General features: G+C 48.0%; 1 protein-coding gene across 4 annotated transcripts; it reads left to right on the top strand.

Annotated features, from left to right (window-relative positions):
• Window positions 1–39,276: 39,276 nt before the first annotated feature.
• On the top strand, window positions 39,277–142,932 carry LOC115098813 (sentrin-specific protease 5-like). Of its 4 annotated transcripts, none has more exons than XM_029615788.1 (10): window positions 39,277–39,437; window positions 45,364–46,961; window positions 57,850–57,955; window positions 59,094–59,241; window positions 70,979–71,026; window positions 103,045–103,122; window positions 110,040–110,177; window positions 141,392–141,475; window positions 142,095–142,145; window positions 142,243–142,353. In XM_029615788.1, exons 2-10 carry the CDS (start codon window positions 45,395–45,397, stop codon window positions 142,351–142,353), a joined length of 2,331 nt encoding a protein of 776 aa, XP_029471648.1. In that variant the 5' UTR covers window positions 39,277–39,437; window positions 45,364–45,394. The 4 variants fall into 4 exon arrangements, with proteins under 4 accessions (XP_029471648.1, XP_029471647.1, XP_029471649.1 ...); XM_029615787.1 differs by having other exon boundaries at window positions 39,286–39,669; window positions 142,243–142,932; XM_029615789.1 differs by lacking the exon at window positions 70,979–71,026 and having other exon boundaries at window positions 39,296–39,669; window positions 142,243–142,932.
• The last annotated feature ends 1,247 nt before the right edge of the window (window positions 142,933–144,179 follow it).

Below are 144,179 nucleotides of genomic sequence, written 5' to 3'. Positions count from 1 at the left end.
TGTCTTGCCACTGTCTCGGCCTCTGAGGATGGTGTCGGTGAGGGAGAGGAGGAGAGTTTCTGTGCTGTAGAGTTTTCTGAAGCCGTGCTGTGTTGGATGGAGAAGATTGTGGGCGTCGAGGTGGTCTGTGAGTTGATTGTTGACAGTTTTCTCGATGATTTTGCTAGGAATGGGAGGGTTGGAGACAGGTCTGTAGTTTGCAGGATCAGATTTGTCGAGTTGCGGTTTTTTTATGATTGGTTGATGATGGCGTTTTTGAGTTTGTCTGGGAAGATTCCTTGTTCGAGGGATAGGTTGATGATTTGGGTTATAGGTTTGGCAATAATCTCTCTGATGAGTTTTAGGGTTTTGATGGGGATGGAGTCTACGGGGGTGGGATGCTGGTTTGGTTTTTTTGATGAAGGGTTCAATTTCTGTAGATGCAACAGGAGTGAATTGGGTCCAAATGTGGATGGGAGGAGGGATATTTGTTGAGTCGTTGTGGGAATGGGGAATCTTGGCAATGATGTTGTCGACTTTGTCCTTGAAGAATTGAGCTAGTTTGTCACTGGAGATGTTGTTGGAGTTTGGCATTGTGTCATTCTGGATTGGGTTGGTGAGTTCTTTGACGTATGAGAAGAGGGTCCTCGGGTTGAATTGGTATTCATGAATTCTGGATGTGTAGAAATTGCGCTTTGCTGTGTTGAGGTCAGCTGTATATTTGTGTAGAAGTGTTCTATATTTGTCTTTCAGGTTTGGTGTAGGTGTTCGTCTCCATTGTTTTTCGGTTTGTCTGAGCGTTCGTTTGGATGTTTTCAGTTCGGGGGTGTACCAAGGAGCATTTTGTTTAGTAGATGATCTGATTTCCTTTCTTATTGTGGGGCATAATGTATTGGCTATGTCAGCGTTGATGGAGATCCAGGAGTCTGTAGCTGAGTTGGCATCATGAAGGTTGATTGTTTTTAGTGCTTCCGGGAGTAGCTCTGCTAGGTCTTCACTGGAGCAAGGTTTGGTGTATTCAATGAAGCAGGAATCTGTTTTTGCTGTGTTCGATTGATGTTGGAGCTTGGCTTGAATGAGGTAGTGGTCGGACCATGGAGTTGGAGTAGTAGTGGGTGATTCAGTTGCAGATATTTTATTGTTAATGAAAATTAAATCAAGGGTGTGCCCAGATTTCTGAGTGGGGGTGGTAATGATTTGGGAGAATCCGAGAGCTGTCATGGAAGATAGGAGGAGTTCGCAGGTGGGAGTTGTTGGTTGGGTGTCAATATGGAGATTGAAGTCTCCTAGTATGATGGCTGGTTCTTGTAGGTTGATGTGTGATGTGATGGCTTCGATCAGGGGGGAGAGGTTGTGTTGTAGGCAGCCGGGAGGAGCATAGAGGAGGAGTATTTGTAGATGTTTTGATTTAAATAGGTTAGTCTCGAAAGGAGGGGGTAGGTTTAGGGGGAAAGAGGAGAATTTAAGTTTTTTGTGGGCTAGGAATAGTAGTCCACCTCCCTTTCTTTTGCTCCTAGGTATGGAGAATATGTTGTATGTGTTTCTGGGCAGTTGATTGAGTAGGACTGTGTCAGTGTGTTTGAGCCATGATTCAGTTATGCAGAATATGTCTGGGTGGTAGTCTGAGAGCAGGTCATGAATGATTGGGATTTTTTTGGTGATAGACTGTGCATTGATGAGTAGTAGAGTGATGAGTGTGAGGGTATTAAAGTATATTTTAGGGTTAGTTTGGATTTTGGTGAGACGTCTAGTGGATGGAGTGAATTTGGGAGGGTGGTATTGGTTGTAGTGGTGAGGAAGTTTGGGAATGCATTGTGTTAGATCCATAGCGTGTGTTTTTGTTGTGCGAGAGAGCCTGTTTGGTTGCTGCGTGACTGTATAATGTTGTGTGGAGAGTTTTGTTAGTATAGCGATGCATAGAAGATTTCAATAGATAGGGTGAAGGTGGATGGAGGAGGGTGGGTCGGGAGTTTAGGGTGGTGGGGGGTTTGAGGGGAGGTCAAGGAGGATTGAGTCACTTAATGAGGTTGTAGAACATAAAGGGAGTGCACAACGGGAGTGCACGAAGGAGCGCACAAAGGAGCACAAAGGAGCGCACAAAGGAGCAGGCTCCTTTGTTGTGCTCCTTCGGCGCGCGATCATCGAAGGCTTGGTGGAATAGCCATGTCTTAAGTTTTTTTCTGAAAGTAATGAGACAGGGTTCTAGTCGGAGGCTTGAAGGAATGTTGTTCCAAATAGATGGACCTGCTACTGAAAAAGCTCGGTCTTTGGTCGAAGAAAGGCGTGATGCTTTAGTTGGGGGGTAATTCAAAGAACCTTTATGATTATCTCTAATTGGCCTGTTGGAGGAATGAAGTTTGAAGGGTAATTCAAGGCTGAGATGGAGTTGGTGGTGGATGGATTTATGTATTAGGGGTGATTGCTTTGTAAAGGATTCTAAAATTTACTGGTAGCCAATGTAGGTTTCTGAGGATGGGTGAGATGTGATTTCCTCGGCTGGTGTTAGTCAGTGATCTCGCTGCAGCATTTTGTATCATCTGAAGCGGTTTAGTGGTCGATATGGGTAGGCCAAGGAGGAGGGCACTGCAATAGTCTATCTTGGAGAATAACAACGCCTGGAGTACTGTTCTGAAATCTTTGAAAAAAAGAAGTGGCTTGAGTCGTTTCAGAACCTGGAGTCTGTAAAAGCAGTCTTTGGATGTAGTATTAACCATTTTCTTAAGGTTTAGTCTATTATCCAGAATTACTCCTAGATCTCTCACCTGCTTATGAGTGATGAATGCGTTGTGAGGGTATAGTATGGGAATATTTTCTTCATTTGCAGAGATGAGGAGGAGCTCCGTCTTCGAAGAGTTAAATACCAGATTTAATCTATTGAGGAGGTTAGTGATAGATATAAGACAGTTATTCCAGTGGGAAAGTGCTTTTGAAATAGATTCAGTAATAGGAATAAGAATCTGTACATCGTCTGCATACAGATAATGAATTAAATTGAGGTCGGATAGCAATTGGCAAAGGGGTAGGAGGTAAATATTAAAAAGGGTTGGGGAAAGGGAAGATCCTTGTGGTACGCCTAAGTTGGATTTTGTTAATGGCGAATCTTTGTTGTTGATTTTAACTTTGAAGGTTCTATTGTAAAGGAAAGATTTGAACCAACTATGGGCAGATCCTGAGATACCAATGTCTGTTAGGCGATCCAGAAGAATGGAGTGGTTGACGGTGTCAAACGCCGCGGAGATGTCCAACAGGACTAATAAAAAGGAGTAGCCTTTGTCAAGACCCATTATAATATGATCAGTAAGTGAGATAAGGAGGGTTTCCGTGCTGCGTGCTTTGCGGAAGCCATATTGTGAGGGGTGTAGGATATTATTATCTTCCAGGTATTCTGAAAGCTGGGTGTTTACCAGCTTTTCTGTTATTTTGGCTAAAAATGGCAAATTAGAGATGGGTCTGAAATTGGCAGGTACATTAGGGTCTAGATTGTGTTTCTTGAGAAGGGGTTTGAGTGACGCGGTTTTTAGGCTGTCAGGGTAACTTCCTTGCGTTAAAAAGCAATTTATGATACTTGTTAAAGGTTTTGCGATCGTATTTGGAATGAGAAGCAGGAGATTTGAAGGAATATTATCTGCAGGATGGCTAGATGGTTTTTGTCTTTTTAGAAAGGATTCAATCTCTTTAACAGAAATTGATTCGAAGCTTTCAAGTTTGGCTCCCTTGCTTGATTGAGGATTCTTGTCTGAAGTAAGAGGTAGAGTATTTGGTGGAAGAAGGGCAAGCGTATTCAGGATCTTTTGTTGAAAGAATAAAGCAAGTTCATTAGCCTTTGATAGGGCTTGTTCGTCTGGGATGGGTGGAGGAGTTGATTTTGTGATTTGAGAGACGTATGCGAACAGGGCTTGGGCATCATATTGAAAATGATGAATTTTGTTGGCGTAGAATTCTCTTTTTGCTAGTAGAATAGAGGTCGTATAATGATGTAGAAAGCCTTTGTACTTAGACAAGGTAGTTGAGTTGGGTGTTTTTCGCCAAATATTTTCTCTGTGGCGTAGCTCCTGTTTCATCTGTTTTAGTTTAGGGGTAAACCAGGGTTGATTACCTTTTTTTGTAGGATTGATTGTTTTAGAGACTGTTGGGCACCATTTGTTAGCAACCGTTTCAGTGATCTTGTGCCAGGAAGTTAGGGCTGAGTCAGGATTAGAAAGGTCTAGGTTCGTGAGTTCCTTAGCCAGCTGATCACTAAGTATTTCCGATGGGCAAGGTTTTCTGAATTGAATAGTAGAAAGGAGATGAGAAGTGTGAGTCTGTTTATCTATGGAAAAGGAGGATTCTATCAAGAAATGGTCTGACCAGGGGATTGGTGTGCAAGATGGTACTGAAGTGCAGGAGAAATTAGAGTTGATGAAAATTAAGTCCAGAGTGTGTCCTGCTTTATGCGTAGGGCTATTAATGATCTGCATGAATCCCATAGCACTGAGGGAGGTGAGGAGTGCTTCGCAGTTTGAGGAGCGAGGTATAACATCAGTGTGAAGATTGAAGTCGCCTAAGATCATAGAATGGAGGTCTAAATTGATATGTTTCACAATGGATTCTATGAGTGACGAAGGGTCCGTTTCTAAAACTCCGGGAGGAGCGTAGACTAGTAGAATTTGTAGTTGTTTTGATTTGACTAGTCCCAATTCCAATTTAGACTCAGACTTGATGGTATGAGTGGATAGTTTGAGTTCTTTTTTGGTGGCTAGGAGAAGGCCACCTCCTCTTTTTTTGTGTCTGTAGAAGGAGAAGATGTCATAGCTATGAATAGGAAGTTGATTGATTAGAGCAGTATCAGTATCTTTTAGCCAGGTTTCTGTAATAGCACAGATATCTGGGTTAGAATCCTGGAGATAATCGTTGAGGATGTGTGTTTTTTTTGTTAAGGATTGGGCGTTGAAAAGGGTTACTGAAAGTAGTGTGAGGCCTAGTAGTTGATTTAAAGGTGAGGTCATGATTGGAATAATTCTTTTTTGTATGTTGTAGGTGGGGATAATTATGGAGCTTCTCCTTTGGTATTGAATGATTGGGATATTATAGGTATGCATGAGATTAGTTGTAGAGACTAGAAGCTGGGGATGCTGTAAATTAGAAGAAAGCTGGACAAATACAGGTAGAATGCAGTTAGAAGAAACAGCTGGGTGAATTCAAATAAAGCTTTTTCTTTTATAGGATCAATTAGTACATTCCTCTGTAGGATCTGATGGAAACTCTCGCTATTCCACGGATTCTCAAGTGAAGCTGACGTGATTAGCGCAGGTGTAGAGTAAGAATTGGGTGGAGCTATCTAGCAGTAGATTGAGAGGTTCTGTATTGGGTGGATAGGGATTGCGGGTTGATGTGGCTGTATTTTGGTGTATGAAGTCTGAGGCTTCGTAAAGTTGCTGAAGATGCTGTTGTGCTGATAGAGTTGAAATAGATAGTCGGCTGAAGAGGAACCGAAGATCCTGGGGTAGATTCGGGGCTCCCTCGGGGCTGAGCCGAAGGGGCGAGACAAAGGGGCAAGCCCCTTTGTCTCGCCCCTTTGTCTCGCCCCTTTGTCGCGCTCCTTCGGCGCGCGGCGCCTGAGAGGTAGGAATTTAAACATAGACATTTATACATAGACATTCAAAGAATGTTTCTTGTTTGTATTAACAACCTGCTCATCAATTTGCAGGGGTAATTTGGAATCTTTCTGCACTTTCCTTAAAGGCCCTGGTCCCCTTTGGCATTTATTGCAACCATTCTACTGGGTTGCCCTATTTCCCTGTACTTTTAGTAGCCTTCAAAGATGTATCATTCCGAACCATATGCTTCAGAGTGACTATTGGCTTTCTCCCATCATTTATTTATTTATTTAGGGGTTTTTTTTTTTTTTTTTTTTATATACCGACATTCTTTTTATATACCGACATTTTTTTTTTATTTTTTTTTAATATACCGACATTCTCAATCATCTAGTTTAAAATCTACACTATCTCCTTTTTAAAGGTTAGTGCCAGCACCTGGTTCCACTCTGGTTAAGGTGGAGCCCATTCTTTCGGAAAAGGCCGAAGTAACTGGGCTTCCCCAAAATGAAGCCCAGTTACTAGCAAATCTAAAACCCTCTTCCTTGGATTATCATCTCATCCACGTATTGAGACTTTGGAGCTCTGCTTACCTCTAGGATAGTGGACGTGAAATGGGGAGCTTTTCTGAGAATGCTACCCTGGAGGTTCTGGATTTCAGCTTTCTACCTAAAACTGTAAATTTGGCTTCCGGAACCTCCCACCTACACTTTCTTCTGTCATTGGTTCCCACATGTACCAAGACAGCCGTCTCCTCCTCAGCACAATCTAAAATCCTAACTATGTAATACGTGAGGTCTGCCACCTTCACACCAGGCAGGCAAGTTATCAAGTGATCAAATCCACCAGCCATCCAGATATCAACCTTCCTAATAACTGAATCACCAGCTATAATGGCCATCCTAACCATTCCCTCCTGGGCACATGCCCTTGGAGACCTATCCTTAGTGTATGAGGATACTACATCATCCTAAAGGCAGGTCCTACCTACAGGATGGCTTCCTCATCAAGCTAATGCTCTCCTTCCAAGTGATCTTTCTTCTCCAAAGCAGAACAGGGGCTACCAGATTGGAGGTGAAACTTCTCTACTATGTCCCTGAAGATCTCCTCTACATAACTCTCTTTCTCCTTTAGCTCCTCCAGGTCTGCCACTCTAGCCTTCAGAGATTGGACTTGTTCTCTGAGGGCTTGGAGCTCTTTGCACTTAGCGCATACACATGACCTCTCGTCAACTGGGAGATAATAATAGATGTGGCACTCAGTGCAAAAGACTGGAAAGCCTCCCTCTTGTTGCTGGACTTTTTCCTGCATCATAATTGTGTTGATTTGTTATCGATTTAACATTTCTAAGGGAGCAGGGATGTAAAGCTAATCTAAAGTACTTTTAGTCTATGTATTTATTTTATATGTATCTGGCAATGATTCTCAACATACTACAATTAAGCTACTTATATCTTCCTAGTTACCCAACTTATTGACTATTGTTTTGAATTAGATTCCTTATGTATAAAATCTGCAACAAATTACTCCTACCAAACACAATTACCATGTAAAATCAAAACATATAAAACCAAATAAAAACAGATAAGGTCTAGTAGATAAAGTATAGCAAGATAAATGGATAAAGTATAGTAAGGAAGTTTGAGGTGCGTGTGTCATGGCGCACACTCTTCTGGTCCTCTTCTTCTGCAAGGGGTGTGGGGCCTCTGGAAGCTGGGGCTGTGGAGTTCGAAGCCTGGATCGCTCACTGTGATCTCTGGAGTCCTCTCTTGGGGGTTTCTGTGTAGAATATGCCGATGATCCTTTCAGTCCTCTTCTGCTGAAGCTAAAGGAAGGCTTCTAGTCAAATGGACTGTACAAAACCTTCTGAGAGGAGAGGAGAGAAGAAAAAATTGTTACTCTTATTCATTGATGTTATTAAATTGCATTTAGGAAACCAAGGACTATTGCAAGAGCAGGGTTTAAATTTACATTCCTTGAATTCTTCATACTTCAGTGTATAAGCAGTATATTATGCCTCTAATCTACAGCATCATTTTGCTATACAAAATGAAATAATGGATATAATCTTAAGCATGGTATTTTTCTTATAGGATTGGCTATCTAATTTAGGTTAACAGGTATTTCTTGGCTAAAAGAGGTAATCATTAATGTCACATTCCTCAGACGGTCCAACTGTAAAACAGTGATCAATGAATGCCAGGTCAGGTTGCCAGCCTCTGCAAAGAGCTTGGTGTTACGGGTTCTGATCATGCACATTGGTACCCTGCCCAGGGGCTCTGACCTGGGGGGCTAATCTCATATAAGTATACAGAATTACTGGGATCTTACCTGGGAGCTTGAACCCAGGGGCTTACAGTGGTTCTCAACCTTTTTTCGGCCGGGACACACCTGACAGATGGTTCTCACATGCGTGACACACTGAACATATGACCGTCACGGGGCTATATGTAAACATACACTCTGCATCCACGGGAACCCCCTTGACCCCTAACAATGGATGCAGAGCAGAACTAGTTCATTACCCATAGAACTCGCCATGCAAAAAAAAGATATTCTGGTTCTGATGACATCTCAGTAAAAGCAAAACAAACTCCCTTTACTACTAGGCACAATAGCCTTCCTTATGAAAAGTTAATAATTTACCACTAATGCATATCCTATTGAGAAAATACAACAAATAAGATTGATACAATTGCCTACATGCTAGTAAAAATATCTCACCTCGGTCACATTCACAGAACTGACCATCACCAAGTACAGAAAGACCACACATTATATGGAGACAAATTGGAATGGAAAACCAAAAAAGCCACTCTGCAAGCAGTGCAAACCTGGAGAAATGGAAAGAGAAATATAGCACCTAACACAGTCCCAGGATCTGCAATAATGCACAGAAACTAATCTGCACAAAGTTACACCTGCATTATGGAACACATAACAAATCTATCTATGAAAAGGCAACACTACAAATATTAAATCAGGTCCTAAACACTAATACACCTCCTATTAGGAAAACAGAACAAACCAAGCTGCTATAGATCCCCATACAGAAATAATTGTAAAACTATATTAATAAATGTTTCAAAACAGCTGATGAACAGAATAACTTCAAACAATTAAAACTCATAAAAATTATTAAAATTGTCCAAATATCAATAAAATATTTCAAAACAGAAGACAGATCACATAATACTCCATAATTAAAATGGGAGTCAATCAAGAAAAATAAACTTAAAATGCCACCTTTACTTACCCTCTCCAGCAACTCTCCTACTCATTTCCCTTGAAAGCACATACTGTTGCGACCGTCGCTGCCTGACATCTCCACTCCGCCCACCTTACCTCTTTGGAGACTCTTTCTTTGGTTGATGGAAGTTTGGCTGCCGCAGCGTCATTTTGCCAACCTCCTCCGGCGTCCCCGGACCAGCTAGATGCTGCCTTCCACCATGTTCTCCAGAGGCCTAAGGGCACGCGCACAGCGTGGCCCCGACTCAAGTACCAGCTGTGGCGCGAACCTCAATGGTGTCCCTGGCCATGACGTCTCTACATGTTCCATTCGTCCGGAAAACGGACGGGCCTAAGTCCTGCAGGAGGACTGTTCTTAGGCCTCACTATGCTCTCTCCTCCGCTCTCTCTCCCAGTCTCCTTGACCTACGGACCAGTCACGGTTCAGACTCCTGCCCTGGTGGATTCAGGGGTAGGAGGCAACTTCATTCTCAGACATCTAGTGGAATACTTGAGGATTCCCCTCATCAAGTTGAAAGATCCACTACTGTTATCCTCCATTCATGGAGAGCCCTTACTGGGCAACATGACTTGCCAAACCGTACCAGTTACTCTCCGCACCGGAGCTCTCCATACGGAATTGCTCTCCTTCTTTGTACTGGAAAGGGTCGTGCACCCTATCATCATTTGACTGGGCTTCCTTGGATCTCTCCCGCTGGGGCCCAGAATGTCACGGGAGGTGCCTTAAGGAAATCTCGCCTATCATTTGCATGCCTACGACTCCAGTGATACCAGGACTGCCGCCCCAATATGCTTCCTTCAGGGATGTATTTTCCAAAGAAGCAGCTGATATTCTTCCTCCACTCAATATGTTGAAGGACTGGGAATGGTCCCACATAGTGAGGAGCAAACCGAGAGGTGGGTAGTTTAAGTCTGAGGTGCTTGGTTGACAACCAGACCTTGTCTCCTGGCTTGAAGACTGGAGCTTGCGAATGGTGCGCATCGTAGTACTTCTTAGCACGGTCACTCGCTTTGATTAGCATGTACTTTGTCTGAACCCACAGATTATGGATATCAGCAGTGGATTGAGCTGCTGGGGACATCACTAAGAGCTTCAGTGGAAGTGGCGGTGTTGGGGAACATCCAAAAACCACTTCAAAAGGTGACAATCCAGTAGATGTTGCTGGATGAGAGTTGATGGCAAATTCAGCCCATGGAAGCAATTCTGCCCAGTTATTCTGTCGGGACGTGACATAAGCTCGAATAAACTGCTTCATTGTTCGATTCATCCGTTTCGTCTGGCCATTCAACTGCAGATGATAGGCTGAGGTGTAGTCATAAGACTGAAGCCCAATGCTGAGCCACCAAAAGGATGGGTGTACCCTCTCTCAGCCATTGAGAATAAAGCAATGTCAGAATACATTGATGAAAATCTCCAGAAGGGCTTTATCCATCAGCCAGCCGGCACAGGCTTTTTCTTTGTGGGGAAGAAGGATGATACCCTACGTCCATGTATCGATTACCGAGGTTTAAATGAAATTACGATCAAAGACCGTTACCCCTTGCCGTTAATCTTGGAGCTGTTTGACCGGCTGCAAGGGGCCAAGATATTTTCAAAGCTTGACCTGAAGGGGGCCTACAACCTCATTCACATTCGGAGCGGCAATGAATGGAAAACGGCCTTCAATAAGCGAGATGGCCACTTTGAGTATCTAGTAATGCCGTTCAGGTTGTGCATGCACCCACCATTTTCCAAAATATGATGAATGACATCTTGTGGGACCTGCTGTACAAGAATGTTGTGGTCTACCTGGACGACATACTAATCTTCTCTCAGGATTTGGACACCCACATTGCAGATGTCAAGCAAGTACTCCACCGTCTTCGTGAACACCGGCTGTACGCCAAACTCTCTAAGTGTGAATTTCACAAAGACTCAGTGCCTTTCCTAGGCTACATCGTCTCAAAAGAAGGCTTCCAAATGGACCCTCACAAACTTGAAAGTATCAAGAATTGGTCCCAACCTACCAGCCTGAAGACTTTACGGAGATTCCTGGGGTTCACCAACTATTATCGAAGCTTTATAAAGAACTATTCTTCTTTAACCATACCCTTAACTACGATGACCCTCAAGGGTGCCAACGCTTCAAAATGGTCAGCGGAGGCCATTTCCGCATTCGAGAAATTGAAGATTGCCTTCTCCACAGAACCGTGCCTACAACATCCAGACCCAAACAAGCCCTTTATCATCGAAGTTGATGCTTCAGATGTGAGTGTAGGGGCTGTGTTGAGCCAAACAGGAGACTCAAAAGCCTTATGTTCCTGTTCTTTCTTCTCACAAAGATTTTCTCCAGCCAAGAAAAACTATGGGATCGGTGATAGAGCTCTTGGCAATAAAGCTTGCATCCGAGGAATGGCTGCCTTGGCTTGAAGGCGCTCAACATCAAATAACCGTATTCATGGATCATAAAAATCTAGAGTATCTCTGCCACGCACAACATCTGAATTACAGACAAGCCAGATGGTCCTTATTTTTTAATCGTTTCGATTTTGTGTTGAAGTACCGCTCTGGAGATAGAAACACCAGAGAAGACGTGCTGTCACGTTCCTTTCATTCAGAGGATGTGCCTGATGAGCCATAGCACATAATTGACCCGAAGAAGATCCTCTTGGCATCCACTCAGTCTGTACCCGCTGGTAAAACTATCGTTCCTAAAAGACTCAGGAAGAAAGTGCTCTTTTGGGCACACGATTCCCAGCTGGCTGGCCATCCTGGCCAACGCCATACCCTGCTCAAGAAACAGAAGCTGTATTGGTGGCCTACCATCAAAAAAGATACCTATTCCTATGTGGCATCCTGCACCAATTGTGCTAAGAACATACCCACTTCTGGACAACCATGGGGTCAGATGCAACCACTGCCAGTTCTGGAACGGCCCTGGTCCCACATCGCTACTGACTTTGTAGTCGATTTACCTACTTCCGGTGGAATGAATACCATCTGGGTGACAGTGGATCGATTTAGCAAGATGGCACACTTTGTGGTGCTCCCTGGCATACCTTCAGCCTTGGAGCTTGCAAAGCTCTTCATAAAGCACATATTCCGCCTCCACGGATTTCCTTCTCACATCGTATCTGACCGTGGGTCCCAATTCACGGCACGATTCTGGAGGGCCTTGTGCAAATTGTTTGACATCTCTGTAGACTACACCTCAGCCTATCATCTGCAGTTGAATGGCCAGACGAAACGGATGAATCGAACAATGAAGCAGTTTATTCGAGCTTATGTCACGTCCCGACAGAATAACTGGGCAGAATTGCTTCCATGGGCTGAATTTGCCATCAACTCTCATCCAGCAACATCTACTGGATTGTCACCTTTTGAAGTGGTTTTTGGATGTTCCCCAACACCGCCACTTCCACTGAAGCTCTCAGTGATGTCCCCAGCAGCTCAATCCACTGCTGATATCCATAATCTGTGGGTTCAGACAAAGGACATGCTAATCAAAGCGAGTGACCGTGCTAAGAAGTACTACGATGCGCACCATTCGCAAGCTCCAGTCTTCAAGCCAGGAGACAAGGTCTGGTTGTCAACCAAGCACCTCAGACTTAAACTACCCTCCTCTCGGTTTGCTCCTCACTATGTGGGACCATTCCCAGTCCTTCAACATATTGGCAAAGTATAAACCATCTAGGGATCTCAGGTCAGCAGGAAAAAATCTGCTGGAAGTTCCAGCAATAAAAAAGACCGCCTTAAATGTCACCAGGCAAAGGGCATTCTCTGTTGCAGGGCCTTTAATGTGGAATGCCTTACCTGACCCTTTGAGACAAATTCAGAACAAAAAAGAATTCAAAAAAGCTTTAAAAACACACTTTTTTAAAGAAGCCTTTGCAAATTTAGATCCCATCGAAGGTTAGACCTCTTTGGTTTCTAAACGCTATCTATGCTCAATCTTTTATGCTTTAATAGGTTTTTGGATTATTATTGTTCTTTATCTTGTTTATAAATTAATGGTTAAAGTTATTCTATATAATTTTTTTCTTTTGAAAATTGATCCTGAGTTTAATGTAATTTTTATTCAATTTTAATTTTTACCTTTTCTTTTAATTTTAATTTATTTTAAATTAGTTGGGGAGTTAGTTTATAGCCAATTTTAATTTACTTTGGAAATGTATTGTAAACCGCTTCGGTCATTTCATGTATTTGGTGAAACGGTATATAAATGTTTTAAATAAATAAATAAATAAATAAATAAATAAATAAATAAATAAATATTGGCAAAGTCACCTACCATCTGAGACCTGGTCTCAACATCCATAATGCTTTCCACATTTCACTTCTGAAACCGCTCATACTCAGCGAATTTACTTCCAAATCTCAAGACCCACCTGTCATCTATGCAGAAGACGACTTAGAGTTCAAAGTCGAAGAGATTCTGGATGTTCGAAAAAGAGGCAATACTTTTGAATACCTTCTATCATGGGAAGGTTTCGGCCCTGAAGAAAACTCTTGGGAGCCTCAGACTAATATCCTGGACAAAGAGATGCTTCATCAGTTCCACATAGTGCAGGGGTCAGGAACCTTTTTGGCTGAGAGAGCCATAAACGCCACATATTTTAAAATGTAATTCCATGAGAGCCATACAATATGTTTAAAACTAAATACAAGTAAATGTGTGCATTTTATGTAAGATCACACTTTTAAAGTACAATAAGTCTCTGAAAATATTACACCAGGCCTTAAGACACCAATACATCTCCTATTAGGAAAACGGACCAAGCCAGGCTGCTATAGAGTCCTACACAGAAACTACACGCCAGCAGAAAACCTCACCTGAATCACGTGCTGTCCCTCACCTAACATGGAATAAAGAGACCAAAACGCATAACAAGAAGCATGCAGAAAAAACTGAATTGGAAACTGCAACAAGCCAGAGTCTCTGTATGCAGTGTAACAAAGGAAAAAAGAAACATCACCCATCCTTATAAAACAAATCAAGAAATATAAAATCATCAGCAGTAAAACTGTACTAACAAAAAGAACATATTTCGAAACAGCTGATGAGTGGAATATCCAATAATTAAAAACTCATATAAAACATTTCCAGATACCAACAAAATATTTCAAAATAGCAGACACAAAGACCCAGTAATGAAAAATAATAAGGATACAAAAGTTTTTTTGCTCTGCATACCTGGGAACGTTTGATATCCAGGTGTCCTGAGATTGTTCTGAATTAGCAGGAGGCGGGGTGGTTTGCTTGGAACTTTCTCCTCTCTCAGTCACACACCAGCGCTCTCTCTCACACTGGCTCTCAATTACACACCTATACACACATGCTCTCAGTACTCACATATACACATATTTTTTCTCTCTCACTTATATAGGCTCTTAATTACACATTTACACACATGCTGACTATCTTTTCACGCTTACACACACACACAGGCTTTCAATCACATAAATACATGCTGTCTTTTTCTCTCACACACAGACTCTCATTCACATGCTTACAAACTTGTCCTCTCTTTCATTTACACACAGGCTCTCAATCACATACTCACATGCTCCATCACCTAAACCAGCTCTCAGTCACACACAGACACACATGATCTCTCTCTTACTTATACACACAGGCTCTTAATCATACATACACATGATTTCTCTCACACACAAAGGATCTCAATCATACACACATACTCTTTCACACAAACAGGTTTTCAATCACAAACTTACACATACAGGTTCCCAATGGTAAACTTACATTCATGCTCTCTCTCTCACAGGCAGGCTCTCAATCACAGACATACTCTCTTTCACATGTACAGGCTCTCAATCATTCACATACATGCAATCTCACACACACACACACAGGCCCCCAGGCTCTCAATCATTCACATACATGCAATCTCACACACACACACACACAAGGCCCCCAGGCTCTCAATCATTCACATACATGCAATCACACACACACACACACACACACACACACAGGCCCCCAGGCTCTCAATCATTCACATACATGCAATCACACACACACACACACACACAGGCCCCCGCGGCCCGGAAGAGGAAGTGGAGCATATCGGGTGCGTGCGCGGCAAGAAGAGGCCACGCTAGTGCGCTCGGCATCGGCCCGAAGAAAAGAAGACTGCAGCGCGGCTCGGAGGAAAATGAAGAGCTTCAACCGCGGCCGATGGGACTCCGCCTCCGCGAGGGCTGAAAATGAAGAGGTTAGCGTTGGGAGGAGGCTGCTGCCGCCGCGAGTTCCCGGGGTGGGGGAGAGAGAGTGAATGAGCGAGCAAGCCTGTGTGTTTGCTCGCTCATTCACTCTCTCTCTCCCGCACCCCCACCCCGGGAACTCGCGGCGGCAGCAGCCTTCTCCCAATGCTAACCTCTTCATTTTCAGCCCTCGCGGAGGCGGAGTCCCATCGGCCGCGGTTGAAGCTCTTCATTTTCCTCCGAGCCGCGCTGCAGTCTTCTTTTCTTCGGGCCGATACCGAGCGCACTAGCATGGCCTCTTCTTCCCGCGCACGCACCCGATACTCTCCACTTCCTCTTCCGGGCCGCAGGGGGGGGGGAGGAGAAGAGAGCACGCTGGTGCCGCTGACTCCAGCTGTCCTGCCGCGTTCCGCCCGGGCTGACAGCATTTTAAGCCCGGGCGGAGGAGGACCGGGGAGCAGCTGGGTCAGCGGGAAAGTGTGGCGACCCTTGTCTGCGAGCCAGATGCAGCCCTCAAAAGAGCCATATCTGGCTCGCGAGCCATGGGTTCCCGACCCCTGACATAGTGCATCCTTCAAAATCCAAGCCTGGTACCTGAAGAGGAGATCGCCCTTTAAAGGGGGGTACTGTTGCAACCGTCGCTGCCCGGCGTCTCCACTCTGCCCACCTTACCTCTTTGGTGACTCCCTCTTTGGTTGATGGAAGTTTGGCAGCGTCATTTTGCCGACCTCCTCTGGCGTCCCCGGACCAGCTAGATGCTGGCTTCCGCCATGTTCTCCTGAGGCCTAAGGGCGCGCGCGCACAGCGTGGCCCTGACTCAAGTACCAGCTGTGGCGCGAACTTCAAGGGCGTCCCCCTGAGATGACGTCATCATCGCCAGATATTTAAGGTCTCTTGTTTTGCTAGCTATTCGAGTTACCTAGCTGCCTCCAGGTATCGCTGCGGATGGGATTCGCTCTCTGCTTACCTTGCTGCTCTGCCTCCTCGGACTTTACCAGGGGTACCCACTCCTCGGGGGCCTCGCTCTCTCTCTTGCTTTTCAGATCGCAGTCTGGAACCGGTATTCGCTCCTCGAGGGCCCACGTTCCTGGAGTTGCTACCGAATATAACTTCTGCCAGGAAGTCACCGCTGCCTACAACACCAGTGAGTTACCATCTCCCTCTCAGAGCTTTCCCTGGAACCAGGTACTCGCTCCTCGAGGGCCTACTTCATTCCAGCTCCTGGGCTGTTCTAAGAGGCTACAGTGTGAGTGTTACCATCAAGGTTCTGTTCCTGAACTCTGCATACTCTGCCTACTCACTATCTCAGTTTCTCTACAGCTCAGCCATCCTGGGATCACTGTTCCAGTGCCTGAGGGACTACAGCCCAGCCGGGCTCCTCCAGCTCACTACTGCCACCTCTGGTGGTTCTTTAAAACAGTTTAATAAAAGAACTAGTGTATGTCTGTCTCCCAACTCTGAGCCTGACCGGTGGTCCCTCTCGGGATCTTCCCCCATGGGCGTGGTCATCTGCCACCGGCCCAAGGATCCACCCACAATTATCACAAATAATAACACATACCAGGAGCAGCAGTGGCTGGTGAAGCTCTGTCCTTACAGTCCTCTTCCTTAGGTCCTACAAGTCTCACACACACACACCAATTAAACCCTACGACCAGTCTCTGTCTCACACACAGACACCAGTCACCTCCCTGCCTAGATTTATCCATCTCTGTCTCTCACACACACCCCAGTCACCTCCCTGCCCAGTCACTGTCTCTCACACACAACCCAGTCACTTCCCTGCCCAGTCTCTCTCTCTCTCTCACACACACACCCCAGTTACCTCCCTGCCGTCGCTCTCTCTCACACACACCCCAATCACCTCCCTGCTCAGTCTCTGTCTCTCACACAAAACCCAGTCACCTCCCTGCCCAGTCTGTCTCTCACACTCACCCCATTCACCTCCCTGCCCAGACTCTATCTCTCACCCACCCCAGTCACCTCCCTGCCCAGTCTCTCGCTCTCACACACACACCCCAGTCATCTCCCTGCCCAGTCGCTCTCTCTCTCTCTCACACACACACACCCGTCATCTCCCTGCCTAGTCTCTGTCTCTCACACATACCCCAGTCACCTCCCTGCCCAGTCTGTCTCTCACACACAACCGTCACCACCCTGCCCAGGCTCTGTCTCTCACACACATCAGTCACCTCCCTGCCCAGACTCTGTCTCTCACACCCACCCCAATCACCTCCCTGCCCAGTCTCTGTCTCTCACACTCACCTGTCACCTCCCTGCCCAGTCTGTCTCACACACACACCCCAGTCACCTCCCTGCCTAGACTCTGTCTCTCACACACACCCCAGTCACCTCCCTGCCCAGTCTGTCTCTCATACTCAACCCAGTCACCTCCCTTCCCAGTCTGTCTCTCACACACACCCGTCACCTCCCTGCCCAGTCTCTGCCTCTCACACACACCCATCTCCTCCCTGCCCAGTCTCTGTCTCTCACACACACATCCGTCACCTCCCTACCAGTCTCTCACACACACCCCAGTCACCTCCCTGCCCAGTCTCTGTCTCTCACACACAACCGTCACCACCCTGCCCAGGCTCTGTCTCTCACACACATCAGTCACCTCCCTGCCCAGACTCTGTCTCTCACACCCACCCCAATCACCTCCCTGCCCAGTCTCTGTCTCTCACACACACCTGTCACCTCCCTGCCCAGTCTGTCTCACACACACACCCCAGTCACCTCCCTGCCTAGACTCTGTCTCTCACACACACCCCAGTCACCTCCCTGCCCAGTCTGTCTCTCATACTCACCCCAGTCACCTCCCTTCCCAGTCTGTCTCTCACACACACCCATCTCCTCCCTGCCCAGTCTCTGTCTCTCACACACACATCCGTCACCTCCCTACCAGTCTCTCACACACACCCCAGTCACCTCCTTGCCCAGTCTCTCACACACACACCCCAGTCACCTCCCTGCCCAGACTCTGTCTCTCACACACACCCCAATCACCTCCCTGCCCAGTCTCTATCTCTCACACTCACCTGTCACCTCCCTGCCCAGTCTGTCTCTCACACACACCCCAGTCACCTCCCTGCCTAGACTCTGTCTCTCACACACACCCCAGTCACCTCCCTACCCAGTCTCTGTCTCTCACACACACTTTGTTTAGAGCCCCAATGCTGTGTTCCCCTTTAATTTCACAGTGGCAGATTTCCCAGTGCTGCCGCTGCTCTCTCAGCCACACTGAAACAGCAAACATTTATTTTATAAAAATATGCCACAGCACTCAAGCCTTTCTTCTGGCTGTCAGGATATCCCTAGGCTCCCGTGGCGCCCCCCCCCCCCCCCATCTGCCTGCTTTTACGGCCACTGGGAGCTCCAGTTGCCCCATCTGTAATCAGCATGGCTGAGTGCCACTTTTACTTTAAACGTGGTTCTGCCGCGCTCACTGTTGCATGGGGGGAGGAGAATCCCCAGAGCAACTGCCCTCTTCGTGCTTGCAACTCACTGCCGCTTTGGGGAATCTCTACTCTATTGCGGTTCCTGGCACGGCTGGCCTCTTTTCTTTGTGGCTTGCCGCTGTGTTTAATTTCAGCACTTCCAGCCTGTGGCGGCCACAGGGTCGGGCTTCTTCGCCGCCATGGGTCTGACACTGCCACTCCTCCCAGCCCCCCTCAAACCACCCCACCCCCAGGCTATGAGATGCCTCCCTTCCTGCCCCACCAGGCAATCAGAGGCTTCCTCTTCCCACTGGCAGGAAGAAGGGAGGCGGCTTCCGATTGGCCCACAGGGGCAGGAAGAAGGGAGGAGGTTTCCCATTGGCCCGCAGGGACAGGAAAAAGGTAAAGGGAAGTATAACTGGGGCTGTGTGACACCGGGAGCTGCAACACACCAGCTGGTGCTTGGCGACACACCGGTTGAAAAGTGCTGCCCTACACAAATGGCCACACACAATTACTGGGATTATACCTGGGGCTTGAACCCAGGAGCTTATCACCTACACAGAGAGCCACACAGAAACTTGGATTCAGTAAATCACAGTTCCAGGTAAGAAAGTAAGTTTATTTGAGCAATAGGAGGAGAGAACAAATAAAATCAGATTGTATAGAAGAAGTAATGGTAGATAATAACAATTGCTACATAGATATAAAATGCTTACATATCCAAAGGATCAGCTGTACCATCATATTCAGGGCTCTCTTTCTCCTCTCTTTCTCACTGTCTCCCCTTATACACTATAAATGTTACGACTGGGCTCCGGTCAGGAGTCGTGAACACCACCCAGAAGGGTGGCTCCAGGTTGAGAGAGACAGGAATGGCTAAAACAGAGTCTGGGTCCAGGCTGGGTCAGGGCAGGCGGCAGAAAGCAGTGTCTAGGTTCAGGCTGAGTCAGGGCAGGCGGCAGAAAGCAGTGTCTAGGTTCAGGCTGGGTCAGGGCAGGCGGCAGATAGCAGTGTCTAGGTTCAGGCTGGGTCAGGGCACACTAAGCAGGACAAGGCAGGTCAGAAGGCCCGTAGGCCACACACACACACAGAGGGCCCGTAGGCCACACACCGTAAGCAGAGCAAGGCAGGTCAGAAGGCCCGTAGGCCACACATACACAGAAGGCCCGTAGGCCACACACCGTAAGCAGAGCAAGGCAGGTCAGAAGGCCCGTAGGCCACACATACACAGAAGGCCCGTAGGCCACACACCGTAAGCGGGGCAAGGCAGGTCAGAAGGCCCGTAGACCACACACACACAGAAGGCCCGTAGGCCACACACCGTAAGCAGAGCAAGGCAGGTCAGAAGGCCCGAAGGCCGCGCAAGGCAAGGCAAGGAAAGGCCCGAAGGCTGCGCAGGGCAAGGCAAGGAAAGGCCCGAAGGCCGCGCAAGGCTAGAGCAGGGAGCCCAGGTGAGCTCGATGCCGAAGCACCGAGGCAACTGTCAGGCAGGGTTATAAGGGCACACCCAGAACATAGAGTGGACAGAGGAGATGGACTGGGCCTGTCAGGAAAGCCAGCACTAGAGGGACCCTTGGTGGTGAGGCGGTTGCACTGCAGCCAAAACTGTAACAGTACCCCCTCCTCAAGGCCTCACCCTCCTCCTGGGTCCCATCTTAGCAGGGGGTACTCAAAAATGAAATCAGACCCCTCCAAGGGCAGCAACAGCTGGAGCAATTCAACAGGCTCAGATGGCTGAGTCAGAAAGTCTGTTAGTGGTACCGGTTTGAGCCCCTCCGGGGGTGGCAGCAGGACCGGTTTAAGCCCCTCCGGGGGCGGCAGCAGGACCGGTTCAGCAGGCTCTTCTCGGGGTAGTGCAGCAGGCTCGGGCCCCTCTCGGGGTGAAACAGCAGGCTGGAACACCTCTCCGGGCGTTGTAGTAGGCTCGGACCCCTCTCGGGGCGTTGTAACAGGCTCGGACCCCTCTCGGGGCGTTGTAGCAGGCTCGGACCCCTCTCGGGGCGATGAAGCAGGTTCGGACCCCTTTCGGGGCGATGAAGCAGGTTCAAACACCTCTCCGGGCATTGTAGCAGGTTCGGACCCCTCTCGGGGCGTTGTAGCAGACTTGGACCCCTCTCGGGGCGATGAAGCAGGCTCGGACCCCCCTCGGGGCGATGAAGCAGGCTCGGACCCCTCTCCGGGCGTTGTAGCAGGCTCGAACACCTCTCCGGGCGTTGTAGCAGGTTCGGACCCCTCTCGGGGCGTTGTAGCAGACTCGGACCCCTCTCGGGGCGATGAAGCAGGTTCGGACCCCTCTCGGGGCGATGAAGCAGGCTCGGACCCCATTCGGGGCGATGAAGCAGGCTCGGACCCCTCTCGGGGCGATGAAGCAAACTCAGATGGCAGAGCAGCGAGGTTAGAAGTAGTGTACATGGAAGACACAGATTGTACTGCCAAGGGCTTGATACCTCGAGCCAAAGTCTGAAGCTCCTGATTTTGTTTCTGGAGGAGCAGGTTAGAGAAGGCACAGGCCGTTCTAGGACGTCTAGGGAAGGTGCTCGTTACAGGCTGTTCAGCAGCTGTGGGAAGCAGAGCCCTGCTTGGGTTAATGAGTTCCATCTGTTTTTGTGCTTGATCTCCTAGAACGGAAGTCCTAGAAGTTCTCTTGGCCAGGTAAGTTTTTGGTTTTCCTGAAGTATAAGCTGCTTTTTGGTGAAAAGTTTTGTGACAAGTTATGCTACAATCTTCTGTTAGTAAACTGTCCAGGGTGAAAACATTCCTAGCTGAGCCAGAAGCAGGGCAGAGTGTGATAGCTCTGGCTGAATCTTTATGAGGAGACGGTGGCCCGTTAGCTGTGCAGCGGGGGCAGGGTTTGCCTGGAGGCAAAAGACAAGGAAGACAGAGACACTTCCACCAGCCTGGTTTGGGAGAATTGCAATTAAGGCATTCTTGGTATACAGACACATTTCTTTTGTGACAGTTGCTGCATATCCAGTGCTCCTGGTCCGAGAGCTGACAAGCTAAACAGTTCAGGTACATAGGATAATTCAGAGTTTGACAAATGGTACAGATAATAAACCGTGAGGACTCACCGTCTGAATACTGAGTCCTTTCTGTCTCTCCCAATGTGAATGGCTTCGGCATACTGTTACGACTGGGCTCCGGTCAGGAGTCGTGAACACCACCCAGAAGGGTGGCTCCAGGTTGAGAGAGACAGGAATGGCTAAAACAGAGTCTGGGTCCAGGCTGGGTCAGGGCAGGCGGCAGAAAGCAGTGTCTAGGTTCAGGCTGGGTCAGGGCAGGCGGCAGATAGCAGTGTCTAGGTTCAGGCTGAGTCAGGGCAGGCGGCAGAAAGCAGTGTCTAGGTTCAGGCTGGGTCAGGGCAGGCGGCAGATAGCAGTGTCTAGGTTCAGGCTGGGTCAGGGCAGGCGGCAGATAGCAGTGTCTAGGTTCAGGCTGGGTCAGGGCACACTAAGCAGGACAAGGCAGGTCAGAAGGCCCGTAGGCCACACACACACAGAGGGCCCGTAGGCCACACACCGTAAGCAGAGCAAGGCAGGTCAGAAGGCCCGTAGGCCACACATACACAGAAGGCCCGTAGGCCACACACCGTAAGCAGAGCAAGGCAGGTCAGAAGGCCCGTAGGCCACACATACACAGAAGGCCCGTAGGCCACACACCGTAAGCGGGGCAAGGTAGGTCAGAAGGCCCGTAGGCCACACACACACAGAAGGCCCGTAGGCCACACACCGTAAGCAGAGCAAGGCAGGTCAGAAGGCCCGTAGGCCACACACACACAGAAGGCCCGTAGGCCACACACCGTAAGCAGAGCAAGGCAGGTCAGAAGGCCCGAAGGCCGCGCAAGGCAAGGAAAGGCCCGAAGGCCGCGCAAGGAAAGGCCCGAAGGCCGCACAAGGCTAGAGCAGGGAGCCCAGGTGAGCTCGATGCCGAAGCACCGAGGCAACTGTCAGGCAGGGTTATAAGGGCACACCCAGAACATAGAGTGGATAGAGGAGATGGACTGGGCCTGTCAGGAAAGCCAGCACTAGAGGGACCCCTGGTGGTGAGACGGTTGCACTGCAGCCAAAACTGTAACAATAAACGCTTGTGAAAGCAGCCACATTCCCTCCTTCTGAGTTCTTATCAGATTTCAGAAACAGTTGTGCGGCCTTCATTCTCTCTCTTAGGCTTTAGCATAAGTTAATTGCTAGTTTTCTCATTATAGACTCATTATAGACTAGTTTTCTCATTATAGGTCTCATTATAGACCTCCTGCAGTCGATCTCCTGCCGCAAATCGTTTTCCGTACGGAAAATGGCGCCGGCAGGAGATCGACTGCAGGAGGTCGTTCAGCGGCGGTCCGGAACCCCCGCTGAACGACCTCCTGCAGTCGATCTCCTGCCGGCGCCATTTTCCGTACGGAAAACGATTCGTGGCAAGAAATCGCTTCCTGAACCGCGCTGGACTCCCAGGAACTTTTGGCCAGCTTGGGGGGGCCTCCTGACCCCCACAAGACTTGCCAAAAGTCCAGCGGGGGTCCGGAACGACCTCCTGCGTCGAATTGTTTTTGTCTATGGCCGCCGCCATTTTGCGGCGGCCATTTTGCAAAATGGCGCTGGCTGAAGACAACAGGATTCAATTGAGGGGGCCGTTCCGGACCGCCGCCGTTCTGGACCACCGCTGGATCCCCAGGTTATTTAAAGCATTTGGGGGGGGGTTCGGGAGGGTGGGGGATTTAATTTAAAGGGTCGGGGGTGGGTTTTAGGGGGTTTTAGTGTGCCGGTTTTCCTGCCCTACCCCTTCCCCTGATTTACGATTTTTTAACGATAAATCGGGGGAATTGGTATTGTATCGTGGCCCTAACGATTTTTGACGATTTAAAATATATCGGACGATATTTTAAATCATCAAAAAACGATTCACATCCCTAGTTCCCACTAGTCTCCCCTCAATTTAAGTGCCAGGGGATTGGCCCTCCATGAAAATACTAAGCAGCACATTTAAAACAAATAAGAGGAAATATTTTTTCACTCAATGCACAATTAATCTCTGGAATTCATTGCTGGAAGATGAGGTAAAGGTGGTGAGTGTAGCAGGGTTTTAAAAAGGTTTAGACAAGTCCCTGGAGGAAAAGTCCATAAACTGAAATCCATCCCTTGGGATCCTGCAATCCATCTACCCCTTGGGATCCTACTTATGACCTGGATTGGCTACAATTGGAAACAGGATACTGGGCTTGATGGACCCTTGGTCTGACCCAGTATGGCAGTTTTTATGTTCTTAAGCACCAAGGAAGGGAGAAAATAGCTACAAAACATGAGCCTCTTAGTGGAAAAATATTCATGCTAACCTTCAGAAAGTAAAGAAGTCTGGAAAAAAAAAGTTCAGTTCTTTTAAATGCAGGTAGGTTTTTCTTTCAGTAAGATGGATTTTCAGAGACTTGGTACCTTAAATAAGCAGAGCAGTACTATAAACAGGCTAATGGGCAGAGTTGGTATATACAGGGACCACTGTGTAAATGATTCATATCATGTTAAAATGTCCAAAAACAACAGTATTGCACGCTGATAAAAAGAAGTTCATGGCCAGGGTATTCAGATGAAAATAAAAAGCAATTATTCATTAACCATTTATTTATTGAGAAGATGCAGTTGAAAAGTAATCCCAATATAAATGTTGAACTTTGGTTGTTAACACAGTTGTACCATAGTTGGATAAGATAGTACAAAATGCATTCACAGGGGTGAACACTTCGGTTCTTGAAGGCCTCTAAAAAGTCAGGTTTTCAGGACATCCCCCTAATGACCATACATGAGCTAGATCTCCACACAAATAAGGCAATGAACATGTAAATCTGTCTTATGCATACTTATGTGGGATATCTTGAAAAGCTGACCGGTTAGGGGGCCCTTGAGGGCCGGAATACCCACTCCTGTTTTAATTAGACAACAATAATTACTTTAGAATTATGACATAGCAAACATTGGCACTTAAGAACATAAGAACATAAGAAAATGCCATACTGGGTCAGACCAAGGGTCCATCAAGCCCAGCATCCTGTTTCCAACAGTGGCCAATCCAGGCCATAAGAACCTGGCAAGTACCCAAAAACTAAGGGGTAGATTTTTTTAAAAAGCGTGTTCGTAAATCCACGCGCGCCAGCGGGCTGCTGGCGCGCCGAGACTCGACCCGGGGGCAGTTCCGGAGGGCGCGGCCACGCCACCGAAACGCCCCGGGCTGAAACCACGCCCCCGGGCCCGCCCCCGAAACGCCGCATCCCGCCCCCAAAACACCGCGTCGTTCGGCCCCGTGCCCCGACACGCCCCCTTCCGAAAACCCCGGGACCTACGCGCGTCCCGGGGTTCTGCGCATGCCGGCGGCCTATGGAAAATAGGCGCGCCGGCGCGCAACGCCCTGCTCGCGTAAATCCGGGCGGATTTACGCGAGCAGGGCTTTTAAAATCCGCCCGTAAGTCTATTCCATGTTACCATTGCTAATGGCAGTGGCTATTCTCTAAGGGGTAGATTTTTTTAAAAAGCGCGTTCACGTACTTTTGTTTGCGCAGCAGGCGCAAACAAAAGTACGCTGGATTTTAGAAGATACGCTGGTAGCCGCGCGTATCTTCTAAAATCCTGGATCAGCGCGTGCAAGGCTGCTGATTTTGGGCAGCCGGCGCGCGCCGAGCCGCGCAGCCTGTCTCCGTTCCCTCCGAGGCCGTTCCGAAATCGGAGCGGCCTCGGAGGGAACTTTCTTTCGCCCTCCCCTCACTTTCCCCTCCCTTCCCCTCCCTAACCCACCCCCCCGGCCCTATCTAAACCCCCCGCTTACCTTTATCCACGGATTTACGCCTCCCGGAGTGAGATGTAAATCCACGCGCGCCAGCGGGTTGCTGGCGGGCCGAGACCCGACCCGGGGGCGGTTCCGGAGGGCGCGACCACACCCCTGGAACGCCCCGGCCCGAAACACTGCGTCCCGCACCCAAAACGCCGTGCCGTTCGGCCCCGCCCCCGACACGCCCCCTTCCGAAAACCCCGGGACCTACACGCGTCCCGGGGTTCTGCGCGCGCCGGCGGCCTATGGAAAATAGGCGTGCGGCACGCAAGGCCCTGCTCGCATAAATCCGAGCGGATTTACACAAGCAGGGCTTTGAAAATCCGCCCGTAAGTGAACCTAATAGCAGGTAATGGACTTCTCCTCCAAGAACTTATCCAATCCTTTTTTAAACACAGCTATACTAACTGCACTAACCACATCCTCTGGCAACAAATTGCAGAGTTTAATTGTGCGTTGAGTAAAAAAGAACTTCTCCAATTAGTTTTAAATGTGCCCCATGCTAACTTCATGGAGTGCCCCCTAGTCTTTCTATTATCCAAAAGAGTAAATAACCGATTCACATCTACCCGTTCTAGACCTCTCATGATTTTAAACATCTCTATCATATCCCCCCTCAGCCGTCTCTTCTCCAAGCTGAAAAGTCCTAACCTCTTTAGTCATTTTGGTAGCCCTTCTCTGTACCTTCTCCATCGCAATTATATCTTTTTTGAGATGTGGCGACCAGAATTGTACACAGTATTCAAGGTGCGATACAGAGGCATTATGACATTTTCCGTTTTATTCACCATTCCCTTTCTAATAATTCCCAACATTCTGTTTGCTTTTTTGACTGCCGCAGCCCACTGAACTGACGATTTCAATGTGTTATCCACTATGATGCCTAGATCTCTTTCTTGGGTAGTAGCACCTAATATGGAACCTAACATTGTGTAACTATAGCATGGGCTATTTTTCCCTATATACATCACCTTGCACTTGTCCACATTAAATTTCATCTGCCACCAATGCTGGCAGTCTCAGCAGAGAGACCAAAGACTGCCTGGACAGAGAGACTGAAATAATTTAATTTGTTAGAAAGTTGTCAGGAAGTTGTGTTTTGTGAGGAGTGATTTGTTATATCTATTGTTTGTCACACGTGCTCTCTATGTTGCGTGTTATTGTTTTGCTGGATTTGTAAATTTTATGTTGTGTGTTCTGTAAGCCTCCCAGAGCCCAGTCGGATAGGTGGGAAATAAATGTTAAGAACAAATAAATGAAATAGTATTTATTATTTATTTATTTATTTTTAATTTTTATATACCGACATTCTTACATCCGATGTAAATCATTTATTTATTTATTTATTTATTTATTTAAGGTTTTTCTATACCGGCATTCATGATAAGATCATATCATGCCGGTTTACATATAACAGGGGGTGCAAAAACTGTTCTTTTAACAAGTGCAACGGAAGCAAAAGTTACAATAAAACAAGGTTATAGAACTGGGAGAGGAAGGAAATAAGGATAGTAGCGTAAAAATTTACAGAGGTAACTTATTTACATTGTGCAGTGATGTCTCTTTATGGATATTAACATTGTGCAGTGAGGTCTCTCAATGGATATTTGACTCCGGAAAGGCTTGCCTGAATAGCCAAGTCTTAAATCATACCGGTTTACATTAAACAGATTAGCAGGAAATAAATTTCCATAGTCTAATATCTACTAATATCTAATCTTTACGCCCCACCGTTCCTTTTTTTCTCTCTCCCAGTTATCCTACCCCTGTTTTTTTGTAACTGCTTCCCCTTGCACAAGTTTAGTTCTACTGTACTATGCACCCCTGTTACTATGTAAACCAGCATGATGTGACTTGTTCATGAATGACGGTATATAAAAAACCTAAATAAATAAAAAAATAAATAATACAATGAACATTTCTAATTAAAATTGTTAACAAGCGAAAAGAAAAAGGTAAAGAATTGGAATAAAGGTTAAATTACAAAAAAATATAAAAGATTTTTTTTTTTTTTTAGAAGCACAAGGGTTGCACGAAGGGGTGCACAAAGGAGAGAGCCCCTTTGTCGCGTCCCTTCGGCGCGCGATGCACGGCACGTGGCGCCTGATGGTGAGGCGCTCTTCAACCGTCGCCGAGGCTCCCAGTGACGTCAGGGGGGGGGGCGCGTGGTCACACATCGCATCGCAGTCATTCATTTCCCTCACCTCCTGCTGTTGGTTCCGTATCTTTTTTCCCCCTGCCATTCAGTTTGGTGTTCAGTTCTCGTGGGGGCCCAGGATGGAGGGTGGCCTCCCCGCTTGCTGGCGCCTGATGGTGAGGCGCTCTTCAACCGTCGCCGGGGCTCCCAGTGACGTCAGGGAGGGTGTGGTCATACATCGAATCGCAGTCATTCATTTCCCTCACCTCCTGCTGTTGGTTCCTTATCTTTTTTCCCCCTGCCATTCAGTTTGGTGTTCAGTTCTCGCGGGGGCCAAGGATGGAGGGTGGCCTCCCCGCTCACCGGCGCCTTCTTCTTCCAGGGTGGGGGTTAAAGCATACTGGCAATAGATAACCAGCTGGATTGGCTCCTCTGGTTCTGGTTTTCATCTGTTGCACCTATAGGCTCATTTCATTTAGGGGTAGATTTTCAAAGGGGTACCCCAAACCCCCCCTGCGCACGCCAAGCCTATTTTGCATAGGCTTGGCGGTGCGCGCAAGCCCCAGGACGCGCGTAAGTCCTGGGGCTTGCATGGAGAGGCGTGGCGGGGGCGTGGCGGTCGTGACGCGGCGTTTTGGGGGCGTGGCGCGGGTGACGTGACGTTTTGGGGGCGGTACCGCGGGCGTGGTTTCGGCCTGGGGGCGTTCCAGGGGCGTGGCCGCGCCCTCCGGAACAACCCCCGGGTCGGGTGATGGCGCGCCAGCAGCCCGCTGGCGTGCACAGATTTACCGTAAATCCGTTGATAAAGGTAGGGGGGGTTTAGATAGGGCCGGGGGGGTGGGTTAGGTAGGGGAAGGGAGGGGAAGGTGAGGGGAGGGCGAAAGAAAGTTCCCTCCGAGGCCGCTCCGATTTCGGAGCGGCCTCGGAGGGAACGAAGGCAGGCTGCGCGGCTCGGTGCGCGCAGGCTGCCCAAAATCGGCAGCCTTGCGCGCGCCGATCCCGGATTTTAATGGATACGCACGGCTACACGCGTATCTATTGAAATCTGCGTACTCTTGTTCGCGCCTCATGGGCGAACAAAAGTACACACTCGCACAAAATTATAAAATCTACCCCTTATGGTTTATATACTGCCATACCAGGTATAAGCCTTTCAAGTACAAAACCCACCCCACAACAAAAAACTTCCATTGCCCCCTCAACCCCACCCTCTCCCTCACTCCTTTCATCCCAAAAAAACCACCACCACCACTTACATGCTACAGACCCATAGAGGAGATAAAACCAAGATTGACTCAACCTTACCAAATACATTTTTGGCCCAGTAGTTTCCATCTGCTCCTTTTCTTAGGACTTCTGGAGAAATCAGAATCAATTTCTTCTGGGCTACAATACTATGAGCCTTTATTCCCAAGTTCTTCTATAACCCCCTTCTTCCAATTAACCTGGCCATCACAAGTCTTTGGCTGCTGCTCCATCCATACATGTGCACCTTGAGTCTGGCCACTAGATGTCACTGAGCTAAATCATAAGTCTTCTGGAGTGGTGTCTGCACCAGAAGACTTCATGAGATGACACTGAAGGACCTAAATATGTATACTATGGATGAGAGAAGGGACAGGGGAGATATGATACAGACTTTTAAATATTTGAGAAGTATTAATTATGCACAATAATTATATCTTTTCTGATGGAAAGAAAGCTATAGAGCTAGGAGTCATAATATGAAGCTCCAAGGGGGTAACTCAAGAACAACGTCAAGAAATATTTCTTCAGGGAAAGGATGGTAGATGCATGGAATGCCTTCCTGGAAGAGTTGACTTTTCTCACTGCAGCTAAGTTTTACCTGCTTATTACTTATAATTATTGTAGAAGGCTTCTGTGTATAATATATTGCTGTCTGTGATTTCATTTCATTATAGTCAGATATTATTATAGTATATTAATTTACTGTTTGGTTTCTCTGCTGTACAGTTTTTTTAAGCTTTAAAAAAACAAAAAACCCCCCAAAAAAACCACTCCAGCTTTTAATCTGATAGAATCTATCTCTTATTTGGATTTAGCTGTCACTAATAATCGCTGTTTAGAAATTAATATTGGGGCATAAAGAGCTGAGTAAAAAGAATTTAAAATGAAGAACAAATAAACTTCCAGAAGTGTCCTGATCTACCTAGCTTGGGTGTGGCTGTCTCAGAGCTTGCGGGTGCTTAACTCTGACACCCAGCAGATCCATTGTGGGCAGTGCACAGTGAGAAGCCAGGGAGCACTAAAGATTCTTGTGTCCAGCTAAGTAAAGGTTTAACTTAGTTTAACTTAGTAAGCCAATCAGGGGGAGGATCTTATTAAACTCAATTGCAGTTACAGAGTCCTGAGTAGAGATGTGAATCGGAACCGGAATCGGTTCGGATTCTGGTTCCGATTCACATCGTGGTTTTCTTTTCGTCCGGCCCGATCACGGTTTTGTTTATCGGCTGCGCCCGAGCTGATAAACAAAAAATCCACCCCGACCCTTTAAAACTAATCCCTTAGCTTCCCCCACCCTCCCGACCCCCCAAAAAACATTTTACAGGTACCTGGTGGTCCAGTGGGGGGTCCTGGGAGTGATCTCCCGCCATTGGCCATCTCCCGCTCCCGGGAGATCGCCATCTTTAAAAATGGCGCAGGCCATCCAGTGCTCCTACCATGTGACAGGGGCCAGCCAATGGCACGGATACCCTGTCACATGGTAAGGGCAAAGGGCCATCGGCGCCATTTTGATTAGTGGCAGCCGACGGCCCGGGAGCAGGAGATCGCTCCCGGGACCCCCACTGGACCACCAGGTACCTGTAAAAAGTTTTTGGGCGGGTCGAGAGGGTGGGGGAAGCTAAGGGATTAGTTTTAAAGGGTCGGGGTGAGTTTAGGGGTTATTTTTGTGTGTCGTTTTTCCCGCCCTCCCCCAAAACAATAAGAGAACCCCCACGAACAATATCGTGGGGTTTTCCTATCATTTTGGGGGAGCCCCCGATTTCTGATGATTTTGAAAATATCATACGATATTTTCAATCGTCCGAAGCCCGATTCACATCCCTAGTCCTGAGAACATACGTGACCAAGGGTTAACTGACCCCCTCCCATCCTACCCCTTTATCCACCCACCCCTGGGTTTGTCTTTCTGATATAGTCTGCCTAAATTCATAATTGGCAACAAGATAAATTAATAAATTGGTATTTCCTTAGGTGTTAACCATCAAATAAATTACCAAAATGAGGACTATCCAATGTAACTATTGTGGAGCCTTTATTCTGAGGGAAATCATCTGGAAACTTAGGGCTTGCTCCATTTGTTCAGAACTCTCTTCCTTGAAAAAGTAGCTGGCTGAAGTTAAAGCTGAATTAGCTTCAATGAAGAAAGGCTCATCCTCTTTACAATATTCAGGAATTAATTCCCCATTATCACAGAAAAACCAAAAGTCAAGGATAAAGAGATTTACAGTGGGCTCAGGTAGGATAAGACCTGTGACCCACAGGCACCCATTCTTGACAGCTGTGCAGCCCACAAATTTACATTCTGTAATAGTAGGGCTCGTGTCTCCTTCCATAAGTTGGTTAGAGACTTCATGGTAGTATTGACTGCCGGACAGATAGAAGAAGTGGCTATGGGTACCGGAAGGCGTGGGTGTCTTCCAAAAACGACAAAAAAGGGAGACTTCCCGGTGGCCTGAGCCAGATGATTGTTGTGGCATATCTCAGCCCAAACCAACAGAGAGGCCCAGTTATCTTGACGTTTATTGACATAAGATCGAAGGAACATTTTTAAAGATTGATTTGTACGCTCCGTAAGTCCATTCGTTTGAGGATGGTACGCAGAAGAAAATTCGAGTTTAATTTTAAGAAGTTTGCACAATTCCGTCCAAAATCGCGCAGTAAATTGCACACCCCTGTCTGAAACAATGCTAAGGGGTAAACCATGTAAGCGAAAAATGTGCTGAATGAAAAGTCTGGGTAGTTCTGATGCAGACGGCAATCCTGGGAGTGGAACGAAATGAGCCATCCTGGAAAACCGGTCAACTACCACCCAAATTACAGTATTATTGTCGGACGCCGGAAGATCAGTGACAAAGTCAGTGGCAATGTGGGTCCATGGTGCGGCCGGCACTGGCAATGGTTGAAGCAGGCCCAGAGGCCTCCACCTAGGACTCTTCTGCGCAGCACAGACAGGACAAGACTCTACATACGCCTTGATATCTTTTTTCCATTGAGGCCACCAATAGTGTCTAGAGACCTGGTCTCTGGTACGGGCAATCCCAGCAAGGCCTGCTAATTGAGCATCATGTGCCCAACGCAACACTTTTACCCTCAAGCGTTTAGGAACCACCGTCTTACCAACAGGAACCGTAAATGTAGTAGCGAGCAGAATTTTTGCAGGATCTATTATGTATCGGGGAGGTTCGGGTGTATCATCAAGGTTAAAACTTCTCGAAAGGGCGTCCGCCCGCAAATTCTTCTCCGCCGGTGGAAAATGGAGAACAAAATCGAATCTGCTAAAAAAAAGTGCCACCGAGCCTGTCGGGGATTTAGCCGTTGTGCTCTCGCTAGATATTCTAAATTTTTGTGATCCGTATAGACCGTTACCGTATGTCGGGAGCCCTCCAGGAGATGACGCCATTCTTCAAAGGCTAGTTTTATGGCCAAAAGTTCCCGGTCTCCAATAGTATAATTCTTCTCTGCCGAAGAAAATTTTTTGGAAAAGAAGGCATATGTCATCAATCCTCCCTCCTCATTAGGCTGTAAGAGAACTGCCCCCCACGGCAGAAGCATCGACCTCCAAAATAAAAGGCTTGTTGGGGTCGGGGCGCCTAAGACAGGTGTCTTTAAGGAATTCCTCCTTTAGTGTAATAAAGGCATGAACCGCCTCCTCCGTCCAATTGTGAATCGGGGCTCCCTTCTTCGTGAGCGTAGTCAGAGGAGCCACCAATGACGAAAAATCTGGAATAAATTGTCTGTAATAATTGGAGAATCCCAAAAATCTTTGCAAGGCTTTTAATCCAGTTGGTTTCGGCCAGTTCACAATGGCTCTGAGTTTGTCTGGGTCCATGGATAACCCCTTGCTGGAGATAATATATCCCAAGAATGGTAACTAGGTCTTATGAAAAATACACTTCTCTAACTTGACATACAGTTTATTCTCTCTGAGGCGTTGAAGACTGCTCCAGATGTTGTTCCATAGTATTAGAAAATATCAATATATCGTCCAAATAGACAATGACATGAGAATAAAGGATGTCACGAAATATCTCATTAATCATGGCTTGGAATACTGCAGGGGCGTTACAAAGTCCAAACGGCATTACCCTGTATTCATAATAACCATCATGTGTGTTGAATGCCATCTTCCATTCATCCCCTTCTCGAATTCTAATTAGATTGTAGGCCCCTCTAAGATCTAATTTCGTAAAGATCTGGGCTCCTTTAATCCGATCGAATAACTCTGAGATCAGGGGAATAGGGTATCTATTCTTCCTGGTAATGCTGTTCAACCCCCGATAATCAATACATGGACGTAACGTACCATCCTTTTTCTTCACAAAAAAGAAACCCGCCCCGGCAGGTGAAGTGGAGGGTCTGATAAATCCCCGTTCTAGGTTCTCCTGAATATATTGAGTCAAGGCTGCTGATTCTGGTTCAGATAAGGCATAAATCCTGCCTCTGGGAGGAACTTTCCCCGGGAAAATGTCAATAGCACAATCATATTCACGATGAGGTGGTAGTGATTCAGCCTGTCTCTTACTAAAGACATCCTCAAATTCTTCATAGGGAGCGAGAATGGGTGAAAAGACCTGCATACGGTGAATTTGGCACTTCAGAACTTTCTGTAAGCAGTTTTGAAAACAAAAAGGACTCCAATTCACCAATTGTAACGAAGCCCAGTCTAGTCAGGGTTGATGTTTTCGTAACCAGGGTAGGCCCAAGATTACTTGATTAACTGAAGATGGAAGCACATAAAGTTGAATACTCTCTTGATGAAGAAGCCCAGAACTCATAAGGATGGGTTTGATAATCAGAGAAATTTGCATTCCCAGGGGTTGACCGGATACAGAGGTGACCGAAAGAGGAACGGGTAACGCTTCCACAGGAATTTGATGAGTCTTAACCAGGCTTTCTTCTATGAAATTGCCGGCCGCCCCTGAGTCTATGAAAGTCTGAAATGTAATCGGTTCCTGTTGTATGGTGAAGGTTACTGGAATCAGTAGCTGAGGAGAGGGAATGTTGGGACCCAGGGAGGCCTCTCCTACCCGACCTAGGTCCGAGAGTTTCCCGCCTTGTTGGGGCATTTGTTAATGAAGTGCCCGGCCCCGGCGCAGTACAAACATAGATTTCTTAATCTTCGCCTTTGTCGTTCCTCCGGAGATAACCGGAATCTATCAATCTGCATAGGTTCATCGGTCTTAGCAGACTCCTCAGGCGACCGTGGAATGACAATGGGTTGTTGAAAGGTTGGAGCCAACCTATAGGTTCTTCGACTGCCCAGATGCTCTCGTGCTCTTTCCTGAAAGCGTAAATCTAGCTGGATGGCTAAGCGGATAAGCTCTTCCAATGATTCCGGGGGATCCCTGCCCGCTAATTCATCCTTGATGGTTTCAGATAAACCCTGTCAAAAAATAGCGGTGAGGCTGTCCTCTCCCCAGGCGAGTTCCGCTGCCAGAGTTCGAAATTGGATTGCATATTCACCTACTGAGCGAGAGCCTTGCTTGATCTGTAGTAGATCATTGGCCGCCGAGATTGATTGACCTGGTTCATCGAAAATGAGCCTGAATTCTTTTAAAAATCTGTCCAGATTATTAAGGATGGGATCTTCTCTCTCCCACAATGGTGAGGCCCAAGCCAGGGCTGGCCCCTCCAATAATGACAGGATGAAGGTAACCTTAGTCTTGTCTGAAGGAAATGAGGATGGCTGAAGTGAAAAATGCATCCGACACTGATTGATGAAACCTCGACATTGGGCAGCAGTTCCGTTGAATCGTGGTGGCGGAGATAGCCGTATAGGGCAAGGTACATCATTGATGGGGGCAACCGGAGCTGCGGGTATGTGAACTAGAGAGTCCATGCAGGAGACTAGCCAGTCTAGAACTCCAGTGACTTGGTCAAGGACCCCCTGTTGTTGTTGTAGCCAGGACGCTAACCCAGGGATAGCCTGAAGTGCGGTCAAATCCACTGGTTCCATGGCTTCGGCCAACTGTTACGGATATACGTGGAACCAAGATAGGAGACCGCTTACCTTGTTCAGTGAAGTGTTGGAACAGTACCCCAGAGGGTCTGGGTCTGGGTCTGGGCAGGCAGCAGACAGGAATAATTCCCAAGGCAGTCCGGGTCGAGGCAGGCAGCAGGCAGGAGTAATCCACAAGGCAGTCCGGGTCGAGGCAGGCGGCAGGCAAGAGTGGTCCACAAGGCAGTCAGCAGGTGAGGGTAGTCCACAAGGCAGTCCGGGTCAAGACAATCAGCAGGCAAGAGTAATCCACAAGGCAATCCGGGTCTGGGCAAGCAGCAGGCGAGGGTAGTCCACAAAGCAGTCCGGGTCAAGGCAATCAGCAGGCAAGAGTAATCCACAAGGCAATCCGGGTCTGGGCAGGCAGCAGGCAAGGGTAGTCCACAAGGCAGTCCGGGTCAAGGCAATGAGACAAGAAACACAGCAGCAGCAAAAACAACCAAACACCACTGTGGCCGAAGCAGTGAAGAGGGGAAGAGACGCCTTTTAAATAGCCTAAGTTTCCCGCGCCGGAGCAGAGCTCCGTCAGCGTCTGACATCATTAGGAGGCGTGGCCTCGCCCCGAGTCGCACGGGGCCGCGTCGAGGAGGAAGTTACTGCTAGGGAAGCCCGCCGGCGCCCAGGAGCTCTTCTGACGGTAACACGGGGTTAATGATCTGTAGTGGGTTGGCTTCCCACAGAGTGGCAGTCTGGATAATACCGCTCTAGTAGTGTAAGGAATGAACATTTAATGTAAATTGGTGAATCCCTGGGCCGATGGCAGATGACAGCGCCCCAGGAGAATATCCTGAGAGGGACCACCGGCTACGCTGGAGTATGGAGACAAACACAGATAGTCCTTTTATTAGACAGGAAGTGGAACCACCAGAGGTGGCAGTAGTGAGCTGATGTGCCCGGCAGGGCTGAAGTCCCTCAGATACTGGAATTGCGGTCTCTGGGTTGCTGAGCTGTAGAGAGAGACTATAGGTAGTGAGTAGACAGGGTATGCTGGATACATAACCAATAGTAGATGATACACTCACAATTGTAGATAACTGTAATGATGTTTATGCAACAGACAGTCTTCAGTATATTCAGGAACAGGAGCCGTAGGCGAGTGCTGGTTCCTATATGCAGTCTGGAATGAGAACTCACAATATCTGTGTATGACATGGCTTCTGGAATAGAGGAGAGTCTTTGGAGAGTTTTAGGAACACAGGCCCTCGTGGAGCGAGTACCGGTTCCTGTCTGCACTCTATAATAGTAATTCACAAGATATAGGTATGTGATAGCTTCTGAAAATAGAAGAGAGTCTGTGAAGGGTTTAGGAACATGGGCCCTCGTGGAGCAAGTACTGGTTCCTATCTGCAATCTGAAATAGTAGTGCACCAGATATAGGTATGCGATAGCTTCTGAGATAGAAGAGAGTTGAGAAGGGTTTTAGGAACATGGGCCCTCGTGGAGCGAGTACCGGTTCCTACCTGCAATCTGCAATAATGACTCATGATCTCCGTACCTGCGATAACGTCTTAGACAGAAGGGAGTCTTCGGAGATTAGGAACATAGGCCCTCGTGGAGCGAGTACCGGTTCCTATTATAGAACTCACAGTGTTCACGTCTGCGATCGCTTCCAGGTAGTAAGGAGTCTTCTGAGCATTCAGGGACGTAGGCCCTCAAGGAGTGAGTACCGGATCCCGTCTTAGCAATCTGAAATCAAGAAGAGAGAGCGGGGCCCCCGAGGAGCGGGTACCCCTTGGTAAGTTTGAGGAGGCAGAGCAGCGGAGAAAGAATTCCCCTTGCTAACTTGATTCGCAATTGCAAGCAAAGACCTTTTAAGTTGGAAGCGGATGATGTCACTATGGGGGAATGCCCCCGAGGTTCGCGCCCTTGCCAGTACAAACTCTGGAGTGCGCGCGCCCTTACGTCATCAGGAACATGGCGGATCCGCAGTGTCAGGCCAGCCCGGGGATTCCAGGAAGAACGGCGAGGAGAAGCCGCGGCAGCATCTGTCCGTCAGACCCGAAGGGAGTTGCCACTAAGGTACAGAAGGTGGAGCGAGGGCGAGAACAGGCACGAACACAACACTGGGTAAACAAGCGTGGGATTAGCTTGCTTATTACGGCGGTTACTACCCCAAACCAATTAGCTAGATACTTCACTTAGATTCAGCTCCAGCACTGCTATCTACAATGGCGGGAGTGGAAGGGAAATAGAATCAAAAAAGTTATTTAAAGGGACAAGAGTAACAGAAAAGTATGAAAATAAATGCACAAGTAAGCTCTGGAATTCATTGCCAGAGAATGTGGTAAAGGCAGTTAGTGTAGCTGGGTTTAAAAAAGGTTTGGATAAGTACTTGGAGAAGTTCATTAACTGCTATTAATCAAGTTGACTTAGGGAATAGCCACTGCTATTACTGGTATCAGTATCATGGGAGCTACATAGTGTTTGGGTACTTGCCAGGTACTTGTAACCTGGATTGGCCACTGTTGGTAACAGGATGCTGGGCTTGATGGCCCTTGGACTGACCCAGTATGGCATGTTCTTATGTTATCTTCCAAAGGTTTGGCATGCTGATTCCCAGGTACCAAGGGTATGAGTTTCAAGTGGAAAAAATATTAGAATGAACCGAAAAGGAAAAAATCAAACAAGCAGGAAAGATGGAATACACCTTCCTTACCTCCAGAGGAGACAGTGTAAAAAGACAGTTAACGCAAAAATATAATTCCTCTGCATCGAGGCACCAGACAGCTTAAATCCTCTGGAGAGACAAAAGATTGCCAGAATCTTCCCTTACACAGCAGATGCCCCAATCCACTGCAAAGGAGTAACAAGACTGTCACAGAGAATGCTCAAAAATTGACTTAAAACACTCTTTAAAAGCAGGCAGATGAATCAGCTGTAGGCTGACCCCTAAAGGGAACTTCCTTACTCCTTTCCTTTAAATTAAGAAGGAAAAATTAGAAGACACAGAGCAGACTGCTGCTACCTCCTTGAAAATCTAACATAAAATCCACGAGGTGCATTGGGATGATAAACAGCTTGGATGCACCATCTGCATGTTCCCACATGGGAGAGCAAACCCCAAACCACTCTTTATTATTTCCTACTGAACCTCCCCAGATTAATGGTAGACTCCTTTAGTAAGGGAAAACCAAAGGTTCTTTATGTACACAAAAGTGTTTTGTTTTTTGTGCGCATAAATGAATATGAGACATTCCTTTTTCCTGCTGGAGTGAAGGGGCCAATGCAATATCGGCGTGCGAAAAACAGGCACTCATGAAATTGAGCGCATGCTTTCCTAACGCGCGCCCACCCACCTCTCCCCGGCGCATGATGCAATGAGCTGCCACATTAAAAAGGAGGCGCTAGGGGAAATTATGTCCCTAGTACCTCCTCTGCATTGAGCGCCCAGGAGACATGGCTGTCAATGCAAATTAGGAAAACAGATACGCAATACGAGCATCCGTTTTCTCCAGCTGCTGGCACAAAAAATGCGCACAATATATATGGCCTGGTCGTGTATATTGTGCATGTATATTGAGTGTCCAGAAATTTTTTTTTCTAGTTTTTTTTTGGGCGATGCTGCTTTCTGTGGTTTCTCCTATTTTGCATCACAATACTAATAGGAGGAACCACAGAAAGTAGGATTTTTGTTTTTTTGATGAGCCTTTGACTGCGACGTGCCTTAATGCCAGCTCACAGGCTGGTATTACATTTGTTGCATTACAATGGCATTTTAAATCAGGCGGTAATAGCTAATAGGCTCATCTTCATGGAATTTATGTGATGAATTATTAGCTACGCTCTGGTTTGAATGTACTCATCCCAGTATTGCATCCTAGTGCATACAAAATGCACGACCAACTGTGCATTTAGCAGCACGCTGACCTGAGCGCCCAATATTGCATTGGCCTGAAAATGTGCACTCAGCCTCTGCAAAAAAGCTGAGTGCATATTTTAAGTAAAGTTTATGTGCTTTTTTAACTCCATGTATTAGCATGATATTTGTTTATTGCATCAGGGGTTACATTTTTTTACTAGGTGGATTAAAGAACTGTGTTCTGATTTTCAGTGCAGTGTTATCACACTCCTTACATCAAGCCCTCAATGATTTCCAATCCTGGCCTGGAGGCCCACCAAACTGGTCCATAGGTTTCAGTTCTATGGGTGCAGTGGGTGCTTGAGCATTCTTAATATTGTGTTAGCTCCTTCACTGAATCCAGGGAGGGGTAATTTGTGTAGTTTAAGACCCCCAATCATTTTGAAAAGTTGGCTCCTTTACATAATTGGACTGGTTTTCAGACGATCTGTAATTAATATGCATGATAAGATTTGCATATCCCAGATCTCCACTGGCTCAATATACATGGCTATCCCGAAAAATGGACAGGTTAGATTTGCTTGCAGGGTTGGAACTAACCATACAATTTACACCGGCAATGTAAGGAGTTCAGAATCACCACAGAGCTGCTCTGAAGTACTTATTAATGATGAGACAGCGGCAAAAGTAAAGGCACTTCCAAAAATAATTCATGAGTCGAATATCTATAAAGCCTTTACTATCCAACGCTCACGAAATCACTTTAGGCCCTACCGTAGGAGAGCCACAACATTTCTACTCAACCTCTCTTCCTGTTTCCGCCTCGCCCGCGGCAGCCAATCACCGCGTCCTGGTGCAATTACGCAGTTACGTGACCTGCTGCCGTCAGGAGCGGGCGAAGTCGGTTTGGGCCGTGAGAGGTGCCGTAGACGTAGTTTGCGTGCGTGAGAGTGCGCATGAGCGGGACGGACGGTCGTGAGGTGAAGAGAGGAGCCGGTGTGTACGCGGACTATTTCCTCCTTTTTCTGGGGGGAGAAGTCACAATATCATGCTAGCAGGGCTGGAGGACGTTGCGGAGGCGGGCACTGCGGACGAACCGGGCTCTGCGCAAGTAGAGTGGCTGTGAATGGCGCGTGCCGGCGCCCGGTGCTGCTTTACGTGCTGGTCCGGCTTTGCCCGTCCTACTGCGGCCTGAGACCTCCCACGAACCTCCCACTCAAGTTTGAAGGTAAAGAGTAAGAGTGTGAACCCGGAGCCGAGCAGGGCATCAGTCATGTCACCTTAACTCCACTCCCACCCAACCCCCGAAAAAAAACCCAAAAACAAAGCGGGAGTCTACAGTTACCTCTTCCCTTTTCAAAATCTGAAATCTTCCCTTTCTCAAGTATTGTAGTCTGCGGCAATATCCCTTTCCTAAAACCTAAAGTCTGTAACAGTCTTTCCATTAAGATACGGCGTCTGTAGTCATCCTCCTCCACTCTAAAATTCGAAGTATAGTCTTTCTCTCCCCCCCACCCAGCAGAAGGGCTGATGCAATATCGTGCACGAAAAAACATGCTACCAAACTGAGCTCCCATAACACGCGCACATTCACTTCTCCTGGGTGCTCGATGCAATGATCAAATGAGCCGCTGTGCTAAGGATAAATTGTGTGGTCCTAGCACATCCTTGGCATCGAGTGTGCGGGATATGAAAGCAGTTTTATCCTGCGGCAGCTAGTTTACTGGCAAGTACACATGCACAATACATAAGGCCTGGAGTGTGTATATTTGTGCTCCGAAATTTTTTTTCTATCAAGCCTTTTTATGTTTTCATGATGTTTCTTTCTGTGGTTCCTCCTACTTAGTATCGCAATGATACTAAGGAGGAACCACAAAAAAGCAGCATTTTTGTTTTTTTAAGAGAGCCCTTGTTGTGTGGCAAGACTTTAAGCCAGCTCTGGGGCATGTGTTAAATTTGACAGGCTAAAAAGTGCGTGTCAGGCACATGGTGATTTTTTGTATCAGAGGTAATAGCTAATAGCCTCATCTACATGGCATTTTCATGTGAAACATAGAAATGACAGCAAAAAAGGGCCAAGCGGTCCATCCAGTCTACCCAGCAAGCTTATGGTAGCGTCAAGAGTATAAGAACATAAGAAATTGCCATGCTGGGTCAGACCAAGGGTCCATCAAGCCCAGCATCCTGTTTCCAACAGAGGCCAAACCAGGCCACAAGAACCTGGCAAGTAACAGCCACATCAGCAAGTTACCCCCATTCTTGTGGTGAGCGCTATTGGCTGTTCCTTTATTTGGATGCGCTGACCCCCATATTGCAATGGGAATTAATCTAGTGCATCCAACAAGAGAGGGAGCTATTTTAGATTTAATTCTTAGTGGAACGTGGGGTTTGGTGAGAGAGGTAACGGTGGTGGGGCCACTTGTCAACATTGAACATAGGATCAAATCTGGATGGGGGACTAAGTTAATCTGCAGCTCTAACACTAAACTTTCAAAAGGGAAACTTTGATAAAATGAGGAAAATAGTTAGAAAAAAACTGAAAGGTGCAGCTGCAAAGGTTAAAAGTGTTCAACAGGCATGGACATTGTTTAAAAATACAATCCTAGAGGCGCAGTCCATATGTATTCCACATATTAAGAAAAATGGAAGGAAGGCAAAACAATTACCGTCATGGTTAAAAGGTGGGGTGAAAGAGGCTATTTTAGCCAAAAAATATTGGAAGAAGGATCCATCTAAAGAAAATAGGATAAAACATAAGCATTGTCAAGTTAAGGGTAAAACATTGATAAGACAGGTGAAGAGAGAATTTGAAATGAAGTTGGCCATAGAGGCAAAAACTCATAATAAAAACTTTTTAAAATATATCCAAAGCAAGAAACCTGTGAGGGAGTCTGTTGGACCATTAGATGACCCAGGGGTTAAAGGGGCTCTTAGGGAAGATAAGGCCACTGCAGACAGACTAAATGAATTCTTTGCTTCCGTGTTTACTAATGATGTTGGGGAGATACCAGTTCCGGAGATGGTTTTCAGGGGTGATGAGTCAGACGAACTGAACAAAGTCACTGTGAACCTGGAAGATGTAGTAGGCCAGATTGACAAACTACAGAGTAGCAAATCACCTGGACTGGATGGTATGCATCCTAGGGTACTGAAGGAACTAAAAAATGACATTTCTGATCTATTAGTTAAAATTTGTAACCTATCATTAAAATTATCCATTGTACCTGAAGACTGGAGGGTGGCCAATGTAACCCCAATATTTAAAAAAGGATCCAGGAGCGATCCGGGTAACTATAGACCAGCAAGCCTGACTTCATTGCCAGGAAAAATAGTGGAAACTATTCTCAAGATCAAAATTGTAGAGCATATAGAAAGACATGATTTAATGGAACACAGTCAACATGGATTTACCCAAGGGAAGTCTTGCCTAACAGAGTACAATAAAAAACACTATGCACTATACATAAATTAATTCATGACGAAAAAGCAGAATGGCTGAACACAGCACTACGTGTACATGTCCCACATAGAAATCTAAGATCCGCTAACAAAGCCCTCCTAACCATCCCTTCAGTTAAATCAGCAAGACTGACCCAGGTCAGAGAGCGGGTGCTATCCTTGGCAGGACCCATGTTATGGAACACCATGCCTCTGGAGATTAGACTACAGAGAGATTTTAAACTTTTTATAAAGAGTTTAAAGACTTGGCTTTTTAAACAAGCATTTGTTAGAGAAAACGAAGTTTAGGAGAGTAATGAATACAGGCAGCAGAACAGCACACAGCACTTAACTCAATATGTGCGTCTTTGTTATTTTATTGCACTTTTAACACAAGTAAAAATATACAGTTCAATAGAATTATGCATAGACAAGAAAAAGGACTATTTATAAGTTTCATCAATTAGCCTTTATTATGAAACTGTTACCGAACTTTAATAGCACTTTTATAGATAGTATTAACATACACAACCTCCATAATTTTATATGTGCCTTTCTGTAAACCGTTGTGATGGTATATAACTTAACGACAGTATAGAAAAGATTTTAAATAAATAAATCTGCTTCATTTTTTTTGAAGGGATTAATAAACGTGGATAAAGGTGAACCGGTAGATTTAGTGTATTTGGATTTTCAGAAGGCGTTTGACAAAGTCCCTCATGAGAGGCTTCTAAGAAAACTAAAAAGTCATGGGATAGGAGGTGATGTCCTTTCGTGGATTACAAACTGGTTAAAAGATGGGAAACAGAGAGTAGGATTAAATGGTCAATTTTCTCAGTGGAAAAAGGTAACCAGTGGAGTGCCTCGGGGATCTGTACTTGGACTGGTGCTTTTCAATATATATATAAATGATCTGGAAAGGAATACGAAGAGTGATGTTATCAAATTTGAGAATGATACAAAATTATTCAGAGTAGTTAAATCACAAGCGGACTGTGATACATTACAGGAGGACTTTGCAAGACTGGAAGATTGGGCATCCAAATGGCAGATGAAATTTAATGTGGACAAGTGCAAGGTGTTGCATATAGGGAAAAATAACCTTTGCTGTAGTTACACGATGTTAGGTTCCATTGGCTCAGTGTGCTGCAGCAGTCAAAAAGCAAACAGAATGTTAGGAATTATTAGGAAGGGAATGGTTAATAAAACGGAAAATGTCATAATGCTTCTATATCGCTCCATGGTGAGACCGCACCTTGAATACTATGTACAATTCTGGTCGCCGCATCTCAAAAAAGATATAGTTGCGATGGAGAAGGGCAACCAAAATGATAAATGGGATGGAACAGCTCCCCTATGAGGAAAGGCTGAAGAGGTTAGGGCGGTTCAGCTTGGAGAAGAGATGGCTGAGGGGGGATATGATAGAGGTGTTTAAGATCATGAGAGGTCTTGAACGAGTAGATGTGATTGGTTATTTACACTTTCGAATAATAGAAGGACTAGGGGGCATTCCATGAAGTTAGCAAGTAACACATTTAAGACTAATCGGAGAAAATTCTTTTTCACTCATCGCACAATAAAGCTCTGGAATTTGTTGCCAGAGGATATGGTTAGTGCAGTTAGTGGAGCTGGGTTCATAAAAGGTTTGGATAAGTTCTTGGAGGAGAAGTCCATTAATGGCTATTAATCAAGTTTACGTAGGGAATAGCCACTGCTATTAATTGCATCAGTAGCATGGGATCTTCTTAGTGTTTGTTCTTGTGGCTTGGTTTGGCCTCTGGTGGAAAAAGGGTGCTGGGCTTGATGGACCCTTGGTCTGACCCAGTATGGCAATTTCTTATGTTTTTATGTTAACCTGTGCACTAGGCTGGGTGCACTTTATTACATCGGCCATTGCCTTCTCTCCAACCCTCCCATACAAAAATGTCTGCAACCCTTTACTCTCCTACTGTAACCCAAAACATACAATCATCTGTCCTTCCCTAAAACATGGAATCTGCAGCCATCTCCCCTACCCCAACCCTTTTTGTGCCACCACTACATAACTTCCCTCCACTGAAGCTGTAGATATCTCATAATTCTAAACTCACAATCTGCAGATATTATTTCTAATACTCAACTCTACAGGCATGATGTGCCTCCCCCTGTTTGTGTTTTCTTCTTTGCTTTCTAGGAGTTCAAGTATCTTCCCATTTTTTCTGAGATTACAAATTTCTTTATTCCATGCTGAAACCGCTGCTTATATATTTACTAAATGCTGAGGAATTCTAATATAAATATTCTTTATCTGTATGCATTGGTTTCAGTAAAGTGCTTTATACTACTCTGAGTTTAGTAAGTAGTAAAAGCCTAGGGCCTATAGTTATCTGAGTAATTTTAATCCCATAAAACCTGATTTTACACATACAGGTTTCCTTAGTAATAGCATGAGGAGCCGTAACTTACTCAAAGTGCCTTGCTCTCTGGCAGAGTTCAATAGACAGAAAACTGAAAATGTGATTGCTACTGATCTTGTCAGACATTACTTGGTTTAAGAAATGTACAACTTATCACTGATGCAACCAAAAGTATGCTGGGACTCCATGAGTTATAGTCTAGGTTCAAGTACTCTCAGTTAAGTATTGTAAATTTCCTAAGTCAACAAAGAGTTTCACACTGGCCTTGATTGTATGTTTTAGAAATATATATATTTAGCCTTCTTCCTTACAAACAAAATTGGAATGCAGAAATGGAACTAACAAAAAAAACAAAAAAACATGGCACAAGCCAGGGGGATCAGTACGGTTGGGGAAGGAAAAATAAAGATGGAAATGAACCAGACTAGATGAACCTTGCAATTTTCATCTGCCATCAAATTTGTTTTTCAACCCATCTCCTCCACTAGAAGATATATACTTTGTGATTAAATGTTTTCTTACATAGCTCTTGAATCTCCTCCCTTCTAGTGTCATACCTTTGTTCTATATCTTTGTTACTGCTTACATTTCTTAGAAATTAAGGCCAGCAGGTGATATCTTTTTATTGAACTAAATTAGTTTTTGATTAGTTTTTGAGAGCTAGTTTTTGATTAGTTTTTGAGAGCTATGCTTTCTTCATCAGGTCACAATACAATCTTAGTCAAATAAAAAGGTATCACCTGCAATCTTTTTTTTCTTTTATTTCTGTAAATTCAAGTGGACTGACATGCAACCATATTACCAATTATTTCTGAAATAGGTTTACATATTTTGCACTCTATGAATTCACACTTAGCTGTCTCAAGAAGAATATGTGTAAGAATAGCTTTAAGACACCATGACTGAATCCTAAATGGCATAGCAATTAACTTCTTACACAAAGAGTCCAAACCAAATTTAAATTAAATCATTGTCCTGAATATTTGCTATCAATATTTGATATGAGTTTTGCCTCTCTGCTTTAATCAAAGATGGCACTAATTTTATGAGCTACATATAGTGATCTGACTTTTTTTCTGCTTTTGTAGCCATCTTTCCAGATCAGAATGTGGCAGAAAAATGAAAGAACATAGAAAAACTTTATACCAGAAAAGAAGTGCACTGCTGGCCCCATCTAAAAAATGGATGACTGGAAATGGGGGGCTGCGAAAATATTGCTTCCAGCAAAGACTCTGGTTTGTATTGACTAAGAAAAAGCGGCACAGTGGGAAGTCAGCAGTGATCTGGAAAAAGAGCAGATCTTGCAGGCGTTCCCAGTGCAGATGGAAGGTGTACTTACTCCGGACAAAAAGGAGGAATACTAGAGTGCATCTATGTGCAAGAAAGCGGCAGCAATTAATTGTGAGAAATAGTGCTTTTCCTAAGAAACCACAAAGAAAGAGAACATTTTTGCCATTTTCATCCAAAAGAGTCTTTCTGAAAGACAAAGCAAGAAACTGGAGTGTGATAGCAACAGAAGAATCGGATCTTGCAGGCTCTTGGTGTACTGAGCAAGAACCTTTGGATAAAGTAACTCAGTTACAGACAGTTATTTTAGGCCCTAGAAAGGACTGTGGCCAGTGCATTGCTATATTGCCTGTAAAGCGAAAGCGTCGTACACTGATTTCGGAAGATGACGTAGACAATCTGGCAATTTTACATACTAAAAAAAAGAAATGCTGTCAGTCTTCAAAGCGATACAGCATTTGTGCCAGGTCATGTTTTAAAAAGAGCTCCAAGTTTAGTAGGTGCTCCAGAAAAGGTGTACTTTTATTTATGATGTATAAAAAACTGTCTTCAATTAGGTTTTGGCACTGGATGTTAAATCAGAAAAAATTTAGAGCAAGAAGCAGAAGATTTAAATCAAAGAACGTCACCCTGACCTGGGTCCAAAAAGTGACCAGAGACTGTCCGGAAAACTGCAGGAAGTTTAAAAAGGAAGTCTGCAGTTTGTTTTGTCTAGAATCTAAAATTAACAATATTGGTGGAAATTGGTGTATCTCATCAAATATGAACAATAATATATCAGCAGCTTCAGAGCTTGTAGGTGGGAATAAAATGTGTGCATCTGGCAGCTGTTGTAGAGGAGATGCTGTTAAATTACAAGGGAATGAGGGACATTTTGAAGAGACTGTACCCAGCAATCAGAATATAAAAAACTGTCAGCAGCTAGATAAACCAGCTCTTCATTGGGATGGAGCAGCCGCACTGGCAAGGGAGGAAGTGGACCAAGCTCCTGCTGTAAATAGTTGCCATGAGCTTTGCGTTTCAGTCACAGGAAAAGAGATTGTAGTTTCCGGTCAAAAAGATGCAGAACAGAATCAGGTTACATGTGGTGATGAAGTAATGCTATTAGAGTCCAGCAAAGTAGCCCTTATTATGAATGATCATGTTTCTGGCAGTGGACCTGTTCTTATGGAGCCTGTGCATCTTAGCAACACTTCTTGCCAAATGGAAGTAGCTGGAACCACACATTCAGATGTTTTTAGTACAGAGTTGTTGGATCACCCTTACTGTAAAAGTCCCTTTGAGGCTCCTTCATCAGAAAGCATAAAAGGCAAATTGGATAAGCAAAAAGGAAGAGTGAAAAATGGACAGAAAATAATCTCTCGTGTCCCAGATGAGCAGTTGGCATCTTGTATTTCTGGTATACCTTTCTGTGTCTGTTATAAAGCTCCTCAATTGTTAATGCTTGCATTACTATATACTGTTCTTTCCAAATAGAATCATAAAGGATTCAGATATATCAAAGTAGTAACTGTGCCTCACAACTTAGCTGCCATGAACTTGTGTACTGTGAAGCCTAAGACTGTCCTTGAGCCGCAAAACACTTGGCTTTACAGAGGATTGTAGCTTTATTACATGATTTCACTTGTACGCTAGTAAATAGTTTGGTGCATTTGAAGTTAAGGACCCTGTTAATGGTTGTGTGAAGTAATTCAGAAAAGAGTGTAATGAGAGAGTGCTTTAACAGGACCCTATGGACAAGGGATCATATGTCAATGCTATTTTTTTTTTTTTTTTCAAACCTTGCCCATTCAAGATGTTATACTCAACTCTATTGCACCTAAAATCTGAGCTTTGGAGGTGAGCCTTTGATCTTGGCTTATTCACTTACTCTCTAACGGGCCGATACAGAAAAACCCGCGGGAGAACCGGCGAGCGCCCACTCTCCTGGCACACACCTAGGCTACTCTCTTGGGTGCGCGATTCAGTAAGAAAAAATATGTAAATGAGGGCCAGCGGTAAAAGGCGCTAGGGACACTAGCGTGTCCCTAGCGCCTCCTTTTTGACAGAAGTGGCGGCTGTCAGCGGGTTTGACAGCTGACGCTCAGTTTTACCGGCGTCGGTTCTCGAACCCGCTGACAGCCACGAGTTCGGAAAACGGACGCCGGCAAAATTGAGCATCCATCTTCCAACCCGCGAGCTGCGGGCAGATTTTAAATTTTTATTTTTTTTATTTAAAATTTTTTTTTTACTTTTGGGGCCTCCGACTTAATATTGCTATGATATTAAGTCGGAGGGTGTATAGAAAAGCATTTTTTTCTGCTTTTCTGTACACTTTCCTGGTGCCAGCTGAAATTAAAATGCGTGGCTTGGCTGCACATTTTAGTTTCTGTATCGCGCGGTAATGACTAATAGGCCCATCAACAAGCATTTGCATGTTGCGGGCGCTATTACTTTCAGGGGAGTTGGCTGCGCATTTTCCAAGTGCTATTAAGGGGTAAAAATAGCACGTGGAAAACGCGCGGCCAAATGGGGGCTAACAGTGCGCTCAGCCTGAGTGCATTTTACTGCATCGGCCCGCAAGCGTAGTTTTCACATAGCAAAATTGTTTGACTGAATGCCAGATTTTGGATTGGCACAGTGGGTTTTAAAATTTGGAAACAGAATTTGTTGGAGGGATTTTTTTTTACTGCTTCAAGTTGTGGCTTCCAGCCTTGTGGTTGGAAGCCACAAGGCTTTCATCAGGCTAGTTCCCAAAAGTTGAATATGTTTGTTTTTGTATTTACTTTTACATTTGGGTTCTCATAAATTAGAAGGGTAAAGCAGCATCTGGACTGGCCTCCATTCCTGGACACAAGTTCCCTGTACGTACCCGGATCAGTCCAGACAGTGGGTTGTGTCCCCCTTCCAGCAGATGGAGTCAGAGAAAAACTCGAAGGGCGCTCCCTTATAAGCTGGTGCACCCTCTACTTCCCTTCAGTATTTTTCTGACTCCAGCAGATGAGAGTGGTTGAACCTCAGGTTCCCCAGTAAACCTATGGAAAGCTAGATTTAGTGATTTCTTCTCTATTTCTTGGCTTAATTCTTACCTTTGAATGGATCAAGTTTGAGAAAAAAAAAAAAAAGCTTACTTTAACTTTTTGGCTCTAAGTTTAAGCAATCTGTAACTTGCAGGCAGAACTGTTTGCAGTTTACCTTAGCCTGTGGTAGCCTGTATGTCTTTCGGGGGTAAGTTGTACCTTATTCCTTTGCAGGTCTAGTTTGCTGACTTTGACTCTCACTGGTGCATGTTGGTAGCCCAACTTCTCCCCCATTGCTGCGACCCGACCCGCTGCCCTGAGATGTCGATTGCCTCGGGGCAGCGCTCACAGAGATGCGTTATTCCTCTGTGTTGAAACAAAAAAACCCCTATAATTATATAGTCGGGGAGAGTCGCGCTGTTTCTGAAGCGGAGGATTTGTTTACCCGCTCCTCGCAGCCCTGAGCCAGCTTGATTTCTTTACTGCTCCACCACCCCCCCCCCCCCCGCCCCCATTCTGCGCGCCTCGAGCTGTTGTGCCTGTGGAGAGCACGGATCGCGGCTCTCCCATGAAGGGGTCTGTGCAAGGTGCCTCCCTGGTGGGAGAGGGTCCCTCGCGGCTAGCAGGGCGTTCGATGTCACGCTCACAGGCATGCCTTACTGTGCAGAGGCCTGCCCCAATCCCGTCTAGTGCGGAAACGGCGGCCATTTTGGGTGCAGAGCCGGCTGCTCCAACGCAGCCAGGAGATGATTCTGACGCTGGATTTTTGCCTTTACCGCCGATCCTAACGCCCATTCATCCTTTGGACCCAAATACACCTTCAGGGGTGCCTCCCTCGGGACCTCCTCTTGGCCCTTTTTCTACGGACTTCGTGCTCTTACTTCATAATGCTACCTGGCAAGATTGGGCCAGCAGCAGGATTCAACATAAGGGCCTCCTCCGCCTAAGGTGAGCAGGATGTCAGACCCCCCTAGGTCCTAAGGGGGTCCCTCAAGGAGATAGGGGTTCTAGGAGCAGGGGCTCCTCAAGGATCTTCCAGGGTTCGGGTAGTTCCTCATCCGGTGAGTCCAGATCCTCTTCCGGATCCTGACCTGGGTGATCCCTCTCCTTTGGTTCAACTGGAAGGAGATGATCCTAGAGTTCTGCACTTACTATTCCACAGGGATGAGTTAGATCCTCGTATCCTACATGTTCTCCAAGAATTGGATATTGAAGCTCCTCAGGATCCCCCAGGGCCTAGTCCAGCGGTGAAGAAGGGGGACCCTGACCTGGCCGGCCTACGTCCACCAGTGAGGACTTTTCCTTCTCATCCTATGCTTCTTCAATTATTGTCTGGGGAATGGGATTCCCCTGAGGCCTCTCTGAGGGTAGGCAGAGCTATGGATAAGCTATATCCTCTCCCCGACGATTTTGTGGATCTCCTCAAAGTCCCTAAAGTGGACACGGTGTCCGCAATGACGAAAAAAACAACTATTCCGGTGACTGGAGGAGCCGCCCTGCAAGATCTACAGGACAGAAAGCTCGAGGTATATCTCAAGAGAGTGTTTGAGGTCTCCGCTTTGGGGGGTCAGAGCTGCGGTTTGTAGCTCCCTCATGCAATGGGCCGGCCTCCGGTGGGTTCAACAACTGCTTAGTACACAGGAGCTTCCTCCCGAGGAAGCGCAACAGGCGGAGCGGCTGGAAGCCTTGATAGCTTATGGAGCAGATGCTCTATATGGCCTTCTCCGTGTGCTGGCCAGGTCCACGGTTTCAGCACTCTCAGCTAGATGCCTCCTCTGTCTCTGAAACTGGTCGGCGGATTCCTCTTCCAAGACGCAGTTGAGGTCTCTACCCTTTAAAGGGAAATTGCTTTTTGGAACAGATCATCAAGTCCCTAGGAGAGAATAAGATGCATAAATTACCAGAGGATCGTCCATGGGCTTCCATGACGTTCAGCTCTCCCAGAAGCTGTTTCAGGGGTCAACGACGCTTTCGAGTCAAGACCAGCCGCGCAAAGACCGCCTTCCTCTCGTTCCCAGTCCTGGTCTCATTCCTTTCCGGGCCGGAGGCCAGCTCGGGATAGCCTCGCTCATGGGGCAGCTTCCAAATTTATTTATTTAAGACTTTTTATACACTGTCTTTAGCAAATAAATTTGAACAAAAACGGTTTACAACATTGAGCATAAAAATAATAAATACTAAACTTTCATAAAGTGAAAGTAAAATAAATAAAATAAAGTATGAATAAAATTACATAGTAACATATCAGTATTACTAATATCCTTATACCTAAAGATATTAAAATAAAAGTAAGTTAACTTTAAATTTAACAAACATAAAAGATAGAAAAAATAGGAAGAATATAAATCATAATAAGCACAGCATAATAGAAACAAGGAAGACTGCCTGGTCACTTATTCAGTGGTTCTGAATGCTTCTCTAAAGAGAGATGTTTTTAATGATTTTTTGAAATCCTTACTATTTGAGATTTGGCGTAGGGCATTCCAATGTATGGGCCCTGCTACAGAAAAAGCTCTTTGACGGGTAACGTTTAGTCTTGCTAATATGACAGAAGGAACATCCAAAAGGCTCAAGCTCAAAATAGAGCAAAGCCAGGAAGAGTTAGGGTTATTTAATAATGAGTGAATTATGGTCAGTATTTTGTACAAAATTCAATATTTGATAGGTAGCCAATGCAGTTTACATAAAATCGGAGTAATGTGCTGTTTTAAAGGCATTATTTTGTATTAACTGTAGCGGTTTAATTGTTGACTGTGGTAAACCTAAATACAAACCGTTACAATCTTCACAATGAAGGTGTGCCGGCCCACTCTTCAATCCCCAGGGTAGGGGGACATCACTCCCTCTTCTACGAGGAGTGGGTCAAGATTACCTCGGATCAGTGGGTCCTAGATATTCTAAAGCACGGTTACGCTTTAGAATTTGCTCGACCCCTAAGAGATAGGTTTCTGTGTTCTCCCTGTGGACCGCTGAAGAAGCAACGCATAGTACGTCAGATGCTTGACCGGCTCTTGGCCTTAGGAGCAATTCTCCTGGTACCTTCGACGGAAGAAAGGTCCGGCCATTATTCCGTCTACTTCGTAGTCCTCAAGAAGGAGGACTCCTTCCGCCCAATCCTAGATCTCAAAATGGTCAACAAGGCCCTCAAGATTCCACACTTCAGGATGGAAACGTTGTGCTCCGTAATAGCGGCGGTGCACCGCGGAGAATTCCTAGCCTCCTTGGACTTGACGGAGGCTTACCTTCACATTCCCATCCTCAAGGCACATCAGCGCTTCCTGCACTTCAAGATCCTGGGGCATCATTTTCAGTTTCAGGCCCTGCCTTTTGGCCTGGCAACTGCTCCCCGCACCTTCACCAAGGTGATGGTAGTGGTGGCGGCAGCCCTCAGGAGGGAGGGGATCCTGGTCCATCCCTACTTGGATGACTGGCTCATTCGGGTGAAGTTTCTGGTCCAGTGTCAGCGGGCGGTCGACAGAGTCTTGCATCTTCTTCAATCCCTTGGATGGGTGGTCAATTTCACCAAGAGCAGCCTTACTCCATCTCAGTCACTGGACTTCTTAGGAGCACGCTTCGATACCGCTGTGGGCAAGGTATTCCTTCGTCCGGACCGTGCCCGAACCCTCATCTCTCAGGTACAGCTCTTCACTTGCCTTCCTCTCCCTACAGCTTGGGACTATCTCCAGGTTCTGGGCTCTATGGCTTCCACTATCAATCTGGTTCCTTGGGCTTTTGCGCATATGCATCCTTTGCAGAGAGCCTTACTCTCCTGCTGGAAGCCGGTGTCCCTGGAGTTTGACCCTCCTCCGCTGTCGGATGTAGCCAAGGACAGCCTGTCCTGGTGGCTCAGCCTGGATCACTTGCTGAGATCCCACAGTGGGTGATTGTCACCATGGATGCTAGCCTCTCCGGCAGGGGAGCGGTGTGTCAAACGAAATCGACACAGGGGAAGTGGACAGTGTTGCAAGCAACCTGGCCAATCAGTCGCCTGGAAACCAGAGCGGTCCGTCTGGCGTTGAAGCGTTTCCACCCACCCTGGTCCATCGTCAAGCAGTCCGGATACTGTCGGACAACGCAACTACTGTAGCGTACATCAATCGTCAAGGGGGGAACAAAGAGTCATCATATTTCTCGGGAGACAGACAAGTTGATGGCATGGGCGGAGATCCATCTCTCCCACCTAGCGGTATCCCAAATCGCAGGGGTGGACAACATTCAAGCAGATTTCTTAAGCCGTCAACACATAGATCCCGGGAAGTGGGAACTTTCCGAAGAAGCGGTGGCACTTCTCTTCAATCGGTGGGGGACCCCCCTACCTGGGCCTGATGGAGGAACGCGAAGGCTCCGCGATTCTTCAGTCGCAGAAGAAAGCACTGTGCAGAAGGAGTAGATGCCTTAGGCTTCCCATGGCCACAGCACCTTCTGCTCTGTGTTCCCGCCATGGCTCCTGGTGGGAAAAGTAATCCAGAAAATAGAGATCCACCAAGGACCAGTGATCCTGGTGGCGCCAGAATGGCCACGCCGGCCGTGGTTTGCGGACTTGATCAACATCGCGGTGGATGGCCCTCTTCGCCCGGGACATCTGCCACACCTGCTGTGCCAGGGTCTGGTATTTTTTAACCAGGCAGATCGCTTCTGTCTGGCGGCCTGGCTTTTGAGAGGCATCGACTGAGAAGGCGAGGATACCCGGAGGAGGTTATTTTGACCCTCCTCAAAGCTAGAAAGACTTCTACATCCATCTCCTATGTCCGGGTATGGAAGGCTTTTGAGACCTGGTGTGCCTCCATAGCTGTTTCCCCGCGTCGCACTTCAGTAGCCCAGATACTGTCTTTCTTGCAGCGGGGTCTGGAAAAGGGATTGGCCTACAATTCCCTGAGGGTGCAGGTGGCTGCCCTTGGCTTCCTGATCCATCACCGGGAGAGAGTTTCTCTTTTGTCTCATCCAGACATCGTCCGGTTTCTCAAGGGAGTGAAGCACGTAAAGCCTCCGGTACACGCCCTGTGCCCCTCCTGGAGCCTAAATTTAGTTTTTCAGATTCTGGGCGGGCCACCTTTCGAGCCGCTGCGATCAGCTACCCTCAAGGATCTCACTCTTAAAGACAGTCTTCCTGGTGGCTATTTGTTCTGCCTGCAGGATTTCCGAACTTCAAGCGCTATCCTGCAGAGAACCCTACCTCCGTTTCATGGATTCGGGAGTCTCCTTGAGTACTGTACCTTCTTTCCTGCCCGTCCTTCTCAGATGAGGATTCAAGAGACCTACGCAAGCTAGATGTCAGGCGCATCATCACTCGCTACTTGGAGATTACTAATGATTTTCGATTGTCAGACCATCTTTTTGTCCTATGGAGCAGTCCCAAGAAGGGGACCAAGGCTTCGAAAACCACAATTGCTCACTGGTTGAAAGACACTATCTTGTCAGCGTACATCGGTGCCAGCCGACTGCCTCCAGTGGGCATCAAGGCCCATTCACTCAGAGCTCAAGCAGCTTCCTGGGCGGAGTGCCATTCTGTCTCACCTCAGGAAATATGCCGAGCAGCTACCTGGAAATCACTACATACTTTTGCTCGGCACTATCGTTTGAATCTATAGCCACCGGTATTTGGCTCTTTTGGCAATCAGGTCATTCGAGCAGGGCTATCCGGGGCCCACCCTACATAGGGAAGCTTTGGTACATCCCACTGTCTGGACTGATCAGGGTATGTACAGGAAAAAGAAAATTATTCCTTCCCTGTTAATTTTCGTTCCTGTAGTACCACGGATCAGTCCAGATGCCCTCCCTAAGGATTTCTGGGATTGGGATTGCCTCTAAGCTAAAGTGGTTTAGATTCAGTGCTTTGTGGCTGTTTAATGATTCATTTTGCAAGTTTGTTTATTGCCAAAGTTCGTACGTCATGTACATTTTTCAAGTTGAAAGTTTGGATTCCTTGATCCATCCATCTTGTTGTCTTCAGGCTTTGATATTCTTAATACTGAAGGGTATTTCTCTGACACCATCTGCTGGAAGGGGGACACAACCCACTGTCTGGACTGATCCATGGTACTACAGGAACGAAAATTACCAGGTAAGGAATAATTTTCTTTTGTTATACTGAGTTTTCCCCATGCCAGCATATGTTTTGTGGTGTTAGTTGTCATTTAATGTTAATGTCATCATAGTTGGTGATTTGATTATTAGAAATGTAGATAACTAGGTGGCTGGTGGACGTGAGGACCGCCTGGTAACTTGCCTGCCTGGTGCGAAGGTGGTGGACCTCACGTGTCACTTAGATAGGATTATAGACAGTGCTGGGGAGGAGCCAGCTATCATGTACATGTGGGCACCAACGACTTAGGTTCTGGAAGCCAAATTTAGGATTTTAGGTAGAAAGCTGAAATCCAGAATCTCTAGAGTGGCATTCTCTGAAATGCTTCCTGTTCCATGTGCAGGTCCCCAGAGGGCAGGCAGAGCTCCGGAGTCTCAATGTGTTCATGAGATAATAGTGCAAGGAAGAGGGATTCAATTTTGTAAGGAACTGGGGAACCTTTTGGGGAGGGGGGGAGTCTTTTCCGAAAGGATGGGCTCCACCTTAACCAGAGTGGAACCAGGCTGCTGGCACTAACTTTTAAAAAAGAGAGAGAAACTTTTAAATAAAACAAGGGGGAAAGCCAACCGTCACTCAGCAGTGCATGGTTTGGAGGAATGTATCCTTGAAGGATACTAATGAAACTGGAGAGTTAGGGCATCCCAACAGAGAGGTTCCAATAAATCAAACATAGTCCTTTGTGCCTAATATGTAAAAAAATCACCTGAGCTAAAGATTTCCAAATTATCCCTATCAACTGAAAAGCAGTTTATTAGTACAAACAAAAATACACTTTGAAATGTCTGTATGTCAGTGCCAGAAGTCTAAAAAGTAGAAGATGGGAGAGTTAGAGTATATAGCAGTAAATGATGAGATTGACATAATTGGCATCTCAGAGACCTGGTGGAAGGAAGATAACCAATAGGACGGTGCAATATCAGGGTACAAATTATATTGCAATGATAGGGAGGATCAACTTGGTGGGGGTGTGGCACTTTATGTCCGGGAGGGTATAGAGTCCAATAGGATAAAGATCATACAAGAGACTAAATGCTCAGTAGAATCTATATGGGTAGAAATCCCATGTGTGTTGGGTAAGAGTATAATGATAGGAGTATACTACCGTCCACCTGGACACAATGGTCAGCCAGATGATGAAATGCTAAGAGAAATCAGGGAAGCTAACCAATTTGGCAGTGCAGTAATAATGGGAGATTTCAATTAACCCTGTATTGACTGGTAAATGTAACATCAGGACATGCTAGAGAGACAAAGTTCCTGGATGGAATAAACAACTGCTTCATGGAGCAGTTGGTTCAGGAACCAACGAGATAGGGAGCTATTTTAGATTTAATTCTTAGTGGAATGCAGGATTTGGTGAGAGATGTAATGGTGGTGGGGCCACTTGGCAATAGTGATCATAACATGATCAAATTTAAACTAATAACTGGAAGGGGGACAATAAGTAAATCTACAGCTCTAACACTAAATTTTCAAAAGGGAAACTTTGATAAAATGAGGAAAATAGAAAAAAACTGAAAGGTGCAGCTGCAAAGGTTAAAAGTGTTCAACAGGCATGGGCATTGTTTAAAAATACAATCCTAGACGCGCAGTCCAGATCTATTCCACACATTAAAAAAGATGGAAGGAAGGCAAAACAATTACCAGCATGGTTAATAGGTGAGGTGAAAGAGGCTATTTTAGCCAAAAGAACATCCTTCAAAAATTGGAAGAAGGATCCATCTGAAGAAAATAGGATAAAACATAAGCATTGTCAAGTTAAGTGTAAAACATTGATAAGACATGCAAAGAGAGAGTATGAAATGAAGTTGGCCGTAGAGGCAAAACTCATAATAAAAACTTTTTTAAATATATCAGAAGCAAGAAAACTGTGAGGGAGTTGATTGGACCATTAGATGACCAAGGGGTTAAAGGGGCTCTTAGGGAAGATAAGGCCATTGCAGAAAGACTAAATGAATTCTTTGCTTCTGTGTTTTTTCTAATGAGGATGTTGGGGAGATACCAGTTTTGGAGATGATTTTCAAGGGCGATGAGTCAGATGAACTGAACCAAATCACTGTGAACATTGGATTAACTGCCACTTGATTGTGCAATCCAGTAAATTCCCTGCTTTACCATTATTTATGAAATCTTGCATTTTATAAGTAAATGCAAAATAATGTGTTCACTTCTGGGAGTTGCTGAAATCCTTGTGGCTTCCTAACATGCCTTCTCCCACCAAAAAAAACCAAACCAAAACAAAAAAAAACCACCCCAGCAAGTTTTCTTGGTAAACTTTGCAACTCACTGTGTCAATCCAGAATCTGGCATTTGGTTACAAACTATATTTTCCTGTGTGAAGGCTATAATTAGAGAGCTGTCTAAGTAAATAAGCCATGGCCAGAGGCTTTTCTGCTGAAGACTAAGTTTTTAAGTGCAATAGGAGTTGAGTATAACATTTTGAATGGGCAAGATTTGAAACAATAATAGTATTGACATAGGATTCCTTGGCCAATAATGTGCTATTTGTACTTATGGCAGAGTAGTTCATAGATATTAATAGAGTTGTGTAAAGGCTGCAATTATTTTTTATGTGTTCACCATGTATATCTGATATCATGAAGTATCCATTGGGAAATGTATATAATGTGTGCCTGATGTAATTATTTTAATACTTTTATCAGCTTAAGTGGGAAGTGTATAGGCAGTATATCACTTGAATAACTACACTTACCAGTAAATTTTTAGAGAATTTAAGAGCATGTGGAATAGGCTCAGAGAATCTTTGCTTGTGAAACTGGAGTTCAAGTAGAGTTTGTGATAATGCAACTGGAAGGGAAAATAGGCAGAGCAGGTGGGACTTGTCTCTCTGCCATCATGCTCAGTTTGTGTTTGCCAAGGTAATTCAATATTATTAATTTCAGTGTTGCTGGTTTCTTTTTTGCTAATAGACATCATTGAGAATGTTGGCATGTGGCCCAGCTCTTTGGTGAGTGCAGTAGCTCATATGATATTCTGTCTGATACTTGAACCCAGACATGCAGCTAATAGGACATGCACATCACTAATAGCCACTTTTCCAGAAAGAAGCTAGAAGCAACATTGTCAAGTTAGGTGTTACCAATACTATTTTGGTGGAAGTATATGTTAATGTTCAGTACGATTTCTGTTAAATCATGAATTACTTATGCTCCATATGTTTATTTTTATCTGCAATACATCTAAAGGGTTCCTCACTGAGGTTGTGAAGAAATATGGCAGCTTAATTCCACTTTGTGAAAAAGATGTGCTAGCAAGACTAAAAGAAGTCTTTAATGAAGATTTTTCAGGCAGGTTTGTAAATTCTAAAAATATATACCGGTATCTGGTTTATTATGTAAAAAGATTAAATTGTGGCCAGCCTGGTAGTTCATTGTCTGTTCTGTGCATTGCCATGCAGAGGACCTGGATCAGTTAGGGCTGAGGATGCTGTGGAGGCAGTGTTTACAGCCCCTGGAGGGGAGCGGGAATCCCAGTCGTTATGCAAAAGCAATATGTAGTGACTGGATTTCGAGCCTTTGATTGCAATCTGCTGGATGGATCTCTGATGCTTGTTCCTTTAGATGAGAACTTTTGCTGCAGTGACTTGGTTAAGTGAGTTGGAAGGGGATGTAGAATTAGGGTAGTTATGAAGGCTCATGGCACTGGATCCCAGCCCTGTTTCTGATTAAGCTAGAAACCCAGATGTATACAAGGAAATTTCTGCTCCCTCCACCCCACCCCAAAAAAAAAGTTAAATTGAAGGCATTGTTGGAAAGAATGTATCATAATGACATGTCATGGGTAGAATTTTAATTGTATTACTGTTTACCTGTTATTTTCTTTGTTGTAGCCTCGGTTCTGATAGGATATGTATCTCATAAATTATTGGAAATAATTAAAGGGAGGGAAATGATTAACTAGGCTAATGTGAAAAGCATTGGCAACTTCTGTTAGCTCAGTTAGGGGTTAGGCTGCTTGTTGGTGTGCAGCCTGAGGATTACAGATTCAAAAGCCCTTACTGTAAAGAGAAGTTGAACAACCTAGGGAGTCTTGCAGCAAGTGTAGAATTCTTGCTGGGATGAATAAGAGGACTCGCATAGCTTAAAACAGAATATTTTTGTAGACTAGCTACAAACTTCAGGATGAGTCTGATGCATGAACACCGGTTATTCTACATACAAAGGTTAGCCTCAGTAAGATGAAGAATTGTTGAATTGGTGACTGATGTTCAGTAGAAATTGATCTTTGAAGTGCTTTGTTTCTTTCATTCCTTCACTTTGCATCTCCACCCTTGGCTGAACAAGCCTCTGCACTAAGAATATGACCAGTGTTCTGAGCTGCCTGCAGTTTGGATAATGAAATATTTTCCAGTACTATAAGCAAGGTTTTAACATAGTTGAACAAATGGAACTAAATTTTGTTTTAACTCTTAACCTTTGATACATTTCAGAAAATCATTTGTCACCAAGGAAATTACAAGATATCGGACAAAACATTCAAAAACATCTGTGTGCAATTTCCAGGTCTTCTATAATAAGCATATGCTTGATATGGATGATCTGGCTACACTGGATGGTCAGAACTGGCTAAACGATCAGGTAAGCAACAGAGAGCTATTCATATGAATTTGACATTCTTTGTAAATATTCCAACCTGTGAGCAGAAATCGCAAGAACTGCATTCATTGTGGGATGAGTCAAACCTTTAGCACCACCATACACAAGGATCCATTGCTCAGAAAAGATCAAATCAGCTAATCACGAGTTTAAGGCAGTAAAGTTCCACTTGAGTTGAATAAAACCTCAGTGTGTCGGCTCTGATCATGCACTGCATGCATAATGTCGTACCCATACATACGCGCACAACTTACTAAGCACAGAATACAGGAAAAGCCGGGCGCATGGGCTGGCATGTGCTCGAAATCTGTGCATATAAAAAATTTTAAGCGCGAGCCGATAGAACACACAGCTGCCAGTGGCGCTGGCAGCCAAGAAACGTAAGCGCCTTTCTCTCTGCGCTGCTTATCATATTAGGGCTTCACAGTCTGACCTGGATTCCATTTATGTCTGCACTGTAAGGAAGCCCCATGGAGAGTTGGCCTCCCTGGACTTAAAGCCTGGTTCCCTGTACGTACCCGGATCAGTCCAGACACCTGGGTTGTGACTCCGCACCAGCAGATGGAGACAGAGCAAGATCTGTCGGGCACCCCTACAATATAGTAAGGCGCCACCCACAGCCCCTCAGTCTTACTCTGTCTCCAGCAGATGGGGCAGGTTCACCCACAGTCTCTGACGGTCCCTGGGTAGTTGGGTTAGCTAGTCAGGGATTTGTTGGTTTGGAAAAAAAAAAAAAAAAGAAATCATCAACAAAGAAGAAGTAGGAAGAAGTTCTCCCTCGTCCTGAGAGCCTCCCAGGGGGGTTACAAGGTTCTGAGGGGACCATCCCCCCTTGGTTGAGGCCGCTGCTGAGGGTTGAGGACCCGGCCTGTCTCTGGCAGTAGCGTCGGGGGTGACACCGGGGAGCCCGGTTCACTCACCCCCACTGGAGCAGAAGGATCAGGACCAGGGTCAACAGCAAGTGTAAAAAAAAAAAAAAAAAGTGTTGTGACTTTGTTTTGTAGTTTCGCCGGCTCGCCGTCCTCACTGTCTGCCGTTCGCTGGGCAGGGCTGCGGATTTAAAGTTTTACTTCTCTTTTTTCTTCAGTTTTGCCGGGGCAGTGCGGCACATGCCGAGGGGGGCTTCGTGCCGCGCGTGGGTGTCTGTGCGAATTGTGTGTCGGGCGGCGAGGGGCCGTCCGAGTTCGGTCGGAGGGGCCGGTCTCGGCCGGTGCGACCGCCGCCGCGCGCTGGACCCGACGAAGAAGGCAGGGCTGAGCCGTTTTAGCTTAGCGCGGGAACGGTGGCCATTTTGGACACTGAGGGAAGCCATGCGGAAGGCCGCAGGAGATGGCTGCTTGCCTCCTGCGCTTTCTCCACAGCAGCGGGCCCCCGGGGGGGGGGGGGGGGGGCTGCTTCGCCGACGGACCAGAGCCTGGAGGAGGCCTCCTCGGATTCGGAGGCCTCCTTTTCCTCCGATTTTGCAGTGCTTCTCCAGAAGATTTTAAAGTACAAAAGCTCCAAGAGGAAAAGGGGAAGGTTGTCGGCTAAAGGGGGTTTGGACAGTCGGTCGGAACCCTGGAAGAGGAAAGTGGGGGAGGGTCTCCGGAGACTCACGGACCCGCCTAGAGAGCGGTGCCCTTTGCGGGGTGTTCCCCAGGATTCCGATTCGGCCTCTTCGGTGGAAGCGGATCCGGACGTAGGGCCCCTGGGGGAACCGGAGGTCCCGCCGAAGAGGATACGGTACACCCTGGGACCAGCAAGGGAACACCAGTGGTGGAAGGTGACGACCCCAAAGTGGTGCGCTTGTTCCGGAAGGAGGAACTGGCGCCGCTTATCCCGGCTATCCTTCAGGAGGGTGGGGGTGGACGCTCCACCGGTGGGGTCCCAAACGGATGCCAAGATGGACCCGGTGCTGTTGGGCCTTACGGGGCCGGCGGTGGCTTTCCCGTTCCATTTCTCGGCGTCCGATATTCTCTTCCGGGAATGGGGTACCCCGGAATTGGGCCTGAAGGTGAGTAAGGCCATGGATAAGCTGTATCCATTGCCGGATGACGCGCTGGAACTCCTTCATCTTCCCAGAGTGGATGCAGCAGTGTCAGCGGTCACGAAACGGTCCACGATACCAGTCACAGGAGCCACGGCTCTCAAGGATATTCAGGATCGAAAACTGGAGGTCCAACTTAAAAAGGTGTTTGAAGCTTCGGCTCGAGGGGTCCGTGCGGCTATTTGTAGTAACTTTGCTCTGCGGGTAGGTTTGCGCTGGGCTCATGTGCTTCAGGCCAATGCAGGTCTCTCTGGAGAGGAGTCTGCACAGGCGGACCACCTGGAGGCGGTGATCGCGTACAGTGCGGATGCTATGCATGACCTCCTGCGGACTTCGGCCAGAGCCATGGTTTCGGCAGTTTCTGCGCGCCGTCTCCTTTGGCTCCGCAATTGGGCGGCGGATGGATCTTCAAAGGCTCATCTTGGATCGCTCCATTTTAAGGGGAAGTTGTTGTTCGGTAAACAGCTGGATGACTTAATGCAGTCGCTCGGAGAAAACAAGGCTTTTAAGCTACCGGAGGACAGGTACCGGGCTCGAACATCTTTCTCCAGTAGGGCCTGTTTTCGAGGGCCCAGAAAGTCGCGGCCGCAGAGATCGTCAGGGTCCTCTTACAGATCTGGTTCCTCTAGGTCACCGTCATAGTCTAAGTCCTTTCGAGGGAGAAAGTTTGGGAGGCAAGGCGGTCCCTCGTCGGGAACGGGTCCAAAAGCATCCCAATGAAACGCAGAGGGTCCATTCCCCGCGGCTGGCTCCATCGGTCGTGCCAAATGTAGGAGCCAGGTTGGCGCGTTTTTATGGGGAATGGACCAAAATAACCACGGACCAGTGGGTCCTCAGCGTGATAAGTCAAGGTTACGCTTTAGATTTTGCACGGATTCCGGCGGACAAATTTCTTGTTTCCCCTTGCAAGGGGCCAAGCAAGCGAGTAGCAGTCAGGGATACGCTTCGGCGGCTGGAAGACCTGGGCGCAATAGTGCCCATGCCCCCGGGGCAACACCGATAGGGCCGGTACTCCATTTACTTCATCGTGCCAAAGAAGGAGGGCACATTCAGACCCATCCTAGACCTGAAAGGGGTCAACAGGTGTCTTCGCGTTCCACGCTTCAAAATGGAGACGATTCGGTCAGTGATAGCCTCGGTCCGACCGGGCAAATTCCTGGCATTGTTGGACCTCATGGAAGCGTACCTTCACATCGGCATTCAGCCGTGTCATCAGAGGTTTCTTTGGTTTTGTATCCTGGGCAGTCGCTATCAGTTCAAGGCTCTCCCCTTCGGCCTCGCCACCGCTCCGCGCACGTTCACAAAGGTAATGGTGGTGGTGGCAGCCAAGCTCCGGAGGGAGAGGTTTCTGGTACACCCCTACTTGGATGATTGGCTCATCCGGACCAAGTCCGAAAGTCAATGCCGACAGGCAGTCGACAGAGTCCTGCAGCTCTTGCGCTCCCTCGGATGGGTGGTCAACCTCGCCAAGAGTCGGTTGGTTCCCACCCAGGCCTTGGAGTACCTGGGAGCACTGTTCGACACGAAGCAAGGCAAGGTGTATCTGTCCAAGGAGCATGTGGGCAAGCTTCAGAGTCAAGTGAGACGTTTATTGTCCCTACGGAGTCCTCAGGTCTGCGATTATCTGATGGTGTTGGGTTCGATGGCGTCAACGCTAGCTTTGGTTCCCTGGGCTTTCGCTCATCTACGTCCATTGCAATCCGCTTTGCTCTCCCGATGGCGGCCGGTGTCGGAAGAGTTTCACCTCCCGCTCACAGATCCAGCGAAGTCCAGTCTGCAGTGGTGGCTCAGGTCCGACAATCTGACGCGTGGAGTGTCCTTGCTCATGCCCAACTGGACAGTAGTCACCACAGACGCCAGTTTATCCGGCTGGGGAGCGGTCTGCATGGGACGCTCGGTGCAGGGTCAGTGGTCCAGGGCTCAGTCACAGTGGTCCATCAATTGCTTGGAGACCAGGGCGGTCACATTGGCGCTACATTCCTTCCTCCCGTTGATCCGAGGGAAAGCGGTCAGAGTGTTGTCGGACAATGCAACCACCGTGGCATACATCAATCGCCTAGGAGGTACGAGGAGCCGGCCGGTCGCGGAGGAGACGCAGCGGTTAATGCACTGGGCCGAACGGAATTTCAGCAACATCGCGGCGTCCCACATCGCTGGAGTAGACAATGTACAAGCGGACTTCCTCAGTCGCCATCGGCTGGACCCAGGAGAGTGGGAGCTGGCGGAAGTCGCTTATCACCTCATCTGCAAAAGGTGGGGAACGCCACACATGGACCTGATGGCCACCGCTCAAAGTGCCAAGGCTCCACGGTTCTACAGCCGACGGAGAGAACGAGGGGCTGAAGGCGTAGATGTGCTGGTGCTCCCTTGGCCCACGGACGTGCTCCTGTATGTGTTCCCTCCTTGGCCCCTGATAGGCAAGGTCCTTCGACGGATAGAGCTGCATCCGTCTGATGTGATCATGGTGGCGCCGGAGTGGCCACGGTGGCCTTGGTTCACGGACCTCATACAGTTGGCAAGGGAGCCTCCCCTTCGGTTTCACGGGGCCGCGGTGCTCCTCCGGTAAAGACCAGTCTGTTTGGAGGACGCGGATCACTTCTGTCTCGCGGCATGGCTTTTGAGAGGAAACGTTTGAAGAATAAGGGGTATTCAGATGCGGTGGTAGCCACCTTGTTGAGTTCTAGGAAGCGGTCTACGTCCTTCGCCTACATTTGGGTTTGGGCGGTGTTTGAGGACTGGTGTAGGACTCGTGAAGTGAATCCTGTGTTACCGTCTGTGTCTGATGTCCTCGCTTTTCTTCAAGCGGGGCTTGCGAGAGGTCTCTCTTGTAGTACCCTTAGGGTCCAGGTAGCGGCACTTGGTTGCCTCAGAGGAAAGGTGCACGGTGTGTCTCTGGCACATCATCCGGATGTTGCGCGGTTTCTTCGGGGAGCTAAGCATTTACGTCCCTCATTACATCATCCTTGTCCGTCCTGGAATCTCAATTGGGTACTTTCCGCTCTGTGCGCGGCGCCTTTTGAGCCCATAAAGCGGTCAACGCTAAAAGATCTTACTCTTAAAGCGGTTTTTCTTGTTGCAATCACGTCGGCGAGACGAGTTTCGGAATTACAGGCTCTATCTGACAAACTCCAGGAGAAGGGATCACATAACCCCCATCTTAAAGAACCTCCACTGGTTACCCATACACTTTAGAATAATATACAAGGCCATTCTTACCACATACAAAAATATCCATCTACTGGCTCCCATTGACCTACAGATCCCTCTCCAACTACATAACTCGTCAAGACCGACAAGAGATGCATACAAAGGATCACTACAGGTACCACCGCCCAAATCCACCAGACACATCACGCTAAGAGATCGGGCATTCTCTACAGCCATTCCACCGTTATGGAACTCTATCCCCTCTAACATCAGACTGGAAACATGCATCTCAACCTTCAAAAAAAGACTAAAGACATGGATATTCATACAAGCATTCCCGGACTCAAACTAATATATCTCATCCTCGCCAATCCTTATCTCCAATTACACCATGATTAACCATCTCCATTATTGTTTACATGTTTGAATTAATAACCTGTCCTTTCTCTTCTTTCTCTGCCAAGTTCCAATCTCCCTGTTATATGTAACTGCATTTTCCGCACCACTGTTTTTAGTTTATGTTTTATGATGCACCCCTGTTCTATGTGAACCAGCATGATGGGACTGCGTTCCCGAATGCCGGTATATAAAAACCCAAAATAAATAAAAAAATAAAAAAAATCTTGCAGGGAGCCATTCCTACGGTTCTCCGATTCTGGTGTTTCCCTAAAGACGGTTCCCTCCTTTCTACCGAAGGTGGTATCGGCGTTTCATCTGAACCAGTCGATTGAGCTTCCCGCTTTTCCGGAAGGGGAGCATTCTGTTCCTGGAGCAAAGTATTTGAGGAAACTTGATGTCCGCAGGGTTCTGCTCCGTTATCTGGAAGTAACGAACCCTTTCCGTGTCTCGGACCACCTTTTTGTTTTGTGGTCGGGCCCAAAGCGAGGTGGTGCGGCTTCCTGGACCACGATTGCGCGCTGGCTCAAGGAGGCCATTGCTTCGGCGTACATACTGAAAGGGAAGACAGTTCCTGTGGGCCTTTGGGCTCACTCGACGCGCTCACATGCCGCCTCGTGGGCGGAATCGTCGCAAGTGTCGCCTCAGGAAATATGCAGAGCGGCGACTTGGAAGTCATTGCATACTTTTGCTAGACATTATCGGCTGGATGTTCAGGGCCTAGATTCGGGGGTTTTCGGAGAGAGAGTACTGCGAGCGGGACTCTCTGGTTCCCACCCTCAGTAATTTGGCTCTGGTACATCCCAGGTGTCTGGACTGATCCGGGTACGTACAGGGAAAGGAAAATTAGTTTCTTATCTGATAATTTTCGTTCCTGTAGTACCACGGATCAGTCCAGGAGCCCGCCCGAGTAGTCGCTGTTGTTTCTGAAGTAACGGAGAGTCCGCTCGTTTGGACTTAAAGGTTGACTTTGATTGTAATTGGTTTGTCCTCTGGTTCTGGGAGTTCCGATCCAGCTGGGGGTTTCTTGAATCGGCCCTGGTTTAGGGCGGTATAGTTAGTTTGGTTCTTTCAATCTTGCTTTGACATTATGTAAGACTGAGGGGCTGTGGGTGGCGCCTTACTATATGTAGGGGTGCCCGACAGATCTTGCTCTGTCTCCATCTGCTGGTGCGGAGTCACAACCCAGATGTCTGGACTGATCCGTGGTACTACAGGAACGAAAATTATCAGGTAAGAAACTAATTTTCCTTTCCTCCCATTCAGAGGATGGGTTAGCCACAACCTTAACTTGGAAGCTACCTCCCGGGCTAGGCATGGACCCAACTGTCTTCTCTTGGGTGGAATTTTTCCAGGGTCTACAAGCCTTCGTACAGTTGCAGTCTACTACCTCGATTGCCCCTGTCTGGACAGAACCTCGGCTGTTAAGCCCCCCCTCTCCCAGTACTATTGGCAGACCGCGAAGCATGCCTCACCTTACCAAGGGCATCCCTCGTAGGGATCTAGTTGGATCAGGTGAAGCTGACGACCCAGACCCCTTGGAAGAAGGGGAAATTCCCCCTGGGTTGGAACCGAATCGAACCATGTTGCGGTTTTTTCATAGAGACAAATTTGCTGGCCTTGGTTTCCCAGACCCGGAAGACACTGGGAGTACCTGGGACTGATTCTATGCCGGGACCAAAGAAGAATCACATTTTGATCTCCCTATTGAAAGCATCTTGCTACTTTCCAGTACTGGAAGCCATCCAGGAGTTGATTGACATGGAATGGGATGCCCCGGAAGCAAGTTTTAAAAGGGGATGAGCGTTAGAAGCTGTATACCCTCTAGATCCGTTTGTGATTTCTTTAAATGGATGTGCTGGTCTGTGCCATCTCTAAGCGAACAACTTTCCCAGTGGAGAGAGAAGCAGCCTTAAAGGATGCACACGACAGAAGGATGGAGTCCTTCCTTAAATAAGCCTTTGACGCAGTAGCAATGACCTTGCAGATTGCTTCTTGTTGTGTCCTAGTAGCTCGTTCGTGCCTACTCCTCTTTCAGGAGGTGGATGACTCAGGGGTGAATTCCAGAGCAGTTATGAAACCCATCGCCACCTTTTTAGTAGACGCGGGCTCTGATCTAGTCCATACTTTGGCCAGAGGAGTGGCCTCAGAAGTGTCAGCCAGAAGACAGCTACGGCTTTGGAATTGGTCAGCAGACACAACCTCCAAGGCCAGTCTTACAAAGATGCCCTTTAAAGGATCATTTCATAGCGTGTAGCCAGATGGACTCAGGACCAATGGGTTATGTGCTCCCCTGCTAGCAGATGGAGATGGAGTCAGGTTTCAAAGTTGAGGTCACCCTAGATATATCCCTGCAGTGAACTTAACTCGACATTTCAGAGGTATCGGCCCTTTGGGAGGTCTCAGTCCTTTCGTAGTTGACAGCCCAAGAGAGAGGGCAGGCTTGGGTTCAGGTTCGTCCCGAATCCCCCAGTGAAACTTTGCCGGCCCACCTTCGAAACGAGATTGGGAGTCGACTGTCCCTCTTCTACCAACGGTGGGTTGAGATCACTTCTGACAAATGGGTACTGGAGGTCATATGAGAAGGATATGTGCTGGAATTTCACAGCACCCTTGAGACATATTCATGTCTCCTTGCCACTCCCAACACAAGAAGCAAGCAGTGGAGATTACTCTTTTAAGGCTCCTGAGGATGTGCTCCTCAGGATGTGCCCCAGGAAAATATTCCATCTATTTCATCATACCCAAGAAGGGTTCCTTTCACCCCATCCTGGACCTCAAGAGTGTTAACCGACATCTACGAGTAAATCATTTCTTCATGGAAACCTTAAGCACTGTGATATTGGCCATACAATCAGGAGAGTTCTTTACCTCTCTGGACCTATCTGAGGTCTACCTACATATTCCAGTCCGTCAAGAACACCCAATGCTGTGCGGTACTGGGTCACTATTATCAGTTTAGGGCACTGTCCTTTGGCCTAGCCACCATCCCCAGAACATTTTCTAAGATTATGGTGGTTGTTGCGGCAGCATTGAGAAAAGAGGGAATCCTGGTGCGCCTGATCTTGGAACACTGGTTGATCTGTGCCAAGTCCGTGGAAGAGAGTCTCCTGGTGACTAACAGGGTGACCTCCTTGCTTCAGGAACTCGGTTGGGTAGTAAACCTGGATAAGAGCAGTCTCAAACCTTCCCGGTCCTTGGAATATCTGGGAGTCTGGTTCAACACCAAGCAGGGCAAGGTCTTCCTTCCAACCACATGGATAAGGAAGTTGATGTCCCAGGTGCATCATTTGATGAGCATGATACGCTTGGCAGTGTGGAACTGTCTCCAAGTTCTCGATTTGATGGAGGCAACCCTGGAAGTGGTGCTGTGGGCGAGGGCACACATGGTGGCTAGGCCACCATGTGTGCCCTCGCCCACAGCACCACTTGAGACTGCATGTCACTGCATGCCCACAGCACCACATGAGACTGCATGTCACTTTGGAACATGCAGTCTCAAGACTATTCGATTTGCATCCACTTGCTGATGGGAGTCTGCTCTCACCTCAAGTGGTGGTTGCAGGAGGCTCATCTGAGCAGGGGGGTGACACTGTCCTCCCCGAACTGGTTGGTTCTTACAACAGATGCAAGTTTCCGGGGCTGGGATGCTCACTGCCAGGAACTCACGACCCAGGGACGTTGGACGGAGGAGGAGGCCCTCTGGAACATCAATCGCTTGGAAGCCTGGGCAGTGAGGCTGGCATAAGCGATCTGCATAATGTCGTACAACGTAACGACGGTAGTCTACATCAACCGTGAGGGAGGAACTAAGAGTCAGAAGGTATCTCAGGAGATAGACCTCCTTATGGAATGGGCGGAAATACATCTACAGACTATCTCAGCCTCACACATCGCAGGAAAAGACAACGCCAGAGCAGACTAAGTAGAGAGAGTCTGGATCCAGGAGAGTGGGTGTTGTCGGCTGAAGCCTTTCATCTGATAGATCGCTGGGGCTTCCTGTCCATCGACCTGATGGCTGCAATTCACAGTATGAAGGTTCCCTGATTCTTCAGTCGCAGAAGAGATCCGTGAACCGTGGGGATTGACACTTGTTCAGACCTGGCCGGAAGAAGAGTTGCTATATGCCTTCCCTCTGTGGCTCCTGCTGGACAGGATCATTCACAGAATTGAGCACCACTAGGGATTAGTCTTACTGGTAGCTCCAGATTGACCCAGGCATCCATGGTATTGCGGACATGAGGAGACCCCCCCCCGTGCTTCCCACCGCACAGGGACCTGCTAGAGCAGGGGACCGGTCCTTCATGAGGATCAGACTCTATTCTGTCTTACGATCTGGCCTTGAGAGGGCTTGCCTGATGAAGCGAGGATATTCTGTGGCAGTAATTGCCACCTTGCTCTGCGCTCGGAAGTTCTCTTCATTCCTAGCGTATGTGCGGGTCTGGAGAGTATTTGGGGCCTGGTGCGAGGAACGTGGTGTTCCTCCTCGGGCTGTCAAAATCTCACTTATTCTGGAATTTTTGCAGGTTGGCTTGAATAAAGGTTTGGCCCTTAACTCCTTGAAAGGGCAGGTAGCTCTCCTGTTTCAGGGGTGAGGTGAACGGAACCTCCCTGTCGGCTCATCCGGACATGGCCCATTTTCTGAAAGAGGTGAAGCACCTTTGGCCACCCTTGCAGTGGCCAGTTCCCTTGTAGAATCTTAATCTAGTATTGGAACTTTTGGGAGGGCTTTCCTTTTGGCCGCTGCATGGTTTTTATTTGCATTTATTATTCTTGAAAATGATGTTCCTGGTGGCTATATGCTCAGTGTGTCGCATCTCTGAACTGCAGGCATTGTGTCGGGAACTGTTCCTCCAGATGACTCCAGGAGCGTTACAGCTTCATACTGTTCCATCCTTCTTGCCCAAGGTAATCTCAGAGTTTAATTTGAATTAGTGTTTGTTGCCTTCTCTAGATAAGCATAGGAACGCAGAGGAATACCACCTCCTCCGTCATTTGAATGTCGGTAGACTTTTGGTACGGTATCTGGTCTGAAAGAGGGACCGTCTGTTTGTCCTTCGCAGTGAAGAAAGCAGGGCAATCCAGCTTTGCGGGCTACCATAGCTCGCTGGATTAAGGAGGTAGTCAAGGGAGCCTATGTGGAGGTAGGAAAACCATTACCTTCTCAGGTTAAAGCTCATTTCACTAGGGCTCAGGTAGTCTCATGGGCGGAAGTAAGACTGCTGTCCCCTGTCGATATCTGTCGAGCGATGATGAGGTCCTCCTTGCACATCTTCTCCAGGTTCTATTGCCTGGATGTTCAGGCCTGAGAAGATGCAACCTTTGCAAGGGCGATACTAACCGGACTGCGGGCAGCCTCCCGTCCTGATCGGGAATAGCTTGTGTACATTCCATTGGTCCTGAGTCCATCTGGCTACATGCTAGGAAATGGAGAAATTACTTACCTGATAATTTCATTTACCTTATTGTAGACGGATGGATTCTGCATCCCGCACCCGGCTACCTAAGAAAGGTGCCAAGGATTCGCCCATGGTGTGGATATCGATTCCAAGAGATTACGGGTAAGCCGTCATCCAGTCCCTAGATCAGGGCATCTATAATCTTACTGGGGTTCAGTGTTTGGTTGAGTACAGTTACGGTTATACATTTTTAATCGTTTTTTCGATAGTACGGTATGTCCACAGTGGCTTTTGAAGAGAATACTGAAGGGCTGAGGTCACTGCAGGGGTGTAGCTAGGGTTACATCAGCTTTGAAACCTGACTCTGTCTCCATCTGCTGGCAAGGGAGCACAACCCATTGGTCCTGAGTCCATCTGTCTACATTAAGAAAAATGAAATTATTAGGTAAGTAATTTCTTCATTGGTAAATAAAATAAAAACTGAAAATGAAAGTTCCCATCTGCATCTTATGCATTTTAACTTTTATGTATGAGGGAAGTGGATATGCTTTTGCACACCTGAACCTACTAGGAAGGTTTTGCTTAATTGGGCAGGCTGGATGGGCCAATTAGTCTTTATCAGCCATCATTTACTATGTCACTGTGTATTGTTCTTGGTTGGCTGTATTCTTCTACCAGTCAATACTTTAGTCAGCTGCCCAGAAATGCCATCCATTTGCATTATAATGTTTGTGTTTCATGATTATTTCAGGTCATTAATATGTATGGTGAACTTATAATGGATGCAGACCCTGGCAAGGTAGGATTGTTTTATACTGGGATTGGGTGACTTTTTATTTCTTTTAAAACAAGCAAAATATTTTTGACAGTAGGGAAAGCAAAGAAGCTAGCATTTTTATTCAAAACAGAGTGAAGTGAAACAGTGGATCTAATTTATGAAGCTACCTCACCGCATCCTGTTTCCACCAAAGGTACAGGATGGGAGGAAAACCCTGATAACTCAAGCCTGTATTAGATTATGACATCTGAGTCTGCCTGGTAAAGTGAAGGAGTGGATGGAGGGGAAGGCCTGGCATGGCAGTGCAAGATTAGAGTCTGCTTAGTCTCCAAGTTTGAAAAAACTGTTTGGTTTTGTTTTTGGGGTTTTTTTTAATTTACTCTTTATTAATTATATCAATATTTGACAATAATAAACATGCCAATAACAATGATATTAATAACATCCAGAAAAATAAGAAAACCATATTCCATATACAAAAAAATATTCTTAATACCATATTATACTAATACAGCATTAATACTTATCCCCTAGCTTTAATTATAAAGTAAAATATATAATATTTTATATCTAATATCCTTTGTACTATGTAATCAGGGGAACCAAGATTTTAAGGAGCTATATTTACAAAACAATTAAAAAAAAAATAAATAAGGATATCCCGGTTTATCTCTTATATGCGATAACAGCTTAGTTTGTGATATTCCCTATCAAAACCTTTGCCGCCAGAAAAGATTTCAGATCCAATGGCTCATAATAAACGTATTTAGCATTCTTGTACATACTCAGATCATTCCAGACCAGTGGGTTGTATATCCCTACCAGCAGATGGAGTCAGAGAACAAAACCTTTGGACACTGCTACATAAGAGAGAGTGCCACCTGCAGTCCCTCAATATCTCTCTGACTCCAACAGTTGGTAGAGATGCAAACCTGCAGACTAGGGTTTAGCTAAAAAAAAAAAAAAAAAAAAAAAGAGATGAGCTGAGCTGAGATTTTGCTCCCTGAGGTGTTAGGCACCTTTGCGGGCCATCCCTCCAGTGGAGCCGGACATCCGGGGGGTTAGATACCCCTGACTGTGTTTCTGCCCGCACCCTGCCGCAGGGCCTGATAACCAGAGGCTTCTGGTTCCCTCGGCCTCCAAAGCTGTTCCCGGTTTCCTTTGGTCCTGCTGAGGTTGGCTAAAGTTTTTATTGAAAAAAAAAAAAAAAGATGGTGGAGGTGCAAATCCCTTCAGTCTGGATTAGCTAGAATTAGTTTAAAAAAAAAAAAAAATATATATATATATATATATATATATTTCTTGAGTTTAGCGTATTTCAAAAAAAAAAAAAAAAGAGAAGAAAAGAAGACTGAGGAGCCTCCCAGGGGGTTGGCAGGTCCTCGTAAGACCACCCCCCCTGGTATTTGAGGCTCAGAAGCAGAGGGTTGAGAACCCTGTACCCGGCCCTCTTTGGCAGTCTCTGAGGGTGATACCGGGGAGCCTGGTTCACTCACCCTCTGCGGGGACAGGTCCTGTTTATTTTAAAAAAAAAAAATCTGTGGAGTTTAAAAGAGGTAACAAATTTTACTATACCTTTCTCTCGGACGGCCTCTCTGGACCTCTTCATTACCCCTCTGCTGCTCACTGCCTGCCGGCTTCCCGCAGCCATGCCTCCCGCTGGGCTCTCCTTTCTAAATTTAGCGCTCCTCCTCATGCTGCGTGGTGCGGCCTGCAGCGCCAGCATTTGTTCCGACTGCCTCCCCGAGGGGGAGGGCACCTTGGCGGCGACTCAAAATGTGATTTCCTGCGGTGGCGATCCCCGCGGAGGCCGAGAGCCTGGGAGACTCGTTCGGCAGCATCAACCTCCCTACCTGTTCCCGCTGAGCGCAGGAACGGAAGCCATTTTGGAGCTTTTCAGAGCACAGGAGCAGGCAACTTTGGGGGAAGGGAATTCCCCACCACCGCTATCGCCGCGGCCTGGAGCCTCCGGGGGGGCCGATTCAGAGCCTGATCGGGAGAACTCGTCGGGGGAGGGCCTCGGGGGGGGGGGGGCCTCTGATTCTTCTTCATCGTTCTCCGATTTTGTTTTACTTCTTTACAAGGCCTTTAAGGCTCACAAGGCTGCTAGGAAACATGGTATGAAGGCTCCTCGTTCAGCCCCGGCGCCCTCAGCTGGGGGCAAAGGGGATAATTTGTCCCACAAGCGTCACAAGCCTCCTGAGGGGGGTGACTTCATTGAAACCTAAACGGCCGCTCAAATCTGTATCTTGCCCCACCAACAGTTCGTCTTCGGAGGCTTTGGATGTCGAGGTGTCCCATCCACTGGATCCACAAGGTCCGGATGCAGATCTGGACAGCCAGCCTCAGCCTTCCAAGCAGTCGAGCACACAGATGGTCAAAGGAGATGACCCAAAAGTGGTGCGTTTGTTCTGAAAAGATTTATTTATTTTATTTATTTAACACTTTTCTATACCGACCTTCATGGTAGGGACCATATCAGGTCGGTTTACATCAAAAAGGGGGAACTGTAACAAAACCGTAGGTAACAGGAAGAACAAAGTTACATTCAACAAGGGAGGTAAAACTTGGAAGCAAAGACTGCTGGAAAGAAAAAAGACTAAGGAACGAAGTGCTTAGGATAATGATAACAGCTGTTTTAAGAGTCAGGGTAGGCTCTTATATTGAGCTTGGGGATAGTAAGGGGATCCATTGTTCATGATGGCTTTTTTGTCGTCTAATGAGTGTCTGGTGGATCTGAGAAGGCCTGGCGGAAAAGCCAGGTCTTGAGTTGTTTTCTGAATGTTAAGAGGCAGGGTTCCAGTCTGAGGTCGGATGGGATGTTGTTCCAGATAGCTGGACCTGCTGTAGAAAAGGCTCGGTCTTTGTCGAGGTGAGACGTGTAGCTTTTGTAGGTGGGACCTGCAGGGTTCCTTTATAAACCTCTCTGGTCGGTCTGTTGGTGCTATGGAGATTGAGAGGGAATTTGAGGTCCAGATGCAGATGATTGTAGATGGCTTTGTGAATTAGAGTGAGTGATTTGTGAAGGATTCTGTATTTCACCGGGAGCCAGTGTAAATTACGGAGAATAGGTGATATGTGATCTCCACGGTTGGTGTTAGTCAGAATTCTTGCCGCGGCGTTCTGTATTAATTGTAGGGGTTTAGTGGATGAGCTGGGGAGACCCAGGAGGAGAGCGTTGCAGTAGTCTATTTTAGCGAATAGTAAGGCTTGCAGGACTGTCCTGAAGTCCTGGAAGAATAGTAGAGGTTTGAGTCTTTTTAGAACCTGATGAGTTGGAACCACTTATTCCCGCTATCCTGGAAGAATTGGGGATAGAGGTTCCGCAGGAGGATTCAAGGCTAGGAGCCGTGGATCCGGTGCTGGGCGGTCTCGGGGCCCAGCTCGCTTCTTTCCCTTTCATATGTCAGTCACTGACCTATTGTTTTGGGAGTGGGACACTCCGGACTTGGGCTTGAAGGTGAGCCGAGCTATGGACAAATTGTATCCACTGCCAGAAGACGCCCTGGATCTCCTCAAAGTGCCCAAGGTGGATGCGGCGTTCTCCGCAGTGACAAAAAAGACCACCATCCCGGTGACGGGAGCCACAGCCCTTAAGGATTTGTAGGATCGCAACTTGGAATTGCAGCGTAAAAATATTTTTGAAGTGTTGGCTCTCAGTGTGCATGCCACTAGGTGCAGCAGTTTTGCGCTGAGGGCCAGCCTCCGCTGGGTGCAGCACTTGCAATTGGTGGCATCCCTTTTTGATGCAGAAGTTATTCAGGCCGGTCGGCTGGAGACTGTGGTCGCTTACAGTGCAGATGCGCTTTATGATCTTCTTTGTACTTCAGGCAGGACTATGGTTTTAGCTGTCTCTGCCCATAGACTCCTGTGGCTCAGGAACTGGTCTGCGGATGTTTCTTCAAAAGCCCAGCTGGGATCCTTACCCTTCAAGGGAAAGCTGCTCTTAGGCCAAGAATTGGAGGACATGATTAAGTCTCTGGGAGAGAACAAAGTCCATAAGTTACCTGAGGATAAGCCCAGGACGAGGGGATCCTTTCCCCAGTGGTCGAGATTCCGGGGGAATCGCCGTTTTTGATCATCCTGATCCTCCGGGTCCTTGTCTCAACAGGGTCCTAGCCAACAACATTCTTGGAATCGGTCCTTTCGTGGCTGACGTCCTGGTAGAGACAGAGCCTCACAGGCACATGGGGGTCTCAAATCCGCACAATGAACGATGCCAGTTCATTCCTCCATACCGAAGATAGGAGGCAGGTTGTCCCTTTTCCTAGAGGAGTGGACCAATTTGACCTCAGATCAGTGGGTCCTAAATATAATAGAACACGGATACGCTTTAGATTTTGCTTGGCTGCTCCAGGAGTGATTTCTGGTTTCCCCGTGCTTTTACGAGCAAAAACGCCTGGCTGTGCGCGACACCCTCGGACGTCTGCAGGACTTGGGCGCCATAGTACCAGTACCCACAGAAGAAGTCAGGCTCGGTCACTACTCCATTTACTTCAAGGTACCCAAAAAGGAAGGCACTTTCCGACCCATCCTCAACCTAAAGAGAGTCAATTGGGCTCTAAGAGTGCCTCGATTTCACATGGAAACTCTTCGTTCTGTGATAGCATCTGTTCACAGGGGAGAGTTCTTGGCTTCTCTAGACCTGATAAAGGCGTATCTGCACATACCCATCCGCCCCGACCATCAAAAGTACCTACGGTTCTCAATCCTCTGGCATAATTTTCAATTTGTGCCCTGCTCTTCGGTCTAGCAACGGTGCCCAGAGTATTCACCAAGGTAATGGTGGTAGTAGCAGCGGCTCTCCGGAGAGAGGGTATTCTGGTACACCCTTATCTGGACGACTGATTGATTCAAGCGACATCGGAAGACCTTTGCCGGAACGCGGTACATTATGTCCTACAACTGTTAAGCTCGCTGAGCTGGGTTGTCAATCCGGACAAGAGTCATCTGGTTCCCTCCCAGTCCTTGGAGTTTTTGGGTGCTCAGTTCGACATCCTCTTGGGCAAGGTTTTTCATACCGAGGATCGACTCACCAAGGTGCAGACTCAGGTGGAGTCTTTGCGATCCATGCCTTGTCCCAGAGTCTGGCATTATCTACAGGTTCTCGGTTCGATGGCTTCCACTCTCGATCTAGTCCCATGCGCCTTTGCGCATATGAGACCTCTTCAGTCAGCATTACGCTCCCGTTGGAATCCACTCTCCGAACAGTTTCATCTTCTTCTAGCCCTTACAGACTCTGCGCGTTCCAGTCTTGTGTGGTGGCTACTACCGGACAATTTGCATCGGGGAGTGGACTTGATTCCCTCTTGGACAGTGGTAACCACTGATGCGAGTCTCTACGGTTGGGGAGCAGTCTGTCGGGAGAGAGCGGTGCAAGGCCAGTGGTCAAGAACGGAGTCGTCCTGGTCGATCAATCGGTTGGAGACCAGAGCAGTTTGGTTAGCTCTGTAGGTCCTCTTTCCCTTGGTAAAGGGAACGTTGGTAAAAGTACTCCCCGACATCAATCAGCAAGGCGGAACCAAGAGTCAACCAGTGGCAATGGAGGCCCAGCTCTTGATTAGCTGGGCGGAGCAGCACCTGTACAGGATAGCAGCCTCTCACATAGCCAGAGTGGACAATTTGCAAGCCGATTTTCTCAGCTGCCATCAGCTGGACCCGGGGGAGTGGGAACTCTCCGAAGAGGCCTTTCATCTTCTGTGCGACCACTGGGTCTCGTCCTCCATGGACCTGATGGCAATGCACCGCAATGCCAAGGCTCCAAGTTTCTTCAGTTGGCAACAGGAACCAGGAGCGAAGGACGTGGATGCTCTGGTCCTTCCCTGGCCAAAGGACATTCTGTTGTACGTATTTCCACCTTGGCCGTTAGTAGGCAAGGTTCTGCATCACATCGAAGCTCATCCAGGCGAGGTAGTGCTAGTGGCACCAGAATGGCCGCGTCGCCATGGTTTGCGGACCTAGTGAATCTAGCAGTGGATGGACCTCTGAGGTTTCATCTGTCATCTGTCTAGCGGCATGGCTTTTGAAAGGTGGAGATTAAGGAGTAAGGGTTACTCAGATGCAGTGATTGCAACGTTCTTACAGTCTCGCAAACCTTCTACCTCCAATGGCGTACATTAGAGTTTGGGGTGTTTTTGAGACCTGGTGTCTGGACCATGACATAGATCCATCAGGGGCTTTGGTTGCGGATGTTTTGACCTTTTTACAGACAGGACTGGCAAAAGGGTTGGCCTTTAATTCCCTAAGAGTCCAGGTGGCGGCCCTTGGTTGTTTTCGGGGTAAGGTACAAGGCATTGCCCTGGCATCCCATCCAGATATGGTTCGCTTTTTGAGTGGGGCCAAGCATTTGCGTCCTCCGGTTCGGAGCCCTTGCCTCTCATGGAAGTTAAATCTGATTCTCAGAGTCCTTTGTACTGCTCCTTTCGAGCCTTGAAGCGAGCGACTCTGAAGGATCTGACATTGAAAGTGGTCTTTCTCGTGGCTATCTCCTCAGTGAGGAATGTGTTGGAGCTTCAGGCCTTATCTTGCAGGGAGCCCATCCTACGGATTACTGAGGCAGGGGTATCCTTGCGGACGGTTCCTTCCTTTCTCCCGAAAGTGGTGTCCTTTCATTTGAATCAGTTGGTGGAGCTCTCTTCCTTTGCAGACCTGGATTCTTCTACTCCCGAGTCTAGGGACCTAAAGAAGTTGGACGTAAAACGAGTGTTGTTGCATTACTTGGAGGTTACGAACAGTTTCTGTCTCTCAGACCATCTTTTCGTCCTGTGGAGTGGCCCCAGGAGGGGTCAAAAGCTTCAAGGGCCACTATTGCGAAATGGCTAAAGGAAGCTATTGTCTCTGAATACCTAGTTCAGGGCCGTCTGATCCCGGTGGGTCTTTGGGTTCATTCTACTCGATCGCAAGCGGCCTCGTGAGCAGGAATGTCAGTAGGTGTTGCCGCAGGAAATTTGTAGGGCGGCTACTTGGAAATCTACACACACTTTTGCCAGACATTATCACCTAGATGTCCGGGCCCCAGAGCCTGGTTCCTTCGGAGCTAGTGTGCTCCAAGCGGGGGACTCTGTCCCACCCTAGATAGGGAAAGCTTTGGTAGATCCCAGGAATCTGGACTGATCCGAGTACGTACAGGGAAAGGAAAATTGGTCCTTACCTGCTAATTTTTGTTCCTGTAGTACCACGGATCAGTCCAGGGTCCCGCCCGTTTTGGAGTTGGGGGAAATGGAGAGTCCGCTCGATCGTTAGTTATTTCATATTCTGCAGATTTATCAAATGTTCTTATAGTGTATGCCCCCCTTACAGGATGTGAGTATGGGCATGTTTAGTTAGTTCCGTTACAGGTTTTCATTCCCTCTACTCCTCGGGGAGGGAAGTGTGTGTTATAGTGGAAGTTATGGTTTAACCTTTCTGCTTGGGTATAGGGCAGAGTCCATTCAAACTTCTCTGTCTCCATCTGCTGGAGGGGAGGCAAAACCCAGGTGTCTGGACTGATCCGTGGTACTACAGGAACGAAAATTAGCAGGTAAAGACCAATTTTCCTATTCTGACTTTGTGGTGCCCTATGGAGCTGGTTTGTGCGCCACCAGACGACATTGTACAGCCCGAGCCCCCACAGGGGGTGGGGAAGCAGCCTATGGACTTCTCTCCTGAATTTGTGCTGCTTCTTCATCAGGCCTTTTTGGCCAATCAAAGATCCAGAATTAAAAGGACAGTGGAGCGGTCGGCAGACCCGTCCAGAGGGGCATCCAAACGTTCTTCTCAGGATCCCCTGCGGCCCCTCTGTCTCTATCAGGCAGTGCAAGGTGGCTCCCCAGACGGTCTGGGGATTTGATCCCTCCCCAGACCTGGGAGATCCCGACACGGATGACCCAGCCTTGGATGGATTCCCAATCCCGGAGGGGGATGACCCTCGAGTTGTCCACTGTTCAAGCTGGAGGAGCTGTGTCCATTCCCTGTACATACCTGGATCAGTCCAGAATGTGGGTTATGCTTCCCTTCCAACAGATGGAGACAGAGAAAAACTTGAAGGGCACCCTCTCTTAACCTGGTGTGCCACCTGCATTCCCTCAATATTTCTTTGTCTCCAGCAGATGTAGGTGGTGCAGTCTTGCCATGATTCTTGGGTTAAGGCATTTTCCCTTTTAAAAAAAAAAAAAAAAAAAAAAAAAGGAAGAAACTTTATCTAACTGTGAATCAAGCAAACAAACAAAAAGTAAGAGGCTCAACGAAAGGAGAAACTTTCAGGTCCTCCCAGGGGGTAGGCAGGTCCTGCGGGATTGTCCCCCATTGGTTGCAGGTTTAGGAGCTGGGGTTGGTTACCCCGCGGGGCTCCTGGCAGGTAAGGCGCCGGGGGAAAGATTACCAGTGGTCCAGTCCCTCTTTCCCTCCGTGGCACTGACCCGATTGAAAAAAAACCAAAAAAAACAGCGAGCAGCCTGTTAGGGTTTCTTTCTTACCGGCTGCAGTCCTTAAGAGGTCGGATGCAGTATCACCGCATTTTTTGTTAACTTTAAAGGCTCCCTGCAGTTCTCTCCTGCCGCGATTCTCTGTTTCTCCTTCTCCCTCGATGCTGCGGCCATCTTGTTGTGTTGCCTGCGGGGTGTCCTCCTCGAGACTCTCCCGTTCAGGCCTTTGCTCGAGCTGCCTTCCTGGAGGGGAAGGCAGCTTGTTTTTAACAGCAGCAAGCTCAGCAAAGCACCGAGGTGAGCTTCGGGCTGATCCGTTCCCTCTCAGTGCGAGAACGACAGCCATTCTAAATACTTTTGCTGAAGCTGAGGCAAGAGCTATGGAGGCAGGAGAACTTCCTCCAGCCTTATTCCCAGTTCTTGCTAGTCATGGGGGATCCCTCTGATCCGGACCAGGACGATTTTGACGGGGACCCCGATTCCCCAGGGGGGGGAAGGGGCCAGTTCCAATGCTTTTTCATTGGATTTTGTCCTCCTTATGGATAAAAGTTTTTTTTAACTTTGCAAGTCTCAGCAGTGGTGCTTTGCCTTTGAGACATCCACAGGGGCCACCCCACAAAGTAGCCAAGTGTCTAGATGTACCAGCATCCTCTGCAGGTTGCAAAATTGCGGGGGTCCCTGGTTTCAGGCGGTTCTGCCCTTCCGGAGAGTACAGACAATAAGGCTGCGAATGTAATGGCTTCTGCTTTGCCTCCTGCCGGCATGGGGTCTGAAGAGGACCTGGGAAAGCAGGCTCCTCTGGACGGAGACGACCCGAAGGTGGTCCGACTGTTTCACAAGGACCACCAAGGTCCTATCAGAACTCTGAGTGGAACTTCCTCAACATACTCCACCACAGGATTCCGTGGACCCGGTCCTGGCGGGTTTGCAGGCTCCGACTAAAGCCTTTCCTTTCCATCCCTTGCTTCAGCAGCTGTTCACCGGGAGTGGGACGTTCCGGATGCCAGCTTAAGGGTTGGTCGGGCTATGGATAACTTTATCCTTTGCTCGAGGAGTCCCTGGAGCTCCTGAAGTCCCCCAAAGTAGATGCTTCAGTATCGGAGTTAGGCAGCGGACCACAATTCCGGTCGCAGGAGCAGCGGCTCTCAAGGATCTTCAGAATAGGAAGCTTGAAGTCCTTCTCAAGTTCATCTTTGAGGTTTCGGCCCTAGGTATCCGAGCAGCGGTGTATAGTAATTACATGCTCCAGGTGAGCCTCCAATGGGTCCAACAATTACTAACATCCAGGGATCTCCCTCCGAGCGAGTCAGAACAAGCGGAACACTTGGAAGCTGCGGTGGCATATGGTGCGGATGCACTGTATGACCTCCTCCACACTTCCTCTCTCACCATGTCATCTGCCGTCTCAGGCGTCTCCTCTGGCTGCGTAACTGGTCAGCGGACATTTCGTCCAAAGCTCAGTTAGGTGCTCTACCGTTTAAAGACAGGTTTCTCTTCGGTGATGACTTGGAGCAGTTGATAAAGTCCCTGGGTGAAAACAAAGTTCACAAGCTGCCGGAGGACAGACCGAAGCCTTCCAGAGGCTTTCCGTCGTCCCGCTCACTTTTTCGGGGTCAGCGTAGGTTTTGTCAGAGCAGACAGCAGCCAGCAGGTCAACAACAGCCTATGGCCAGGCCTCAATCCTGGAACACTTCCTTTCGAGGCTGCAGAACCTCTCGTGAAGGAGGACCTGCCACGTCCCTTGTCTCCAAGACTCCTCAATGAGATAAGGCCGGGCCCATCCCTCGATCCTTCGGGTTGGGGGAACGATTATCCCAGCTCCTCGAGGCATGGGCCAGAATAACATCCGATCAGTGGGTCCTAAGCATCATAGAACATGGCAACGCTTTGGAATTTGCTCGGCCACTCCAAGATTTTTTTATGATCTTTCCCTACAGAGCGTGGGCCAAGGGGCAGATCGTTCGACAGACCCTCGACCGCCTGCTGTCTCTCGGAGCAATAAAGCCTGTCCCTCCAGACCACTGGAAGGTGGGCCGATAATCCATCTACTTTTTAGTCCCAAAGAAGGAGGGATCCTTCCGACCTATTTTAGACCTCAAAAAGGTAAACAAGGCTCTCAAGATACCGTATTTCCGCATGGAAATATGCTCTGTTATCGCGGCAGTCCGCAAAGGTGAGTTCTTAGCATCCCTGGACCTAATGGAAGCATACTTGCACATACCCATTCGCGAGGATCATCAAATTTCTTCGCTTCATGATCCTGGGGATGCATTTCCAGTTCTGTGCTCTGCCGTTCGGTCTAGCTACGGCCCCCGCATGTTCACCAAAGTCATGGTGGTGGTGGTGGCTGCAGCCCTGAGGAGGCAATGGCTTCTGTTTCATCCCTGTCTAGATGTCTGGCTCATCAGGGTGAAGTCGAGGGATCTCTGTCTTGAAGCTATCAGCAAGGTAGTCAGTCTCCTGAAGTCGCTCGGCTGGGTTATCAATCAAGCCAAAAGCATCTTTATCCCTTCTCAGACGATGGACTTCCTGGGGGCCTGATTCGATACCAGTGTCGGGAAACTTTTTCTCCCCCCGGACCGAATGACCAAATTGATGGAGCAAGTTCAGCGCTTGTTGTCGCTCCCGCTACCCAAAGCCTGGGACTATCTTCAGGTCCTCGGATCCATGGCGTCCACTCTGGAGGTGGTTCCCTGGGCTTTTGCTGACATGAGACTATTACAACAAGTGTTGCTTTCCCGTTGGGATCCCAAGTCGGAGGAGTTCCAGTTCCCTCTACCGCTCACCGATCATGCCAGGTCCAGTCTTGGGTGGTGGCGCTGCCCGCACAACTTGTCTCGCGGTGTAGACCTCGAAGTCCTGAACTGGATAGTGGTGACCACAGACGCCAGTCTCTCCGGTTGGGGAGCTGTCTGTCAGTCCCACTCAGTCCAGGGCTGCTGGTCCCCGGAGGAGTCCTGCTGGTCGATCAATCATCTGGAAACCAAAGCAGTTCGACTGGCTTTGCAACACTTCTTCCCTTGCCTACGCAATCAGGTGGTCTGGGTTCTGTCCTACAATGCGACGACAGTAGCCTACATCAACCGTCAAGGAGGCACCAAGAGTCAAGCTGTAGCCGACGAGGCAAAACAACTCATGGCTTGGGAGGAAAAATATCTTGCGCTGCTAGCGGCATCTCACATCGCCGGGAAGGACAACATACAGGCAGAGTTCCTGAGTCGGAGGCACATAAATCCAGGAGAGTGGGAGCTTTCGGACCAAGCAATGGGTCTTATTTCCCACAGGTGGGGGACACCCCACATGGACTTGATGGCGATGCGAGACAATGCCAAGGCCCCTCGCTTCTTCAGTCGCAGAAGGGATCACGGCACGGGGGAGTCGATGCGCTAGTGCTTCCCTGGCCAACCTCAGTTCTCCTATATGTGTTCCCTCCTTGGCCACTAGTGGGCAAAGTTCTGCACAGGATAGAAGTTCATCCAGGGAGCATGATTTTAGTGGCCCCGAAATGGCCCCTACGTCCATGGTTCACAGATCTGGTCAATCTGGTGGTGAACGGTACCTACGACTCAGACATGTTCTGCATCTTCTTCGTCCAGGCCCTATATTTTTCAACCAGGCAGACCACTTTTGTCTAGCGGCCTGGCTTTTGAAAGGAGGAAATTGAGGAAGAAAGGGTATTCGGAGGAAGTAATTACTACGCTGCTGCAAGCCAGAAAAACGTCTACCTCTCTATCATATGTCAGGGTGTGGAGTGTTTTCGAGACATGGTGCCGCGAACGAGGGATTCTTCCCAGGCAAGCTTCTATTGCTTATATTTTGGCCCTTTTTGCAACTGCTTATCCAAGGGCTTGTCTTTTAATTCCCTCCCATGTACAAGTGGCGGCCCTAGGCTCTCTTGTTGGCAGCTCAGTAGCGTCGCATCCGGATGTAGTGCATTTCCTCAGAGGAGTAAGACATTTGATTCCTCCCGTCCATCCTGTATGTCCATCTTGGAGCCTTAATTTGGTGCTTCGTGTCTTGTGCGATCCGCCATTTGAACCCCTTAAAAAGGTGACGTTAAAGGACCTCATGTTGAAAACTGTGTTTTTGGTGGCTATCTGGCTCGCAGAATCTCGGAACTACAGGCCCTCTCTTGTAGGGAACCTTTATTGAGAATTTTTGATTCTCTTCAAACAGTCCCTTCCTTTTTGCCAAAGATGGACTCAACCTTTCATTTAAGTCAATCAAGTAGAGCTGCTGGCTTTTCCTAATTTATCGGCCGATGTCCCGCATGCGAGAGAACTTTGTCGTTTGGATGTCCGACGATCTCTATTATGCTATTTGGAAGTCACGAATCCTTTCAGAGTTTGAGATCATTTATTTGTCCTGTGGAGCAGTCCCAAGAGAGGTCAGAAAGCATCCAAGCCAACAATTGCGTGATGGTTGAAAGAGGCTATTTCGTCTGCTTACATTTGTAAAGGACGACCTGTTCCTGTGGGATTGAAGGCCCATTCCATTCGCTCACAGGCGGCTTCTTGGGCTGAATGCCAGTTGGTTTCGCCCACAAGAAATCTGTAGAGCAGCTACTTGGAAGACACTCCATACATTCGCTCGTCACAACCGCTTGGACGTTCAGGCTCCAGATGTCTGCAATTTTGGCAGTGGGATCCTTTGCGCGGGACTCTGAACGTCCCACTCTGTCTAGGGAAGCTTTGGTACATCCCACAGTCTGGACTGATCCCGGTACATACAGGGAAAAGAAAATTGGTTCTTACCTGCTAATTTTTGTTCCTTTAGTACCATGGATCAGTCCAGATGCCCGCCCTGGGAGTGGGTATTTCAAGAGTCCGCGCTCATATTCCGTTTTTAATGCAGAGCACTAAGAACGCTACAGGTTGCTTTCGATTTTATACTTTTATGGTTACAGTTCTATTATTGCTTGATTCGTTGTTATTACGGTTAACTGTTATTCTGCTTGGATAATCTATATACTGAGGGAATGCAGGTGGCACATCAGGTTGAGAGGGTGCCCTTCAAGTTTTTCTCTGTCTCCATCTGCTGGAATGGAGGCATAACCCACAGTCTGGACTGATCCGTGGTACCACAAGAAGGAAAATTAGCAGGTAAGAACCAATTTTCTTTTGATTCCCCAAGTTTTAGAAGAGTTGGTTAAGGGTTAAGGTCTCCCAGGAAGAGTCAGCTAGTGAGGGGGTCAATCCGGTGCTCGATGGTCTGCAAGGACCAACAACCGCCTTTCCCCTGCCCATGAAGATCAGGAAGTTGGTGACAAGGGAGTGGGACTCTCCTGATTCCAGCTTGAAGGTGGGCCGAGCGATGGCAAAAATTTACCCCCTCTCTCTGGAGACCTTGGACTTTCTGAAAGTGCCGCGCGTGGATGCAGCTGTTTCGGCAGTCACCAAGAAGACAACAGTCCCGGTGGCTGGGGCGGCTGCTTTGAAAGACATGCAGGACTGCAAACTGGAAATTCAGCTATAGCATTTGTTTGAGGTCTCTGCGCTTGGCCTGCACGCGGAGGTGTGTGCCAGCATGATGCAGCATGCCTGTCTGTGTTGGGTCCAGAAGGTTGTGGGGGCGGTAGCAGTGGGCGACATTTTGCCCTTGCAAGTGGCCTGCCTTGAGGCGGGAGTGGCTTATGTGGCTGATGCTCTCTATAATTTGGTTCGCACCTCTGCACGTAGTATGGTTTCCTCTGTGGCGGCTCGCAGGCTTTTATGGTTACGAAACTGGTTGGCAGATTTGTCCTCTTAAGGCGCAGCTCTGTAATCTTCCCTTCAAGGGAAAACTCCTGTTTGGGAAGGATTTGGACCAGTTGGTGAAGCTATTGGGGGAGACCAAGGGCCAGAAGATAGGAAGCCAAGTAAGAAGGTTTTTCCTTCACCAGCTCGTTTTACAGATTCTCGTCGTTTTCGTTCTGGTAAACCTGTTCCTCCCCCTGGGTCCAGGCAAGGCTCTGGTCGTCTGCAGTCCTTTCATGGAGGTCTTCGGACTCCCAGAGATGGTAGAGGTCTGGGCTCAGGAGGTGGTAAGCCTCCCCAATGAGGCCAGGGTCCCCCCACTCCCACATAGAAGCTGTAGGAGGCAGATTATCCAGCTTCTACGTGGAGTGGGAGAAAATTACCTCAGACAGGTGGGTCTTGGAGGTAGTCTGGCATGATTACGCTCTAGATTTCTTTCCAGTTCAGGATGCCTTTGTAGAGTCTCGTGTGATTTCTTGCAGCAGGCAAGAGGCCGTGTGGGCGATTCTCCAGAGGTTACTCGATCTTAACGCCATTTGTCCAGTCCCTCCTGAGGAGTAGGGCCAGGGGCGGTACTCGGTGTACTTTGTGGTTCCCAAGAAGGAAGGGTCCTTTCGTCCTATCCTCGACTTGCAGATGGTGAACCGGTGCCTACGAGTTCCCAAGTTCCATATGGAAACGCTCCGAACAGTGTTTGCAGTGGCGAGCAAAAGGGAGTTTCCTGGCGTGTAGCCAGATGGACTCAGAACGAATGGGTATAGTATGCTCGTGCTAGCAGTTGGAGACGGATCTGACGTCAGCACGGGTATATATATACCCCTACAGGAAGCGTAGCAACTCAGTAATTTCCGTCTCCAAAGCAGTTTGGAGAGCCTGCACGCTCGCTGAGCGTGTTTTCCAAATCTACTTTTTACTAAATTTCTACAGCACCATCGAGCCCCGCACTCCTGCGGTGATACCCTAAGGTCCCTCCCCCAGTAGAGTTTCCCGGGGTGATTTCCGTGATCCCCCGGAGGTTTAAGACCTCGGTCCGGTGGCCGAATCGTGGCAGGGACGTAGCCCCCGGGCGAGGCTCGGGCGTGGCGAGTGAGGCGCCTCTGTCCCGGCGTGGACGAGGCAGCGGGTGCATATCCTCAAACGCGGCGGTGAAGGTACTTGCCCTCTCCTCCCGCAGCCGGAGACCGCCCGGGTTCCAGCCGGGAAGCGCCAAGGATCAGGTAAGGCGTACATCTCTTACTTTTGGTCTCCGAGGAACCGAGGATCGACGGCGTGGCCTGTAAGTGGCACGCCTTGGAGGGCGCCATTTTGTTGGCCTTGTTCAGGTATTGAGCGCCCGTGATAGGCGCCTGTCTATGACTAAGCGCATATTATATACATTATTGAGCGTGTATTGCTGAGAGCATATTGCTGAGAGCATATTGAATACCATTGAGCGTGTATTGCTAACCGCTTATTGCTGAGAGCATATTGAATACCATTGAGTGTGTATTGCTAACCGCTTATTGCTGAGAGCATATTGAATACCATTGAGCGTGTATTGCTAACCGCTTATTGCTGAGAGCATATTGAATACCATTGAGCGTGTATTGCTAACCGCATATTGCTGAGAGCATATTGAATACCATTGAGCGTGTATTGCTAACCGCATATTGCTGAGAGCATATTGAATATCATTGAGCATATATTGCTGCCGCATATTATTGTGCGCCTGTCCTATTAAGCGTATATTGCTGCCGCATATTATTGTGCGCCTGTTGTGTTACGCGCATATTGCTGCCGAATATTATTGTGCGCCTGTTATATTAAGCGTATATTGCTGCCGCGTATCATTAAGCACATACTTTTCAATGGAACAGAACGCCTCAGCGTCTTCAGCGGGGGCGCCTCCTGCCTCCGGCATTAAAGCCCTCGGCCTCTGCTCCGCATGCCAGCTTCGAGCCACGCACAGTGAAGAGCCAGACTCCCTATGTGCCCAATGTGAGGAGGCCGTGGGACCCTCGGGCCAGGACCAGTCTCAGCCACGATTTGCTGACAGTTTCCCAGGGGCTACCCTGGATTTAGCGGGCAGTCTCGACCACTCTGGAATCCCGGGGGATCTTGTACCCCGGCGATTGGAGACAGCTTAAATTTCCTGGGTGGATCTCTTTAAGGGGATTCATGCCTTTGTACAGATGCAAACGGCTTCCCGTCCAGGCCCTGCGGTTCCTGCAGTTCCTGCTGTGGCTGCGACTGCGGCGGCTGCGGTTTCGGCTCCAGCGGACCCTGTTCCTGGACCCTCCCGCCCTTATCGTGAGCGGGACCTCCCGCTGCTAGACAGTCCGGATCAGTCAGACCAGGAGGTTTCACCGGATGAGTCCGAACCCCCGGATGACGGGGAGCTTCCCTCAGGGATTGAGCCATATAGAACTATGAGGCGGTTCTTCCCTAAAGAGGATCTCTCCGATCTGGTGTCTCAGTGCCTGGCGGAGTTGGATATTACAGGTCCCAGCGCTACGGTACCCTCTGCGAAGAACCCCCTGCTGGAAGGTCTTCGTCCTACAGCCCGCCATTTTCCATTCTTGCAAGCGGCACAACAACTGATAGATTTAGAATGGGCTGCACCAGCGGCTTCATTCAAAGGGGGTCGAGCCCTGACAGGCATGTACCCATTGGCACCGGCTATCCAGGACTTGCTGGCGTGCCCTCAGGTGGACGCCTTGATTAGCGCTGTGGTCAAGCGCACTACTATTCCAGTTGAAGGGGGGGCGGCCCTCAAGGAGCCTCATGACCGGCAACTAGACGCCATTCTGAAACAGACTTTTGAGGTGGCAGCTCTATCTTTGCGGATCGCAACCTGCTGCACAGTGGTGACGCGTTCCTGTTTGTCACAGGTTAGGAACAACGCTCCAGCAGCAGACATGGAGTCAGCTCTCTCGTTCCTCACGGATGCTGCATCAGACCTAGTCCGGACAACAGCCAAAGGGATCTCATCCTCCGTAGCCGCCAGGAGGCAGCTCTGGATCCGGAAATGGTCAGCCGATGCGCCTTCAAAGACACGCCTCACCAGATTGCCCTTTAAGGGCTCTTTCCTGTTTGGCAGCGACCTTGATAAACTGGCCAGCACATGGGGCGCCTCTCCAGTACCTCGACTGCCGGAAGATCGGTTCAGAAGGAACCAGCGCGCCTTTCCAAGGCCCTCCAGGGGTAGAAGCTCCCAGCGCTTCATTCCCTACAGGAGTCGCTACCAGGCACCTCGTCCTCAGGCCAGGAACCAGTCCTTTCGGACCAAGCAGCGCAAGAGGGGAGTAGGCCTGGGCTCAGGTCCCGGCCGCGCCTCACAATGAGAATCCGCCGATTCATCTGGGGGACGGAGCCATAGGGGGCAGGTTAACCCTCTTCTACCCCAGATGGGTCGAGATTACATCGGACCAGTGGGTCCTCGCCATTATCCGAGAAGGCTATTATCTGGACTTTCATCACCTCCCTCCGGACAAGTTTGTGGAATCTTCATGTCTCATACACAAGAAGGCAGCATTGGAAGCTACCCTGGCGAGGCTCCTGTCCTTGAAAGCCATCATCCCAGTACCTGCATGGGAAGTGAATTCTTGACATTATTCCATTTATTTCATGGTACCCAAGAAAGGGGGCACCTTTCGGCCTGTACTGGACCTCAAGTCAGTCAATCGATACTTAAGGGTCCCGAGGTTTCGCATGGAAACTCTGCGCTCCGTCAAGACCGCAGTACAGCCAGGAGAATTCCTCATGGCCTTAGACTTGTCGGAAGCCTACCTGCATATCCTGATCCATCCGGATCATCAGCGCTACCTCCGCTTCAAGGTTCTAGGACGCCACTTTCAATTCCGGGCTCTGCCCTTCGGGTTGGCCACATCACCGCGGACCTTCACCAAGGTGGTCGTAGTGGTAGCAGCGGCACTCAGACGGGAAGGAATTCTGGTCCATCCCTACCTAGACGATTGGCTGATCAGGGCGAAGTCACAAGAGGAGAGCCATCGGACAACCGACAGAGTGATCGCCCTTCTGGAAAGCTTGGGCTGGGTGATCAAGCTCAGCAAGAGTTGCCTGCAGCCTTCCCAGTCGCTGGAATACCTGGGAGTACAGTTCGACACCCAGGCAGACACAGTCAGTCTCACTACCAAGAGAAGGTTAAACCTCCAGACGTGTATCCAGTACTTGATGGGAGCCAGTCGGCCCATAGCTTGGGATTATCTGCAGGTTCTTGGTCTCATGGCATTCACCCTGGAAGTGGTACCTTGGGCAAGGGCCCATATGAGACCTCTACAACACTCCCTGCTCTCTCGCTGGAGCCCCCGTCTACGGAACTATTCCACGCACTTACCTCTGCCTGCCAGAGTACGGACCCAGTTACGGTGGTGGTTGCAGTCCAACCACATGAGCAGGGGGTCGAAGATGTCCTCCCCCACGTGGACTCTGCTCACCACAGATGCCAGCCTGAGCGGCTGGGGAGCACACTGCGTAGGACTTACTGCACAAGGGCGGTGGAACATCAACCGTCTAGAAGCTCGGGCAGTCCGATTGGCATGCCTTCGATTTGCTCACACACTGAAGAACAGAGCAGTCAGAGTGATGTCCGACAACGCCACCACGGTGGCATACATAAACCGTCAGGGCGGAACCAGAAGCCGACAAGTATCTCTGGAGATCGCCCCACTGATGGCTTGGGCAGAGGCGAATCTTCAGGACATCTCTGCCGTCCACATTGCCGGGAAGGACAACACCACGGCAGACTTCCTCAGCAGAGAAAGCCTAAATCCGGGAGAGTGGCAGCTGTCACCCACAGCCTTCCAGATGATTGTGGCTCACTGAGGGATTCCGGACATGGATTTACTGGCGGACAAGTCCAGTGCTCAAGTACCCAGATACTTCATCCGCAAGCGCGACCCGTTCTCACACGGAATTGATGCCCTGGTTCAGCCATGGCCTCCAGGGACTCTGCTATACGCCTTTCCTCCTTGGCCTCTGCTGGGCGCCATCATCCACAAGATTCAGAAACACCGGGGCCTAGTTCTTCTAGTGGCACCAGACTGGCCAAGAAGACCCTGGTACGCGGACATGAGAAGACTACTGGCAGGGGAGCCTCTTCCCCTGCCTCCTCTCCGGGACCTTCTACGTCAAGGTCCCATCCTCCACGACTGAAGAAAAGAGGTTACTCGGAGCCCGTGCTAGATACACTCCTCCGAGCTCGCAAGTTTTCCACATCACTCACCTACATAAGGATATGGAGAGTATTTGAAGCATGGTGCGACATTCATGGCACCAATCCACATGCAACCACAATCCCTATTGTGTTGGATTTCCTGCAAGATGGACTTCAGAAGGGTCTCTCCCTCAGCTCCATCAAGGTTCAGGTGGCTGCGCTGTCTTGCTACGGTCCCAGGAGGGATGGCATGACCATTGCCAAGCACCCAGATGTTTCTCGCTTCCTGAAAGGAGTCCAGCATATTCGTCCGCCCCTGAAGTGGCCTGTGCCCTTATGGAACCTCAACCTTGTTTTGGATTTCCTCGCGGGATCCACCTTCAGACCCCTTCGGGGCCTGTCTCTCCGTTCTCTAACTTTGAAGATGGTGTTCTTGCTGGCTGTATGTTCAGCACGCCGCATCCAGAGCTACAAGCACTGTCCTGCCGTGATCCCTTTCTCAGAATCACTCCTGAGGCTATCCATCTTCGGACGGTTCCCTCCTTTCTACCTAAAGTGGTTTCACAGTTTCATCTTAACCAAACCATATCCTTGCCTACCACGGCGGGTTTGAAGAAATCTGAAGAAGGGCGTTTACTACGCCATCTCGACATTGGCAGATTGCTGCCCAGATATCTGGAAGTGACACAAGAAGTATGAAAGACGGACCATCTGTTCGTCCTGCACAGCGGGAAGAAACAAGGTGAAGCGGCCTCGCGGCCCACCATCGCCCGCTGGATTAAAGAAGTTATCTGAGCAGCTTACGTAGAGGCTGGGAAGGCTCATTCTACCAGAGCATAAGCGGCATCCTGGGCAGAATCCAGGATGCTGTCGCCTGCAGAAATATGTAAAGCGGCGACATGGTCCTCCTTCCATACCTTCTCCAGGTTCTACCGTCTGGATGTCCAGGCCAGGGAGGACACAGCATTTGCGAGGGCGGTACTACATGGTCCTCAGGCAGCCTCCCGCCCAGGCTGGGAGTAAAGCTTTTGTACATCCCATTCGTTCTGAGTCCATCTGGCTACACGCCAGGAATGTTGAGATTACTTACCTGATAATCTCCTTTTCCTTAGTGTAGACAGATGGACTCAGCATCCCGCCCAGCTGCCTGTGTACATGGGTTTCACCGATTCAAGGTAAGCCATGTCATTTGTTTACATAAGAGTGTCCCCTTTTGCCAGGTGTCGACGCCTTCCGGTTGGGAATGCTGGTGGTCTCCAGCTACTATCAATCGGTCAGGGGAATCCTGTTTCACTATTTCACTGAGCGTCAGTACACACATCCATAACAGCTTTTGCAAGGAAGATTACTGAGTTGCTACGCTTCCTGTGGGGGTATATATACCCGTGCTGACGTCAGATCTGTCTCCAACTGCTAGCACGAGCATACTATACCCATTCGTTCTGAGTCCATCTGTCTACACTAAGGAAAAGGAGATTATCAGGTAAGTAATCTCAACATTACTTGTGTCCTTAGATCTAACGGAGGCTTATCTGCACATTCCGATCCAGCAGGACCATCAAAGATTCCTGAGGTTCAAGGTGCTGGGTTGGCATTTTCAGTTTCGGGCTCTTCCCTTTGGGCTGGCCACAGCTCCTCGCACATTCACCAAGGTGATGGTAGTAGTAGCAACAGCTCTGCGGAAAGAAGGGATTTTGGTGCATCCATATTTGGACGATTGGCTCATTCGGGCGAAGTCTCAGGAGGACTGCGAGAGATCTCTCCAGAGAGTGATGACCACCCTCGGTCTCTTGGGTCATCAATCTGCAGAAGAGCCAGTTGGTGCCCACTCAATGCCTGGTATTCCTAGGTGCGTGGTTCGACATACAAAAGGGCAAGGTCTTCCTGGTGACAGAGTGCGGAAGTTACAGACTCAGGTGAAAGGCCTTCTTTACTTGATGGTGCCAACAGCCTGGAATTATCTCCAAGTCCTGGGCTCCATGGCGTCCACATTAGAGCTGGTGCCTTGGGCTTTTGCGCACTTGAGACCTTTACAGCATGTGCTGTTGTCCAGGTGGAGCCGTGTCTGATCAGTTCCATATTCCGTTGCCTCTTCTTCAGGAACCTAGATGCAGTCTCTCTTGGTGGCTGTTGTGTCGCAACCTGGAGAAAAGGGTTGAGTTGGACCCCCGGCTTGGGTGATCGTTTCTACGGATGCCAGCCTCTCCGGATAGGGAGTGGTGTGTCAAGACAAGACCACTCAAGGCCTGTGGCGAATGTCTGAGAAATCTTGGTCCATCAACAGACTCAAAACCTGGGTGGTTCACCGGGCCCTTCAGGTGTTCCTCCCCTTAGGGGTCGGATGGTGTGCGTCTAGTCCGACAACGCGACCAAGTGGCGTATATCAACAAACAGGGGGGGGTCCAGGAGCCCTGCAGTGATGCTGGAAGCATCACAGCATCGTATGCCGCAGGAGTGGAAAACGTGCAAGCGGACTTCCTCAGCTGACAGCACTTGGACCCTGGAGAATGGGAGTTGTTCTCCAAGGCGTGGAATCACATTTGCGCCAGATGGGGCGCTCCGCAGTTGGACCTGATGGCGACTCAAGCAAACTCGAAAACAGTTCAGTTTTCAGTTGAAGGAGGGAACACGGATCAGTGGAGCTCGATGCTCTGGTGTGGCCATGGCCCATGGGATTTCTTCTCTCTCTTCCCCTGTGGCCTCTCATAGGCCGTGTTCTCAGGCAGATAGTCACATCGCGGGTCCATGTGCTCATGGCTCCGGAGTGGCCCAGGCGTCCCTGGTTCGCAGATCTGGTATGACTGGCGGAGGACGTTCCTCTTCGTCTAGCTCATCTTCCGCACCTTCTGTGTCGGGTCTGTATTCTCGGATTGGGTCAATCACTTCTGTCTCGCGGCTTGGCTTTTGAGAGGCAGAGGATACGTCTGAAAGGGTATTCTGAAGTTGGTAATTTCCACTCTTCTTCAGGAGATACCCGTAGCAGAGAAGGTTTTCAAGGGTAATGATTCAGATTGACTGAACCAAATCACGGTGAACCTAGAAGATGTGGTAGGCCTGATTGACAAACTAAAAAGTAGTAAATCACCTGGACTAAATGGTATACACCCCAGAGTTCTGAAGGAACTAAAAAATGAAATTTCAGACCTATTAGTAAAAATTTGTAACCTATCATTAAAATCATCCATTGTACCTGAAGACTGGAGGGTGGCTAATATAACCCAAATATTTAAAAAAGGCTCTAGGGGCGATCCGGGAAACTGCAGACCAGTTAGCCTGACTTCAGTGCGGGGAAAATAGTGGAAAGTGTTCTAAATATCAAAATCACAGAACATATAGAAAGACATCGTTTAATGGAACAAAGTCAGCATGGCTTTACCCAGGGCAAGTCTTGCCTCACAAATCTGCTTCACTTTTTTGAAGGAGTTAATAAACATGTGGATAAAGGTGAACCGGTAGATGTAGTATATTTGGATTTTCAGAAGGCGTTTGACAAAGTTCCTCATAAGAGGCTTCTAGGAAAAATAAAAAATCATGAGATAAGTGGCGATGGCCTTTCGTGGATTTCAAACTGGCTAAAAGACAGGAAACAGAGAGTAGGATTAAATGGACAATTTTCTCAGTGGAAGGGAGTGGGCAGTGGAGTGGCTCAGGGATCTGTACTGGGACCCTTACTTTTCAATATATTTATAAATGATCTGGAAAGAAATACGACAAGTGATGTAATAAAATTTGCAGATGATACAAAATTGTTCAGAGTAGTTAAATCACAAGCAGATTGTGATAAATTGCAGGAAGACCTTGTGAGGCTGGAAAATTGGGCATCAAAATGGCAGATGAAATTTAATGTGGAGAAATGCAAGGTGATGCATATAGGGAAAAATAACCCATGCTATAGTTACACAATGTTATGTTCCATATTAGGTGCTACTACCAAAGAAAGAGATCTAGGCGTCATAGTGGATAACACATTGAAATCGTCGGTTCAGTGTGCTGCGGCAGTCAAAAAAGCAAACAGAATGTTGGGAATTATTAGAAAGGGAATGGTGAATAAAACGGAAAATGTCATAATGCCTCTGTATCGCTCCATGGTGAAGACCGCACCTTGAATACTGTGTACAATTCTGGTCACCGCATCTCAAAAAAGATATAATTGCGATGGAGAAGGTACAGAGAAGGGCGACCAAAATGATAAAGGGAATGGAACAGCTCCCCTATGAGGAAAGACTAAAGAGGTTAGGACTTTCAGCTTGGAGAAGAGACGGCTGAGGGGGGGATATGATAGAGGTGTTTAAAATCATGAGAGGTCTAGAACGGGTAGATGTGAATTAGTTTTTTACTCTTTCGGATAATAGAAAGACTAGGGGGCCCTCCATGAAGTTAGCATGTGGCACATTTACAACTAATTGGAGAAAGTTCTTTTTCACTCAACGCACAATTAAACTCTGGAATTTGTTGCCAGAGAATGTGGTTAGTGCAGTTAGTATAGCTGTGTTTAAAAAAGGATTGGATACGTTCTTGGAGAAATTCATTACCTGCTATTAATTAAGTTGACTTAGATAATAACCACCGATATTACTAGCAATGGTAACATGGAATAGACTTAGTTTTTGGGTACTTGCCAGGTTCTTATGGCCTGGATTGGCCACTGTTGGAAACAGGATGCTGGGCTTGATGGACCCTTGGTCTGACCCAGAATGGCATGTTCTTATGTTCTTAGATCTCTATCTGATGTAAAAATAAACCTAACTAATAAAGTTCCACATCTAAGTACTTGCTCTTCACCAGATGATTCCAACAAGGTAGATAAATTAGATATTAAAGGTTCTGGCGCTATACTCTGTTCTTGCGGCACTGCTTCTTTATCAAAGGATGAAAAGTATATTTTTGCAAGGGGCTGGCACAGCTTCAGGAGTTATTTTTAAAACCTCCCGAAGGTATTTTTTAAATTGCTCACGTGGCGTGATATACTGAATCTGAGGAAGTTAGTACTCTTAGATTAAGAAACCTTATTTCATTTTCAATTTTTTCTAATTTCCTTAACTGCCATTTCTCCTTGTAAAAGATCAGTTTGAACCTTCTGTACTTGAATCATTTTCTGATCCATTTCTTCAATTTTAAGTGTGTAAAGATACTTCTTGTTCCGATATTTGTGAACGTCTATTTATATCAGCTACCACAGTAATCAAAGATGAAATTGACTGCTCCAAGGTCATAATAGCTGTCCAAACAGAATCCAATGTAATAACTGAAGGCTTTTCAATTTTCTTTTCAGGGATAGCACATACCAAACTTGTAGTGCCAGGGATCCCCACAATACTGTGCCCACTGGCGATTCCTCCTCCTCCCCGAGGACTGGATGCCATTAGCAACTCTTGGCGTCCTTCCTCTCTCCCCGAAGTGAGTTGTCTTACACTGTGGAAAATGTTAAATTTTTCCACTTACTTCGGGGTTCACCAACTCGCCCGATAGGTTCACCTCCTCAGTCTCTGAGAGAGTTTGTCCTACTACAAGGTCTTCCTCGGATTGATTCACTCCAAAGGTCGCTTCATTGAAGGGAGGGGAGGGAGTTATTGGCGCTCCAGGGCTCAACGAGATGTACGAAGCTAATGACGCCGCCATTAGCTCCGAGATGGGAGTCACAGCGCTTCCAGCTGGAGCTCTTCCGGGGTCAGAGGGGAAGAAGCTCTCTATTCTTTGCTGTATCGGGCCAGCTGGGGAAGAGTTTGAGGCAACTTCCCTGAATTTCCCTTTACGCTTGGTATGCGGCATGTTTTCCAACAACCGTAGTAAACAGGTATACAAAATCCAGCAGCCTCCTCCATGTCTCTTCTTCAGTCCGCCATCTTGATTCCCCTGAAAAAACTGTTTATTAATTAACTTGGGACTAAAGGTCTTGTTGAGGTTTAGATCTATCGGGCAACACAAGCACAGCTTTAAATTGAAGGAACTGCAGTTTTGATGTCTGTGCCATGGCTGACTGTGAGAGAACACAGGTTTACTGGTTTAATAATGCTGAAAGGGAATCCTAGGTATAGAGTTCACTGCATTTTTTCCATGTGGTACTGTTCTTACCTGCACTTATTAATAGAGCATATATGGTAGCTGATGCACTTCTCTAGCCTACATTTCTTTATCTCTTGGACTTTTTATTCTCTCTTACTTTTAGTTGCTTTCCTTTAAGTGCTGATTTCAAACAGTAACTTTGATTCATTCTTTGTTCTTGTTTTGAAGCTGGCCTCCTGTCAAATATTTGGCATTTCTGTTTAGCAGCAGGGACTGTAGGTGATGTAGCCAAGGTTCTTTTGGCATTATTTTAGATGAAATATTTATTTATTATTTAGAAACTTTTATATACTGGTATTTGTGGGGACATCATACCGGTTCACATAATAACTGCAAGGTTGGAAAGTACATTTCAACAGGGAGAGTAACTGGGCGTGGGGATAACCAATAGGCAGAATGAAGGATAGAAAACAAGAAGGTCATAAATAGATGTTTTTGCATTATTATTCCAAGCTGCATGTTTTTGCATTATTATTCCAAGCTGCATCAGTAGTAATGTTTTCAGATGTCAGCTGTGTATGGTTCACTGCCATCCCAGAGGCTGCAAATAATCTGATCCCTTTTCTTGTCCCTGAAGTTGCTAGTGATCTGATTTCAGGCTGTTTGACTTTTAGAGTTTCGTTTTATCACTGTGTTGAATTCTATTGATAGGCTCATGCACTGTAAGCAAATACATTTCAGACATTCTGGCTTCCAGGTTTGAAACATGATGTAATTTCTGTGCTAAGTTAATTTTAGTTTTGTTTCATCCAGGTAAAATATACTAGTTTTTCTCAGTTTAGAAATAATGTTCCTGTTCGTACCCGGATCAGTCCAGACAGTGGGTTGAGCCTCCTTTCCAGCAGGTGGAGACAGACTAAAACTTGAAGGATGCCCTATATCAGGACAGAGCCTATCCTCTACCCCTTCAGTATTCGTCTGTCTCCAGCAGGTGCAGCATCTCCCCTTCGGTTCTCTGCTGTAGGCTGGTCAGCCTCTTCTTCTTTCTTTTCGGCTCAAGCAAGTAGTTATTTTGATTCCTGCTTGTTTTAGAAACAAAGGAAAAAATCTATGAAGGAAATTTTGCCGCCTTTTAGTGCTTTTACTGTTTTTGTGTGGGAGACGTCCGTCTCCCAGCTCTTGCCCGGCTCAGGGGGGCTTTGCCCCTTTTGCAGGAGGGGGTTCCCTGCATAGTCCTGAGTCCGTGGACGCTTCCAGGTGTGGGGACCGACGCTCTCTGGGCCTCGTTCCCCCTCTGGCTGCCGAGAGGATTTTTAACCCGCTGCTGCGCTCAGTAAAAAAAAAAAAAAAGGAGTTTAAAAGTTTCAAACTTTCAATAAGTTGCAGGTACTCACCTACCTCTAACTTATTTGCAGCAGTTGACCAGCTTTTTTATTTTTTTCTGGTCAGAGTAGGGCTAGAACCGGCAGCCAGAGAAGCTGAAGGCAGCAGGTTTCCCGCCTGCTCTCTCCTGCAGTGCAGGCTGTCAATCAAGCGTTTTTTTTCAGCTTTTCTTTTCTTCAGGCGTGGCTTAGCTATGTCCCGGCTGGCAGCCTGCCTTTCTTGTGGGCTGCCCTCTTCGCGTTTTTCACGGCAGGGCCTCTGCACTGCTTGCCTGCCGGGTGAGGAAGGTCCCTCCTCGGCAGGACAAGCAAATTTAGCCCGGGGCTCCACTCCTCCCAGTATGGCTAGGCTTTTCCCGGGTCGGCAGAGCCGGGAACGGCCGCCATCTTGGATTTTTCATCGGGGCCGATTTCAGTGCTCCCTGGGGCTGGGAGGCCAGATTTTTTTGATTTAACCCCCGATTTGGCCCCCGCAGGTGCCCAGGAGGGGGGTCCTGACCTTCCCTTTCCCCCCCCCCCCCCCCCCCCCCCGCCAAATCCAGGGTCCCTTTTTCAGCGGTCCCTTTTCGTCCTCCTCATGCACAAATCTTATCTAGCTAGCCTGCATGAGCTGGACGAAAGCTCCCCCCCCCCCCGCCAAAATTCCCTCATTCAGTGCCGTTGACCACTGGACCGGCCGCAGAGCCCCAAGGACCAGTGCGGGTGGTCCCGGGGGTGCGCGCCCCCCCCCCCCCCCCCCGGTGTCTCCCGTGTCCTCGGACCCCGCTGCTTCCTCAGATTCGGCAGATGCCCCCCCCCCTAGAGGGGGATGACCCTAGAGCCCTCTGTCTTTCTCGTAAGGAGGAATTAGAGCCCCTCCTCCCTTTTGTTTTGCAGGAGCTGGGTCTGGAGAGTCCCTCCGTGGATAATCTCATGGCCTCACTCCCTAAGGATATGAACCCGGTTCTGGGAGGGCTCCGGCCTCAGCCTTTCCCTTCCACCCCATGCTTTAAGCTCTTTGTCCTGCGGGAATGGGAGGCTTCTGAGGGTGCGCTTCGGGTGGGGCGTGCGATGGATAAGCTCTATCCCCTCCCGGAGGAGGGCTTGGAGCTGTTGCGATATCCATCGGTGGATTCGTATGTTTCTGCAGTGGCCAAGCACACCACGATTCCGGTGGAAGGTTCCACAGCCTTGAAGGATTCACAAGATCGTAAGCTGGAGGCTCACCTGAAGCGCATCTTTGACGTTCTGACCCTCGGGGTCCGGGCGTCTTGCTGTAGCAGTCTCATGATGCGAGCGGGCCTCCAGTGGGTCCAACAGTTACTCTGCGCCCGGGAGCTTCCGCCAGGTGAGGCAGTAACCGCTTACGTATCGGACGCCCTCTACGATCTGGTCCGTGTCCAGGCGAAGGCGATGGTTTCGGCAGTGGCGGCCCGGAGGCTCCTTTGGCTACGCCACTGGTCGGCTGATCAGTCCTCGAAGACCCGGCTGGTCTTGTGTAAGATGCTCTTTGGCGAGGATCTCGAGAAGCTTATGGACTCCTTGGCTGACAACAAGGTCCATAAGCTCCCAGAGGACCGCCCTAAGTCTTCCCGATCCTTCGCGGCCTCTCGCTTCAGGGGCCAGCGTCGCTTCGCTTCTCGGGGGCGGGGCGGTTCTGCGAGGGGGGTCTTCTCGTGTGCAGTCCTGGTCGCAGTCCTTTCGTGGCAGACGGCCCTTTCGCGAGGGCCAGCCCGTGCGTGCCACCGCTAAACCTGCCATGCAATGATTTTCAGCCGACCCATTCCTCGGTTCCTTACCTCGGCGGACACCTCTCCCTGTTCGTCGAGGAATGGGTCAAGATCACGTCGGATCAGTGGGTCCTCGACATTATCAGAGACGGGTACGCTTTCGACCTCGTCTGGGAACTTCCAGATCTCTTTCTTTTCTCGCCTTGCGGCCGGGCCAAGAGGGACGCGGTGGTCCAGACTCTCTCCAAGCTTCTGGATCTGGGAGCGATGGTCCCCGTCCCGGAAAGGGAAATCGGCGCCGGCCAGTATTCTATTTACTTCACCGTGCCCAAAAAGGACGGGTCCTTCCGCCCAATATTGGACCTCAAGAGAGTCAATCGGGCTCTCAAGATCCCCCACTTCCGCATGGAAACCCTGCGGGCGGTCATTGCGACGGTCCGCCCCGGAGAGTTCCTTGCTTCCCTCGATCTCGCAGAAGCTTATTTTCATATTCCCATTCACCTCGACTATCAGAAGTATCTCAGATTCCACATTCTCAACCAGGACTTCCAGTTTCGAGCTCTCCCCTTCGGCCTCGCGACCGCTCCTCGCACCTTCACGAAGGTCATGGTAGTAGTAGTGGCGGCCTTGCGCCAGGAGGGGATTCTCGTCCATCCCTATCTGGACGATTGGCTCATCAGAGCCAAGTCGGAGACCTCTTGCCGGCGGGCGGTGGATCGCGTCTTGGAGCTCCTTGCCTCTCTCGGGTGGATAGTGAACTTTTCCAAGAGCAAGCTTCAGCCCTCCCAGGAGTTGTAATTTCTGGGAGCCCACTTTGACACCCGAGTAGGCAAGGTTTTCTTACCTCGGGCGCGAGCCCTCAAGCTGATCAATCAGGTCCAGACTTTGATTGCCCTACCTTCCCCGACAGCCTGGGATTATCTCCAAGTCCTGGGATCCATGGCTTCTACCATCGACCTTGTCCCCTGGGCTTTTGCTCATATGTGTCTGTTACAGAAAGCTTTGCTGTCCCGTTGGCAGCCAGTGTCTGAGCAGTTCCACGTAGTCCTTCTGTTCTTGGATTCTACAGTGGTGGCTGTCTCTTCCTCATCTCCTGCAAGGGATGCCTCTTCAAGCTCCATAGTGGACGATAGTGACCACGGAAGCCAGCCTGTTGGGCTGGGGTGCGGTCTGCCTTTCTCAGTCTACCCAGGGTACATGGTCGCAGACTCAGTCGCGCTGGCACATCAATCGACTGGAAACTTTGGCAGTCCGCCTGGCTCTTCAGGAGTTTCTTCCCCTGATCCGCGGCAAGGCGGTACGAGTCCTGTCCAACAACTCCACCACAGTCGCCTACATCAATCGCCAAGGGGGCACTCGCAGTCCCCTGGTAGCCTTAGAAGCCAGCCGTCTCCTCGCTTGGGCGGAGCGTCACCTACAGTGCCTTGCGGCCTCTCACATCGCCGGAAAAGACAATGTTCAAGCCGACTTCCTCAGCCGGCAGTCGTTCGATCCGGGAGAGTGGGAGCTCTCGGACGCGGCCATGGCTCTGATAGTGGACAGGTGGGGTCCTCCTCACCTCGACCTCATGGCGACTCTGCGCAATGCCAAGGCCAATCGGTTCTTCAGCCACTGGAGGGAGCACGGCGCAGAGGGCGTGGATGCTCTGGCTCTACCTTGGCCAGCGGACGTCCTTCTGTACGTGTTTCCCCCGTGGCCACTGGTGGGGAAAGTTCTCAGGAGAATCGAGCTCCACCGGGGACCGGTGATTCTCGTCGCTCCCGAGTGGTCGCGAAGGCCGTGGTTCGCGGATCTCATCAATCTAGCGGTGGACGGGCCCCTGCACCTCGGTCATCTTCCTCGTCTCCTCCGGCAGGGGCCTGTATATTTCGACCAGGCCAATCGCTTCTGTCTTGCAGCCTGGCTTTTGAACGGCGTCGCCTGAGGCGCAAAGGTTATAGGGAGGAGGTCATCTCCACCCTGCTGCGAGCCTGGAAGCAGTCGACTTCTCTGGCCTATGTGCGCATCTGGAAAGTTTTTGAGTTCGCGTGTACGGAGGCGGGTGTCCCTGCGCGCTCCACCTAGATTCCTTTGATTCTTTCTTTTCTTCAGAAGGGTCTCTCTAAGGGCCTCTCCTTCAGTTCTCTACGCGTTCAAGTCTCTGCGCTCGGCTCTCTCCTGGGTCGGGTGGACGGTCATGTCTTAGCAGCTCACCCTGACTTGATTCGTTTCCTGAGGGGTGTTAGACACCTCCGCCCCCCCTCTCGGGCCTCGTGTCCGTCATGGAGCCTCAACCTAGTCCTTCGTGCTCTCTGTGGGGCTCCCTTCGAGCCTCTTCGCCACGCTACGTTCAAGGATCTTACTCTAAAGACTGTCTTTCTGGTCTCTATTTCCTCTGCTCGCCGTATCTCCGAGCTTCAGGCGCTGTCCTGTCGGGAGCCCTTCTTGCGTTTTTCGGATTCCGGGGTCTCTCTCAGGACGGTTCCTTCCTTCTTACCTAAGGTTGTCTCCGCTTTCCACGTCAACCAGTCGGTAGAACTCCCCGCGTTCTCACCGGAGGAGGTCGCGGGTACGGCTGGTGGTGACCTCCGTCGGCTGGATGTCAAATGAATCTTGCTTCGTTATCTCCAGGTCACTAATGACTTCCACGTATCGGACCATCTCTTCGTCCTTTGGAGTGGTCCCAACAGGGGTAAGCAGGTTTCTAAGATCACGATTGTGCGTTGGTTGAAAGAAGCCATTTCCTCGGCATACCTTTGTCAAGGTCGTCCGCTTCCTGAGGGTCTGAATGCCCATTCCTTGCGTTCTCAGGCTACTTCGTGGGCAGAGAGTCAGTTTGTCTCCCCGCAGGAGATTTTCAGGGCTGCCACTTCGACGTCTCTGCACACTTTTGCTCGGCACTACCGTCTGGATGTACACGCTCCGGTGTTCGGTTCCTTTGGGCGGCAAGTGCTTTGAGCGGGACTGTCTCGGTCCCACCCAGTTTAGGGAAGCTTTGGTACATCCCACTGTCTGGACTGATCCGGGTACGTACAGGAAAGGAAAATTAGTTCTTACCTATTAATTTTCGTTCCTGTAGTACCACGGATCAGTCCAGACGCTCTTCCCTGTCTGTCTTTTCTCGAAGCTTGTTTTCTTGCAGGTCTGCAGATTTTCATATATTTTTGTGCAAGATTACTGAGCAATTACACCGGAAGCCTTGGTCTTTTCTTATACCAAGTTGATGCAAGAGCGTATAGGTATACCATGTTTTTCTACATTATTCTATTTTTGCTCTGTTGAGCTTTACAGTTTCTTGCTTGATCCTATTCTTCGGTTTGTTGTTTTATGCTTTGACATACGTTATACTGAAGGGGTAGAGGATAGGCTCTTTCCTGATATAGGGCATCCTTCAAGTTTTAGTCTGTCTCCACCTGCTGGAAAGGAGGCTCAACCCACTGTCTGGACTGATCCGTGGTACTACAGGAACGAAAATTAACAGGTAAGAACTAATTTTCCTTTCAGCCCTCTTTCAGTTTTAGTCCTATAGCATTTTTTTTGTAAATAAGTGCCTGTTTAAAGGTACTGTGTTCTATATTTTTTGTGTTGCTAACATGAAAATCATTGCTAGCATTTGGTAAATGTTTGGCCCTGCTTCTGTGTAATAATCTGTACTCTTTGTATTTTGATTCTAGGTTCACTTCTTTAACAGCTTTTTTCACAGACAGCTGGTAACCAAAGGATATAATGGTGTAAAAAGATGGACTAAAAAGGTATGTTTGCAATGTCTGAGAGGCGGGGGAGTTGGTGGTTTCTTACAGCTCATTTGGAATCTGGTGTGGGATCCAGTGCTATAAGGCTTCATTCAAAACAACCTGAGGGGTGGGGTTTCCCTTGTTTTATATGTTTTTCCAACTCACTCAGAAGAGTCCTCGCTGCAGCAGTTTTCAGCTGAGAGCCATGCACCAGGGCTTCTTCTGGAATTGTGGGCTCTACATCTGTTCTTTCCAGATGCCTGGGACTCCCCCCCCCCCCCCCCCCCCCCCAAGCGGCTGTGAATGCTCCCTCTGCATCATCATTGACTAATCTGGGAAGTGGGAGAGAGACCTGGGCTGTGAATTAAAATCCAGGTCCCTCCGCATGGCAGGATATAGCACTGCCACTGAGCCAGCAGGCCATTTCTTTAATTAAATGTTATTTCTAAAGAAGCTTTAATGTTAATGTGAGAAAACCAAACAAGCAAAAAATCAATAGGAGATAAAACGGGAACCAGAGAAACAAAGCAAAGAAAACAGAGTGGTTGCAGCAAATATACTACTAAAGTTATCACTATAAGCCAAACAAATTATTCAAAATTTATGATGTTCAGAGAAAGCTTGTGTAAAGACACAAATCATGTAAAGGAAGAGCAGAAAATTAACAGTATAAATCCAGGGCTGCATATGAGTTTATGCACATAACTAATCATCTTTAGCCTTCTGTTTTCCAAAAGCCTCTCGTCAACGTAAAAGAAGTTTGAGGAAACCATAAGAAAATGAATACTTTCCTAGCGTGTAGCAGATGGACTCAGGACCAATGGGTATAGTGTACTCCTGATAGCAGTTGGAGACGGATCAGATTTCATCTGAAGTCAGCCCTAGTACATATACCCCTGCAGGAAGTGTAGCTCTTCAGTATTTTCTGTCTCCATAGCAGTTCGGGACTCTATGCACGCTAGCACATCGTTAGAGTAATTTAGCAAAGAAAACCAAAACAAGAAGAAATCTTACCTCTACAGACGAGCCCTGCTCTCCTGCGGTGACACCCATTGGGTCTCTCCCCCAGTTGAGAATTCCCGAGGTGATTTCCGCGATCCCTCGGATGTAAGCCTCGGTCTGGCGGCCTACCCTCGGCGGGGACCTAGCCCCCAACATCTGGTGAGGCTGAGAGACAGCGGGTGCAACTTTGAGCAAGGCAGTGAAGGTATTTTCCCTCTCCTCCTCCCCCCCCCCCCGCAGCCGGAGACCGCTCGGAACGAGACCGGGAAGCGCCGAGACAAGGTAAGGTAGAAATCTATTTAAAAGTCTCCGGTCTCCGAAGCTCGAGGAGTCGCACAGGTCGCCAGCCGGGACCAGTGCCACCGGGTTGATCTGCCCTAGGAGGGCTAGACCCCGGTCAGATCCGAGGGTCCTCCCACGTGGAGACCCTCCGAGGTGGTCGCCATATTGTGCGCGTGGTCGCCGTCACCATTTTGATCTGTTCGCCCCCGAGCCGTGCGCACAGAGGCGAGCCGTGCGCACAAATACCTTGTGCGCACAACGTCGCGCGCCCAAGTACCGTGCGCACAGGCATGCGCTTACTGTGCCGGGCGCAAAACTTTGATCTGAGCGCACAGCAGCGCGTACATCTCCCTAAGCGCATACCAATCCTATGCACACAACTTCGACGCACCGGAGCGCATAACTGTATTTTACGCGCACAAGCCATGGCACCACCGGAAAAGAAGCTCAAGGCTCAGGGCCTTTGCCCAGCATGCCACATTAGAGCTGCAGCGCATGAGGAGGCCACGGCCCTGTGTATACAGTGCGAGGAGGCCCTGGGGGATCCAGCCCATTGCCCTCCCCAGCCGGTGCTGGGTTCCAGCTTCTCAAACAGTTCGCTGGACCTAGCGCCTCCCAGCGGGATCCTCCCTCAAATGGGGCTCCCCAGGGACACAGCACCTCTTAATTTAGACCCAGCATCTATCTCCTGGGTGGAATTCTTCAAAGACCTGCATACCTTCGTCCACATGCAACCGGGGCCTCCGATAATACGGCCACAACCTCCACCAGAGGACCTCAACATCCCGGGACCCTCTATGCCCAGGGAAGTGATTCCACCGCCCAGAAGCCCCACCTTCTGGGACACGGACAACTCAGATGAGGAATCAGAACCCCTGGAGGAAGGGGAATTCCCCCCGGGGACAGAGCCCCACCGAACCATGAGGCGCTTCTTCACCAAGGACGAGCTTCCAGACCTGGTCACACACAGCCTGAAGGAGCTTGCTATCCCGGGCACAAGTGCCTCGGGGGAACCTAAGACAAATCACCTACTAGAGGGACTCCATCAGACCTCCCATCATTTCCCACTATTACAAGCTGTACAGCAGCTAATTGACCTGGAATGGGATGCCCCGGAGAATACGTTCAAAGGGGGGGCGTGCTCTGGCAGCCATGTACCCTCTGGACCCAGCTGCCAAAGATCTCATGGCATGTCCGAAAGTGGATGCCATGGTCTGTGCGGTTCGAAGCGCACTACTATCCCAGTGGAGGGAGGAGCAGCACTCAAGGATGCTCAAGACAGACGTCTGGAATCCATCCTCAAACAGTCTTTTGACGTCTCTGCTATGTCTCTACAGATCGCGGCCTGCTGTGCCGTGGTGACACGCGCCTGCTTATCACAGACCAGGAACAACACTCCTGGGGAAGCCCTGGAACCAGCAGTATCATTCCTCATGGATGCCGCTTCTGATCTGGTGCGCACCACAGCTAGAGGAGTGTCATCAGCTGTGGCAGCCAGAAGACAACTCTGGCTCTGAAGCTGGTCGGCCGACGCATCTTCCAAAACGAGACTCACAAGGATGCCCTTCATGGGAACCCTCCTGTTCGGAAGCGAACTAAACTAGCCAACAAATGGGGCGAATCCTCACTGCCGAGGCTACCAGAGGACAGGAATAAGAGAAACCAGCGACCCTTCCCCCGAACTTCCAGGGGCAGAGGATCACAGCACTTCAACCCATACAGAAGCACATATCAAGCAGCTCGCCCCGCAAGCAGGAGCCATTCCTTTTGGAACAAGCACAACAAAAGGGGAGCCAGCCCAGGCCCCAGCCACACCCCACAATGAAAATCAGGGATATTACCTTTGAAGAAGGCGTACTGCCATAGGGGCAGGCTTGCCCTATTCTACCAAAGATGGGTCGAGATAACTTTGGACAAGTTTGGTCCTAGCCATCATTCGAGAGGGATATTACCTGGATTTCCACCACCTCCCTCCGGACAAGTTTGTGGAATCCCTCTGCCATGACCCTTCCAAGAAGATGGCAGTGGAAGCTACACTGACCAGATTGCTAGCCTTAGAGGCTATAACACCGGTGCCCGCACAACAAATAAATACTGGACATTATTCCATCTATTTTATCGTTCCCAAGAAAGAAGGAATGTTCAGGCCCATCCTGGACCTCAAGCCGGTCAACCGCCACCTGAAGATTCCTCACTTCCGCATGGAAACCCTATGCTCGGTAATAAGGGCGATACAACCAGGAGAGTTCCTTACATCCCTGGATCTGTCAGAAGCCTACCTACACATTCCGATCCATCAAGAGCATCAGTGTTTTCTACGCTTCACGATCCTGGACCGTCACTACCAGTTTCGGGCACTACCATTCGGGTTAGCCACAACACCCCGGACGTTCACCAAGATCATTGTGGTAGTGGCAACAACACTGAGGAAGGAAGGAATCCTCGTACACCCTTATCTAGACGATTGGCTGATCAGGGCGAAATCCCCAGAGGAAAGCCACCAGGCGACCAACAGAGTCAAAACTACTGGAGAGCCTCGGGTGGGTGGTCAACACAAACAAGAGCTGTCTGCAGCAATCCCAATCTCTAGAATACTTGGGAGTCCGGTTTGACACCAAACAAGACAAGGTCATCCTGACACCGACAAAGAGATCAAAACTGATGACCCAGCTGTGAACCGTGTTGAGCGAGCTTCGCCCCACGGAATGGCATCCACACTGGAAGTAGTGCCATGGGCAAGATCTCACATGAGACCCCTACAGCGCTCACTACTATCACGATGGAATCCGCTGTCCCAGAACTACACCGTATGTCTTCAGCTCCCAGACAAAGTTCGGATCCAACTACGATGGTGGCTACAAAAAGGCCATCTGAGCCAGGGAGTGAGATTATCCTCACCAACCTGGATCCTGCTCACCATGGACGCCAGCCTACGAGGATGGGGAGCACACTGCCAAGAGCTAACCGCCCAGGGGCAATGGAACAAAGAAGAGTCGGGATGGAACATCAATCGCCTAGAAGCCCGGGCAGTCAGACTAGCCTGCCTACGGTTCGGTCACAGACTCCAAGACAAATCAGCCAGAGTAATGCCAGACAACGCCACAACAGTGGCCTACATCAACTGTCAGGGAGGAACCAGAAGCCAACAGGTGTCTCTGGAAATAGACCCCCTAATGTCATGGGCGGAAGCGAACCTTTAAGAGATCTCGGCTGTCCACATTGCGGGGAAAGACAACGTTTCTGCGGATTACTTCAGCAGAGAAAGTCTAGACCCAGGAGAATGGAGGCTGTCGACCACAGCATTCCAATTGATAGTAAACCGTTGGGGAACATCAACCATGGACCTCCTGGCAAACTGGTCCAACGCCCAAGTGCCCAGCTTCTTCAGCTGCAGGCGGGAACCCAAGTCCCAGGGAATCGATACCCTGGTACAGACCTGGCCACAGGAAACTCTATTATACGACTTCCCACCGTGGCCCCTATTGGGCGCAATCATCCACAAGATAGAACACACCACAGGGGACCAGTACTTCTAGTGACCCCGGACTGGCCAAGAAGACCATGGTACGCAGACATGTGAAGGCTGCTGATAGGGAGCCCCCTCCCGCTACCTCCATACAGAGACCTGCTCCAGCAAGGATAGATCCTCCACGAGGATCCAGCTCGATTCTCTCTTACAGTCTGGCCATTGAGAGGACTTGCCTGAGGAAGAGGGGATACTCGGGGGCAGTAATTGACACCCTGCTCCGAGTACGCAAGTTCTCCACAATCCTAACATACATAAGGATTTGGAGAGTATTCGAAGCTTGGTGTGAGGACCGCGACATCGTTCCACTCTCAGTCAAAATTCCTGCGATTTTGGAATTCCTGCAGAAAGGACTACAGAAGGGATTGTCTCTCAACTCTATCAAGGTAGAGGTGGCCACATTGTCATGCTACGGAACCAAGAGCGAGAGCGGCAGCATAGCCTCTCACCCGGATGTCTCCCGCTTTCTGAAAGGAGTCAAGCAGATCCGACCACCCCTAAAGTGGCCGGTGCCTCTTTGGAACCTCAACCTGATCCTAGATTTCTTAGCAGGAGCCTCCTTCAGACCTATTCGCGGCCTGTCTCTCCAACTATTAACATTGAAGACAGCCTTCTGGGTGGCAGTCTGTTCGGCCCGTCGTATCTCCGAGCTACAAGCACTGTCCTGCCGGGAGCCGTTCCTCAGACTCACCCCGGGAACCATCCAGTTACGCACAGTCCTGTCCTTCCTCCCCAAAGTGGTTTCTCACTTCCATCTCAACCAAGCCATCTCGCTACCATTGCCAGATGAGCATAAGAATTCGGAAGAGTCTCGCACTCTATGCCCCTCAAAGTCGACAAACTCCTAGTCTGATACCTGGAAAGATCTGAATCCATACGAAAGACGGACCATCTATTCGTCCTTCACAGTGGGAAGAAGCAAGGGGAAGCGGCCTCGCAAGCAACCATAGCCCGCTGGATCAAAGAAGTCATCAAGGCGGTCTACGTAGAAGCAGGCAAGCCACTGCCTTTACAAGTCAAGGCCCATTCCACTATAACCCAGGCAGTGTCCTGGGTGGAAACCAAGATGCTGTCACCCGCCAAGATCTGTCGGGTGGCGACATGGTCCTCCATCCACATCTTCTCCAGGTTTTACCGCCTGGATGTTCAGGCTCGAGAGGACACAGCAATTGCAAGGGCAATACTAAGTGGGCCACGGGCAGCCTCCCACCTGGTTCGGGGAGTAGCTTTTATACATCCCATTGGTCCTGAGTCCATCTGCTACACTCTAGGAAATGGAGAAATTATTTACCTGATAATTTCGTTTTCCTTAGTGTAGACAGATGGACTCAGCATCCCACCCACGGCTGCCATTATTCATGAAATTCTCGAGTGACATCCTCGAGAGCAAGTGATTCACGGGTAAGCCATGCTTTCCTCAAACTAGGACACCCATCCTACCGGGTGTCGACTTTTCTCGGTTGAGGGCACTGGCGGTCTCCAGCTATAACCAATTAAATTAATCAAGTTAACCAAGTTATAAAGTTAATCAAGTTATCCAAGTTATAAACTTAATCAAGTTATTCAAATTATTCAGTCATACATATATCCACAATTGCTTTTCGAGGAGAATACTGAAGAGCTGCACTTCCTGCAGGGGTATATGTGCTAGGGCTGACGTCAGATGAAATCTGATCCGTCTCCAACTGTTATCAGGAGTACACTATACCCATTGGTCCTGAGTCCATCTGTCTACACTAAGGAAAATGAAATTATCAGGTAAGTAATTTCTCCATTATAATAACATGCTGTGTGTACGTGTTTTTCCAAAATTCCCAATCAGGAAACATGTCTCTCGGCACACAACTGCAGGATTCTTAATTATAGTACAACCATAATTCAGCAAAGTGTCAACCTTCTCCTGGGATAACATTTTTAAAATAAAACTCTCAAGGTAGCTGGGTAGAAAGGATTCTTGTATCGGGCTAACAAAGCTAATAAAATTCAGCCATTTGTCATTTTTAGGGCAGGAAAGATGTTTTGTGCAATTCATTAGCTATTTATAGATTTGACCATAGCAAAATGTCACTTAAAAATCTAAACAGGAAGCTGTCTCATATTACCTTGTTCTGATGTTTTATTTCAGGTGGATTTGTTCAAAAAGAGCCTCTTGTTAATCCCCATTCATCTGGAAGTCCACTGGTCCCTTATTACTGTGAACATCCCTGATCGAATTATTTCATTTTATGATTCCCAAGGCATTCATTTTAAGTTCTGTGTTGAGGTAAGAGACTATTCAGATATTTGGAGCATAAGATTTTGCCATACTAGGTCAGACTGAAAGTCCTGCATCCTGTTTCCAACAGTGGCCGATCCACTGTCAAATACCCCGTGGCAAATCTCTGGCAAATACCCAAAACATTAAATACTCATTCTCTGTATGACACAGATCAGTCCAGAGTCCTGGGTTTTGCCTGCCTCCCTGCCAGCAGATGGAGACAGAGAAAGTTTTACTGACACTGTATATAACCCAGTGTGTGACCTGCAGTCCCTCGGTATTTCTCTGTCTCCAGCAGATGGTAGATGGTGCACAACCTACAGTTCTGCAGTTAAGAAGAAAGGGAAAAAATTAGAAAGTAGGAGAGAGAGAGAACCTTCCTCCCAGGGGGTTGTTAGGTCCTGGTGGGACCATTCCCCTTGGTTTGAGGTGGATGAGCTGGGGGTTGGTGACCCTTTAGTATGCTTGGTCCTTAGATCTGTGGGTGTAAATCTGGTGGTCCAGATCCTTTTCCTTTTACGAGGCTGCTGAGGTGGCTTGAGGCTTTGTGAAGCAGTTTGGCAGCAGCATTTTTCCACTTGCAGCTCTGTGTTCCAGCCTAATCCAGGGAAATATTCTAACCTTGTTTTGGCAATAAAGTAAAAAAAAAAAAAATTGGGGCAGCTGAGGTATTATTTTTAGACCACTTTGTTTTTCTTCTCAGCGGCAGTGTGTGCGAGGTGGGTGGCTGTTAGGGTAAGGATCCCCTGGCCACGTGTAACATGGTGCGAGGCTCGGTCTGCCGAACTTGCGGGTCGGCTCGGTCACGGCTCAATCGGGTCAGATTGTATGCTGGTTGTTTGGGCGGTGAGGAGACCTGCCGTCGCAGCAAAAGAAAAAAACAAAAAAAAAAGCAAGCTCCCATTCAGGAAGATCAGGCAGACTGCAGCAGCGAGTCAAAGCTCATGGCTAATGGTGCTGAAGAGCCGACGGCTTCAGAGTGGCAGGCAGAACAGCTTTGGGTGGTAGCTGGGGAGCAGTCAGATCACAGTGGCAAGTCAGCGCACATGGCTAATGGCGCTGCAGAACCGACGCAGGAGCAGTGGAGCTCATGTTGTCACGTGCACAGCTCGGGCCCAGTTGGTACGCGGCCTCTGGGTCTCTGTGGAGAGGTCAGGTCCCAGCGGGGCTACCTTGGGGACGACAACACGAACTTAGAGAAGCACTGGGAAAACCGCGGGCTGGTTCCTGCAACCCCAGAAACGGTGGCCATTTTGGCAGAAGCATTAAGAGCTTCGGGGGAGATAGGGGATCCACTTCTACCCTTTCCCCGGCTGTCAGAAGTCCTGCAGGAGCACGCCTTTGGGTTTCTGAGTCTTTGGGCTTCTCATGCCAGGAAGGTAGCAAGGGGGGAAACATCCGTGTCCCCACAGCAGGGCACAAAATTGCCCACATCCTGTTAAAAAAAAAAAAAAAGCCTGAACGCATCCAGGGGAATTTTACATTTGGCTTCATGTAATACTAGAACCAATTGCATATCCATCTAGACAAGTTTCAAATACTAGATACTCAGTTGATTCTTTCTTATTGCCTGTCCATAAGATTGTTGTTATTTATTTGTTGTCTTATTATGCCTTATTTTTAATTCAATTTTGTCCAAGTTCACTCGCCTGTTCTATGTAAGACTCATATGTTTAGTCATTCTAATGTTATATGTAAACCGAAGTGATTAGTAACATTGTTACCAGAACCTCGGTATATAAAAATGTTAAATAAATAAATAAATAAATGTCCGTGTAGTCCCTTGGACGAGGGACCAGAGGAGCGAGCTGTGGAGTAATGTGGGATGGATTCGCTGCAGGCTGGTCGCTTGATGTTCCTTTGGCTTAGGTCATATGGGGTGAAGTGCAACAGCAGGAGATTTCTTTAGGTCTCAGTCCCAGTGAAGAGTCCCATGCGAGCCAAAGGACAATGTGTTGTGGACATTCAGCATGTTCTGAGATTTCAGATTATACAAGGTTTGCACCCTGGGATTCCCGGATGCCTGATGTGACGGGTCCAACCAGGGGCATGGAGAGGTCTCCTGAAGAACATGAGGAAATCCATCCTCATGTTCTTCAGGAGCAGGGCATCAAAGTTCACAGGTGGACTCTGACCTGCAGAGAGCTGATACTGTTTCGTTCTGGGATGGCTGGCATGTTCCAGCGACAGCTTTTATTTTTCATAAGTTAATTAGGTAACGGGATCCGCTACATTGGAAGATGTGTAGCTTCACCTCAGGAGGAGGTTTGGAGCCTTGGCCCTGAATTTAAGGACTGCGATTTGCAGCAGTTTTATGCAGGGAATATGTCTACGTTGGAGTGACAAGCTGCATCAGGTGCTGCAGCGGAGAGAAAAAAAGGTTAAAGCGACTGGTGTATGGCACACATACTTTGTGCAGCCTAGTCAGGTCATCTTTTGGGATCAGGATGTCTGCGAGGTCGACCAGGAGACTGCTGTGGTTTGTGGCTGGTCGGGAGAGATGGTCCAATTCTCGACTGGGAGCTCTTCCTTTTAAGGGTAGTCTCTTGTATAAAGACGACCTGGAGCATTTGGGAGAGTCCAAGGTGCAGGTGCCAAAAAACAAGTCTAAGGGTCTTTTCTTCTGGCTAAAGGTTCTTCAGGTCCTCACAGGCAAACCGCGGCCATTGTTCAGTCCTGGGGAGGCACCTCCTTGAGACAATCTAGAAACAGGCGGAGTAAGGTCTTCACAGTGTATTGAGGACAGTATGAGTCAGTTGCCGTCGGAGGGTGTTTCATGCTGTTTTTTGTGAAGAGTGGCCCGAAATTAAAATGAGCCAGTGGTTCCTAAAGGTGTTAAAAGATGGTTATGCATTTTTGAATTTGCTCGTCTGGTTTGAGACGCTTAAGTGATTTTCACTTGTGCTTCTCTTGCCAAGTGGTTTACTGTTCAGGAGATGCTGGATAACTTCTGGCAACCAGAGAGGAACAATGAACATGTTGATGTTCCATTAGTTTTCATCGTGCCTCAGAAGGAAAAGACATTTTCATCCGACTTGTGGTTTGGAGAAAGATAAGTGTGGCTCTGATAGTTCTCCTCTTTTTCAGAGGAGAACTTTGGTCTTTCTGGCTTGGACAAAGATTTATTTCCTGGCGTGTAGCCATATGGACTCAGAACGAATGGGTATAGTATCCGCGTACTAGCAGTTGGAGACGGATCTGACGTCAGCACGGGGTATATACACCCCCACAGGAAGCGTAGCAACTCAGTAATTTCCGTCTCCAAAGCAGTTTGGAGAGCCTGCACGCTCGCTGAGCGTGTTTTCCAAATCTACTTTCTATTTCTACTTTCTTTCAACTACGAAAGACGGACCATCTGTTCATCCTGCACAGCGGGAAGAAGCAAGGTGAAGCGGCCTCGCGGCCCACCATCGCCCGCTGGATTAAAGAAGTTATCAGAGCAGCTTGCGTGGAGGCTGGGAAGTCTCCGCCTCTACAAGTCAAGGCTCATTCTACCAGAGCACAAGCAGCATCTTGGGCAGAATCCAGGATGCTGTCGCCTGCAGAAATCTGTAAAGCGGTGACGTGGTCCTCCCTCCATACCTTTTCCAGGTTCTACCGTCTGGATGTCCGGGCCAGGGAGGACTCAGCATTTGCGAGGGTGGTACTACATGGTCCTCAGGCAGCCTCCCACCCAGGCTGGGAGTAAAGCTTTTGTACATCCCATTCGTTCTGAGTCCATCTGGCTACACGCCAGGAAATGTTGAGATTACTTACCTGATAATCTCCTTTTCCTTAGTGTAGACAGATGGACTCAGCATCCCGCCCAGCTGCCTGTGTACATGGGTTTCACCGATTCAAGGTAAGCCATGTCATCTGTTTCCATAAGAGCGTACACCCCCCCAGTTGTCAATGCCTTCCGGTTGGGAATGCTGGCGGTCTCCAGCTACTATCAATCGGTCAGGGGAATCCTGTTTCACTTTTCACTGAGCATCAGTACACACATCCATAACAGCTTTTGCAAGGAAGATTACTGAGTTGCTACGCTTCCTGTGGGGGTGTATATACCCCGTGCTGACGTCAGATCCGTCTCCAACTGCTAGCACGCGGATACTATACCCATTCGTTCTGAGTCCATCTGTCTACACTAAGGAAAAGGAGATTATCAGGTAAGTAATCTCAACATTAGCATATAGCCTTCAGGTCAAAGCACCAGCAGTTTTCTGAAGTTTTGTTTTTAGGGATCATTGTCTGTTTTTCAGCTTTCCTGTTTGGCGTCATGTGACTTTGTGAATGTGAGGATGGTTGGGGTGGCGGCTCTACGTCGGGAGCGTGTTCTGGTGCATCTGTGTTTAGATGATTGGCTTTGCTGAGCAAAGTCAGGTGATCTCTGACAGCAGTTGGTCAGCACATGCTGAGACGGTTGAAGTCTTCAGGCTGGACGGTGAATCTAGTAGAGAGCCATCTCGTTTCCAGTCAGACCCTGGAGGGTCTGGGGGGCTTTGTTCAACAGGTCAGATTACACATTTGTTGGGGGGGGGGGGGGGGGGCTTGTCATAACTTCTTGTGACTCCTGGGTCAGTGGTATCTACCTTGGAATTGGTGCCCAGTGGACTCCATAGTTGGAGGTCTTTTATCTTCCCCTTCTGCAAGGACCAATCTGGAGTGTGGTGTAATTACTCATTACTGAGGCCAGCCTTTTGAGCTGGGGTACAGTGTGTCAGCTTCAGTTGGCGTGGGGCCACTGGTCCAAGAAAGTGACTATTTCTTCTGTTGGTCAGTTACAGATAAGAGTGCTGCAATGCACATTGCTTGCCTTTCGGCCACGGTTGCGTAAGGAGAGTCCTATCGCTCAATGCAGCGAAGGCGTTCTACATCATCTGGCAGGAAGGAACCCAGCGTCCGGTGGTGACTCAGGAGGCCTGGCGGTTGTTTCTCCAGGCAGAGCTAAAGGAGGCCCAGGGGTTGTTCTCTGGGCGAGTTCCACTTGAAGACAATGAAGGCATCTCACATCCCCAGGGTATTCAAGGTTCTGGCTCATTTTCTCCATCTGAGAAAATTAGACCCTGGGGAGGAGACAATGTGTCTCATCCACCAGAGATGAGGATATCCCTATATGGACTTAATGGCAACCAGACAAAACTCCAAGGTAGCAACATCCGCCAAGGAAAACATGATGTAGAAGGTTCGACACTCTAGTTCTACCATGGCCTCAAAGAATTCTCCTTTGTTTTCCTTTGGCCTCCATTGGCCAGATGTTACACCAGATAGTGGACCATCCAGGCAACGCCAGATAGTAAAGCATTCGGGCAATGTAATTCTCGTAGCTCTTTGGTGGCCTTGTCAGCGGATCCGCTCAACATGGCCTTCGACATACTGCTGAGATTCAGCCACCTTGTGGATATTCTCCATCAGGGCCCAGTATGTTCACACTCGGCTGTTCTCTTCTGTCTCGTAGCTTGGCTTTTAAGAAGAGAAGTTTGGCATGGATGGGATATTCTGTAGCAGTTATTTCCACTTTGTTGCAGGCCAGGCAATTTTCTGCATCTTTAGCATGTGTTTGAGTTTGAAGGGGCTGCAAGTCCTGGTGTGTGACTATCAGAGAGCAGCTAGTTCAGACCACTGTATTGCATATCTTGATCTTTCTCCAAGAAGATTTGGTCAAAGGTCTGCCCTTCAACTCTTGATCGTCTCATTAGCGGCCTTGGGTTGACTCCACGGTAAGATGCAGGAGTATCCTCTGTAGGCTAGTCCGGATATCATGCGCTTCTTTTGGGAGGTTAAGAATTTGCGTCTTCCAGTGAGGAAGATTTTGCAGTCATGGAGTCTTAGACTGGTACTACGAGGAATGTGTGAGGCTTCATTTGAACTCCTTTGGAGGACATTAAAGCTTGAGCACTTGAGAGTTTTTTTTCTACATATCTTGGATTCATGGATATCATTGCATATGGTACTGTCCTTTCTGCCCAAAATGGTTTCAGTGTTCCCTCTTAGGCAGTGGAACTTCCATCCTTGACAGATTTGGAATTCTCCTAGTCTTTTGTGAGGGGAGATTATGCACTTTGATGTTTGACGAGCATTTTTTTGCATTATCTGGAGGTTACTAATGCTTTCCGTAAGTCGGTTCTTCTTGTTATACTCTGTAGTGGTCCAAAGAAAGGAGGCAAAGCCTCCAGAGCTACAGTCGCACAGTGGCTGAAAGAGACGGTCGGATCGACTCATATTTTCTAAATGTTGTCCTGTGCCTGAGGGTTTGAGAGTTCTCTCGACTCATTCTCCAGCAATTTCTTGGGCAGTGTCCCAGTAAGTGTAGCTGCAGGAAATTGGTAGAGTGGCTATTTGGAGTTTGCTACACACTTTCGTCAGTCATTATCACTTGGATGTCGGAGTTCCAACTTCCATAATCTTTGGTGAGAATGTTCTACGATCTAGACTTTCAAGGTCCCACCCAGTTTGAGGGAGCTTAGATACATCCCAGGAGTCTGGACTGATCTGGGTACATACAGGGAAAGGAAAATGTATTCTTACCTGCTAATTTTCGTTCTTGTAGTACTACAGATCAGGCCAGAGACCCACCATGTTAGTAAGGGGAGAGTCTTCCACTCATTCTGTTGGGTATATATACTGTAGAATTGTTGGAGCTTTTCAATGCTATTCTCTTAAGTTATATTAGAAACAAGTTTTCCAGTTTGGGCAATCTCCTCTTCCTCCTACTTGTTGGGAGGGAAACATTTTGTTTAGGTTTTAATTGGTGGTGCCTTCGCCTTAGCTTGGGTACAGGTCAATACTGAGAGATTGCAGGTGGCATATGTAATGTGTCAGTAAAACTTTGACTCCATCTGCTGGCAGGGAGGCAAAACCCAGGAGTCTGGACTGATCTGTGGTACTATAGGAATGAAAATTAGCAGGTAAGAACCCATTTTCCTTTCATCACTAGCTGTTTTTCCTGATCTAGTCTTGTTAGGTGGTGACTTTGCAGCATTTTGTTTTTTTGCATAGTGTATCTGGTGGAAACATTTTCTCTTCCAGCATTTTATTTATTTAAAATATTTATAGCCCACATTATTCAATTCAACTTGTTCTAAGCGTTAACATTGTTGACAGACAGAATGAAACATAAAGCCAATACAAACATAATTTCAAATAGAAATCATATATAAAACCCAATCTTACAAAAACTAAACAGGAGTATTAATAGTAAAACAGTGAGTTCATCATTCTCCTGAAAGAAATTCTAACATTTTCTGGAAGAACTTTATTCACTAGACTATTCAGTTTTTGAAGTTGTACAAGGGACAAGGAGAGAAACTCTGTGATGCAGCAAAACCCTTTTTATGTTCACACATGACACAAAGCTGTCAATTATTTTTTCATTAGGTAGAAACATTAAAAAATGCCAGTCAACGAATACATTATCTTTCTCTCCCAAGAAAGTCATTTCTAAAGTATATGCATCAAGTTCAGACTAGCAAATATCCCTCTCAAGCTTGGCAGCCATGGGCCACTTATTGATAAAAACTGGTGACCAAATGAATTTTTTTTATGGCTGCTATTGTATTTCTGTCCACTATGCAGATGTCATATTTTCCTTGCATAAAATTGGAAATCTGATTTCTGAAGCAGCAGTGGAAAAAGTAGTGAATCTGTAGTGTCCTCCTTACCTAAGGTGATCTTAGGTTTTCAGCTTGTTAATTTCCTTACTAGTGTTTTAGATCAAAGGAGTGGAAGTCTATATAAATTGGATGTATGTAGAACCATTTTGAACATAACATAAGAACATGCCATACTGGGTCAGACCAAGGGTCCATCAAGCCCAGCATCCTGTTTCCAACAGTGGCCAATCCAGGCCATAAGAACCTGGCAAGTACCCCAAAACTAAGTATATCCCATGCTACTGATGCTAGTAATAGCAGTGGCTATTTTCTAAGTCAACTTACTTAATAGCAGTTCCCTGTAGTACCCGGATCAGTCCAGACTGCTGGCAGATGGAGACAGAGAAAAACTTGAAGGGCACCCCCTCTTAACACGGTGTGCCACCTGCATCCCTTAGTATTTCTCTGTCTCCAGCAGATGAAGGTGGCAGAACCTGTGGTCCTCTAGCTTAAAATAAATAAATAAAAGCAGGGGATTTTTTCCCTTTTTGTTCTAGTTTAATTGCCTATGTTAGATAGAGCAAGTTTTTTGAAACACTTTATTTAAAAAAAAAAAAAAATAGAGAACTGCTGTTCCTCCTGGGGGTTGTGGAGGTCCTAAAGGGAACATCCCCCCCTGGATGTCGGTAGGCCGAGCTAGGGGTCAGTGGCCCAGTAGTTCGTCGACCCAGTGGGAGACTGCTTCTTGCAGAGGTGAGTATCGGTGGTCCCTCCCTCTTCCTTCCCAGGGATGCATAATTCCTCTGGAGGGCCCGTTTAAAAAAAAAAAAAAGAGTACGGGCAGTGGCTACCGTTAGTTTCTCTTTCTCACTGCTGCTTCTTCTCCCGGGTCTGTGCAGCAAATTTCTTTTGATTCATGTCTCCTCCCGCCATGCATGAATGGACTTCTCCAAGAACTTATCCAAACCTTTTTTAAACCCAGCTACACTAACTGCACTAACCACATCCCCTGACAAAAAATTCCAGAGATTAATTGTGCATTGAGTGAAAAAGAACTTTCTCCCAGGACAAGCAGGCTGGTAGTCCTCACATGTGGGTGACATCAGCAGACGGAGCCCTATCATAGAAAACGTTTCTGTCAAAGTTTCTAGAACTTTTGACTGGCACACTGAGCATGCCCAGCATGCCATAATCCCTGTAATCACAGGGGTCTCCCTTCAGTCTCTTTTTCTCCGTGCTACAGTTTGCCTTGCGGTTAGGAGCTCTGTGAGAATTCTCTCACTACTTTCCCTCATGGAAAAACTTGAAGTTTACTTCACAAAAAGGTTCCCTCATATAGGGGTCTCCCATCGCAACATCATTTTTTCGTCGCTTGGTGAGTAATTTCCACCGTCTTCTGTCGGTTCCTGCTCCCCTTTCCTCGGTGTCCGCAGGCCATCGACTGTTTTCGCGGCCCATTTTTTCATCATGGCAATGGGTTTTAGAAAATGCCCAAACTGTCCCCATACCATGTCGTTTGCTGACCCACATGATGTCTGTATGTTGTGCCTTGGCTCATCACGTTCGTCGACGCCCAAGCTGTGCTCAAATGACCCTGAAGGGCAGGCGTGCCAGCCTAGACAAGATGGAGTCCCTTTTCAAGATCAAGCTAACTCCATAGACGTTCACCCAGTCGTCACTGGCAGCAGCATCGATAAAATCCATTGATAAACCTTGCTGGGAGCACCAAGGCACCGGAGACCATCCATCACCGACAACATCTAAGGCATCGTCTTCCTCGGTGCAGGAGAAAGACCGAGCACCGAGGGGAAACACCGTCACCGACACGATTCCACTCCTGGAGCCAGCACTGACACCGCATTGGCTTTGATGGCTACTGAGCCGACTGCGAAGAGGACACGGGGTAAAGAGCCACCCAAGATACCGAGGCGATCCCCACCGATATCTGTGCCGGGTACTGAGCCCCCACAGACTCCTGTGGAGGTGCCAGTAGCACCTGGCCTGTCTCCCCCTGCAGCTGCGTTACCTATACCAGCTTCCAGGGAAGAGCTGGACATACTTGTCTGACAGGTGGTTCTCGTTCCCTGTACATACCCAGATCAGTCCAGACCACTGAGTTTTGCCTCCCTTCCAGCAGATGGAGACAGAGAAAAACTTGAAGAGCACCCCCTATTATCCTGGTGTGCTACCTGCATCTCCTCAGTATTTCTCTGTCTCCAGCAGATGGAGGTGGTGCAAAACTGCGGGCTTCACCTTTTGCTGAGGTGTGGACAGATCTCTGGAAAAAAAATTATTATAACAGCAGATCAACCAGGCTAATCAGGAACACTCTCCCAGGGGGTCGGCAGGTCCCAGTGGGGCTATCCCTCATGGTCGCAGGGTCCAAGGAGCTGGGGTTGGTGACCCAGCAGGGCTCCTACACGGTAAGGCAGCAGGGGGGGATTACCAGTAGTCCGGTCCCTCTCCCCTCCTATCCCCCTAAGGCTTAGACTGATTAAAATAAATAAATAAAAATAAAAGAAAGGGCTGCACAGAAGCAGAGCAGCCTATCAGTCGTCTTCTGATAGCTGCATCCTCCGGCTACGTTCGTTTTTGTAAAAAAAAAAAAAAAGGACAAAAGAGCCAGTTCCTTTTGGACGGTCTTGGGGTAGACAGGCCAGTTTGGGGGGGCAGCGGCAGCAACGGCATTTACCTGCGGGAGCACTTGTCTGCCTGGGTGAGAGCTTTTCCTCCAGTTTTTCTCGGTTGAAGGAAGCTATTTCGTCAGCATACATTTGCGGGGTCGGCCGGTCCCGGCAGGTTGAAGGTGCATTCGCTACATTCTCAGGCCGCCTCATTTGCGGCATGCAGTTGATTTCCCCGCAAGAAATCTGCAGGGCAGCAAACCTGGAAGACGTTGCACACTTTTGCTCCTCATTACCGTTGGATGTACAGGCCCGGATGTCAAACTTTGGCAGCTGAGTTATTCGAGCGGGACTCTCAGGGTCCCACCCTGGGTAGGGAAGCTTTGGTACATCCCAGCAGTCTGGACTGATCTGGGTACGTACAGGGAAAAGGAAATTGGTTCTACTGCTAATTTTCGTTCCTCTAGTACTACGGAACGAAAGTCCAGACGCCTGCCCTTTTTTCCGAATGTTTTTTGTGAATCTGCTCTGGGAATTTGTTTTTACTAAGATATCAGAAGAAGATAAGTTTCTCTTATTCTACTGATTAATGACCTATTACACAATTTTGTTTAATGTTCCATATTTGCCTGTATTGCCTTTGGTTGATCTGCAGCGTTGATCTGCAATATTACTAGTTTCTTCTTTGAGACTGTTTATTGAGGAGATGCAGGTAGCACACCAGGATAATAGGGGGTGTTCTTCATGTTTTCTCTGTCCCATCTGCTGGAAGGGAGGCAAAACTCAGCTGTCTGGATTAATCTGTGGTACTACAGGAATGAAAATTAGCAGGTAAGAACCAATTTTCCTATGCCTCCGGGAACCTTCATCCACCATCTATGCCGGCCCCCATACCGGCACAAACACCGGAGCCATCGTTCTTCACACTGCTGCTCGACCACCTGGATACACTCATCGGTGCCCTTCCGACCCAACCTTGGCCATCAGTACCAAAACGACCTACTGAGTCTCGAAACCCCCGATACCCATTCCAGGGTCCTCGGAAGACGAAGGCAACGGACTCCAGTCCTCTTCCAGCTCCGCTTCCACCGATGCCGGAACGGGTTCCTGGTCCATCAGGGTTCTCGGGATCGAGACGCCCACGATTCCCCTCTGTCATAGATGCCACCGAAGTCTCCGTCAGTGCTGTGCATCCTCATCGAGAGATCCGTCGATGCCATCACGTCCTGGGTAACAGGTTTTTTTCCCTCCCTCGGGATCTCAGCTAGAGACCCCTTATAACCCATGGGAGGATGTTGGCACCGACTCTTCTACGGAAGACATACTTTCAGAACCATCTCCTCCAGAAGAAAGGAGACGTTCTCCCCCAGAGGACCTTTCCTTTGCCAATTTTATAAAGGAAATGTCAGACAATCCCTTTTGAACTTGTCATCGAAGAAGACAAATTGCACAACACATTGGAAGTCCTCCAATTTGTAGATGCTCCCAAAGAAATTATGGCCATTCCCATCCACAAAGTACTCTTGGACCTCCAACATCGTCTATGGGAGCACCTTTGCACTGTCCAACCTGTTAACAGAAAGACAGATGCAACTTATTTAGTCCAACACACTCCAGGGTTTCAGAAACCACAGCTACCCCACCAGTTAGTGGTGGTGGAATCGGCACAGAATAAAGCAAAAAGACTGTGCCTCCCCCATTCCTCGCTCCCCCTGGAAAAGCCCCAAATTTCTTGGACGTTTTGGGTCGAAAGTCCTTTCAGGGCTCTATGCTAGGTCACGCATAGCAGCCTATCAATTATATATGACACAGTACCAGAGGAACCTGTTGAAAGCAGGTCCAAGGGATAGCGGACTCTCTGCCTCAACAATAACAAGAAGGTCTCAGAAGCCATTCTCCAGAAAGGCTCGAGGCAGGAAGAGGAAAACATGAGGTCAGGGCTGCATACGATTCCTTCAAGACGGCGTCTCGCTTATCAGCTACAGGAATCAGTGCCAGAAGATGGGCCTGGCTTAAGGCATCTGACTTGCACACAGAATTTCAAGACAAACTCACAGATCTTCCCTGCATTGGAGATAATCTCTTCGGTGACAAGACACAGTGGCTCCGTTAAAAGATCACCACAAGACCTGCGTCAACTTCCACAGTTCTCCTCAGAACCCTCCTTCTGCTCGAAAAACCGCCAGGAGGAATACAGAAGGACCCCTTTTATCGCTCATGCAAATACTACCCACCAACATCTTGCATGAGACCTTCCAGACCTCCACAAAGGGGACAGCCACGTCAAACTAAGGCGTCCAGATCTTAGCCAGCCCGCAAATGGGCCCAGCTTCTGGATTTTGAAACCTAACCAAAGAACAGCAGCCACTTTCTAAAATCCAAGACCAGATTTGCCAGTAGCAGGTCGGCTACACCACTTTCATAGCCAACTGGCACAGCATTACCACAGACCAATGGGTTATATCCATCATAACCCAGGGATACCATCTAAAACTTCCTCATGGTACCCACCGGATTCACCACCAAATCCACTGTGGATGCAAAAAAGAGAACTATCCACCTTACTGACTGCCAGGGCTGTAGAAGTCGTTCCCCTGGCACAGCAGGGCTGAGGGTTCTACTCCTGCTATTTTCTAATTCCAAAGAAATCAGGTGGCCTCCGCCCCATCCTAGACCTCCGCAATCTCAACAAATTTCTACAGAAAGAAAAATTCAGGATGGTATCCCTGGGCACCATGCTTCCCCTTCTGCAAAAAGGAGATTGGCTCTGTATCTCTGGATCTTCAAGACGCCTATGCTCACATTCCAATATCCCCACATCACCGCAATACCTGCGATATATAGTGGGGACAACAACATTTTCAAGTACCGGGGTTCTGCCTTTCGGCATCCCCGTGTATTTACAAGTTCCTAGCAGAGGCAGTGGCCTATCTACGCAGAAAGGCATACACCATGTTTCCTTACCTGGAAGACTGGCTCATCAAAAGTCAATCCAAGCAAGGAGCCCTCAACGCTCTCAAACTCACTATCAATCTGTCTACACTCGTTGGGTTTTCTCATTCAATTACCAGAAATCCCACCTAAATCCATCTCACCTCCCTTACCTTCATCAGAGCAGACTTGGACACCACAGTTGCAAAGACCGTCCTGCCCAACGACCTTGCAGATACGCTCTCCAAACTAGCTATATCTTGTGCACGAAGAACACAGCCTCAGCCCCATACAATTCCTCACATTGTTTGGGCCACATGGCTTTCCACGGCCCACGTCACTCCTATGGTCAGGCTTGCCATGAGAATAACTCAATGGACTTTGAAATCTCAGTGGCTCCAAGCCACTCAACCCTTTCATCCAGGATCCATGTAACCTACCAGCTGCATCTATCACTTCTCTGGTTGACAAACAAATTCAACTTGATGACAGGTCTACACTTCCAGCAACCAGTTCCACAAATGATTTTAACCACAGACGCATCCAACTTGGGTTGGAGAGCTCATGTGAACAATCTTCAAACTCAAGGGACTTGGACTCAACTCGAAGCAATGTTTCAGATCAACTTCCTAGAGCTTCGAGCTATAAGTTATGCTCTATATGCGTTCAAGGACTGCCTTTCACACAAGACTGTTCTCATACAAACAGACAACATGGTTGCAATGTGGTATTTTAAACAAGCAGGACGGCACAGGCTCTTATCTTCTCTGTCAAGAAGCTGCGCAGATCTGGGCCTGGGCCCTTGCATACTTCATGCATCTATGAGCCACTTATCTTGCAGGCATACAGAATGCAGTAGCAGATCACCTCAGTCGACAGTTCCATCCTCATGAGTGGTCTCTGGATCCTGTGGTAACGAGGAGAATCTTCCAGAGTTGGGGTCAACCAACAATCGACCTCTTTGAATCCGAATTGAATCTCAAAGTGGACAGATTCTGCTCCCTGCACAGACAACAAAACATGTTAGCCATGGATGCATTCGCTTGCCCCTGGAACACAGGCCTCCTATATGCGTATCCCCGATACCGCTCATACCCAAAAACTCTCGTTAACTACAACAGGACAAAGGGTCAATGATACTCATAGCCCCATATTGGCCTCGACAAGTATGGTTTCCCATGCTTCTCGACCTCTTGATCAGAGAACCAGTTCACCTGGGCTCAGCGCCCACTCTCAGAACCAAGGCATGTTATGCCATCTGAACCTTCAGACCCTATCCTTCACAGCCTGGATGTTGATAAGCTTGATCCTGCAACCCTCTCAACCTTTCAACCTTCTCTCAGTGCTTGTAGCTTCCACGAAAGCCTTCCACACGAAAATCCTATCGTTCTAAGTGGAACTAATTAACCTATTTCACTTAGTTGCAGTTCAACACTGCTCTCTACATATGGTGGGGGTGGAAGGGAAATTTAATAAAAAGGGTTACTAAGAGTCAAGAGAACAGATAAGTATGTGAGAGAAAAAATTTTTTTAAAACGTGCGAAAGCTTGCTGGGCAGACTGGATGGGCCGTTTGGTCGTCTTCTGCGTCATTTCTATGTTTTTGTGCTTAATAGATTACCATATGGTGCACGCATAAAGGTATCGACCCTTTTTCCTGCCCTATTCCATCTCTTTTAGACTATCTCTGGCACCTTTCAGACTCTGGTCTCCAGACTTCCTCGGTGAGGGTACACCTGAGTGCCATCTCAGCGTACCACAAGGGAGTGGGGGATGCCCCAGTAACAGCGCAGCCCCTTTTGAGTCGATTTATGAGGGGCCTACTACAACTTAAGCCCCCTCTACGGCCACCAGTCACTGATTGGACCTAAATGAGGTATTTACAAGACTCACTCACTCCCCGTTTGAGCCTTTGCACGCCTGCGATGTTAAATTTCCTACATAGAAAGTTCTCTTCCTAGTAGCCATTACATCTGCTCAAAGGGTTACTGAGTTACAAGACTTGTCACATACTCACCCTAAATTCCTTCCCAGGTGGTTACTTACTTTCACTTGAATCAAGTCTATAGTCGTGCCCACATTTTTCCCCAGGCCTCACTCTCACAGGGCGAGAGAGTTTTACCACACCTTGGACTGTAAACGTGCACTTGCATTTTACCTAGATCGCACTGCAGTCCAGAGGAAGTCCACCCAACTCTGTTTCTTTCGATAAAAACAAAGGGAGTTGCAGTGGGCAAACAGACTCTCTCCAATTGGCTAGCAGACTGTATTGAATTCTGCTATGAAAAAGCAGGCCTTCTCCAGGGACGAATGAAGGCGCACTCAGTGAGAGCCATGGCCACCTCAGTAACACACTCTCGTTCAGTACTGATTGCTGAGATCTGTAAAGTTGCAACATGGAGCTCTCTTCACACATTTGCAGCACGTTACTGCCTGGACAAGGAAGGACGACAGGACTCTGCCTTTGGCCAATCTGTCTTAAAGAACTTATTCCAGTATAATCCCAACTCCTTCCACATCCATTTGCTGTGATTTTCAGGCTACCTCATTTTTCCCTACACCAGTTATTGTGCCTGTTGCACAAATTGTACGCTGTTGGTCCAAACAAATATGTCAGCCTGTAGTTTGCTAATCACCCACATATGAGGACTACTATCCTGCTTGTCCTGGGAAAAAGCAGAGTTGCTTACCTGTAACAGGTGTTCTCCCAGGAGCAGCAGGATGTAGTCCTCACGAAACCCCACCTGCCACACCCCCGCGGAGTGGGTCCAAAATGTTTATTTTATTTTTTCGCTTGCACCTTTTGCTACAAACGAGACTGAAGGGAGACCCCCTGTGGCTACAGGGATTATGGCATGCTCAGTGTGCCAGTCAAAAGTTCTAGAAACTTGACAGAAAGTTTTCCTGATAGGGCGATGTCTACTGACGTCACCCCGGTGTGATGGACTACATCCTGCTGTCCTGGGAGAACGCCCTGCTTTACAGGTAAGCATCTCTGCTTTCGTCTGATTTAGTTGTAAGTGTGCCACATACTAACTTCTGGATGTGCCCCCTAGATCCTTTCTATTATCCGGAAAGAGTATGTACCGATTCCACTTTTCCCGTTCTAGACCTCTCCCTCACGATTTGAAACCACCTCTATCATATCCCCCCTCAGCTGTAAAATGACTAATTCCTTTGCTGAAGTTCAATATATTGCCCTGTTTAGTGGGTCTCATAAGGTAGCTTCTAAATCCTCTGTAGCCAGAGTGGATTAAGAATCTGTTGGGTTCATATGACTTTCATATGACTATAGGTTCCAGAAGGGTTAAGAGTACATTTAATGAGAGCACAGGCAAGCTTCCTCCTGGGGGATGAATGTAGGGTGATTTCTTGAGTGGATAATTACAAGGCAGTGACTTAGTAGCTATTGCATTCTTTGCTAAACATTACTGCTTGAATGTCTGGGTGAGGAGTGATGCTGTTTTTTGAGCGGGGTTCTTGAGAGCAGCCTTTTCCACTGAGTATGAGGGAAGCTTGATTATATCAGTTATTTGGATTGGTATGGCAAGATGTGTAAGGAGAAATTTTATTTTGCCTGATAATTTTGAATTCTGCCATACCAGTCCAGAATTCCACCAGGTTGATCTAGGCTGGCAAAAGTATAATTACAACAATGTATTTGTTCAGAGAACAAAAGAGAGTAAGATCTGTTAGTCCCCTTTATTCTTCTGCCTTCCCTTCCCAAAGGGTAGAAGAATGAGAGAAGGCCTTGGAGTTGCTTCTATATCTAAAACGTTAATTATAAAAATTATTACTTGCTTGCTGTTCTCATGATTAGTTAATTAGCTAACAAGGTTTACTGCTGCACCTGAACACGAACTCAAAGTGATTTCATGGAAAACTTGTAGTTATGCCTCCATACTAACAGTGGCATAACTTGACTGTACTGGTATGGCAGGATTCAGGAAAAGGAAATTATATGGTAAGATATTTCTCCTTTTTTATTTCTTACACCTTTTACATAGTTGAGAAAATCTATAGGTAAAATTAGATATTTCCATGTATGTACCCAGATCAGGCCAGACTCCTGGGTTTTGCTTCCCCTCCAGATTTACTGACACTGCCACAAAACACAAGGTGCCACTGTAGTCCCTCAGTATTTCTCTGTCTGCAGCAGATGGTGGAGGTGCAAAGCCTGCAGTCTGAGATTGGAAAAATAAAAGAGAAACTTTAGGAGAAGGAGAGACTTGCCTCCCAAAGAGTGTTAGGTCCTGGTGGGGCCATCCCCACTGGTCTTTGAGGTGGACGAGCAGGGGTTGTACTGCAGGGCAGAAAACTGGTGGCTCCAGTCCCTCGCCCTGCAGTACAGACAGAGCCTGATGCCATTCTTCTTCAGGGAAGTAGTTTGTGTGGCTTGATTACAGTTTAATTAAGGTTTAAAAAAAAAAAAAAAAAGTAGAGGGCGATGGGGGCTTTGCTGTGTAGAGGCAAGCCTTCCTCTGACTTCTCCTTGCTGAAATTTCTCTGCTCGGGCAGCTTGAATTTTGTGAGTTTTAAGAAAATCCAGTGGTGCTTTAGTTGCACGGCTCGGTGTCCATTTGTAATGCCAAAAGGATTGTGCTGCACAGCTTGTGGAGCCGCACTCGATGGCTGATGTTCCCGGTGCCTCTCTAGGGGAGAGGGCACTTTGGGGGACAATCGCAGTGGTTTAGACCAGGCGCCGCGAGCCTGGAAGGCACTCTCCAGCGGTACAGCTTGTAGATGATGACCCCTTTCCGCTAAGCGCGGGAATGGCAGTCATTTTGTCTGCCTTCATGGCTACTTCGTGGGCCACGGAGGGGGAGGGGGATTTCCCTCCTCCTTTATCTCTGGTAGGTTAGAACCTCTGGGGGAGGTCAGGACACTGAGGGGCTTCTTTTAAGGAGTGAGGAAGATCTCCTGGAGGACTTGGATTCCTCCTCCTCCTTTCCTCTGATTTTGTCCTGTTGTTGCACAGGGCTTACAAGGCAAGGAAAGCTGTGGGGGTGGTGTAGACCTGAGTAAGGGGCTTCAGTGTGTCCAAGGCCAGCAAAGAGGACTAGGCCTTCTCAGGCTGCGGGTGCAACCAGGGTCCGGCAAGTCGCAGGGGCCCCGGCTATGATGACCGCTGCGGAAAGCCCCTCTGAGGAATCAGAAACGGAGGATCTGCCAGCGCAGGACCCACTGGAGTCGGATCTGGTATTGGCGTTTCAGGATTTGGACCAGGTGCGGGCGAAGGTCCCAGCTGTGGAAAAATATGATCCCAAGGTGGTTTGGCTGTTCCATAAGGAGGAACTGGGACCCCTGATTCCCGCGGTTCTGGAAGAACTGGGTATAAAGCTCCTATGAGAGGGATCAAGAAGAAGTGAACCCGGTCATGGATGGCCTTCAGGCTCCAACAAGATCTTTTCCGTTCCACAAGTCAGTCAGCAAGTTGTTTTTAGGGAGTGGGAACTCTCGAGACCGGCTTGAAGGTTGACTGGGCCATGGATAAGTTGTATCCTTTGCTTGAGCTCCTGAAGGTCCTTAAAGCCCTTGACCCAGAACTGAATTTCAAAAAACACATCGCAATGAAAATCAAAGAGGATTCTACAAACTATTAATTCTCAAACGCCTCAAACCAGTCCTAAACCAACCCAAATTCAGAACCATTCTACAATCCCTGATCTTTACAATCTTTGATTATTCCAATTCACTTCTGTTAGACCTGCCCAAAACAACCACATGCCCACTTCAAATATTACAGAATGCCACAGCTAGAATCCTCACCGGCCACAAAAAAAATGGATCACATCACCCCTGTACTAAAAGAACTGCACTGGCTACCTGTGGAAAAAAGAATAGAATACAAAGTACTATCCATTTTTCACAAATCAATACATAACAATGAAAGCGACTGCCTAAACACCATAACACAATCCTGAACGTAACACAAGATCAACAAACAAAGCCCTGCTAGCTATCCCCTCGGTCTCATCCGCCAATCTTACCACAGTAAGAGAAAGAGCAATCTCAATAGTCGGTCCACATCTCTGGAATACCCTACCAGAAAACATAAGACTACAAAACAACACAAAAATATTTTTAAAACTACTAAAACTTGGTTATTCCGACAAGCCTACAAAGATGGAATAGGGTAAACAATTCAATGTCATCTTGCCCTATTCAATAAATATATTCATCGTTAAAACACTATATTTCCTAGCGTGTAGCAGATGGACTCAAAACAAATGGGTATAGTGTGCTCGTGCTAGCAGTGGAGACTGATCTGACGTCAGCACGGGTACATATACCCCCACAGGAAGTGAAGCAATTCAGTAATTTCCGTCTCCAAAGCAGTTTGGAGCTACCCCAACGCTCGCTGAGCGTGTTTTCCAAATTCTATCGACTAAATTCATAGAAGAAATCTACTGAAGACGAGCCCCGCACTCCTGTGGGTGATACCAGGCGGTCACTCACCCAGTTGAGTTTCCCGAGCTGACTTCCGTGGTCCCTCGGAGGTAAGAGCCTCGGTCCGGTGGCCGGTTCACGGCAGGGACCCAGCCCCCAAGTGAGAAGGGCGCGGCTTGGCCCCCGAGCGGTTCGGGTGCGGCCTAGAGGCAGCCTCAGTCCCGGCATGGACTTGGTCCCCGAGCGGTTCGGGCGCGGCCTAGAGGCAACGGGTGCACTTCCTTAAGCGCGGCGTGAAGGTATTCCCCTCTCCCCCCTGCAGCTGGAGACCCGCCCGGGTCGCAAGCCGGGAGGGCGCCGAAGACAAGGTAAGGCGCGTACATCTTTACTTGGTCTCCGAGGAAGTGTGGACTAACTGGGCCTGCCTACGAGGCCGCCCGCCTGGGAGGTCGCCATTTTTGCCTACCTACTTTTCTTTTCTAATTAAACGCACGTTGTTCGCGATAGGCGCACGTTGTAGCGCATGCGATAGGCGCATGTTCTTTGAGCACACGATAGGCGCATGTTAGCGCACGCTACTAGAATACGCACACATATGCTAAGACGCTCGTTATAGGCGCACATTTATGAGACGCTCGTTGGTAGGCGCACATTTAGAAGACGCCTGCTATAGGCGCACATTTAGAAGACGCCGTTCATAGGCCGCACTGTTTATAAGACGCCTGCTATAGGCGCACATTTAGAAGACGCCCGTGTCATAGGCGCACTGTTTTATAAGACGCCTGCTATAGGCCGCACATTTAGAAGACGCCCGTTCATAGGCGCACTGTTTATCAGACGGGCGCAGGCTGTTACACGCCCGTGTTAGGCGCATTTGAGGCAAATGGAGCATAAGAAGGCTTCTGCGTCCGCAGAGCTGGCAACCCCAGAATCAGGCATGAACGCTCTAAGCCTCTGCTCAGCATGCAATCTTAGAGCCACACAGAGCGAGGAAGCAGACTCCTATGTGCCCAATGTGAGGAAGCCATGGCGGTTCCAGGACAAGACCGGTCCCAGCCCAGTGGTTCCTTAGAGAACACTCCGGACTTAGGCCGCGGCGAGCAGCCAGGGAATCCGAGAGACCTGGTACCCCCTGCGGCCAGATCTGGCTTCGCTTTCCTGGGTGGAATTATTTAAGGGGATTCACGCCTTTGTCCAGATGCAGTCTGCTCCTCGGATGGGTCTTTCCGTCCCGGCTGATCCGGGCCCTGGACCCTCGAGACCTAGGCGCAGCCACTCACCACCCGACAGCCCCAATCATGGGGATTCGGATTATTCACAGGTAAGTGAGGAGCCCCCCCCGAAGAGAATGAACTTCCCTCTGAGATAGAACCATATCGGACCATGAGACGCTTCTTTCGGAGAGAAGATCTGCCGGTCCTGGTCTCACAATGCTTATCGGAGCTGGCCATTCTGGGCCAGGACCCCTCAAGGGTCCCTGTGCAGAACCCTCTGCTAGAGGACCTGCGCCAATCGGCTCACCACTTTCCCCTCCTACAAGCAGCACAGCAGCTAATCGAGCTGGAATGGAAGGCACCGGAGGCCTCATTCAAAGGGGGTCGGGCCTTGTCTGGAATGTACCCTCTAGATCCAACATCCAAGGAATTGCTGGCGTGCCCCAGGGTAGACGCCATAATTAATGCAATCGTGAAACGCACCACCATTCCGGTGGAGGGGGGAGCGCTCTCAAGGATGTGCATGACCGACGCATGGACACCATTCTGAAACAAGCCTTGAGGTAGCAGCCATGTCCCTTCGAATCGCGACTTGCTGCACCGTGGTGACGCGCTCCTGTTTATCACAGGCAAGAAACAACACCCCGGGAGAAGACATGGAATCGGCTCTCGCATTTCTCACAGACGCAGCCTCCGACCTCGTCCGTACAGCAGCCAAGGGAGTGTCCTCCTCAGTGGCAGCCAGAAGACAGCTTTGGCTACGCAACTGGGCGGCTGACTCGTCCTCCAAAACTCGACTCACAAGAATGCCCTTTAAGGGTTCCCTACTGTTCGGCAGCGACCTTGAGAATTGGGGCTAACTAAATGGGGTGCCTCTCTCCGTTACCCCGTCTACCGGAAGACAAGGTCAAGGAGGAGCCAGCGTCCTGTTTCCACACCATCCAGAGGTAGAAACTTGCAGTGCTTCAACCCTTACAGGTCTCGCTATCAAGCACCTCGTTCTCAGGCCAAGAATCAGCCCTTTCGGGCTAAGCACACCAAGAAGAGAACCGGCCCGGGTTCTGGCCCCGGCCGTAACCCACAATGACAATCAGCCAACCCATCCGAGGGTAGCAGCCATAGGGGGCAGGCTAACCCTCTTCTACCGCAGGTGGGTCCTCGCCATCATCCGGGAAGGATATTACCTGCATTTCTTTCGGCTTCCCCGAACAAGTTTGTGGAATCTCCTTGTTCGCCACTCAAGACAGTGGCACTAGAAGTGACCTTACAGAGGCTCCTGGCCCTGAAAGCCATAATCCCAGTACCTGCGGAAGAGGTGACTTCTGGGCATTATTCCATTTATTTCATAGTACCCAAGAAAGAGGGCACCTTCAGGCCCGTCCTGAACCTCAAGTCAGTCAATCGACACCTACGGGTCCCCAGCTTTCGCATGGAAACTCTACGGTCTGTCAAAAATTCAGTACAGCCAGGGGAGTTTCTCACCTCCCTAGATCTGTCGGAAGCCTACCTGCATATCCCAATCCATCGGGATCATCAGCGCTATTTACGCTTCAAAGTCCTAAATTAGCACTTCCAGTTCCAGGCTTTACCCTTCGGGTTAGCCACCGCACCGCGGATCTTTACCAAGGTAATAGTAGTAGTGGCAGCGGCACTCAGGAAGGAAGGAATTCTCATCCATCCCTACCTGGACGATTGGCTGATCAGGGCAAAGTCATCGGAGGAGAGTCACCGGGCAACCAACAGAGTTATAGCTCTTCTGGAAAGCCTAGGATGGGTAGTCAACATAAAGAAGAGTTCCCTACAGCCATCCCAGTTGCTGGAATACCTAGGAGTCCAATTCGACACCCAAGAAGACAAGGTCAGTCTGTCCTCCAAGAGACAGTCAAAACTCCGGAATCATCTGCAGGTCCTACTGAGCGCCAGCCAGCCCACAGCTCGGGATTATCTACAAGTCCTCGGCCTCATGGCATCCACTCTGGAGGTGGTGCCATGGGCGCAGGGCTCATATGAGACCATTGCAACGCGCCCTTCTATCTCGATGGAGTCCACGATCACAGGACTACACCATACGCCTGCCTCTACCAGCCAGAGTGCAGAATCAACTACGCTGGTGGTTACGGCCCGGCCACTTGAGCCGGGGGTCAAGAATGTCCTCCCCAACCTGGATTCTGCTCACCACAGATGCCAGCCTGAACGGATGCGCACTGCGAGGAGCTCACCACCCAAGGACGGTGGACCAGAGAAGAGTCAAGGTGGAATATCAACCGACTAGAGGCACGGGCAGTCAGGCTAGCATGCCTGCGATTTGCCCACAGACTTCGCAACAGAGCGGTCAGAGTGATGTCAGACAACGCCACCACAGTGGCATACATCAATCGACAGGGCGGCACCAGAAGCCAACAGGTGTCCCTAGAAATAACTCCCCTGATGATTTGGGCAGAGGCCAATCTTCAGGACATCTCCGCCGTACACATCGCCGGGAAGGACAACACTGCAGCAGACTTCCTCAGCAGAGAAAGCCTAACCCGGGAGAATGGCAGCTGTCACCCACAGCCTTTCAGATAATTGTGGATCACTGGGGGACGCCAGCCATGGACCTATTAGCAGACAGGTCCAATGCTCAAGTTCCCAGATATTTCAGCCGCAGGCGGGCTCCTCGAGCTCAGGGGATCGATGCCCTGGTACAGCCGTGGCCTCAGGGGATCCTACTATATGCATTTCCTCCATGTCCCCTGTTGGGCGCCATTGTTCACAGGATTCAGCGACACAGAGGTCTAGTTCTTCTAGTGGCCCCGGACTGGCTAAGAAGACCCTGGTACGCAGACATGAGAAGACTACTGGCAGGGAATCCTCTTCCTCTGCCTCCATACCGGGACCTGCTACGGCAAGGCCCCATTCTCCACGAGGATCCAGCTCAATTCTCTCTTACGGTCTGGCCATTGAGAGGGCTAGATTGAAGAAAAGAGGATATAGAAACATAGAAACATAGAAACATAGAAATGACGGCAGAAGAAGACCAAACGGCCCATCCAGTCTGCCCAGCAAGCTTCCCTCATTTCTTCTCCCATACTTATCTGCTTCTCTTAGCTCTTGGTTCTAATTCCCTTCCACCCCCGCCATTAATGTAGAGAGCGGTGGAGGAGCTGCATCCAAGTGAAATATCTAGCTTGATTAGTTAGAGGTAGTAGGAGTAGTAACCGCCGCAATAAGCAAGCTACACCCATGCTTATTTGTTTTTACCCAGATTATGTTATACAGCCCTTATTGGTTGTTTATCTTCTCCCCTGCTGTTGAAGCAGAGAGCTATGCTGGATATGCATCGAAAGTGAAGTATCAGGCACATTTGGTTTGGGGTAGTACCCGCCGTGACAAGCCAGCTACTCCCCGCTTTGTGAGTGTGAATCCTTTTTTCTTCTCCCCTGCGTTGAAGTTATGCTGGATATGCGTGAAGTATCAGTTTTTCTTTTCCCCTGCCGTTGAAGCAGAGAGCTATGCTGGAAATTCGTGATGTATCAGTCTTTCCTCCGATGCCGTTGAAGTAGAGAGCCATGCTGGATATGCGTCGAGAGTGAAGTATCAGGTACATTTGGTTTGGGTAGTAACCGCCGTAACAGCCAGCTACTCCCCGCTTTGTGAGTGCGAACCCTTTTTTCTTCTTCTCCCCTGCCGTTTAAGCAGAGAGCTCTGGCTGGATGTGTGAGTAACAGTTTTTCTTTTCCCCTGCTGTGAAGCAGAGAACTATGCCTGGATATGCATTGAAAGTGAAGGTATAGAATGGAGTGATCAGCTAGTTGAAAGGCTCAGGATAGAGGAATGTGGAGGTAGTAAATCTGGATATTTGGTTTGGGGTAGTAACCGCCGTAACAAGCCAGCTACTCCCGTCATTGTGAGTGCAAATCCTTTTTTCCACATTCCTCATTGCTGTTGAGATCTTAGAGTGATGTTGGAGTCACAGTAACCATGTGTATGTTTATTGACTAAGGGTATTGTCTCCAGCAGTAGCCATCATTCTGGCGAGTCACCCACTCTTCATTGGCGGCCTCTTGACTTTAATGGATCCACAGTGTTATCCACGCCCCTTTGAAGTCCTTCACAGTTCTGGTCTTCACCACTTCCCTCCGGAAGGGCATTCCAGGCATCCACCACCCTCTCCGTGAAGAAATACTTCCTGACATTGGTTCTGAATCTTCCTCCCTGGAGCTTCAAATCGTGACCCCTGGTTCTGCTGATTTTTTTCGGAGCCTTTTTTCGGAGCCTTTTTCGGAGCCAGTGATACACTCCTCCGAGCATGCAAGTTCTCCACATCACTAACATATATCAGGATCTGGAGAATTTTTGAAGCCTGGTGCGATTCTCACAGCACCAATTCGCATACCGCAAAGATTCCTATCATTTTGGACTTCCTGCAGGAGGGACTTCAGAAGGGTTTGTCCCTCAGCTCCATCAAGGTTCAGGTAGCAGCACTGTCTTGCTACGGTCCCAGGAGGGATGGCACTACCATTGCCAAGCACCCAGACGTTTCACGTTTCCTGAAAGGAGTCAAGTACATTCGCCCACCACTGAAGTGGCCAGTGCCCTTGTGGAACCTCAACCTAGTGTTGGAATTTCTAACGGGATCAGCCTTCAGGCCCCTTTGAGGCCTGTCGCTCCGTTTATTGACCTTGAAGATGGTGTTCTTGCTGGCTGTGTGTTCAGCACAGCCGCATCTCAGAGCTACAAGCACTATCCTGTCGTGATCCATTCCTCAGAATCACTCCAGAGGCCATCCATCTTCGTACAGTTTCCATCCTTTTTACCCCAAAGTGTCTCACACTTTCAACCTCAACCAAACCATATCCTTGCCTACCATGGAAGGTTGAAGAAATCGGAAGAAGGTCGAATCCTACGTCATCTCGACATCAGCAGACTGTTGTCCAGATAACCTGGAAAATGTCAGAAGCAGTACGAAAGGACGGACCACCTGTTTGTCCTGCACAACAGGAAGAAGCAAGGAGAAGCGGCCCAGCGGCCGACCATCGCCGCTGGATTAAAGAAGTTATCAAGGCAGCCTACGTAGAGGCAGGAAAACCACCACCTCTACAGGTCAAGGCTCATTCTACCAGAGCACAATCAGCCTCTTGGGCAGAAGCTAAGCTGCTGTCGCCTGCAGAGAGATGCAAAAGCGGCGACGTGGTCCTCCCCCCCCATACCTTCTCCAGATTCTACCGTCTGGACGTTCAGGCCAGGGAGGACGCCGCATTTGCGAGGGCGATCCTACACGGTCCTCGGGCAGCCTCCCGCCCAGTCCGGGAGTAGCTTTTGTACATCCCATTTGTTTTGAGTCCATCTGCTACACGCTAGGAAATGTAAGATTACTTACCTGGTAATCTCCTTTTACTTAGTGTATGCAGATGGACTCAGCATCCCGCCCGGCTGCCCGGTATACATGGGGATTCGCTGACTCACGATAAGCCATGTTTTGCTTATATAGGGCTTCCACCCTGCCGGGTGTCGACGCCTTCCGGTTTGAGAACTCTGGCGGTCTCCAGCTACCATCAATTGGTCAGGGTAATCCTGTTGATTAATCGATCGGTCAGTACACATATAGCTATAAAGCTTTGCAAGGAAGATTACTGAATTGCTTCACTTCCTGTGGGGGTATATGTACCCCGTGCTGACGTCAGATCCGTCTCCAACTGCTAGCATGAGCACACTATACCCATTTGTTTTGAATCCATCTGTCTACACTAAGGAAAAGGGAGATTACCAGGTAAGTAATCTAACATTACCCAATTTCTTTTACCTCCCCTATATATTTATTTATATATTTACTTATTTTATTATTTTTATATACGGACATTCAATTAGAAATATCACACCGGTTTACAGTCAGGTACTGTAGGTATTTCCCTATCCCCTAAGGGCTTACAATCTAAGTTTTATACCTGGGACTGTGGAGGGTAAAGTGACTTGCCCAAGGTCGCTAAGGGCCATATTTAGTTGGTTACAAAGAAGGGGAAGGAGGGTTAGTTTGAGTGTTGGTTTCAATATACATTGGCTATTTATCATTATACATTGGCTATTTTTCATTGTAATCAGTTGTTTCATTGTACTCAGTTTGTTTTTCACTTGTAAAATATAATCAATCTGTTACATTACATCACTGTTAACCCTCTAAAACGTAGGCTGTTATAGTTACTAAATCATTCTTCCATAGTTATTATTGTAAACCGTTTGCCTGTTCATGTAAACTGTTGTTATACCTGTAAACCAGAGTGAAGGCCTTGCGCCAAACTTCGGTATATAAAAGCATACAAATAAATAAAGTGGATGCATTGATTTCAGCTGTTACTAAGAAAACGACTATTCTACAGCTCTGAAGGACCTTCAGGATAGGAAGCTGGAAGTACACCTCCAGAAGATCTTTGAGGTGGCTGTGTATAGCAGTTTTATGGTAAGGGCGGGCCTGCGCTGGGTGCAGCAGTTGCAAGCAGACAAGTCCTTATCTGACTCTGAGGCAGAGCAGTTGGAAGCTATGGTGGCCTGTGGAGCTGATGCGTTGTATGACCTTGGCAGGACTTCGTCCAGGGACCATGATGTTGGTGGTTTTGGCCCAAAGACTCCTCTGGTTGAGGAATTGGTTGATTGATGTTTCATCCAAGTCTCAGTTGGGAGCGTTATCCTTTAAGGGAAGTTGCTCTTTGGTCAGGATGGAGGAGATGATCAAGCTTCTCAGGGAGAATAAGGGACATAAACTGCCTGAGATAAGCCGAAAGGAAAAAGTGTCTTTTCCTTCACACTCTCACTTTAGAGGGAATAGGCGGTTTCGGCCTCAAGAGTTTCAGGTGGTGCCTAAAGGCAATCCTCGGGAAAGCAAACATCCTGGAATTGGTCCTTTCGTGGGCGAGAGCTGGCTCCTCCCAGGGTGGCGGTGGAGCTAAATCTGCTCAGTGAGGCGATGCCGGTCCATTCCTCGGTTCCAGTGATAGGGGATTGGTGGCTCTTTTCTACGAGGAGTTGGTCAAGATCATGTCAGACCAGTGGGTCTTAAGTGTGATAGAACAAGGTTACGCTTTAGAATTTGCTCACCCACTAAGAGACTTGTTCATGGTCTCCCAGTGTATTTACAAGGAAAAGAAGTTAACAGTGCAGGAAACCATCTATCATCTCTGCATGCTGGGAGCCCATTGTTCCAGTTCCCCTGGAGGAATAAGGGACAGCCCGCTATTCCATTTATTTTATTTATTCATTGATTTATAAACCATCAATCTGTGGGGACAATCTTAACAGTGTACAAAGTTATAACAATAAACATTACAGTTGCAATATAAAAATGATAAAAAGAATAAATAAAAAAACAAGAGGCATACAAAGTAAAAAGCATATAAAAGACGACTAAAAGCATACAAAGTCCCCTCTTTCTTGGGGACTTCATAGTCCCCAAGAAAGAGGGCACATTTCACCCAATCCTGGTTTTAAAAAGGGTGAACATGACTCTAAAGGTTCCTCTGCTTTCAGTGATTGTGTCTATGCACAAGGGAGGGAGTACCTGGTGTCTCTGGATTTGACCAAAGCGTACCATCAAAGATATCTAAGGTTCATGGTTCTGGGAGAACATTTTCAGTTTTGCACCCTTCCATTCAGTCTGGCAATGGTGCTGAGGACCTTCACCAAGGTGATGGCTGTGGCTCACCAGAGGGACAGTGTCCTGGTTCATCTCTATCTGGACGACTGGATGATTCAAGTGAAGGCAGTGGACTTACTCCTCCGGAACCTATCATTGGGATGGATAGTCCAACAGGTTTTGGAATTTCTGGGGGGGGGCACATTTCAATACCAAGGTAGGGGAAGGCTTTTCTCACCGAAGAGCGGATTTCCAGATTACAAGCTCAAGTTTGTGGATTGTTGGAAAACAGGTGCCCAAGGTTTGGGATTACTTGCAGGTTCTCAGGTCTATGGCTTCTACTTTGGAGTTGGTTCCATGGGCATTTGATCATATGAGGCCTCTACATTCGGCTTTACTATCCCGCTGGGACTTGTTTTCGGAGCAGTTTCACCTGCCGCTTCCTCTTACGGAGTTTGTCACGGCCAGGCTCGTTCCTGACAAGTTGAGGCAGGGTGTGGATCTGGAAGTTCCGGTTTGGATGATCATTACCACCAATGCCAGTGTCTCTGGATGGGGAGCAGTGTCTCAGGACCAGTCCGTACAGGGGCAGTGATCAATGGAGAGACGAGAGCGGTGCGTTTGACACTACAGGCTTTTCTGCCCCTGTTGAGGGGGAAACCGGTGAGAGTCTTGTCGGACAATGCGATGATGATGGCTTACATCAACTGCCAGGGTGGCACAAAAGTTGAGTGGTGGCCCAGGAAGCCCGGGAACTGCTCAGCTGGGCAGAGCAACATCTAGCGCTGTTAGTGGCCTCTCACATAGGGGGCATGGACAACTAGCAAGCAGATTTTCTGAGCTGACAACAACTGGACCCCAGAAAGTGGGAGCTGTCAAGAGGAAGCGATATACCACCTCAGTCTAAGATGGGGCAGGCCTCACATGGATCTGATGGCAACTTTCCACAATGCCAAGGCCTCACAGTTCTTCAAAGAAGGGAACAGGGATCAGAAGGGATGGATGCCTTAGTTCTGCCTTATCCGAAAAATACGTCCTTCTGAATGTGTTTCCACCTTGGCCTCTAGTGGGAAAGTCTTATGACACATAGAGGTCCATCCAGGCGACGTGATCCTTGTAGCGCCGGAGTGGCCGAGGAGACCTTGGTTTGCCGACTTGATAAAACTAGCAGCTAGCTCATCTGCCAAATCTTCTACGTCAAGGCCCCATATTTTCAGATCAGGCTGGCCACTTTTGTCTAGCGGCTTGGCTTTTGAGAGGGAGTGAATATGGAATAAGGGTTATTCTGAAGGAGTCATGGCTATTCTTTTGCAGTCTAGGAAGACTTCCACCTCCTTTAGCCTATGTGAGGGTATGGAGAGTTTTTGAGCCCTGGTGTACAGAGCAAGGTGTTGAGCCTATGCAAGCCTCTGTAAAATGGCCTGGTCAAGAGTTTATCCTTTAATTCCCTCAGGGTTCAGGTGGCGACTTTGGGCTATCTTCGAGGGAAGGTTCGGAGGAGGGTCTCTAGCTGCACATCCAGATGTGGTGCACTGTCTCCGGGGAGCAAAGCATTCGTGTCCTCTGGTTAAGAATCCTTGTCCCTCCTGGAGCCTTACCATAGTCCTTAAAAGCATGTGTACAACTCTGTTTGAACCTTTAAAACAGGCTACAATAAAAGATCTCACTTTGAAGGTGGTTTCTTGGTGGCAATTTGTTCGGTTCATAGGATTTCGGAGCTTCAGGCCTTGTTATGCAGAGAGCCTTTTTTGAGGTTTTCGGATTCCGGGGTATCCTTGAAGATGGTTCCTTCCTTTCTGCCGAAGGTAGTCCCATCATTCCACTTAAATCAGTCAGTGGAGCTCTGGTCCTTCCCCAACTTGGATCCTACTACGCCTCAGGCCAAAGGTTTGCGACGTTTGGATGTGAAGCGTGCATTGTTGCAATACCTTGATATAATAACAACTTCCACTTTATCGGATCATATTTTTATGCTATGGAGTGATACAAAAAAGGGTCATAAGGCATCAGCCACAATTGTCCAGTGGTTGAAACAGGCTATTTGCTCCACGTATATTTTGCCAGGGTCACCCTGTCCCAGAGGGTTTAAGGGCTCATTCTACCTGTTCTAGGCAGCCTCCTGGGCTGAGTGTCAGCAAGTTTTGCTGCAAGAAATCTGTAGAGCAGCTACTTGAAAATCTTTGCGCACTGGATGTCCAGGCCCCAGAGACCATGGCTTTTGGTGAGAGTGTGCTTCGAGCGGGACTCTCAAGGTCCTGCCCTGTTTAGGGAAGCTTTGGTATACCCCAGGAGTCTAGACTGATCTGGGTACATACAGGGAAAGGAAAATTGGTTCTTACCTGCTAATTTTTATTCCTGTAGTATCACAGATCAGTCCAGAGTCTCGCCCACTGGAGGAAAGGGAAATTTGGAGAGTCCGCTCAATCTGTTGTTGTAATTACTCTGAAGAATGGCATAGGTTTTTCTTAGTCCTACACGGGTTTTTGTGGGTGCCGTTATCTGTTCCAGGTTTCCACTTCCCACTGCTCGTTCAGGTGGTGTGTGTTAGTTTTTGTATTGGTATTTGTTCTATTTTTTGGCTTGGGTACAGATCAATACCGAGGGACTGCAGGTGGCACCTCGTGTTATGTGGCAGTGTCAGTAAAACTTTCTCTGTCTCCATCTGCTGGAGGGGAGGCAAAACCCAGGAGTCTGGACTGATCTATGGTACTACAGGAACAAAAATTAACAGGAAAGAACCAATTTTCCTATTTGAATTTGATCTCTTCTCTTATCAGGGAGCAATAGAAAGCAATCAAATGGGCCATCTGCCACTACTTCAGGAGAGTGTTTGTGACATTAGTACATGGCCTGGAAAATTCATGAAATTACTTATTTCTTTCATTCAGAACATCCGAAAGTATTTACTCACCGAAGCTAGAGAGAAGAACCATCCAGAGTTCCTTCAGGGTTGGCAGACTGCTGTTACAAAGGTAACACTAATGCTTTACATTCCTTGCACACATCATTCATGCATTATGACAGAAGAAATGAGGGTTAATTTGTGACTAAACATTGCAGCTCACTGATGTTAAGCCCTCAATATTGCTCTTTAAGACCTTAAAAATTGTGTAGAAATTTTGAAGTAATGTTGGAAGACTAGAGGCTTGTGTGGGCACTGGATAATTGCTGCAGTAGAAGTAGCTGTGTGAGTGGCACTGAGGTTGAGTACTGCAGTTTCAGGCTCTGCTGAATCCTCTTGAAAGCTTTATCTCCACTCTAACCTATGCTGTCGACAGTTGACTATAATATATGATATGATATGTTTGACTTGTGGACTTAGAAGCCAGGTACCTGCTAATGTGTGAAGGTCTCCCCAGTAGTGTGTTTAGTACGCAATATAAACCATGAAATAAAGGATATTTTTATTGTACTATGTAAACATAAAACTTGAGTAACAGCCTCTGTTAATTAGTGATTAATGAGCTAATGATTTTTCATTCAGTGAGTTTCCAAAAATGGCAGCACATCAGAAAATCCTTACTGAAACTGCAGTTATGAATCTGTACTGAGCACTTCCCCCTCTCTCTTCTTTTTTCCCTTTTCTTCAAGTGCATTCCACAACAGAAAAATGACAGTGACTGTGGAGTATTTGTGCTCCAGGTAAGATTTTACAGAACTCACTTCATCTTCAGTAATGAGTGATAGATGAAACTGCTTTTATAAATTGGGTTCCCACCATCACCTTCTTGTTTCTTAGTACTGCAAGTGCCTCGCCTTAGACCAGCCTTTTCAGTTCTCCCAAGATGATATGCCCCGAGTAAGGAAGAGGATTTACAAGGAGCTGTGTGAATGCCGACTAACAGACTAACCCTCCTGGACTTGTGAAAGAATTCAAGCTCGTCGTCGCATACTTGAATTTCTGAATGCTTCCATTGCTTTCATGTTCAATTTGCTAGGTGCAGCTTATAAGGTTTACCTCAGCTTTCTTATTTTTTGGGCCATGCTGCTGCAACAGCTGGAACCAGCTATGTTCCCCGTGTCTGCTTACCTTTTCTTAGTTTTTTTGTGTTTTTCTGGTATTTAATATTTATTATGTAAGCATGCATCTAAGCAAAAAGCATGCAATAAAGGGGAAAAGTTTATATTAGACTTGGTGCACCTTCTGACATGTAGATAGAAATTATGACCTGCAGGTGTAAATTTGTCTAAATATAAAAGATGCCAAACTTTTTCTTTTCTGATGTATTAATGCAAAGAGGGTTTGAGTTATGGCTGAATGCAACATCTTAGTTTTTGATGACATGGGGGTTTATGCTATGAATTCTGCTTTCCACTCACTGTATTGGCAAGGGACACGTCCCGTGGATTGCTATTGAAATAGAGGCCTGGAAGCCCCGAGGGACTGATCTATGCTAAAAAAAAAAAAAAAAAATTCTAAAATCATAAATGGAGCTAGGATCTGTTTTATTTTTATAGCATGACGTCCCTGTGAAAAACTTCTTGTTTTCCCCCTTTTCCCGTAAAAGCAAAGTAAAAAAAAAAGCATGGCCAACATTGTAAAAAGTGTTACTAGTGGTTGGTTATTTTTCTGAGTAACTATAATGCAACCAAGTATTTTGTTTGTCCAGGAAACTTAAAGGATCAATTTTCAAAGGGTTTATGTGCCTGACTTTGGAGTAACAAAAAAACAAGGTATCACCTCACTGCAATATTTTGAAAAACTTGTTATAGACTTTGTGCTGAGAAAAAATCTCTAGAACCATTCTAATGAGTGTAATATAAATGCATGTTATCCACCATCACAGTGGAAATTTATGGGAAGGGTGAGGAAGGTTTCATACAACTTTGTAACATCGCATCCAGCGACGTGTAGTGGTTTTAATCACGAACCAACCTCCACCAACCTGTGAATTATTTTGTTTTTTGCGTGATAATTTTCATAAAGTGAAGTGACTTAAAAGACAAATTCTTTTTAATTTAATTGCAATTACTCAACCCCAACGGGGTAAATGTTATGCAAGTCCCAGAACAAGTTTGCATGAACGCCGAGAAAAACTTATCAGCTGATTTAACCACTTGTGCTTCTTTATGACTCATTCGCTGTTATTCACCATGAAACTGGTTCCTTGATTTTTTTAAAAAAACAACTCCCACCAGCTGTTCATGTAACTTCAGAAAAATTTCCTGCATTCACCACATGCTCGTCTGGAACTTTTCATTGGTGAATGCAGGAAATTTTTCTGAAGTTACATGAACAGCTGGTGGGAGTTGTTTTTTAAAAAAATCAAGGAACCAGCTTCATGGTGAATAACAGCGAATGAGTCATAAAGAAGCACAAGTGGTTAAATCAGCTGATAAGTTTTTCTCGGCGTTCATGCAAACTTGTTCTGGGACTTGCGTAACATTTACCCCGTTGGGGTTGAGTAATTGCAATTAAATTAAAAAGAATTCGTCTTAAGTCACTTCACTTTATGAAAATTATCACGCAAAAAACATAAAATAATTCACAGGTTGGTTCGTGATTAAAACCACTACACGTCGCTGGATGCGATGTTACAAAGTTGTATGAAACCTTCCTCACCCTTCCCATAAATTTTTCCACTGTGATGGTGGATAACATGCATTTATATTACACTCATTAGAATGGTTCTAGAGTTTTTTCTCAGCACAAAGTCTATAACAAGTTTTTCAAAA

Source organism: Rhinatrema bivittatum, chromosome 9 (genome assembly GCF_901001135.1).
Source record: "Rhinatrema bivittatum chromosome 9, aRhiBiv1.1, whole genome shotgun sequence".
In the NCBI taxonomy this organism is placed as follows: Eukaryota; Metazoa; Chordata; class Amphibia; order Gymnophiona; family Rhinatrematidae; genus Rhinatrema; species Rhinatrema bivittatum.
Note: the sequence above shows the minus strand (reverse complement) of the source record. Positions and strands in the feature narration are given on the sequence as shown.

Bases quoted from the DNA above. Each gene is read 5' to 3' on its own strand.
- LOC115098813 (XM_029615787.1), top strand. From the start codon at position 45,395: ATGAAAGAACATAGAAAAACTTTATACCAGAAAAGAAGTGCACTGCTG. The intron at 59,242-70,978 runs GTAAGCAACAGA...TGATTATTTCAG, and splicing joins AGAACTGGCTAAACGATCAG to GTCATTAATATGTATGGTGA. The intron at 71,027-103,044 runs GTAGGATTGTTT...TTTTGATTCTAG, and splicing joins TGGATGCAGACCCTGGCAAG to GTTCACTTCTTTAACAGCTT.